The sequence below is a fragment of the Panthera onca genome, chromosome B1, assembly GCF_046562875.1.
Source record: "Panthera onca isolate mPanOnc1 chromosome B1, mPanOnc1 haplotype 2, whole genome shotgun sequence".
Classification (NCBI taxonomy): domain Eukaryota; kingdom Metazoa; phylum Chordata; class Mammalia; order Carnivora; family Felidae; genus Panthera; species Panthera onca.
The window spans coordinates 4,283,062-4,420,972 of NC_138342.1; the positions used below are offsets into that span (position 1 = coordinate 4,283,062).

At 54.3% G+C, this 137,911-nt stretch overlaps 3 protein-coding genes across 8 annotated transcripts in view; 1 reads left to right on the forward strand and 2 right to left on the reverse strand.

Annotated features, from left to right (window-relative positions):
* TADA2B (transcriptional adaptor 2B) overlaps window positions 1-14,071 on the reverse strand; it is a 15,846-nt gene extending 1,775 nt beyond the window's left edge. The window contains exons 1-2 of the mRNA XM_078446309.2: window positions 13,600-14,071; window positions 1-693 (exon numbers count right to left, since the gene is read on the reverse strand). The exon at window positions 1-693 is cut by the window's left edge and continues 1,775 nt beyond it. Coding sequence (XP_078302435.1) covers window positions 1-693; window positions 13,600-13,869 — 963 coding nt within the window. The 5' untranslated portion in view covers window positions 13,870-14,071. The remainder of the gene's footprint in view (window positions 694-13,599) is intronic.
* Window positions 14,072-14,318: 247 nt separating this feature from the next.
* Window positions 14,319-16,658, forward strand: CFAP184 (cilia and flagella associated protein 184). Its single transcript, XM_060655481.3, has one exon. It carries the CDS (start codon window positions 14,451-14,453, stop codon window positions 16,215-16,217), a length of 1,767 nt encoding a protein of 588 aa, XP_060511464.2. The 5' UTR covers window positions 14,319-14,450; the 3' UTR covers window positions 16,218-16,658.
* A 7,131-nt stretch (window positions 16,659-23,789) lies between these two features.
* TBC1D14 (TBC1 domain family member 14) lies at window positions 23,790-120,760 on the reverse strand. 6 transcript variants are annotated; one of them, XM_078446304.2, is made up of 13 exons: window positions 120,022-120,760; window positions 83,071-83,191; window positions 55,638-55,756; window positions 53,789-53,871; window positions 52,275-52,392; window positions 50,216-50,322; window positions 46,835-46,915; window positions 45,814-45,908; window positions 42,971-43,042; window positions 42,126-42,254; window positions 38,396-38,505; window positions 27,656-27,914; window positions 23,790-23,958 (listed from the first exon to the last, which is right to left on the reverse strand). In XM_078446304.2, exons 1-13 carry the CDS (start codon window positions 120,741-120,743, stop codon window positions 23,893-23,895), a joined length of 2,082 nt encoding a protein of 693 aa, XP_078302430.1. In that variant the 5' UTR covers window positions 120,744-120,760; the 3' UTR covers window positions 23,790-23,892. The 6 variants fall into 6 exon arrangements, with proteins under 6 accessions (XP_078302430.1, XP_078302429.1, XP_078302431.1 ...); XM_078446303.2 differs by having other exon boundaries at window positions 83,062-83,191; XM_078446305.2 differs by lacking the exon at window positions 42,971-43,042 and having other exon boundaries at window positions 83,062-83,191.
* Between the last annotated feature and the right edge of the window lie 17,151 nt (window positions 120,761-137,911).

Here is a 137,911-nt window from a genome sequence, read left to right on the forward strand (position 1 = left end):
GTTCTCCTTCCGCTTCTCACGCTTGTGCCGCGCCGCCTCGTACTCGGCCGACTCTTCCATCTTCGTGATGCCGTTGCGCCGGTAGCGCTGCAGCTCGCGGATCTTGGCCCGCAGCATCTTCTCCTTGTGCATGTTCTCGAACAGGTCGTCGAACTCCTTGCACGACATGAACTGGTAGAGCGGCCGCAGCTTCAGCCGCAGCTCCTTCTCCTCCTTGGTGATCTTGCGCTTGGCCGGCCGCTCCTTGTCCTTCTTGTCCTTGCCCAGGAAGGCGGGCACCAGGTTGTAGTCGCGGGCGATGTTCTTGCGCCGCTGCCTCTCCCTGAGCTTGCGCACGTACATGTCCACGTGCGCGCGCTTCAGCTCGATCTCCACGTCCTCGTCGTCGTAGTTGACCGAGAGCCCGCTGATGAGCGTCTCGGCGTCCTGGTCGTACTCGATCTCGTAGTCGTCGCGCAGCGGCATGTAGCCCAGCTGCTGCTGCTCGGCCACCGAGATGTCTAGGGGAGGCAAGGGGGTGGTGAGGCTGGGAGAGAGGGGCCCTCCGCTGGGGCACGTGTGGTCGGTCACCCGGTTGGGGATGGTGTCGGGGATGCAGGCTTTCCCCAGGTTTCCGTGGATGTACATGCTTACGTAATGCTCCATCACCTCCTGGGGGGTGCGGGAAGCTCCAACGTGAGCGGCCATATCTTCCTACAACGACAGAGGTCACAAGTTATTCCCAAAGTCGGAGTGTCGGGCTCGGGGCTTGCACGGTTCGCTGAGCATTTTCACAAAGGTGTGCCTGGACCGCTTCCTGTCCACGCCTCCCCCACCCCCAAAGGGCATTCGATGGCCCCTTCTTGTAAGCTGGGCCCATGGCAGGGACGTGGGCACTAGAAGGAGCCGTCAAGGACCATACGGGCAGGGATGACCCGGGGCAGGCACAGCTTGCCGGGGCTCACCGCTGGAGTCGGCTGCACGCTGACACCGGAACCCCCATCTCAGGTCCAGACTTTGCTCTCCTGGGTCCTTGCAAAGGACCAGCAGAGCCCACTGCAAACCCTGCACTCTCGGGGGCAGCAGACTGTCCCCCCTCTGTGAGCGGAACAGGACACGGGTGGGCAGTGGCCACAGAGCTCCTGAGGTGCCCTGCCTCTTCCCAGTGCGACCAGAGCTGCCCGCCCAGGGCTCCCGGCCACAGGAGGGACCCTGTTCCACGGCACTGCCCGCCTCCAGGGCCCCCGGGGGGTAGGGAGGTGGCAGCCTGTCCCTTTCCTAGGTGGAGGTGCAGAGGACCGGGTAAATGCCTTTCAAAGGGCTGGGGACCATCACTGATGACGGCGTCCACAGGCGGGTAGTTAAAATCCGCCCGGTGCTGCGAGCACTCACTCCCACAGAAGGTGACCCGTGAACACAGGGTTATTAACGAGAGGAAATTATACAGCTCCCCCAATCTTTTCCTTCTGCCAAGAGGCCTCTTCCTTAGTCAACCGCTAAAGCCACTTCACAAAGTAGCTGCCCGAAATGCGCACTCATTCACCGGCAGCCACTCGGCCCCCGCCTCCAGCCCCCACTCACCCTGCACTCTGCTCTCTCGGCTCTGGCGGCCGCCAGGGCCCCACACCAGCTGCTCTGCGCCCCAGTGACACTCACCCCTGCAAGACTGGGGTGGTCTCTGCACCCCCAAAGGCCAAACTGGAATCCAAGAAAGCAGCCCACCCACTGGGGCTGACTGGTGACAAATGGGGCGCTGTGGGAGGGCCACGCTCCCACCCCACATCCGGCCCGCACCTCAGGCACACGGGGCACTCTTCCCACTGGGTACCAAGTGCCCAGTGCAGGGCTCCACGGCCCGGGGACAGGGGCGATGCTGGGGCCTAATGGCAGAGGCCTCTTGCCAAGAAAGGGAAAATTAAAGCAAAACCAGATTCTGGTCTTAAGGAGATGGACTGTGGACATGATTAACTTCTCTAAAACATTATCATTTGCATCAAATCTGTTCATTATATTTCCCAGGAAGCATCTGGCTCCCCCCCCCCCTAAAAAAAAAACCCCAAAAAACAAACCAAGTCACAATCATCCCCAGCATCTGCTGCCCCCGTGTGACCCATGCTGGTCACTTCCCATCTCTGGGCCTCGGGTTCTTACCAGTAAGGGAGATAGGGGTCAGCCCCTCGCCCCCACAAGTGCTGCGGGCACCGTGGACAGAGCAGGGGCAGAGGCTTCCGGTGCAGGAGCCGGCTCTGCAAGAGTGAGGGGGTGGCCAGCACAGGCCGGTGGGTGTCCTTCTACCCTGGCGAGCCGCGCCGGAAGAACACCGTCCCCGACACCATCCCTTTCGGGAAGATCCGGAGGGCGGAAATGCCCACGTGTGCCCAGCCTGAGCCCCCAGTGGCCTGGCCGGGCAGCCCGCGGCATGGCCAAGCCTCGCCCGTCGGCTCCTCCACCCCTCACCTCAGTGGCCGCGGCCCCTGCCAATTCAGAGTCGGGCGTCCGGGGAGCCTCCTGGGGGAGGGACTGGGGTGCCCCTTCACCGGAGGCTCGGAGGGGCCGGGCCGCAAATCCGGGCTCGCGCGGTTACGAAGTCGGGCCCAGGCCTCGGCTCCCTCCCTGGCCGGGAGAGGAGACCTGTAGAGACAGCGGCTGCGAGCGTGCAGAAGCCGAGCCGCCCTCCCAGAGAACGTCTGCTCACCCCGAACCTCGGCAATCTGCCTTTCAGAAACCACTGGATGCTCAGAGCACCACATCCAGGATGAAATTTAAATCCGGAAAAACAGAAGGGTTCTGAGGAGTCACATCGAATCGTATCTGACCAAACCAAGGTATTTTTATTTATTGGTTTAGAGGTTCTTCCGATCACCTTTGACACTGTGGGAACGAGAGCAGAGAACAGAAACCGCAGGGAAGCCTCGGAGCACCGGGTCGGAGCAGGGACACACGGGACCGCCCTCGCCCAGCAACGGTCCCCTCACACACGCAAGGCAAGTGCAAACGCATCACGGGAGCGTGTGTACACGCCGCTACTTTTGTGCAAAAGAGCTGGAAGACAAGATGCTATTTGCTGGGGCTACATCAGGACACGACAGGACACTCGGCCACCCGGGGCAGCAGGGCTGAGCTGGGAAGGAGCCACTCCACATACACCTGTTTCCAGCTGAACTGTTTCCAGCTGTATGAACACATTGTCCGATTTTAAATCGTGAGGAGCAATCCCCCGATGGGAGGAAGCGTCAGAAGAGGGACTCTGTCCCACTCTGCGCATGGCTGTGGGCCCAGGACCTGGCACCACAGCACAGCAGCCAAACCCGAAGTACAGCTGAACAAAATACCAGCCAGCACCCCCCGGACGTGTCACAGTCACAAGAGACAGAGGAAGAACCATCCGGACTGGAGGAGACGCGGCAGCGAGACATCACCGGGGGCTCCCGGGTGGGCCCCTGGCCGGTCCGCGGTGAGAGAACGGTTCTGCCATCGATGCAAACGTCCTGCTTTCTGGAACTACACCGTACTCATGCAAGATGCTAACATTTTGGGAGGTTTATGGGACGGATGTATATGGGAACTTTGTGTACTATTTTTTCACTTCTCTGAATGAATCTAAAATAAAAGTTATTAATTTAAAACATAAAGTTAAGGGGCACCTGGGTGGCTTGGTTAACGAAGCATCTAACTCTTGAGTTCGGCTCGGGTCATGATCTCACGGTTCACGGGACCGAGCTCCGAGTCGGGCTCTGTGCTGACAGTGCAGGGTCTCCTTGGGATCCTCTCTCCCTCTCTGCCCCTCCCCCGCTGCACATGCGCTCTCTCTCAAAATAAATAACATTTTTTTTTAAAGTAAAGTTAAATTCTGCCTCCTAATTCCCTGTTAAAGAATGCTAAGATTTACATCCAAATGTTAAAAAAGAAAACAGTACTTAAGAGAGGACTCTACCGTTACGTGAACAGCGCCCCCCACCCCCCCCCCAGCCACGGACAGATGCAGTGTTGCTCTGCATTCACAGGCAGGTGACAACAGCAACGTCACGCTCTACAAACATGCACCCTCCTAGGGACACATGGATGCAGGCTGACCAGTGACCGCGGCTCGGAACACGAGGTGTCTCCTGCTTCACGCCCACAGCCCGGGCTCCCCACCTGGCCAGGCAGGTCGGCCAGCTGTGCCGACGCTCCGGACGCGCGGCCCCTCTTCGCGTAACAGAGGGGGATTCGGACTCTCACATGGACCCAGGTTATGAGTATTTACGAAGCCACAAATTAGAGGGGCCAGCGTCTTGTCACCAGGGGCCCAGGACCCCCCTGACTGATCAACCTCATCCGTTGCCCAATGACAGCTAACAGACCTGCCGGGAATGATGCTGGCCATCAGCTGCCACTGGAAGAGAATCGCCCCCGGGGGCCGCTACCTTAGTTTAACGATCACTGACGAAGGCCCGGGAAAACACACAAAACCTGAATTTTCAAAGACTTTGAAATAGAGAGTAAGATGACAATGGAACAGTCTAAACGAGAGTGAAGACACAGCTTTGGCTCTAACAAGAACCCACAGAGGACAGACAGGTTCCGTGGAGCTGAATTACAGTACGGAATGTATTTTAAAAGAGGGTTAAACACGGCAAGAGACACAGCACCCCACCTTATCCTGGCATCCTGCCCGCCACCCCCTCAATGTTTAATCTTCACGTGTCAGCAGTCACGCAAGACCTGCCTCCCTCTCGTGAGGGACAAAGTGTCCTGTCACCTCTCTACAGCGCCACAGGTGACAGCAGCAGAGCGGTGCCAGGGCAGTTCTTTCCCTCACGTGTTCAAGACCCAAGTTTCTGCTTAATATAGACGACGGACAGATGGACAGGCAGACACGCAGCTGGATGGGCAGGCAGAAGCAACAAAGTGGGTTTGGGGGAAAAGATCTGGACAGGCAAGTTCAACTCAAGTACAACTCAATGAAACCACACAAATGTACCCTGCAGCTGGTGTTCCCCAACGCAAGGAGCGTGTGGGTCGGCACCCCACAGTCTATAGTAACACAATCCCAGTTTTGTTTCTTTATGTTAACTAAAAACAAGGACGCCGCTTTTGGAAAAAGATAAGGAGAGACAGGTCCGCTACTTCCTTAAAGTCCTTTGAAAAATCAAGGAAAACACGCCTCCAGGACGCTGACCGGGGCTCTAAAGTCTACTCTCCAAGGTCACTGGACTCCCACTAGGACGCCTCCCCTCCAGGACAGGAAGTAAGCACCCCAGTGAGTCACGACTCCACTGGGTTCTCTGGGCGGTCTGGTCTCCTTCCGGCCCTTTCATGGCTCACTGGAGCTAGCCTCCAGCACCTGAGCAGGGACAGGAAGGAGAGGACAGTCCAGAGAAATCGTGGGCGAGGTGTGTGGGCCGGCTCCCGCCAGCGGAGCCGCTCGGGGTCTCTCTCCTCTGTTCTGTGGCCTGCACATGCCTGCAGCCGCCCAAACGCTTCCTCAGCTAGGCCTGTCTGCCAGGCACACCCTCCAGACAAAAGCGGACCCAGCGGGGCCACTCCTGCCTGACAAACCTTTAGAGGCTCCTATCAGCCTCCTATCGGCGAGTCCACTGCCTCTCAGACCGCGCCGGCCCGTGATCAAGGGGAAAAGCTTTAAAAATGTTTTTAATGTTTATTTATTTATTTTTGAGAGAGAGACAGAGCACGAGCAGGGGAGGAGCAGAGAGAGAGGGAGACACAGAATCAGAAGCGGGCTCCAAGCTGTCAGCACAGAGCCCGACGCGGAGCTCGAACTCACAAACCGTGAGATCATGACCTGAGCCGAAGTCGGACGCTCAACCGACTGAACCACCCAGGCGCCCCCCGCTTTTATTTTTTTTAATTTTTTTTTAATGTTTATTTATTTATTTTTGAGAGAGAGACAGAGCACGAGCAGGGGAGCAGCAGAGAGAGAGGGAGACAGAATCCGGAACAGGCTCCAAGCTCCGAGCTGCCAGCACAGAGCCCGAAGGGGAAAATTTTAAAACACAGGGACAAGGGGTACTTGGGTGGCTCAGTCAGTTAAGTGGTTTTGGTTCAGGTCGTGACCTCACAGTCGTGAGATGGAGCCCCATGTGGGGCTCTGTGCTGGGCATGAGCCTGCTTGGGATTCTCTCTCTCCCTCTCTCTCTCTGCCCCTCCCCCACTTGTGTCCTCTCTCTCAAAATAATAAACTTTAAAATAAATAAAATTAGTAAAATTAAAGGGGTGCCTGGGTGGCTCAGTGGGTTAAGCGTCTGACTTCGGCTCAGGTCACGATCTCGCTGGTTCATGGGTTCAAGCCCCGCGTCGGGTTCTGCGCAGACAGCTCGGAGCCTGGAGCCCGCTTCGGATTCTGCGTCTCCCTCTCTCTCTGCCCCTCCCCCACTCACACTCTGTCTCTTAAAAATAAACGTTAAAAAAATATTTTTAGGTACTAAAATTAAATAAAACACAGAGATGATGTAAGGGTCTCCCATAAAGCTAAACGTTTCCACTTAAAGGACGGCCCTTCTTTGCCAGATTACGTTGTTCTTATTGGGCAGTACTAATGCCCAATTAGTCCTTTTCCTTTTTTAAATGGACCTTTTTCCTTTTTTAAATATCCGCACCCGGCAAACTTGAAGTTAGCAACTCAGCCTTCGGAACTTTTTTTTTTGCCAACGTCACGAGTCCACCAAGTCCGGGGGTCTGGGCAGCACGAATCTGTCAGGTCGGCCGGAAGACACACATGCTCCCAAAGGGCCTTTCAGCTCCGCGCTCGCCCCAGTCAGACCCCACACGCCACAGGTGCCCTGGAAGCCCCGCTGGCAAAGCCCTTTCTGGGTGCCGCCAGGCTCCACCCGCACTGAGCGCCTGGACAAATGACTTAAGCTCCCAGTGCCTCCGTCTCCTCATCTGAGTTAGGGAAGCACCACCACCACCTGCGTCGTGCTGCTGGGGGGAGCAGGTGACGCACGGCCCCGGCCGGGGGCGGGCTGCTGTCGCTCACGCAGCTCGTTCTCGCCCCACACCCAGGTCCCCTCCTCCAGGGAGCCTGCGGTAACCCCCCGAGCTAGGTGCGGGTTCTGGCTGGGCCGCTCGTGGACTGTGATCCTCACCCTCCCGACTTCTGCTTCCTCATCTGTCGTCCCTCCTCTCACAGGGTTTTGTTAGGATAAAGTAAACCATCGTCACAACGGACAGGTGTGTGCGTCTGCACGGGTCACCTGGACGCATCCCCCGTCAGCCCCACTGCGCAGACGAGCAGCTCAAACCTCGGCTGCAGCTCCCCCCGGGGCTTCCGGAGCCGGCAGTCTCGCTCCAGAGCACACGTCCCTGTCGCCACTGTCATCCGGGGCATCTGGCGGGGCAGTGGCACGGTGCGCACCGCCGGGAGAGCTGTGCCGTCAAATGCCTCCCGATCCTTTAAAAAGGCAGAGCGGGGCCAGACCGCGGGGCTTCCACGCTCCCAGAACAACACCGTCTCCAGCTCAGCGCCCCCCCCCCACCCCGCAATGTCTGGGGTACGTGCACTCTTCGTGTACAGGCCGGCTCTGCTACCTGTAGCTTCCCAGAGCACCTCCCCGGGCAGGAGCCCTGCTACCCCCCGGCCCTCAGGGCACACCCCTCCGCAATACCCCTCCTCAACCAGCAGCACCTGCCCTGGAGGCACCAGGCAGAGGCCCCGGCTGGCTTGCCTCCCCAAGTGCTCGGGAGCCAGACTCAGAGGCGGAGCTTCCTTCTTCTTCAAGGCAAGAAGCTTCAAAGAGACAGAAGCAGCCAGAAGGCCCAGCACACAAACCCACGGGTCCCTGGACCGCCCTGCAAGCGGAGGCCCCAGGAGCAGCTGGGGACAGCAGAAGGGAGCAGAGGCCTGCACAGGGCCAGTGAAGAACAGAGAGCTGAGGGATGTCCGTGTCCTAACGGGCAAGGAGGGACCGCTCTGGCTCCGGCCCCGAGAAAAAGGGGGGACGAGACCCAGAGCTCCGTGGCCGGCCTCCCGCTCTCCTGCCTGGCAGCTCGCTCAGCCAAGTCTGCGAGCCCAGCACAGCGGGACACGGTCCCTCCCGAGCTGTGGGATGTGCGCCCGCCGGGCCCAGTGTCGCCTGACCGGTCACCGGCCTAACCACCCGGGCCTCGTCTCCCGGCTGCATCCCGCCCGGTCCGGCCTCCGGTCACCCGCAGAGGTTAGAGAAGAGCCACCCGCCTCTCAGGGGCTGGGAGGACGGGGCACCCGCTGCTCGGCCACCAAGCCCGGGCCGTCCCCGTGCAGCCCCCGCCTCCCCCGCAGACACACTGGTGGTCGGTGCCACCTCCCACACCAGAGGCCGACGACCAACGCCGGCTTGTCGTCGGTCCTTACAGGTCACCAGCTGTTCCGGGGACCCCATTTCCCTTGGCCCCTGAATCCGCTTACGTGGGAGCGTCCTGCAATCCTCAGTTCCTCTCTAAATTCAGAGAACTCACACAGCTGTGACTGGCCCTCGAGGGGACGAGAGCCTTTCGGGTCGAATACACCTGTGACAGCCTCACCAAGTGTGTCACAGCACGACGGGGCCTCAAAACAGGAAACAGGTGACCCAGTCATTCCACCGCGAGGCGTTTACCCGAAAGAAGGGCAGGTGCGGCCTCCCACACGTGTGCAACCCGTGCCCACCGCGGCCAACTCCCAACAGCACAGGTGGGAGCAGCCCGGGCATCCGCGCCAGACGGACGGTCGGATGGACAGTGGGACGGACGGACGCACAGAATGTTACTCGGCCTTAAACAGGAAGGACTTTGTGACACGCTACGTGAATGAACCTTGAGGGTGTTAAGCTAAGTGAAAGAAACGAGTCACAAAAAGCCAAATGGTGGGGAATTCCTCTTATGTGAGGTCCCAAGAGGAGCCAAATTCCCAGATGGAAGGCAGGAGGTGGGCGCCCGGGGCTGGGGGCGGGGCGAGCAGGGCGCCGTTGTGTAAACAGGTACAGTTTCTGTCTGGGACGGTGAGAAAGTTCTGGAGGTGGTTGGTGGGGATGGCTGTCCGACAGTGTGAACGTAACTAATGTCACTGAATCGGACACTTAAAAATGGCTAAAACAGAGGCGCCTGGTGGCTCAGTTAAGTGTCCGACTTCGGCTCAGGTCATGATCTCGCGGTTCGTGAGTTCACGGCCCCGCGTCGGGCTCTGTGCTGACAGCTCAGAGCCTGGAGCCTGCTTCGGATTCTGTGTCTCCCTCTGTCTCTCTTTCCCTCCCCCACTCGCACTCTGTCTCTCTCCGTTCTCAAAAATGAATACATGTTAAAAAAAATTTTTTTTTTAATGGCTAAAACAGAGGCGCCTGGTGGGCTCCGTCAGTACAGCATGTGACTCCGGATCCCGGGGTCGTGAGCACAAGCCCCACACTGGGCGTAGAACTTACTTTAAAAAAATGGTTGGGGCGCCTGGGTGGCTCAGTCGGTTAAGCGTCCGACTTCGGTTCAGGTCATGATCTCGCGGTCCGTGGGTTCGAGCCCCGCGTCGGGCTCTGTGCTGACAAGCTCAGAGCCTGGAGCCTGTTTCGGATTCTGTGTCTCCCTCTTTCTCTGACCCTCCCCTGTTCATGCTCTCTCTCTCTGTCTCAAAAATAAATAAATGTTAAAAAAATTTTTTTAAAAAATGGTTAAAATGATAAATGTTATTTGTGTTTTACCACAATAAAAAAAAAGGGGGTCTTACTCTCTCTACATCAAAGGTTCTTAACGGTAGGGTCCCCGAACCAGCCCCAGCACCACCAGCATCGCCCACGAAGTTGTTAGAAATGTGAATTCTCACACCAGACCCCAAGGCCCCAGACCTATGACTCTAAACCCAGAACCAAGGCAGGAGGGGGCAAGGTCTGTGTTTTAACACGCGTCCCCCCACCCCCACCCCTGCCCAGCGTGTTCTGAGTCACACTGCAGTTTGAAAACCACTGCCCTGCATAAATCTCTTACTTCTGGCTGGCTTCTCCAGCTGGGCTCTTCCCTCCCCCTCCCTCTCCTTGATGGCAATTAAGAACCCCACTGTCAGGATGCTCCTGGGACGGGCCTACCCGTTCTAACCAACACGCAGAAGGGCCTTCTGCCTTGGTGAGAAGGTGAACGTTCCCACGGTTCCCAAACATGGCTGCGTGGACCGCATCCGAACTCCATGGGGGTCTTTCTATAAGCACATATTTCCAGACCCTTACGGATGCCAATTCAGGAGGTCTGGGGTGGGGGGGGGGGGGGGGTGCCTGGGAATCTGGGACTCCTCAGGGAACTCTGCATGCACTCAGGAAACCAGAGACAGATGGTTCTGGGCATGGAGTCAGGGGACCTGGGTCAAATTCCGGCTCTGCCACGTTCCTTCACCCACAGCGGTTTCCAGCAAGATCTGTATCTCTTAGCTCTGAACATGAGCAGCACCCACCACAAAACCGGCTGCTTCCAGGCTCTCGACACCCTTGTGATGTGACTCTGGCTCACTGTCCACCTGTCAACCCTTCCCTGGTGTCATATTCACAGGCATCTCCCCACCCTCCTCAAAGACACGGGCACACAGTGTCAGAGCGCAGCTACACAGTTCGTCCGCAAACCCCCCCGGGCTCACCGTGAGGTCCCTCAGCCACACCGTCCCTGAGTCTGCGCTTCAGCCCTCGGGCAAATGGGAGCAAACAGCGCCTGACTTCACCCCCCTCCCCCCCCCCCCCCCCCGCCAGGAATCCCACACAGAGCAATGCCATCTGGAGGTAACAGGTCACATGTGACATCTGAAAAATTAGAGCGAACAGGCTCACCTTCCTCTACATCACTGCCAGGGATCCGTGTGCCGCCTCTCTCCACACGGCACCCCAGCCGTGAACCCTGCACTCCCCTGGTCCCCTGGCCATCTCCCCGCTTCCCGTCCCGTACACTGACCTCCCACTGACCCAGGTCAAGACTCTGCCTCTCTGAAAAGCCCTTCCAGGCCGGCCACACCTTTAGCTGCACCGGTAAGCTCCCAGCCTCTGACCCACAGTACTTAATGCTCTTACGCGAGAGGTTAAGGCCCACACTTCGGAATCAGCCAGGCCCGCACCCGAGCCCTGACTCTACGGGTGACAAAAGCCGAAGCATCCTGGACAAGTATTTTAAATTCTCCAAGTCGCTGTTCCTCGCCTGTGAACTCAAAACCCACTCCCGGAGCTGTTGTGAAAAGCACGTGACGGGGTACGCATGCCACGAGCCTCACTCCGAACGGGCACATGCTAAATACGGCACACGTGGGACACGTCGCTTATGTGCACGTACCTGGACGTGTGCTCGGAAGGAAACCCCACGACGCACAACTGCAGAAGAGCCTCGGATGAAGCACAATGAAGTCTAGCGGGCAGAGCAGGTGGCCCGAGAGCGCACAGCTAGAGAGACACGAGAGCCCGCAGTCTGGCAGCACTCCAGGCGTGGTCAGCAGGCAGAATCTGGCCTCCCCCTGAACCCACCGCGGGTTCGGCAGGGAGAAGCCCCCTCGGCACCCAGGCCCGAGCCCCTCCTCCTCCGGCTTTGTCTCTTCTAAGAGCTGAGACTGCTGGCTGCTTTGAGGAGGAATCCACAGTCCGACAAGCTCCCCAGGTGATTCCCGTGCACGTTCGTTTCAAGAGTAGTGCTTTGGAGGGGGCCCCCTTCCAGCCCCACGCTCCCCCCAAAATACTACAGACAGTTTAGTCCTCATGTGTTCCCCACGGTGCTGCAGGGAAGGCAGCGTGGACCAGGGAGCAGGGCAGCTGGGAGTGCAGACTCTGACGTGTAGCTATTCAGTTCAAAACGCGCTGCCCAGGGCTGCCGGGAAGATTTCACGGGAAACAAACTGCTCAGCACACTGCCTGGCACTCAGTAAAGCGCTGGGGCCACCTGAGCTATTTTTGGCAACGACTGCAGAGAGAAGTGCGGTGAGAACGGAGAGGGAAGCCTCTGCGAGGCTCTGATGTGGAAGCAGAAAGGCCAGTGACGAGCCGTGATCGGGAGGAAGAGCACCCTAAGCAGAAGAGGGAAAAAGTGATCAAAGGGGTAGCAGCTGAGGTCTCCGGAGGCCATGAGATTTACTCTAGGTAGACCGGGAAGCCACCGAACGTCGATGCGTTGGGACATGTCCGCAAAGATCACTCTGATCATGGTGCACAGAATGGGCTGGAGGGCACAAGACTGAAGCAGGAAGACCAGCTAAGGAGGCCCCAGAGGTGGTCAAGGCAAGAGAGAAACACCAGCCTGTACTAAGGTTGTGGGCAGTGGTTAGGTTCTGGAAATACGCTGGAGATACAGCTGCTGCCCCACTGGGCCTGGAAGAAGGACCCGCGGACAGAGGGCTCTGAGTCTGCGGTCTGCGAAACTCAGTGAGGTGGGGGCAGGTCTGGGTCACGTAGGGTCAAGATGTCAGAGCGATGAGCAGGGAGGACGTCCGGTAACGGCTCACCATCGAAGGCTGGAACTTAGGGAAGAGGCCCTGGCTCAAACGACTGAGGGCCGCTTGAAGCCAGAGACGAGGCCTTTCTTTCCTGCAGAGTCCTTCAGCACTGCGCAGTGCGCTCAGAGCAGACGCTCAATGCACATCAACGCATTTCAAGACAAAATGAGGCTTTCAGAGGATGGCCATCGCCACGCTGGCGCTCAGGTGAGGATTCGCGGAGCGGTGCGTGTCTGGGGAGTTGAGAGAAGAGGAAGGATTCCCAGGCTGCAGAATGGGTATTAGTCCCCGGAGGCTGGCTCACTTCATGGAAAGGAAAGCAGGCCAGGTTTGGGAACGAGGGGACAAGTGTGGAAAAGTCTTCCACAGGGAGCCCAGGAGGAGGGGAGTATTGCCAGAGAAGCAGCAGCAAGATGAAATACCGGTTGGGGGAAGGAAGGAGGGCCTCGTGTGGAAGGGTCTGGAAAGATTAAGGAGCTGGGGTCGTGGCTCCTCTCCCTACTTCTCATCGCGCCTGCAGGTGGACACGGATGAAAGCTGCCCGGCCCCAAGGGGGGAGCCCCTCAGAGACTGTCCAGAGAAGAGCAGCCCCTCTCCCCCCACCCCCCAGGGGCCTAGCACACCACCCCGCTGGCCTCCACGAGCCCCGATCTCGCCTTGGCCTCTCAGCTGGGCCTCCACACCCCACTCCCGGCCCAAGCTCCTTTGTTCGGAACTCACCCAGCACTCCTCCTAGGGTGTCCCGGGCCTGGGGGGGACCCGGGAGCCACGAGTCCCTGCGGGGGGACACAGGGCACACGCCCCGACAACCGCACAAAGCCAGTGGGGCCGTGTACAAAGCAAGTGCACGGACGCCTGAGAAGGCGGAGGGCGGGAGTAAAGCCTGTCTGGCCTCCACCACCACCACCACCACCACCACCACCACCACCACCGTCCCCCGGGGCAGAACCGAGTCCTTCGCCAGTCCGCGCCCCTACTGCTCTGTCAAGTCCGCCGACCCGTCCCCGTCCGGCAACTCGACTCGGGTCAGGCGCGGGTCTTGCCCACAGTGTCTGGCTTCGGCCAACACCTATGGAAGTACTCCTGAGGTCAGGAAAGCCACGGTCCGAACCCCCACCTTGCTACTTCCTGGCTGTGTGCCCTTGGGCGGGTTGCTGCACCTCTCTGCGCCCGCCTCCCCGCCGGCGCGGGCACGGAGCGAGCAGGTGCGCGTCGTGCCGGCCGCTCACCCAGTTTCCGAAGCCGAACTGCTCGATGGCATCCAGCAGCAGCTGCTCCTCGCGGCTGGTCCAGCCGCCCTCGGCCTCGGGCCCCCACAGCGTGAAGCGCCCGCCGTCCACCAGCTGATAGCCGTGGTAGCGGCGGTGGTGGCCGATCTCGGCGCCGGCAGAGAAGCACTCGGGGCACAGCTCGATGTCCTGGCACTCGGTGCAGCGGAAGCGCAGCGGGCTCACCTCGGCCAGGCAGTACACGCAGTACTTCTTACCGAGCTCCGCCATCTTCCCCCGCCCGCCGCCCGCCGCCGTCAGCGCGCCGCCGCCCGCGCCCGCCGCCGCGCTCGAGCAACCGCCGCCCGCGCCCGCCGCCACCGCGCCGCCCCGCCCAGGCGCCGCCGGAGCCGGCCAGCCGGGCCGCGTCCCGCCTCAGCACGCAGGCGCCCTCGCGCCCGGCCCGGCCGCCGCCGCCGCCGCCGCCTCCGCCGCCGCCGCCGGCTGCACCGCGCAGGCGCCCCGCGCGCGCCACCTCGCGGGGGCCCGGCACGCCGCGCTGCGCCTGCGCGCCGCTCGCGCCGGCCGCCCGCTCCCCGCGGTGCCCCCAGGCCGCCCCGCCCCAGGCCCGGCGCCGGGAAATGGGCGGGAAGGCCGCGCGGCGCGAGCCTGCACCCCCTTCCAATCAAGGCCGCCCGTCGTCCGTCCGCGGCCTCCCATTGGCTCGCTGTCTCCGGAGGCGGGGAGAGGGGGGGCCGGGCATCTGCCTTACTCTTGGCCAATCGCCGGGCCCACCGCGCGCGCCCCTGGTTGCCCCTGGAAACCCAACAGCCGGCGTCCGGGATCGGTAGTGCCTGCGGAGCTGGAGAAGGATGGACGGCCTCTCCGAGCACCCTGGGGACCCCGAGGCGGAAGACGGAGATGTGGCGAGCCTGTCCTCGAAGCTGTCCGGGGTCAAGGCCATCTCAGGCCTCCAGTCCCCGGCCGAACCGCCGGAGCCGGAGCCGGAGCCGGAGTCGCAACCGGAGCAGGGGACCGTAGAGGCTTCGGCAGGAGGCGCCGCCGAGGATGAGCCCGCCGAGCCCGCCGAGCCCGCCGAGCCCCGGGAAGGGCCGGCGGCCACCGAGGCTGGGGGCGAGGCGGAGCCCGGAGAGCCGGAGCGGCCGGCCGAGCTCGCGCCCGAGCCGGGACCCGAGCCCCCGGAGCCGGCTGAGGCCGGGCCTGAGGAGACAGCCCAGCCGGGGCCTGAAGACGGGCTCGCGGAACCGGAGGAGCAGGCGGAGGCAGAGACGGAGGAGGAGGGGGACAGGGAGGTGGACGAGGAGGAGGAGGAGGAGGAGGAGGAAGAGGAGGACAAGGAAAGAGAGAAGGTGGCGGCAGCGGCGGTCCAGCGCAGGAGGAAGGAAGCCCCGTCGCAGGTCTCTCTGCCTCTGTCCACCGCCGGCCGGGAAGAGGCTGTGTCGGCTCGGGAGGCCGAGGGGGAGGAGAGGGAGGGGGCGGAGAGCGAGGAAATGGAGGAGCTGGGCCTGCTGAGAAGCCCGTGGAGAAGCCAGGTAAAGCTGAAAGACGAGGAGGAGGAGAGCCTCGACGATGAGGACGGTGAATGGACCGAAGAGGTACAGAGGCTGCAGGAGCAGCAGCTGCGCGCTGAGCTCCTGCAACAGTACCAGTCGCTGGTGGCGGAGCGCGGCCACTACCAGCGCTACAACATTTACCTGCAGCACAAGATCTCCGAGGCGCTGCGCAAGAAGAAGGGCCCGGATGCAGCCCCGGTGCCCGACAAGGGCCCGGAGCCCGAGCCCCCGGGGAAAGAGCAAGCGTACCTGCGCTATCTGGCCATGCTGGAGGAGCTGAGGAAGCAGCGGGCAGACGACCTGGACTGGTATCACCAGGAGCTGGAGCAGCTGAAGCGGGAGGGCACGGAGGAGCTCGCCAGGGTGGAGAGGGAATGGCGAGCCTTCCAGGCGCTCAAGAAGCAGGTGATGGTGCAGGCCATGGGCGGCTCCTGGACGAGGGGTGGTCGCCAGGCCGCCCTGCGGCAGGTGGAGCAGATCCAGGCGCTGGAGGATAAGAAGGAGAAGGAGATGAGCGCCCTGAGGCTAGAGAACGTGCAGCTGAAACAGAGCTTGGTGCATTTCGAGACCCGGATGAGGGCCCAGGAGGACCTGACGGAGGGTCTGCTCCTCATCGATTTCGAACAGCTCAAGATTGAGAACCAGACCCTCAATGAAAAAGTCGAGGAGCGCAATGAGGAACTTTTGAAACTGCGCAACAAGGTGACCCACGACGTGCAAATCGTAACCCACGTGAAGGAAAAGCTACACTTTGTGGATTTACAAAATGCATGCAAGAAGTCACAGCTTTTGGAGACTGAGGCTCAGGTAGCCCTAAGGAGGGACATCTTGACCAAGACTAAGAAAGCCCGGGACGGCCTGAGGATTGACAACATCAAGTTGAACCAGAAGTGTGGGCTTCTGGGCAAGGAGCCACTCCTTTGCGACCTGGAAGACAAAGTGGACAAGGCAAAACTGCTCAGGCAGCGTCTGGAATCCCTGAAGCGCCACCACGCCAGGCTCGTCATGTCCTGCAGAGGCGTGAAGCAGAAGATGCGGGAAGCCAAAGCCTTTCTCCCATCTTAACGCACACGACGATGGGAAGGGCCGGCAGAGCGCCTTCCATCTCAGCGACTCTTCTCCCTCCTGAAATCCGATTCTCCACTCGTGGCCATCTTTAAAAGGCCTACAGTATTGGGAATGGAGCTGTATTTTGTATCGACCTCATCATTTTTCAGCTTCCAAGTCCGCCCTGAGAGCAAAATTGGGTTAACAGTCGGTTTTACATGGCGTTAACTAAAACAGGCCCAGAGAAACAAACACCGGGGATGGCTCGATGTCTCGAACGTCTCACAAGAAGCTGTCTTTTAAAAAGCCTTTCCTTTCCTGAGAAATTCCATAATTTCAATGCCCCAGTCCCGAGGAAAACGGTTCCTCCTCCGCGTGTGGGAGGGTCTGACAAATAGGCAGGGGACCAAGAAATTTCCTGTGCACGCCAATTATTAAATCCCCTTCGAATTTTTAAAATATGTAGTCCTGAACATTTAGAATATGTAGTACATCCTCAATTCAAATTTCCCTGATTTCTTTAGATGAATCTAAAACCGTGGTGTGTGTAGGCAGCACGAGCGACTGGGTCACAAGACTGGGTAACAAGACGCAGGAAACAGGAGAAATGATACATAGGAAAAGGAGCTGTGGTTTTGTCCTCTTTCCTTTTGCCATGACAGGGGGCTCAGTCTGCTTGACCGTTCACGTTTGTTTCTGGCTCAATGACGGTCTTCAATTCTAATGAAATGTTTTCTTGGATCCTCTAAAGAAACACATTTGTCTATACAAAACCATGCACTTTTATTTTCCCGTGAAGACAAAATGATGATTGTATTGCGTTTGGCCAGGTGCACAGTATAGGGAATAGTGACTACCAACTGTCCATGAGCCTTTTGTTTCCAGCAAGACAGTTGTGGATCTTGGGCCCTCACTATGCACATGATTTTACTCTGTTTCCACTCTTGAAATGTCTATTATTCCTTGTGTTAATGTAAGAAATGCCTGGTAGGTCTGCCTCTTTAATCCAGAATCAGTGATTAACATTTGCAGTTTCCTCCGATGCTTCTGGAGCTGGGGGTTTGGCTTTATTTCTCCTTAATTTTATGATTTTTTAATCTTTAATTTTTGAGAGAGAGACAGAGTGCATGCGAGGGGAGGAACAGAGAGAGAAGGAGACACAGAATCTGAAGCAGGCTCCAGGCTCCCAGCTGTCAGCACAGAGCCCGACGCGGGGCTCGAACCCACGAACCGTGAGCTCGTGACCTGAGCCGAAGTCGGCCGCTCAACCGACTGAGCCACCCAGGCGCCTCGCTGCCTAATTGTAAATTGGATTTTGAGCCATGCAGATGTGAGATCAGAAGGGTTCTCCCACCCGCAAACTTGAGCAGGTCCTAGGAAGAGTGACCTGTTTGGTGCTGAGCACCTTGACACAATGGTAGAAGGCCTGCTCTAGGCACATGACTCGGTGGGTCGTGGGTACTTCACAATTATTTTACCTTTGGGTGATGCGATCTTGCGTTCCCTTTCAAGCCAATGAAGGTCGGTGAAAATTCCTTTTCTAACGTCTCCAGCTTAAATACACTCCTTTACAGGATCAGGCTTACCAAACCTGGGGGAGTAAAAAGCATTCACTTCCTGCTTCCACCCTCCTTCTCCCCTACAGTCGTTTTCTGCCCCCTACCCGGTTCCTCAAGGCCAAAGAGAAGGTGTAACTCACCAGCAAATGGAACTTCATCTTCCGTGTGCCTCGGGCTAAAAGCAGCACAGGCCACTGGGTTCTTCCGTGGTTGGGAAGGCTTCAAAGTGCACCTGGCAACAGGCACCTGCCTTCCCCAAGCAAGCAGCTTTCCTTGCAAGAGTGCGTATCCCTTGGGTTCGCTAGGGGGGAAACGGGTATTTTCAGCTGACTCTGACCCACTGGCAGTTAGCCAGGCTGAACCAAGCACTCCTGAACCAGCCCTGAACCAGGCTCTCGCGAGCACAGAGAGAGAGACTGATGAAGTTGGCATTGCCTTAAGCTGCAAAGTTACCGGCGTTCTCTCCAATTCCATTGTCTCATGCCGGAGATGTTACAATTAATTAGAAGACCAATAATGTGTTGATTACTTCCTAGCGAGGGTCCTTCTAATTAGACTACAGGAGAGCTCTTAATCGTGAAACAGCCACGCATTCACACGTGGTTTCTTTCGACTGCCTCAGAGGAGGGAATGCCACACACCCCCGTCTTCCTGATGTGCCCTCTGGGCCCCACGGCCGCCTGTGTTTAGCCCCCATCCCAGCCTCTGACCCACTGCTTTATGACCGTCTGCTTAGTTCTCTGGACCCCAGTGAGACAGAGGCCCTCAGGGTAAGTAGACGGTCATCCTCCCCAGTAGTCAATACAAAGCCTAACACATAATCAGCGCTCAATAATTTGCCGGGTTAATACATCAACATCATGTCATTCTCACCTTCTGAAAATAAGTTCCTTGAATGCCTATTGTATGTCAGGAACTGCTAAGTGCTCTATCGGGTTCTAAAATGATCACAGAAAGAGGATGTCTCCAGAAGTAGGAGCAATGAGAATGACAGGGTCTTGGAAGGACACCACTCCAGAGACAGAGTCCATTCTGGCAGGGACCACTTCCGAAGAGCCTCCCTTCCTCTAGAAGATTCGGGGGGCGGGGGGGGGGGGGGAGGCGGGGCTGGACTAGAAATCTCTAAAATCAAAGGCTAGAGATTTTGTCACCTTGTCAAAAATTCGGGCCTGCAAAATGCAGGCACAGAAAAATCTGAGATGTTACATGAAACTTCGTTTTAAATTGGTCCGAGTCGAGGGGCACCTGGCTGACTCAGCTGGTTAAGTGTCCAACTCTTGATTTCGGCTCAGTTCATGATCTCACGGTTTGTGAGTTCGAGCCCCATGTCAGGTTCTGTGCTGACAGCACAGAGCCTGCTTGGGATTCTCTCTCCTGCTCTCTGACCCTCCCCTACTCTCTGTCTCTCAAATATTAAAAAAAAATAAATGGGTCTGAGTCGGAAGTGTCCCAGGCCACTTTTGTCTGTTTGTGGCCCCAGGGTCAGGAGGGAATCAGGCAGTACCTACATGGAGCCCAAGGCATCTGAAAAGGAATTAGTAGGTGAAAGTCATTTTTGGAGACTTAGCCATTTCAGATTATAAAATTACCTAAGTGGACAAACGCTTTCTTTCTTTTTAAGTTGGTCTGAGCCATAATTTAGATTTTTGCCCCTGGTCGGGGATGCCTGTCTGATATGATAAAGTCACTCAAAATTAATGCACCCCACTCTGGAACTTCCGTTTTCAACTTGGAAGACAGTCTTCATGAGGACAAATTGTACAAGCAATATGGTCGGGAAGGACTCCGGGTCGGGGGGACCCGCCTCTGAGCAGCCGGCGGGAGCAGGGGCCACCCAGGCTGGGCACCGCTCGGGCCCACACCTCCTGCTTGCCAGGCATGCTCCTGTCGTAACCACAGTCTGAACAGGCACAGGTTTGAATGAATACATTTCCACCCGCCCCAGCTTTCTCCCTGATGCAGGCTTCTAATATTTCACCCAAAAGATGCCACGATGAGCACAGAGATGCATCGAGGAGGAAGACCGTGTAGCACCCGCAAATGAGGGCTTTGGCATCAGGCTGAGCTGGATTCTGGTCTCTTCTGTGACCTGGGACAAACACTCGACGTTTCTAAACCTCAGCACGCTCCCTGGTACGATGGGGTAAACGGAAGAAAAAGTCAAGCGTATGAAAAAAGTGTCTGTCCTAGGTGGTGACATCATGATTTTTATTTTTTGTGTGCTTTGGGGTATTTCCAGATTGTATTTAACATGCATTCGATAATTAGAGGGAAGACACTGATTTTTACAATTCGTAAGTTCACCGAGAGTTAGACACTGAAAGTCTGTGTGTCAAGAGCACGAATCTAGCTCTCTATGGTGACGCGTTTCTTTCGATGACACAAGTAATTCAGCATCTTTTTTAATCCTCACGAGCCAGGGGATGGAAGCTGGTACCCTTTTTAAAAGAGAAATGAGGCTGACGCAGTTTAAATACTTCTGCTGGCGTGGCCGTGCCCGGCGGAGCACCCCCTCCTGGCGCCAGCCGGCTGCAGGCGCGGTGGTGCTCACGGAGGAGCCCGAGCTGCCTTGAGCCAGCCAGCGCTCCGGGCCTCGCAGAAATCCCTGGGAACTTGCGGTCACGGCGAGCCGCTGGGTGGGCGGCTGGGTGCTGTGGCGTCTCCCACCGCCCCATCTGAGGACTCGCCTTGGCTCTACGGCCTCCCTCTGCTGGCCAGAGGCTCCCCTCAAGGTCCAGCGGGGTCCCCTCCCTGTGCCGCTGGAGTATCTCATTCCCTCTCTGGGCCTTCGCGGCAGGTGCACGTTGGGCGTTTGAACTGTCCGCCCCCAGTGTCCACAACCTCCATCCCCAAGGCTCGTACGTCCCCAAGGTCCTCCCGGAGCTGGCTGGCATGGCTGCCTCCTTCCCGGCAGGCTGGGCCTCACACCCAGGAGGCATTCGGGTGAGTGAATTCAGGCCTCGCCCCGCACCCCGCACTTGGGAGTTGAGGTCAGGGCCAGTCCTGGGGCGGAGGGTGCGGAGGTCCCCAGGGCGCGGACACCGGAGGGGCGACAAAGTCCGCCTGGGGACAGAGAAGGCAGCAGCCCCAAGGGCCGCGTACTTTCTGGCCACGACTCGACAGGCTCCTCCCCGGGCCTCCAGCCCTTGGTTCCAACAGCCCAGCGCCCCACCGACGAACGTGAGCACACACGTGACCTCTCGGACACTTACGTTCTCGGCCACGGACAGGGACGGAGGTGCACCGCGGCCCGGGAGGAGCCCACGGTCACTTGGAGGGTGGCGGTGGTGCCGGACCGCGACACCAGCACTCTGAGCAGGCTCCAGGGTGAGTGTGCACCAGCTGCTGGGTCGGGCGCAGAGGTGGGAGCAGCCACCAGGCCACGGGGGTGGGCGAGTCTGAGGTTCCCCTTCAGCTTGGGGTGGGGGCACACGAAACTCCCAAATCCCTTGACCAAATTAACCTGACTCCTTCACTGAACTGGGCCTCGGTGGATTTTCAACCAGCACGACGCTCGAAGTCAGGTGTTGCCGTACTTTAAGGTGGGAACTTCAATTTTAAACCAAGCGACAGTGAACACAAGTAACAATTTTACATGACTTTTATTTAATAAAACCACATATTTACAATTCAAAAAGTCCTAATTTGATAGACTTTACTAAATAAAATTAAAGGTTAACTGTACAGGCAATTAAAACATGATATGTAGCAAGTATTATCAGGAATTTTTCTATCCGCAAACTATTTAAAATAGTCAAAAACTGAGCAGTTAAAAAGTACCATTTAAAGTGAACAATGTTTCTAGGTGAGCTTTCAGGGACCGGTGGGGACGCAGCTTTTGACCCTAAAGTGCCAGACGCGCCAAGGTCCCGAGCCTGAAGTCCTGGAAATCGCGGGCACAGGAAGGGGAAAGTGCAGACTTCCAAAGGGGCGTGGCATTTCTACTGGTTTCCAGTTTTCCTCAACGGTGGCGTCCAACAGAGATGCCCGGCCGGGTGCCCTCTGCAGCCCTCTGCGGAAAGGGGCCACGGGACCCTGCGTGGGGACTCAGGACCCCCGGCCTGTGAGGGGGACACATCAAACCGCAAGACCTCACGTGGTCCCTGAACAGGTCACGAAAACCTCTTCCGAGCTAAAGATTCGCTAAGGATTCCCGATCGGCATGGGATCCCGTTTAAAAACTTAATGCATCAGTAGTGACATAAATCGAAAGAGATTTAACGTCCAACTGCTGGGACAAAACAGGGTTAAGGGCTGGGTTCTGAATGCACGTGACGTCCCACAAACGCGTTCCGCGGCAGTGGCACAACTGCCCGTGGCGTCGCTTCCTGTCCCGATTTAGGAACATCTTTATGTACAGTAAGAAAATATATACATCTTTCCGGACAGAACGCCCACATCACGGAACGCAAGTCAGCACGTGTGGGAGGAACGGCCGGGCCGCCCGGGCGAGGGGCCGGCTCAGTGTGGGTTACATTCAGCATCGCGGTGTCCGGGGACGGCTGCGTCTGGAAGCGCGAGACCTCGGTGAAGACGGGACGCCCCCCTCCCCGCCCCCAGAGGTCGGGAGAGTCAGCACTTGAAGGCGGAGGCAGAAAGTGTATCCAAGATGATCTACAACCTCCTGGGAGAACTCGGTTAAGCAGACACGGGGCGAAGGCAGTTCGAGAAAACAGGACGCACGGAAGAGGGCTGGGGTGAAGGGCACGAACGTGGCCCCGGCTCCGCAACTGGCCGTCGCACCTGCGCGTGTCGGCAGCGGACGTGGCGGGCACGGAAAACCCGTAAGGGCGAGGTCACGGTCGGGCCCCGGCCCCCTGCCGGTCTCCTTGCCGCACGCCTGCTCTCGGGGCCGAGGGCGGACGTGCAGCTGAGGGGGCGGCGGGGGGCCGGGCGCAACCGACGGTGCCCTCGCCCCGTCCACGGGCACTCGCACAGCCCGGCTGGCACACGGGAGCCGGCTTCCACACAGCTGCCCGTCCTCTGGGCTACTCCGTGTGAAACCGCTCGTGTCTTTGAGTTTGGATAAACAAAGCTCTTACAACAAAATTCGTAAAAGTCAGTCAAGGGAGAGTCAGAACAAGAAAGCTGCCGGCTGATGAACTTGGGGGAAACCAGCTAACGTGGGGAGAGGCGCACAGGACAAACACCGAGAGCCCCGAGTGGCCCGTCCGTACCACTGGAAGCGTGCGGCCTGCTCATCGGCCCTCACCTCGGTCTACCTTGAAGCCGAGTACGCGAGGAGGGAACATCTGGTACCAGGACCGGTCCTGCCGTTCAGGTGACAACAGAAAGAGCGGCAGCCCGTGACAGCAAGGGAGAAGGCTCCCCGCCCCCCCCCCCCCCCCAGCCACCTGGCCTCCGCAGATGGGAGGCGTGGGGGTCCTCCCGTGCTCTTTCCGCCAGGTCTCGGGCCGTCCGTGTGAGCAGCTCTTCTGCTCGGGAGCTGGAGGGCGCAGCAATCTCGGAGAGCACGGGTGCCCCGGAACCTCAGCGTGCATGGGACTCGTGCTGGGATTCTGTCAAGGCCACGATGGAGAAACGCCAACCCAGAGGTCAGGTCGAATCCCAGGGAGCCCTCGGGCACTCGTGCGTGACCGCCCTGGGACAGCCCATTCTCCTTTCCCGCAAGCTTGGGTAGGTGGGCTGTGAAAACATCACCTCCAGCTCTGGACAGGTCGTCCCGGGAACGGAATCGACAACCCCTTCCCTACTCACGTACGTAAATGAGCCAATAACCTCTCCGAGGCCTCCCTGGGAGGATTTCTCACACACCTTGGCTAAGGAAGACTGTAATGTACTTTTCATCAGTTGACATAAAAGCATGACAATTTAATTAACTTTCGCTGAAATAAGGGGAGGGGGGATTAGCCACTGCCTTAGGTTTAAACCATGCAGAGTATGCAGTGTTGGCCCTGGTCAACACTGGCCCATCTTTCCACCGAGCTTCTTAAGGCTAAGCCTTGGTGTAGTTCTTTGAAAGTTGTTTGTTTTGTTTAAGGCCAACTCCAGTGTTAGGATCAAACGTGAAAACAGCCCGTTCTCGTCCGCGGTCAGCGCGTGCGTGCGTCCGAAGCCACGCAAGGTGCCACCTGGAGGTCTGCTCGGTGCCGAGCGCGGGTCCGCCTGTCCCCTCAGTGTCTGAGCGACGGGCTGCCTTTCTCCACGTCCCGGCTGTCCTTCTGCAGTGCGGTCAGTACCTGGAAGCACAGGGAACGCCCGTGGGTGATCTGCAAGGACACTGGACACAGGTGTGGTGACGGGACACACGGCCTCCTAGCCGGGGCCTCTGCCTCCCCACGTCCGCCGCTGCCCTGTTCCGCCTCCAACACCCGCAGCCAGGGCCCTCTTCCAGACGTGAGAATCCAACCGTGCCGCCTCCGGCTAACGCCCTACAACCATGTCCCAGCAGCCACGGTACCAATGTCCACACGGGGCTACAGGGTTCTCCTCCCACATCCGGCTCCAGCCCCTGGGCTCACCACCCCCAAGCCAGGCCACCCGCTCCAGCATGCCATCGAGTTCCCCCGGACTGTTAGCGCGGCCGCTCCCTGCCTGCCTCTCCGCTTCAGCAGCAAACTGTGCTAACAGACCCGGGCTCTTCTCGGGCCCTCCCGCGCTTCCCCAAAGTGACTTGGCTCCCAACTCTGCGCTCTCTCGGTTCTTGGTTAACACCTTCGTTTTTAAAGACACTACATTCCACCGCGACGGCTTCACACAGCAGTGGCAACAGCACGGGCTCCCTAAGTCGGCGCGGCTCACGCACAGCGGCTGTTAGCACACAACAAGCCCCGCAGTCAGGCACCTGAACAACGGGCGCTCACGAGATCGGCTGTTCAAGCAGCACACACGTTCCAACCTGGATCTGCCCGATTCCACAACCAAGCGCTCCTCTCCTGGGGCCAGGCACTGTGTGATGTCAACTGAATCACAAATTACATGGGGTAGAGCAGAAACATCTTGTGTAGGTTTCAAATAAATCGCACGGAAAGACTAACGGTAGATAAAGGTCCCCCTGTCCAGCTCTGCCTCCAGGGGACTGCCAAGCAGACGCGGACGTCTACTGGTTTTGGAAAGCTCGCCAGGGTCTTAACCCGAAGCACGGCATTTGGGAGAATGTATACAGACCACAACTCCTGTGGGACTTAGAACGGTACCAACTCGACGCCCACCTGCACCCCCAGCATCAGGCCAACGACTATCACGATCCCATTATTAGAAAACGTCCTACTAGTCACGAGCCTCTGACCTAGCTTTAACCGAACATTTTTACCTTGTCCTAAAACACAAGAAGCGACACAGAAGACCTGGGTTTACTCCTTCCCTGCGTGTGTGTGTGTGTGTGTGTGTGTGCCTGTTGGCGGGGGGGGGGGGGGGGGGGGGAACACATGGGGATGTGCGGGCTGGGTGCCAGTGACAAGCAAAGGAAGGTCAGCAGACCCATGACTGCACGTGTAGACAGCTGCACGAAGCCTGCCAGGAAAGGCCTCGGCTCACTGCCGCGACTTCAGGGAACCACCGTGAGCAGGTGCATCAGGCAGACCGCAGCACACCCCCCCCGCGCAGGGCACATGGCCCAGGCAGTGCCCACCTTCAAACTCTCAACCATTCTGAACCCGTGGCCCCGTGTCTTCATTTCGCACCGTCCGCTTATTTCTTAACCAGAGGAAGGCTCTCTCTCTGCCTGTCACCAGATCCCTGCTAAGCGGACCGCGAGTCCTACTCACACACGAGCCGAGCGTACCGCTCGCTCAGTGGCGTGTAGCGTGGCCATGCACGTGGGCGACACCACCGCGGTCCGCTTTAGAGCGTCTTCGCCGCCTCAAGAAGGACCCTGCGAACTCCCGTCCCCGCTACCCTGCCCGATCTCGCCCACTGCCTGGGGAACCACTCACCTGCCCTGGACTTGCCTACGAGCGGAATCATAGGGCACGTGGCCTTCAGCGTCTGGCTTTCTCACACACCACACACGGTTTTCAAGGCTCACCCACGTATGCGGCAAGGCAGCACGTGTGCAGCATTTCAGAAATGCAAAGCCCATCACCCTCGGCACAAAACAGGGCCTCTCCCCGCCCCCAGTTAAAACCAGGGGAGCACCTCATGGCATTGCCCAAGGTCCCGTCACAACAGCCGTGCTTCTTCCCAAAAGAGCCAGACGGGAAGGGAGTCTGCCAGCCAGACCGAACACATCACAGGGCGGCAAGGACAGAAAGGGCCAGCTCAAGGGCCAGGACAGCGGACCCAGGTGACAGGGGAACTTCCCTGTGGTTAATCGATGTACTCCATTGTACGCTTTCAAAAGGGTGAATTTTATGGTACATAAACTGCATCTCAATAGAACTGTTATAAAAATAAACAGGCTGCTGGAGCCTGATCACCTTCACAGTATTACGACCAAACATAAACACCCGAACACGACCAAGCCGGTGGATCGAACAGTCACTTTACAGGAAACAGCCCGTACTGAAGACCACGGTAAACACCCCTGCAAGGGTACAGCCAGCAAGATCCAGACCCTAGGAAACCCTGTAGATCCAATGCCCCCATTTCTTCCATAAATACAGAAGGAGGGATAAGAGGTGGGGTAACCTATATATTAAAATAAAAACAAAAGACTAAAAAGATCTTTCAGCTACCGGCAACGTGGTAGCTGGCTCCAACCTTATTTGGATCTTGATTCAAACCAACTGGAAAGCCACTCTGATACTTGAGACTGTTAGAAATCTGAAAACTGACTGGTTGACAAAGATGTAGGGTCTGTGATCTATTTTATTCTAATATGGATTTAAAATCTCCCACCAACACCCTATCTCTCAAAAAATAAACAAACATTAAAAAAATTGCTTAAAAAAAAAAAAAAGGTGGCACCTGGGGGGTGGGGCTCAGTCAGTTAAGCGTCTGACTTCAGCTCAGGTCATGATCTCATAGCTCATGGGTTCGAGCCCCGGGTCGGGCTCTGTGCTGACAGCTCAGGGCCTGGAGCCTGCTTCGGATTCTGTGACTCCCTCTCTCTCTCTCTCTCTCTCTCTCTCTCTCTCTCTCTCTCTGCCCCTCCCCTGCTCATGCTCTCTGTCTCTCAAAAAACAAATAAACGTTAAAAAAATCGTTGAAATCTCCCACTAACACAAAGGGTAAATGAGGGATGTGCTGTTTGGCATACACAGGGGAGTAGAAACGTCCACAGATAACTTCCCAGTGCGACCTGCCGCTCAGACAAGCTTTGAGCCTGTAAGGCTCAAATAAGCCTGTAAGAAGCAAGGCTTGTTTTTTCCTTTTTTTCCCAATAAAGACTTGGAACCAGACAACACCGGCTAATCCCCCAGGGGACAACCCTAGACGGGACGTCCAGAGGAGGTGAAGGCGATCTAGAAGGAGGAGGCCCAGGTTGGACTCGCTCCCACAGGGCAGCTCAGCCACTCCCCCAACTCAGCCACCAGAGGGCCAGAGGGCACAGCCCAGGGGAGCCACCCTTCAGCCCTCCTGCCCTCCGCTGACCGCTGAGGGCAAGCATTTCGCCTTTGTGGGTCTCGTCTGTTGATCAGCGATGGGGGACAATCCCTTCCGCCCGGCGCCAAGCACAGCAGTGGGGGTGGTGGTGGCGGTGCCTGGTTTACAAAATGCCTTCTAACCTGTGGACAGCACAGTGGCCCCCCGGCACCACTGCAGAATGGCTGAGAGGCTTCTGTTACCCGCCCCTCCACCTGTCCATCCGATGACCCCCGTGGCAGAGCCCAGCCTCAAACCCAGGCTCCTCATCCAAGAGGACTTTCTAAAGAAAGTCCAAGGAGGACTTTCTTTAGAGAGGGCTGGTTTCTCAAAAGGCAGCAATGAACTTCCTCAGTCATGCTACTGAGCCAAACTGCTCTGCAGGGAAAAGAGAACGAAGGATCCGTTTACCTGAGCCCACTTCTTGTTTCGACTTTGCATCTGAATTGTAGCTATGGAGGCGAAAACTTCCTCCGCGGGCAGGTCCTCTGGGAGCCTCGTAAGGAACTGGGCTATGTGAATGAAGTCCATCTTGGTCAGGATGTCCTCAAACAGCTTCAGGATGCCCAGGGCCGTGCGGAACAGAAACTCCTCGCCGTCACGACAGAACACATCCCATATGCGACAGGCCAGGTCGAGGGGCAAAGACTTACTATATAAGGTAAAGATCCTGGAAAAAAAAGTTTTGAGTTTTTCAGGTTTTGGATGGCACAAAGAGTGAGTTCGGAATCCAGGCCTAATTCGTTAAGAACACCCCGAGTCAGTGATGTTCATACTTAGACACAAGGTGCGGGGGTCGAGGCCCGCATTCATTCTGAAGGCCGATTTTATTAAAAAAGCACTATCGGCTTTCATGCAGATTCTCTGTACCTTCTCTATATCGCTGACTCTGACTGCATCCATTCAACAAGTATTTATCGAGAATCGGCGATGTGCTTACTCTGTGGAAGGCGCTGGACCCAAGGTTAAGAGCTTAGAGTCTCAGGGAAATCAAAACAGTCAACAGAACCCTGTAACCAGTGTAGGCACGTGCACGTTACTTCTCAAGAGTGCTGTGTACTTTCTCCCCCTGGGAGTCTGTGAAGGAACAAAGCAAACTCTTCCACGAGAAACCGATCTTGTACTTAACGAAAACCATCAGGTTAAAGAAAAAGTGAAGCGCGCAGGCACTATCTTCAAATACTGTGACAATTACCATCCAAACTACCCAACAAATACCAACTTGGGTGACCAACTGCATCCTCGGGTTTAAGCATTTCTAACCCGGAAAGTGCCCGTGTCACAAAGCGAGGCGAATCCAAAGAGACGCAGGCCAAACGGATTGTCTGTGAACCCACCCTCCTCCCTCAGCCGGGAGACGCAGCCCGGGTGCCATCCCCAGGACGTCTGATGACCCCCAGGACCAGCCAGATGCTCCCTCTGACCCTGGGGCTTATAACTCGTGTTTGCCCTGCTGCTCCCCACAGAGACGCTCAAGAGCAGGGACCCTGGCCAATTCCCTCCAGGCGAGCATGTGGCACAGCACCCGGCCGTCTCTGCCGAGTAGGTAAGTGAGTCGGCACTCCGCCAATCTGCTCTAGTGTCCCAGACGTTAGCGGCTCTCCCCACCTCCGCCCCAGCAGCGGTATTCATCAGAAGTGGGGATTCTCGGGGCGCCCGGGTGGCTCAGTTAAGTGCCCGACTTCGGCTCAGGTCACGATCTCAGGGTTCATGAGTTCGAGCCCCACTTCGGGCTCCAAATTCTCTCTCTCTCTCCCCCTTTCTCCCTGCCCCTCGCTCACTCTTGCTCTCGCTCTCTCTCAAAAATTTAAAAAATGTGACAAAGAAGTGGGGCTTCTCAGTTGCTGGGGCACGTCCCCTGTCCCTCCCGGAGAATCGCCTGTCCACGGTTTCAGTTTTCCCTTAGTGCCCGTGTCCACTCTACACACACACACGGGGCCCGTGAAGGCACCTGGGCTCCAGTGTTGGACTCAGACTATGGCGCTGCCCTGGTCAGAGAGTAACGTCCAGCCTCCAACAGCAGGACTCTGCTTCCTATGATAGATGTCACCGCAAGTTTGTGCCATCCTGGCAAACGCGCTCACGAGGCTCCCACGCACGGGCTCTCCTGTCTGCAGTGAACTCCAAACTCTCACGTGGCAGCGTGCTCAGCCCCAGAAACAGCCTTTCCCCCAGAGCCCAGAGGAACACTTCAGGCAGTCCGGGGCGTGCATGCAAAAGAGCGTGCTAATTAAGACCCCAAAATATCCAAGGCTACCAAACTCTAACAAGAGTTTTAAGGAAGGCATAACAATTTAGATTTCATTCGGCCCAGACAATGGAACAGGCAGACAAGTGTCACAGAAAGGCCCTACCTCATACAAACCACAAGAGCTAGGTTTAAACTGAGGACCTACTATGTGCCGGGCACTACAGCGGGCACATCACAAGCACCCCCCCCCCCTCAACAGCCAGAACCACCCTGGGAGACGGGTTCTTTTAGCTCATTTGACCACAGGGAACTGAGTCCCAGGTCCTGCCACCGGTAAGTGACAGAGCCAGGCTGTGAACCGGACTCCAAAGCCCATGCCCTAAACGACCGGACTGCTTGCTCTACTCGGTACCGGGCGAGACACGTTTATCTATCTGGTTATTTATTTTTAAAGATTTCATTCTTAAGTAATCTCTATGCCCAATGTGGGACTGAAAGCCCACAACCCTGACATCATCCACGGACTGAGCCAGCTGGGTGCCCCAGGACACTTTGTTTTTTAAAGTCACAACAAGACTTAAGCCTGAACTGTTAACATCTCAAAAACGGAAAACCATTTTATCATTCGGTCAAGAAAACATAGTTAAAGAAAGATCCGAGAGACTTTTTTACGTTTATTTATTTATTGTTAGTAATCTCTATAGAGATTAATCTACAGAGATCAAGACCACACGTTCCATCGACGGAGCCAGCCAGGCGCCCCAGTTTTTTTTAAAGTTTATTTATTCATGAGATCCAAGAGATTTTTTTGTTTCTAGTCTGAATCTAGAGAACATTCTCAGTTCTACCTACAAAGTGTACATTATTAACGCTATAAAAAAAGTGCAGAACTGACCTCCTCCAAGATACTCTTTTACCTGCCAGTTCACTCCTGGAAAGCAAACCCTTGACATCTTAAAAGCGGCGTCTTAATAAAAAATTATCGGAAAACGGACAAAGCAACAGGCAGAGAGCGGAGTAACAACGAAAAAAATGCATCTGACGTGACATCCCTGGGTTCAGATTCACGTGCGCATCTCCACAAACTACTTTAGCCGTCCTGAGCTTTGTAAAAGTAAACATCTGAATGATCAGGAACGCCACGGCCAGTACCCGCCACGCACCCCTGCTGAGGCCTCGCGTCCATCCGTACGAGGCTCTTCCGCTGCTGCATGCGGAAACTGCCCACACCCGAGCCCTTCTGATGCTGAGCAGATCGGTCCGTCCGTGAAGGTGAGTACCTCTGAGCCTACTGCTAAACGCCAATCTCTGCGTTTTGGTGACGAGGCTACGTGGCATCAGACACAGGGACAAAGTTCCCCGCCCTCTGGAGCAAAGGGGATAAAGTACCCAGCGTGTCAGACGCTGAACAAACACAAGCAGGGGTAGGAGACACGGACTGCCGGCCTGGATGCGCACACACGTGTGAATGCACACACACACTTCTCAACAGGATGGACGAGGAAGCGGCGTGTCCATAAAGCCCTGAAAAAGAGGCCACAAGCCAAGGGACGGGGTCTGGACGGTGTCCAGCCAAAGGAAGGTGTCCCCAGCTGTGAGGAAGGAGTGAACCTGGCACGGTCGAGGAGGAACAAGGAGGCCGCTGGGCCGAAGGCAAAAAGAGCAAAGGAGAGAATTCCACGGAGAAGCCCGTGCAGACCCGGGCCCGGCACGGGCGGGCCTTACAGGCGGCTACGAGGTCTTTGGGTTTTATTCTACGTGCAAGGCAAAACCGGCGGAGGGTCTGACCAGACGAGGCCCCTGTCCACTGTGCTGAGACGTGCCCGTCGCGGACACGGGCCTCCCTGGGCAGCCGCTGAAACCACCCAGGCGAGGTCAGTGAGGCGGCCAAAGCGGAGGAACTCTGGTCTCCGCGGTGGATAAATGCAACAGAGGAGTCAAGGACGCTGGCTTTCAGCCGTGCAACCTGAGGGACGGAGCTGTCGCTTAAGGAGACGTGGGGTCTCTGGCTGCGTCAACAACGTCAAGAGGTGAGTGCGAGCACACGCGGTCTGAGCGTCAGACGTCCAAGCGGCCAAGCGATTTCATCCTTTATTTAGGACCTGGAGTTCAGGAGGGCTCTGGGCTGGCGACAGTCTGTGCAGAGATGGTACCAAACAGAGGCAGCGTCCCAGCACCAGACAGGGAAGAATGACAAACGTTGAACTGATCCCCGACACGTTCCCGTGTAGGAAAGTGGGCTGAGCCACACTGCACATCATTCACCGTTTCGTGTGCAGACCCAGAATCGTCAGGGCCCCGAACGTCACACCTTAAATAAAACGCGCCTTTGGGGCGCCTGGGTGGCGCAGTCGGTTAAGCGTCCGACTTCAGCCAGGTCGCGATCTCGCGGTCCGTGAGTTCGAGCCCCGCGTCGGGCTCTGGGCTGACGGCTCGGAGCCTGGAGCCTGCTTCCGATGCTGTGTCTCCCTCTCGCTCTGCCCCTCCCCCGTTCATGCTCTGTCTCTCTCTGTCCCAAAAATAAATAAAAAACGTTGAAAAAAAAAATTTTTTTTTTAAAAAAATAAAACGCGCCTTTTAAAGACAACATTTCGTAAATCCCCTCTCACTCTTAGAAGGCCGTTTCCGGGACCGTGGGCTTGGCCTGGTTTGTTGCCCGGTGCTGGCGCTGAGCCCCGTATGTTTCCCAACAGTCACCAACCTCGGCCCGCAGAGTCTCGGGGACGGCACGGTCCGGGCAGAGAGCCACGCACTCCTTCATCACACTCAGCCCCGAGATGGCCCCCTGGTCTGCCCTATGCCTCCCCTGAGCCTGGTGGATTCTGAGGCTTTCAGCAACCGGGGCTCAGCCCCTCGCCCCTCGAGCCCAGGGTCGCGTGGCTCCGTCCCCTCGGGCTCCAGGGCCGACACCTCTGTCCGCTCACCCTCTTCCCACCCCTCCTGCAGGAGCACGGCTCCCACGGAGAGGGGCCTTGCGCCAGTGTCAACCGACCCCACACTCGCAGACGCTTGCCTGGATCTGAAACCATACTTAGCTTCAAACACCTACTGTGGGTAAGACACTGAAACGGTCCTCCCCTGACTGCCTCTCAGCAGAGGGCGTTTCAGCAGGCACCGCTCACGCAGCTCAAGAGCGCACGCGCTCAGCTCCCGCTCCACCAGGCTCTGCCCCGGCCCCACAGCGGGGTCGGGGTCGGGGTCGGGGTCGGGTCGGAGCAGCGGGAACAAGGGGGCTGCTGTTTGCACAGGGCCCTCCCGCCCTGCCCGTCTCCAGCCTTTTGTGGGCTCTCACTGTGCCCAGTGCGCTCGGCTTCCTCCTGCTCCAAGCCTGCACCGACCCGGGAGGGCACGAGGGACAGGGCCCCGAGGCCTGCCCAGGACGGCTGCAGGGATCTCCCCGTGGTAGCAAGAGAGCATTCAAGGCTTCTTCTCCTCTGGACCACTGAGCATGACGGCACTTTATACCAAAAACGGTAACTTCAGGGGCGCCTGGGTGGCTCAGTCGGTGAAGTGTCCGACTCACAGTTCATGAGATCGAGCCCCAAGTCAGGCTCTGCCCTGACAGCATGGAGCCTGCGAACGCACATTAACGTTATTTCTGTGTTGCTGAACTACAGTGGCTGCAGGCTTATAAAGGACACCAAACACAGCCTCTGCGCATCCGTCTCCCCCAGGACGTGTGGAAGGAACAGGCCAGCTTCCGGGGCCTCCCAACTTCCAGAAAACACCCTTCCCTGCGATGTGTGTTCTAACTGTTCGTCGGAGCCTGCAGGAAAGCAAGGGGGTTCCGAAGGGGGAGGAGGGGCTCTACTGCTTCCAAAGCCTTCACGGAGGCCAAGGCTCACTCTCAGAAACCAGCCTGACCCTGGTCCAGCCCCGAGGGCCCGGCGCAAGAGCTGGCGGGGAGTGCGGACTTCTGTCCTGAGTGCTGCCTCCTACGGTCTACACGGCTTATCCGACTGATCCTCGCTGCAACTCCACAAGGACGTACAATCCTCACCCCCACTTTCCAGACGAGGAAACTGCAGATAAAGGGCGGCTTTGGAGAAGTGTATCTCAGCCCGAGGCACAAGAGCCACCAGCGGTCTTTGCTGCAGGGAAGCCACAACCAGAGACCCTCAAGGCCCCAATTCCCAGCTGTGCCCAGATTCTCCTAGGCCTACGAGCCTCTGCCCCCGACCCCCTACCTCACCACGCACTCCCCGTGTTCGTAACAGACTCGGCCGAGCAGCTAGAACAGACGCTGAGAAATGAGGAGCTACCACTTAGCCTGATTAGATTTTGTGAGGATTAAATACATTAAAATGCCAAACATAACGTGCATTCATTAAACACTGGGAGGCAGTTACTTAAGGCTCTGTTCCAACTCAGTTAACCAGTCCGATCCCCGGCCCGATCCTGGAAGCAGTCACGTCCATCTCAGTGCCCCCAGAGCACTTTCTAACTGGGCCCTCACGTCCCAGCCCCCAGCAGGGCCCGGCAGGCACCGGGCAAACCACGGGAGCCCCGCACCGTACCGCAGGCTCCGTGTGCGGCCAGGCTGGGGGCGTGCCGGTGACACGCGGGCTGCGCAGGCCCTTCCTGCGAACGGGCTTCTCACCGCAGGCTCAGACCCTCCCCGTCCGCGCACATGCACACACACCGATGAAGGCCCCGGTGCACGCCAGACGCTAGCCCGGGCACTTGGGAGCTCAGCGAGGCAAGCCTTGCTCTTGGGGCGCTCGTAGGTTGACCTGTCACCCAAAAGTCAACATCCACAAATAAACGAGTACAAGCTGCAACAGAAACTAAAATCTGCCAACTTTAACTTCACCCTGAGCCTGTCCCTCAAGGTAGAGCTGCGGTGTAACGACGGGCTCTCCAAGGACCCCCGGACGCTAATCGTGACGCGGACTGTGCTGTGGGTTCGTTAACTAAGCCGAGATTACCGCAAAACCCACTCACGTCTCTGGAGAATTCTGCCACTCGACAGCGACAAGGAACAGCCTGAAGAGTTCAACGGCCGCGTGTCCGTCCTCCCACACGGGGCCCGGCACTGGCCACACGGAGGTGACTAAGCTCGGTCCGTGGCAGGAACGGCAAGAAACAAAGGATGCCCTCAGAGTGGGTCAGGGCTGTGATGGAAGGAGGCACGCGCTGCAGGGGTGGAAGGAGAGAAAAGAACATTCCGGAGGAATGACTCTCCAACTGCGCCAGGTTAACGGCCTCTAAGCTAGAATGTGATCATCGCAGTGCAGAGACACCATCCTGGGAATAAAGCGGGAACAATTCCCAGCTGGCCTCCGGTGGGTGCACAGCGTGGCAGGAAAGAGTTGGTCCTCTTAGTGCCCACACAGCTCACCCAGGACACTCGGCCGGCCAACCCAGATGGGGCCCTCGACCCTGGGACACAGAACAGGCCAGAGAGCCTTCGTCCTCCGGCAGTTAGTAACCGGAAGCCTAGGTCCACCCCGGTTTACAGCACACGTCAGGTGCGGCCCCACCGCTATGGGTGCGCATGTGGCTCTGGGAAGGTGGCAGGACACACTGAAAAGGCAAAAGCTGAGCGCGACCGGCCTGGACCGCTCGCTACAGGTGTGACACCGGGCAGGGGCCTCAGGGGCCTCCTCTGGGCTAAGATGTGCTTACGCCTGCCCCGGACACCGTGAGGACAAAACAAGCGTCTCCGCAGCGTCAGCTTCGAGGGCAGGTCCTGAACAAGACGTGCTCTTCCCCTGGCTTCCTCCTCGCCGCCTGCCCTGTCCCCCACCTGAGCTCCTACCTGTGAGCACCCGGCCAAGACCCTGACTCACCGCAGACCATCAGTAACCGTGGACGGCGAGGGGGAAGTCCGGAAAACGTGGCTTTTCCTGTGCTCAAGTCAACCTACCTCCCAGCCCCTGCTGCAGCCGCAGACACAACGTCCTACCTGGTCCTTACTCTAGAAAGCAGTAAAGCAGGGGCCTCACCAGGGCATCGGGCGCCACCAGGACCCATCGCCACGGTCTCAGGAGTGGAATCCCTGAGCTACCTTTGCACCTAGACAGCCTGCACTGGCTTCGGTTTTCGTCACGGACGGTCCGGTCCAGGCGTTCCTCTCCCCAGGCACATCATCAGCGCGCTGACGCGATCTCCGGAGCCTGAGCTACGGGACCCAACGCTCGGGTGACACTGCCTTCCCACAAAGTCCCTCAGAAGGACTCCGTGGGACAGCGCACGAGGTCTGGAGGGGGAACTTGAGTTTGGACGCCAGCCAGCCATGGCCTCGGGCAGGCCACGCTGCCTCTCTGAGCCTCACTTTTCTATAAAACGGACGTGTCACAATTCGCTCCAAGAGTTTGTTCTGAGAGTTAAGGGAAATCCTGTGTGGGAGGCCCTGCCACCGGGCAACATGGTGCCCCTGACCTTTGCCCCCACCTGGATCATAACTGCCTCCAGACAGAGGAGAAACGAACGGGTCCTGTTCGGAAAGGACGGTGCTCTTTACGCTGCCCCTGCTGACCCCGTCAAGATTAGTGCGCTGTGGGGGCACCTGGGCGGCTCAGTCGGTCAAGTGTCCGACTTCGGCTCAGGTCATGGTCTTGTGATTTGTGAGTTCGAGCCCCATGTCAGGCTCTGTGCTGATGGCTCAGAGCCTGGAGCCTGCTTCCGATTCCGTGTCTCCCTCTCTCTCTGTCCCTCCCCGACTTGCGCTTTCTCTCTCTCTCCCAAAAATAAACATTAAGAAAAAAAAAAAAGATTAGTGCACTGTAAAATCAATCAGAGTGGGTGACCTCCAGCACTTTTTTATTGTTTTATTATTTTTAATTTTTTTAAATGTTTTTATTTATTTTTGAGACAGAGAGAGACAGAGCATGAGCAGGGGAGGGGCAGAGAGAGAGGGAGACACAGAATCCGAAGCAGGCTCCAGGCTCCGAGCTGTCAGCACAGAGCCCGACGCGGGGCTCAAACTAATGAACTGCGAGATCATGACCTGAGCCGAAGTCAAACGCCCAACCGACTGAGCCCCCCAGGCGCCCCAACGCTTTTTTAAATAAATAGAACAGAACAGGAAATATCAGGATGCTTTACACAAAACAAGGGCTAGGTATTGTCTGAAACTGGTTTCAGTCCTGTATACAGAGCGAATTTCTGGGCACGTGGCCACACACCGCATCACAACACAGAAATAATTCCTGTTTGCGAGTCAGGGTGAAAAAGTCTGAAAGACAGTGTTCCAGGACAGTGTTCTCCAAACTTCGCTTTCAGCCTGAAATCCTAAGAATCTGAGTTGGGGCCCTAAAACAGGTAAGGCAGAAGTTGAAGACTCCGGTCTGGTCTGTCTCCCAACACACCCCCACGCCCTCCCAGGGCGAAGTCACGGTTAGCCCCGTGGCAGCACCAGCAGGGGTGCAGAGGGGAGACTAAGAGGTCATTTGCTAAATACGGGGGCCCTGCGAGACATGCCCGATAGGCCAGCCCAGAGCGCCCCCGCCCCAGGGGTCGCTTCACGGCCTGATGCTCACTACTCCAAAGCGACACCAGCTACAAGCTCCAACCCCCAAACCCTGGTTTCCAGCGAGTATTCAGCAGAGTCCTAATAACAGTCTCGGGGTTTAGGGTGGAGGCAACAAATGGCAAGAATCCCAACGGTTCATTCCCAAGGGGGCAGGCAAGTCTGCTTTATCTCAGGGCCTGAGCCTCGTTTCAGATGACCAAAAATCAGACCAGCTCCAAATCCGTTACCAACAGTTTTAGATTCACTACGCGAGTGGTGCTGAAGCCCAAATGGGCCTTTGGGCCGAGTGACATCGTTTTCGTCTGCAGAGCCCCTCTGTAAGCCGGGCAGTGGCATCACCTTCTAAGGCCCTACAAGGCTCATCGCTGCAGGCGAAAGATGAGACAACGGGCTCGGAGAGGGTTAATGCCCAGCACACGGCCACGAGGCAAGTAACGGGAGAGGCTGGACCGGGGCTGAGCGTTCCAGAACCACACTCCTCCCACCTCCGCTCCACAAGTCTGCCCCCAGACACCGTGCTCTCCGGGGTGACATGCCACCCCCTCCTCAGGCAGCCACATCCACCCGTGTGAACCCCAGAACTCTCTAACACCTGCTATGTGTGTGTCTACTCAGATGTGCGGGGGGTACCTCAAAATCACTGCGGCCAAGCCAAATCCGTTAGCCTCACTGCCCAATCTGGCCCGATTCGGACCTCAGCTGCTGGAACAGTCGTGCCCCTCACCAGATGGACAACTCTAGGCCTTCTCTCACACACGCACACCAACTCTCTCGGGGACCCGAAGCTTTCCACTCCCGGTCTCTCCGTTCCCCACCGTCCCCCAGCTTCTGAAGCCTCAGTTCGAGCACTGGTCTTTTCGCATTTGTCCCTGCCCCCAGGCTCCCCAATAACCTAAGCCTCACTTCCAGATATAACCCACCTCCGTCCTTACCCCAAGCAAAAGCCCGCAAGCGTTCCCGCCGGCTCCATAGTCCTGCACCTAAGACCCACGCGACCTGGCCTCCCCACCTCTCTCACCTGCCCCCCTCACCCTCGGCTCTAGGCTCCAGCATCACCGAATGGACGGCCACGGCCCTGCTAATTCTGGACCACCGCGTGCCCACATCGTGCCTGGGCTCCAACTCGTGGGACACCTCTGTGCGCTGTGACCCCCAAGCCTGGTCCGGGGCTCTGTCCATCTCGCCCTCCTAACAGACAGCACGCACCACGCGTGGCACAGCTGCCCACGGACACACGCCTTCCCTCCGGACAGGGCTCCTGACGGGAGAGCACTGTGTCTCGCGCCCCACTCGTCACTAGGTCCCAGCAGAGAGCCAAGCACAGACCTGGGGCTTAGTGACATCTCGCTTGATGAATGGACACATGGCGCTCTGAAAGCAAATAGGTCCAGGAAACCATTTCTCCCCTTGAGGGAATAAAGGAGGACAGTCAGAGTCATAGGTAGTAATAAGGTGAGAAAACACATAGGAAATTCAGTCTTACCAATCAATTAGGTAGATGTCTGGAGTTAAGTTGTTTTTCTTGAAATGAGCAAATAATTTCGGCAAATTTTCTTCAAAGAATACCTCAAATGCAGCAAAATAGGTCAACATCTGGGGAAATAATGTGAAATGTACCAATTAACCGATGATCAGCACAGGTTTGCAATCTACAGAAGAAAGTCACCATTCTTAACGCTTTCAGGATACAATGGTCTTCTCGCGCAGTTGCTAACCCGTCTTGCCGGGGAACTCATCGCCGGGCTCGGGCAATTTCTACATCAGCGCCTTCTCTAGTCGTCACAGGGGCATCACTGGCTACACTGTAGCATCTCCTCAACTTACAGATAAGAGAACGGAAGCCCAGAGCGGTCACTAACTTGCCATCGGTGTGCGGCAAGGCTGGCCTTGAACTGTGCTGCGAAGGTGGGGTCTTTGTGGGCTCACTGTTCTTCTCTAAGAAGCAGGACCGATTAACCGTCTGAAAGAACCGGAGGCAGCGTGCGTCCCTCACTCACAACCCCAGCGCATCCAGAGGGGACAGGAGACTAACATGTGGCACAGGCAACGCCACTTGGCTTAGAAACGCTGCCCTTGTCATGCAGCGGGAGGCAGCCACGGCCTGTACCCCACTGGCATGTGCCTCCCGGCCCCTAGCGGGTTGGAACGAAAACAAAGTGCACCGAGCAGGGGAGCAGCACAGGAACAGAACGAACAGCTAGAGCTGGATGAGAAACCCTACCCACCAGAGCCTGGTGGCCCAGTTCTGTCCCGTTTACCTGCAGGATGCATGAGGGCGATGGCACTCTGAGACCCAAGGGAAGGATGCACTATAAACCAGTGGGCCCCAACGGGGGCGGGGGAGGACCCAGCCTCCCAGGGGGACATCTGACGATGTCTGAGGACATTTTTGATGTCACAGTAGCAAGAGGTGCTACTGGCAGCGATGCTGCCTGTCTCCCCTGAGGCACAGGAAGCCCCCCACCCCCCCCACAGCTATCTGGCCCCAAGGTCCACAGGGCTACTTTTGGGAGACCCCATTCAACACTATGATTCCATAATCTTTCCTTAAAAATATAAGCTGAAATTCTTAAGTTTATTTATATTAAGAAAGAGTGTATAGGTGTGTGTGGGAGGGAGGGAGGGAGGGAGAGAGAGAAAGAGAGAGAAAAAGAGAAAAAGAGAAAAAGAGGGAGGGAGGGAGGGAGAATCCCAAGCAGGCTCTACACTCAGCATAGAGCCCAAGACGGGGCTTGAACACACGAACCATGAGATCATGACCTGAGCTGAAATCAAGAGTCAAATGCTTAACTGACTGAGCCACCCAGGAGCCCCTAAGCTAAAAAAATGTTTTCTTAAAAGAATTCTTTTAAGTTTTTTATTTTGAGAGAGAGAAAAAGAGAACACATGTGAGCAGAGGGGCAGAGAAAGAGGGAGAGAGAGAACCCCAAGCAGGCTCTACAACCAGCACAGAGCCCGACACGGGTCTTGACCCCACAAACCTTGAGATCATGATCTGACTGGAGATCAAGAGTCAGATGCCTGAATGACTGAGTCACCCAGTTGCCCCCCTAAATTAAAATTCTGAAGTACGGTTTTTATTACAGGTTTCTAAACAGAAACCTGGGGTCTTATCTTCAAAATTAGGAAACATTTAAATATAAATCATTTTATTATGCATATAAAGCTTTTTCCTGACGGTGAAAGTCTGTACAAAAATCTTAAGAAGTACGGAAACAAAAGAGGACCATCCATAAATACTATCAATGTTGTGGTTCGTTTCCTTCTATTGTTAAATATGGTAGCTGTTACGGCCCGTGTTCTATTTCAGATACTTTTGAAGAAAACTAGCTTTTTATCTTCAATAACTCTTCCACGGTACAATCTTTTTTGCAAACATCAGTACCGCACTGGTGTGCTGCCAGATTTTGTTACTTTTCATTCATTTATTTTAATTCCGGTACATGAACACGCCGTGCTGGATTAGTTTCAGACGTACATGCAGTGAGTGATTCCACGATGCTGCACGTTACTCGGTGCTAAGCTCACTCTTCACCCCCAGAACCTCTTCTCCGCCCATCTCCCCACGCCCCGCCCCACTAGTGACCACCACTTTGTTCTCTACAGTGGAGAGTCTGCTTCTTGGTTGGTCTTTTTCCCTTTGTTCATTTGTTTTGCTTCTCGAATTCCACACACAAGTGAAATCACACGGTCCTTCTCTTCCTCTGACTTGTTTCACTGAGCATCGTACTCTCACGTTCCATCCGTGTCTTTGCAAGTAGCAAGGTTTCATTTTCTACGGCTGAGTGATATTCCACTGCGCACGCCTCGTTTTCTTTACCCGTTCATCTGTCGACGGACACTTGGGCTGCTCCCACAGTTTGGCTACCATAAACAACACCGCTATAAACACGGGGGTGCGTGTACCCTTTCAAGTTAGCGTTTTCATCTTCCATGGTCATATACCTAGTAGTCCAACTGCTGGATCATACGGTAATTCTGTTTTTCATTTTCTGAGGAACCTCTAACCTGTTTCCACAGTGGCTACGCCAGTTTGCGTTCCCACAATGGTGTAAGAGAGTGCCCTTTTTCTCCACATCCTGGCCAACACCTGTTGTTTCTACTGCCAGATTTTAAGTAACCTTCTGTCTCCCCCTAAACTCCCTTTTAAACTGTTTCCATTTTCATGATAATTTTAAATTATCACAGCTATAAATAATTACGTGAAACCATCCCTGTGCGTAATGCTTTGTCCGTGCTTGTGACTTTCTCGGAACGGGGCTTTCTTTGAACGGTTCTCACAAGCAGAATTAGACACCCATGCCACTTACCACTACTGACGCTCAGGACCGAACTGCCCTCCACAAGGACTCGTCAACGTCCTACGGGCCGCCATTCGTGCAGCAGTTCTGAAATACTTCTTTTTTTAAACGTACGTGCTGCCTGAGCAAGAAATCCTCAGGGTCCTTAGGACATTAAGGAAGAAATATTCTCCAGCTGATCTAAACTATCAGATCGTTTTGGTCTAGAAGTACTGGTGACAATCATCAGCAAATTATCAGCCAATCCAGGCAGCGCCCATTAAAAGGCCAACGGGCTCGTTGAATGGGCGACTCTTCTTCCGGGCCGTAGAAAGCCCACAGGCTTAGGAAGCAGAACGGGTTGAGCTCATGCCCCTTCCACTCACCAGCTGCGTGACCCGATGGGTCCTGTCGTTTCCGAGCCTTGGTTCATCTGCGCCACGCAGAGGACCCACCCCCAGGAGCAGGTGAGGGCGACTCCTGTCAGCTCCTTCCACCTATTCTGTGCCTACAGCAATGTCTACACAGTGTAGCCTGTGTCGAATCAAGGAGCTGGTCTTCACCACGTCTCCTCTCCGTGGTGAGCGCACTGCACGAAGCGGGGCCCCGGTGTGACAGTGGGCGGCAACGGAGGTGAATGGTGCGACGTTCTGTTTGACAGACCCAAACGCGGAGCCCGCGCCCGGCCTTCTGCTGTGCCACAAAGTGCACACATGCGGGCAGGAGCCACCCCGCCTCCCTTGTTTAAAGAATGTACTTTCAGAAATACTTCTGAAAGAATGTATTCAGAAACCCATACCAACAAGAAATACATACACACGACTATTAACCGTGCGTCTGGAAAACACATTCCCTTCCCCTCTGACGCAATGGTTAGCAACGCGGGTTGTGTGAGGACAGGGTACCCAGGGCGTATACGCTGAAGATACTCACAAGGCCATGGTCCACTCGGAAAAACGCCATTTGACAGGGTTTATTCAAAAGGTTAGAAAAAGCAATGAAGGCATCTGCAGTATCTAGGTTCAAGATCAACACTGCCGCTATAAAGGACATGCCCTGGACCTGAGGGAAGCAGAGAAGGGGGTTAAACTCACGGTAGCCCCACAGTCTGAGCTGCTCTTTCATCCGAAAGAGGAACCGTCAACACCCACCCACGTGCTAGAAAGACCCACACAGCCACCCCCCCCCCCCCACCCGCCCGAAGCTGAACCGAGAGCCTCCTGGACCCTGACCTGTCGTCCCTCCTCGGACGGCTCTGTCACATCAGCCGCCTGGCCCACGCCCCTTCAGTCCCCGCCTCCGTCCCCACGAGAACGATAAACGGACCTCCCCCCGCTACACATCTGGCATCTGAAGTACTGTCCTCCCGAATGTAGCGTCCCAGTGCCGTGGGAACATGCATCTAACTTAGTGTGTTAAATCTAAGACCATGCGCACACACACTTGCTAAGCCACAAAAACGGCAGCAATGGCTTTTAAATGGTTACTGCTTGGGATCTTTTTAATGTAGTGCTAGAAAAAAAAAATCACGTGCCAAAAATGAAAATCAAACCCAATTAAAATGTGATGAATGCCACAGAGCGGCCGTGTCGGCTGGATCCCTTTACAAGAAAACGGAGGCGACTCCATTTACCACGAGGCTCTCCAACCCCCTCGACCACGACCGAAAGAAAACCTGAAGGCACGCAACCTGACGTTTGCGGCCAAGGTGGGCTGGGCAGCATTCTGACTTTCTTTGTAGAGGAGAACGGGATAAGGTATTGAAACAGTTCACTTACATAACCCACATCCGGTCGATAACAAGTGTAAGCGCCCAAAATACTGTGCAGCGTGTCATGGTACGGACCGCCCTGGAAGGATCAACACACCAAGAACAACACGTGCGTAAGTCTGGTTAGTGCTCACGACGGCGTGTGACAGCGCTGCTGCTCCTGCCGCCGGTCACAGACGACCAAGCAGCGGCCAAGCACGGGGCTAGCAGCTCTCCACGCACAGCGCAACTCAACAAGCGGACGGCCGACCCGCGGTTGACGAGGGAGGCCGCAGACTCAACCCGCAAAGCTGCTTGGAAGAAAGCGGGCAGCTCAGGCGTGAACGCCTCCCGAGGAAACCACCCTTCGCGGGCTCCCGCTGGGTAACTACCTCCCCTGCCCAGTTCAGCGGGCACGCCCGCTCCCCGCCCCAGGGTTCTTCGGGAGTGAGCGCTACCCGCCGTCCCGACCGGCCTCCCTGCCTCCCTTCCCCGGATTCTTTCGCGTTTCTCAGCACGGCAGCGTTAAGAACTACCCTCCAAGAGTCCAGGCCCGTGAGCGACCGTGGTATCCCAGACACCCTCCCGGTTCGGCCATCCCTCCCAGACGTGTGCTGGGGCTTCCGGTCTTCTAGGTGAGCGCAGAAGCCAGCACAGAGCCGCGTCCGCCGGAGTCCGTGTGTCCGAAGATGCCGTGAAGGCACCGGCCCGGCCCGCATCCCGCTCTCCCTGCCCGCAGCCACCATGCGGCCTCAGTTAACTCGAGGACTAAAAAGCGTACACGGTGTGTGTGACGAGGAAGTCACTCTACAGGCGACTGCATGTGACTCAGAAAGAACGCCGTGGCCTCGACCATCACATTCCGGCACACAGAAAATGTCAGGTGAAAGAGACACTGCCAAATCACAGGGGAACGAAGGGAGGAATGCCCACGGCAGGAGGGTAAATGAGAGAAGGGGGGCGGGCAGGGAGCTCCTGTGGTGGCACCAAATGCCCCCCTGAACACGGGTGTGGACGGTCACCACCTGAGAAACACCAGAGTGCCACAACGAACTTTCCTTAAAGGTAAATTGGTTCTCACTTAAAGGACTCCCTGCCCTGCCGAATGCTACGTGTCCTTTCTCTGACAAAGATAAGAGCTCCTGATTTTAGAACCCTGTGCTTTGGCCATCTCCCCACACTCTCCCCCTCCCACTGCCTTTGCTTTTTTAATATTACATGTTATAAAATTCGGAGCTGAGGGAACCACAGACTGAGGACACACCCAGAGGAACCCGGAGGAAAGAAAAAGGCCAACTCCTCTGCCATCTGCCCCGACCCCATCCGAGAGAGATCCCTAAAGCTCGTCTTCTTCGGGACACATCTCCCTGCACCATGATAATCGCCCAGCGGATCTGTTGAGAAGGCTGAGTCCCCGAGAAAGACTCTGGGAGATCACTGTGGGTCACCGGCCCTGGGAACGCCGGCCGTCCGCGTCGGCAAGGCGCCAGCACCTCCCGGGCCCCGTCCCGGCGCGCCCACCGCCCTTCTCAGCTACGCCGCAAGTGCGTCTCAGCACTGCCCTGACACTCCCCTTCCTCCAGGGTGTGGGCTCGTGCATCGGCCACAGCAGCCAGGAGGCGGTAAGCAGGGGCCGCAGCACCGAACTCCATGCTCTCTGTTCGATCCTTCAGCGAGGTTCTCTCCCGGGGGAAGCGGAGATCCCCTGCACCATCCGCTCTCCGATGCTTCCCTTCTACTCCTCCTTCTGCCCGGAATGTCTTTCCCATTCTCTGGTCCCTACCCCAAGCACAGCCTGAGAGCCCCTCCTCGGTGACCCGGTTCCCGACACCTCCCCCACGCCCTGGCTGCAGCTCCCCCGTGCTGGGACACACCCAGGTTTCTGCAAAGCCCGTGGGTCTCTAATGTCTACACCTGCATGCCGGGCTCACTCCAGGTGGCCGGTGAACCATGTGTTCTGGATCCCTAGCGTGTGCATGGCACGATCCTAGAAATGGACCTGACAGAAGGGGATCGGGGATTCCCAGGTGGCTCGGCAGGCCCCAAGGTGAGTGCATGGAGGAGGCCGGGGACACGTGTGGAAGCTGGTGCAGCGACCCACGAAGGATGGGCATCTGCACCAAGTAAGGGTGGCGGGAACACAGGACAGATTCGAGGATATTTCAGAAGCAGAACTGGCAAAAACCGTAACAGACTGGATACGGGAGGGTCCAACAAGCCCCCCAGGTAAATGTCTGCTGTCAGAAGAAGAGGCCTTCTGTTCCAGAATCCACTGCTGGCAGCCCTGCGTCCCGTCTTTGCAAATTCAGAAGCCCACGGGAAAGCCCCACTGGTCTCTTTCCTGCCATCCAAGAGAATACTGCATCCTGGCTCCCGTGGCTGGCTTCTATACCCAGTGGTGTCACACTGTCCTGGGCCATCTGCTCAGAAGCCCACCCTCACTGCCACCCGCGGCTGCCAAGGACTTCTGCAGCCACCCTGCCCCGCCCCACACCCCAGGCTCGACCACACCGGATCACGTCCCGAGTGGTGCTGTGTACGGCCCCAGAACCGAAGCAGCACCAGGGGAAGCTGTCGGACGGAACAGCACACGGGGCCCTTCACGTGCCACACCTACCGAGGCCTCCATAAATACATTCCAAAGGAGGCCAGAACGGCCTTTAAAAGCAGGGACGTGGCCATGCTAAATGTCTGTTGGAAAGAACCAGTTCCCCTTATTGGTGAAGTCAAAACATATTGACGTGACACTGCCCTCCCTCCACTCCCCCCAAAATCCCCTAGTATTTTCAAACTTGATTACAAACATGTACGGTTTGGCGTCCATGACGTTTAGATGAAACATACTTAAAGCAACAAATTACCACCACTTACTTGCTGGAAAATGCAGAGATTCGGAAACGTTCTAGAAATGTCCAGTTTAATAAGCTCCAAACTGGCTTCTCTGTCCGCTGCTGAAAAACCGGCATCTATCAAAAGATCAAGAGTCACGACACGTGTCAGGGGCAAGCAACTGCGAGAATCAGAAGGCTCTGAAGCTTTACAGGGATCAAACAGGGGAGCTGCTCTGCACAGGGACAGGGGCCCAAATGCAGCGTGAGCCAACAGACTCCACTCTGGGCTTCCAACAGTTTGTGGAGTTTCTTACTGAAGAGCAACGTCTCACAGCCCCATCTGATGCTAGGTCATCGTTAGTTATCTTCCAGGGTCTGAAATCAAAACCTGACTTGGTGTTACCTTACGTCAACAAGTGGGAGGGACAAACGAAGGACGATACACCAATGGCTCCAGGCCCGGGAAACAACAACACACGTTTACATGGTCTCCAGCATCGCTGGTGGGAACTCAGCCTGTGCGGCAGTTACCGCGGGGCACACTCTTCGTGTTCCGTTTCTAAGAAATGTGTACGGATGACTAGTTTCGTATTTTCTGAACTCCAACACTCATAGTACGCAAAAAACCACGACAAGGTACTAGTTAACCAACCGAAGTCATCATTCCTGTGCATCACGGAAATTCCAGAAGCTCATGTGGCAAACGTGCAGTGCCCCATCTCCCTGGGGTAGTTCCCATAATCCTGCATGAGGCAACCCTGGCCCAGCCCTAGGGGCCAGCCTGCCGGAAATCACGTGAACAGTGAATCAAGGAAACCCCCCGGTTAGGACCGGCCCTCTTGCACGTCTGGACACAAACACCCCGCAGGAACTGGTAAATGCTTTCTCCTAAACGTTGTTTCTTCAACTTGTTTGCTCTAAAAAAATCCCTTTTCCTGTGAAGTTTTTTTGTAAATTTGCACCAACCACCATGCCTGTTAAGTAAACTCTGTTGGTTATGTAACAAATAAGGACACACGTAATTGACCAAGGTGGCCCGCGGGACTCAGAGCCACATATACCTTCGTTCTCTGCTTCGGAGCCTCCTGTGCTGAAGGACCGCCACCTCTCCTTGGCTCGGGCAAGACAGATGTCAAAGAGCTCTGGAAGAGAAGCCTCCGGGTAAGTGTCACATGCACATGGGAGTATGTCTCCTCACGGGAACCAGAGAGGACACTGCTGCCTGTTCAACCACAGAGTGCACACCCATTCAGCCACGTACACAAGTCCCCCCAACGCGGCCAACGACACCACCAGGTACTAAGAAAGAACACTCGATAGACCACTGTGTGTGGCGTCTACTTAAATTACACAACCCACCCATACAATGCTTTCGTGTCGGACTTGTTTGTGGGTCTAGTGCCTCTAGCAGGGTGAGCTCCTCGGGGGCGAGACCACAAAGGTCTTTTGCTCATTATGCGTCCAGAGCAAACGGCGCCGGGACAGACACAGATCAATAATACAGTCAATGGGTATCTGACCGATGGGAGGGGGGTAGAGACCAGCGGAAACCCATCTGGTTCCAGACAAGGACAAGATGAAACCGCTACCCTCCACGGCCCAGCCTTCCTAATCTTGCTGCCTGAAGCGGGGGGGGGGGGGGGGGGGGGGCAAGCAAAACGGGCAGAAGCTTCAAAACCTATAGGTTCTTGCTGGCGGGGCACCACCAGGATGAGTCCCCACAAGGCAGGCTCCAAATCGCCCGGTCCCGGTGCTGCCCGGCCATCCACGTCCGGATCACGGATGGGCACCAACGGATCACTAAGACTTTACCTGCAGCTACCCAGAGAACTTCTGTGACCTTATTTTCCCCACCGTTACCTGCAGAAAATAAGGCAGACCACCACCTCTGCCTTCCAGACGGCACATGCTGTTTTATTAAAATATAAGCCGAGAGTTGTAGTTACCAGTATGATGCTCCAACAGGTGAGATCTTGATTAACGACCTTTCTCCAGCCCCGTCAAAGATCTGAGAGCCAGCATGCTAGTGGGCCGGGGCAGAAAAGGGTATGACTGTGAAATGTAACCTCACCCTATCAGCATTAGACAGGAGAGTGTAGGGAGCCTCGGCCTGCTCTCACTTTCCAGGAGGGGGACCCAGCTTCGGTCACGGTAGCAGAAGACAGAAGAGAACGGCCGCGTGGCCCCTGAGCACAGGGAGCCCCTTCCCAAATGAGGTATGTGACAGTTAAAGCACAGACGCCAGCAGACTCACGGGAGGATGGGTCAAAGGGTCAGGGTTTTAAAAAATATGATCTCCGTGGCTTTACTCCTGTGTCTACGGGGACGAGGGAGACAGAAAACACACCTTCTTCCCAAATCCAATTTCAGAGCTCAAGCCTGACTTCCCTAACAGCGGATTACTTCCCTAATAACTAGTATCACACTGACTTCCAGTTAAGTGTCCAGTCTCACAACCACAACCTTTAAGAGCAAAACTCCAGGCCTTCCCAACTTGGAAACGCGGGCTTCAGAGTCAGGCAGGGGACAGCCTCCGCCACACACGAGCGTCTGGGGCACAGGATGGCCGTCAATGCTCTGTAAGACGTGCAAGCAAAGAGTCTAATGTGATGTCCGGCCTGGACAACTGGAATTCACAACCATCTGTGTTCTTACACTGGCTTAAATATTCAGTAAAACAAAGACCAGGTAGAGCCCAATAGTTGGCATTCGTTCATTCAATGCACCTGTCGTGTGCAGAGCGCTGGGCTGGGCACAGGTGACAGAGTGGAGAGCATGACAGGCGGGACCCCAGCTTCCTGAGCACCAGCTCTGGCGGGGGCCACGGACCCTAGGCAGCTCCTCAAGAAAGATGCGATTTAGGGGCGCCTGGGTGGCGCAGTCGGTTAAGCGTCCGACTTCAGCCAGGTCATGATCTCACAGTCCGTGAGTTCAAGCCCCGCGTCAGGCTCTGGGCTGATGGCTCGGAGCCTGGAGCCCGTTTCCGATTCTGTGTCTCCCTCTCTCTCTGCCCCTCCCCCGTTCATGCTCTGTCTCCCTCTGTCCCAAAAATAAGTAAAAAACGCTGAAAAAAAAATTAAAAAAAAAAAAAAAAAAGAAAGATGCGATTTAAGTAAAATGAGCCAATAGCAACATTTAGATAAACTTTCAAGGTATGTAACTGATTAATTAGCTGTGTAGCCTAATCTGTTCTGATATGGTCCACGGAAGACTCCAATTCAAATAAAATCTACCCAGGCATCAACGAAAACCGGACACACACAGTACCCTGTACCACAATCGGCCGTTGAAAGAGTTGAGAAAATTTTCAAGAATAAGGACCCGGATAATCACTCAGCAGTTTGTCCACACCTCTACCTCCGGGGAAGCTTTTAACAAATCAGTTGCTACAAGTTAAATGTTACACATCATCTTCTCACATGAAGAAGGTAGAGTTTTGGTTGGTATGGGTTGGCCAAAAAGGGAGCCTTGAGGACATCACTATATACAGAAACCAGTAACCATCCACTGCCTGGCCAAGGCCACGATCACGGAGAGAAGATGAAAGTCTTGCAATATTAAAAAAAAATAAATAAATAAAGGCAATAAGTAAATAACACGAGCCCTAGCTACACAGAGAAGATCTAAATTAATCTGTTTTCAACTCCAATGTCTTCAACAGGGTAAAAACCACCACCGTCAATTGCACAGGCACTTCCTGGGCACCAATACAAAGACGACGAGGAAGCAGCTCCGGTCTCAGCAGCTGAGATCGCAGCCAGGAGAAAGGGAAGAAGTAGAGACCACCATCGATCAAGCACGTAATCGTAAGTCTCTGAGCTCCTGGCGTCCATGGCCCGCTGTGTGCACAGTCTCACTGGGCGATGGGCTCAGAGCGGAAGGGAGCCCACTGGGCGCCGCTGACGGAGAACAAGGGCCAGTGCACCACACAGGGCATCCAGCGAGACAAACAGCCCTGAGAGAGGGGAGCACGCATCTCGAGGTCTCCTCTGGCACAAGCTACCGGTGCCTCAGGGGCCCCTGCGCACAGCAGCCGTCCCTCTAAGGTGCCTGGAACAAAATGCTGCAAAAAACCAACAATCCCCCAAACAGGATGCCTCCATAGAAACCCTGTCATGTGCCCATCAAGACGTGCTGTCCACAGGACTCTGACATGCCCCAGCCCGCCGATGCTCTGACACCGTCTGTCCAGGGAGGAGGACCGGTATCGGGAAGAAGGCAGTTGTTTGCTCTGAAGTACCAGGTAACTGAAGCAGCTAGGAGTGACCCCGGCCTCCCAGAGGACGGTCCCCAGGCCTCTCACAAGACACGGCTTCACGGCAACGGCTGCCTTTCTTCCTAACAGGCCAAAGGGGACAGGAGAAGCCAGAAGGCTGGGGGTGGAGGCTGGCGGGGGTATGACAAATGGATTCTCCAAGCCTGGGACCACGCAAGCTACTCACCATGGGTGATGTTTAACTCGTTGCCAATGGCTAAGCTCCAGACTTTGCCTCTCACGCTGGGAGGGATTCCCTGCCACCATAAATCTCGAACTTTTCTAGAGCACCACCTGGACAAAAATGGAAGCATGAAATTAGGAGTTTGTTCTCAATGAAGAAATCTGTCTGCCCGTGTGCCTAGCCCCAGACCACGAGAGCGGGGGATGCAGAGTCACGTGGTACAGCCCCTGCCCTCAGGGAGCCTGCAGCCCAGGGTTCCAGAGGCCAGGAGATCAACAACTGGCTTCCGCTGGGCAATGGCTGTGACAGGTGTGCCAGGGCCCCCGCATGAGCAGGAAGGGCGCTGCAGCTCAGGGGACCTGGGTGCTATTCTGGAGCTGAACCCCGAGTGACCAGTAGCAGGTGAAGCAAACAGAGGCTGGGAAGGGCTTTCTGAGTGGAAGGCACAGCGGCAAGAAAGAGCCTGGCCGGCTGCAGGAACTGCCGACAGCTGGGCACGGTGTGGGGGTGCCGGGAGGCACGGCCGCAGAGCCGCGGGGGAGGGGACCCCGAGAGCCCCGTGGCCGGCCACCGCACTGCTGCGCACCGGCCACCCGGGTAATGAGCTGCCAAACTCCACTGGCCACGGAGACTCTGCTAACCCAGAACGTTCGGAACCGCACAAAGGCGCTGAGGTCCGCTGGCCGCGACGGACACGCTCTGCCAACACACCGGACAAACGTCAAGTGCCAAAGACTCCCCAGGCGCCTCTCAATGCAGCGCCGGCTGGTGCTGCAGGAACCGGGTCTGCATCCCGCTCCACCCACGCCCGCGGAGCCCAGAGCAGATCGCCCCTCTCTGACCCCGTAACGTCCCCGCTAACACCCGGATGGTGAAACCCTCCCCTCCAGGGGCCGTACTGAAGATTAAGGGGGACGGAGCACAGAGGTACTCGGCACAGTGCCTGGAGCCCCGCCGGCGAACTGAATGGCAGCTGTCATATATATAACGCACGCATCTAGATCACGTCAAGCATCGGACAGCGCGGCGCGGACGGGGAGGGGCGGTTCTGCAGCCCCAGGGCTCTGAGCACCTCAAGCCTTGTTACTGGGTCCAGCCCAGAAAAGCAGGCTCTGGGAACAGCTTGTTTACCTAGTAGACATGCTCAACAGCCATCTGACCCCGTGACGAGAGCGAGTAACACCCGGGAAAGTGCCAGAAGCAAGTCCCCAACATCCCGCCACACGGTTCAGTGGGAAGGGACAAGAGCTGAAGGGAAATTCGCATCCAAGCTCCCCGGCATCCCGGCTAACGGGCTGAGGCCCGAAAGGAGGCACCGGCCTCTGTGCGTGGCCCTGGGACTGCTGTCCCGTCTCCATTCTGAACACGCAGGAAGAAAAGATCTACAGCTGCCCCTCTGCTGTTAAGATGACTGCAGCCGCCAGACTCTGCTGGGTACTGGCCAGTGGGGGGTGTCGTCAGAGAAGACCCGGTCCCCATCTTCAGAAAGAGGACTATCGACACGTGAGCACACAGATGCAGCAGACCCAGGGGTCTTCTACAATCCCCTGGGCAGGGAAGTTTTCCCCAGGGAAGTCTCAGCTTTCAAGAATGAAGACGTAGTTGGATGAGGAGTTACAGGGCAAGAGCACTCTAGGCAAAGGACATGGAACATGCAAAGGCCCTGCGGCTCCCTAAGAAAAGGGCTCATCAAGGAAGGAGAGCTGGAAGGTGAGCCTACAGATAAAGCAGCGGGCTATCTCACAGAGCAATTCACACTGTTCGCGGAGTAGCAGGAAGTCACGGACACTCTCTACAGGGAGGGACACAGACCTGGGCTTTAGAAGATCCCTCTGGCTACTGAGCACAGGACAAACTGGGGGTTAGGTGGGGGCTGTCACGGGGTCCAGGCAAGGATCGACAGGACGCGGCCGAGGCGGGGAGGGAGACTCCAGGCCACGCAAACATGTAAGGTAAATTCGCCGAGGGCTGTGACGGGAGCCACAGTGAACAGCACCGCCAGCTACAGGTGACAGAGAGAAGCGCCTGGTGGCCTAGCAGCCCGACCACCGCCGCGGCTTACATTGTCTCCCAGTTAGGCAAAACCTCGTTGTTCCAGGTGAGGACGGCGTTCCCGATGCTCTCCTCCAGGCGGCACCTCTCCTCCAGCTGCCTCCTCCTCCGCTGCGCCTCCTTCAGCTCTGCCGACCGCGACCGGAAGCAAGAACAGAGCACCTGTTAACTGACACCCACCCTGTTCACGCTGCGTGACTTTCCTCGGGGTCACGCTGCGAAGCCACCACAGGCCTCTCTCTCTAGACCCGTTTCAGGCTCACGGAGTTTCAAGAGCTCAGGTGTCACCCATCTCTTGGGAAGCTTTTCAGGCAGAGCACACGTACGGAGGCGGTACTCACGTGAGAACACAGTTCACCGATCAAAGAAAGAAACCCGTGAAATCCACCGCCTGGTCAAAAACGGGAACATTACCGGACCACCAGACGCCCGTGGCCCCTGCCCGATGCCCTTCCCAACAGAAGCCCCAGCCTCGCCCCCCTCCCGGTGTGTAAGCAGCTCCCCTGAGAAATACCCTGCATCTTAACCGACACATACTTTCTTGTGTTTTTTTATGGTGGTAAAACACCCAAAACAAAATTTACATCTTAACCATTGATCAGTGGCATTGAGTACGTTCACGCTGTTACGCAGCCATCGCCATCGTCCGTCTCCAGAACTTTCCCGCCTTCCCACAATGAAACGCCACACCCGTTAGACACGGACTCCCGTGCCCTCCTCCCCCGGCCCCCACGTTTCTACTTCCATCTGTGTGTCCTTCAGTGAGTAGCCTCTTTCGCTGAGTGTAACGCCCTCCAGGTTCGTTCCTGTGGTAGCACGCCTCAGAATGCCCTTCCTTCTTACGGCTGAATTAATATTCCACTGTATGGATAGGCCACAGTTTGTTGATTACGTATACTTTTCAAACATGCTGGACTCTTAGGGATTTTAAGTGTTGCAAGGGATTTATCAAATCCAATCACATCTTCTTCTTTTTTTTTTTTTTTTTTAATTTTTTTTTTTCAACGTTTTTTACTTATTTTTGGGACAAAGAGAGACAGAGCATGAACAGGGGAGGGGCAGAGAGAGAGGGAGACACAGAATCGGAAACAGGCTCCAGGCTCTGAGCCATCAGCCCAGAGCCCGACGCGGGGCTCGAACTCACGGACCGCGAGATCGTGACCTGGCTGAAGTCGGACGCTTAACCGACCGCGCCACCCAGGAGCCCCCACATCTTCTTGTAAATAAGGAAAAGAGAGCCCAGGGAGGAGAGGAAGTCTGCGCATCACCAGTGGCTGAAGCTTTCTCCAAACCACTTTCACCCTGCACGGTCTCTTTTCTTGGGTAAATTCTATTACCTTGAATAAAGTTACCGGGAACGGACGGTTAGTAGAAACATAGACTTTTGATGGAACATTATAAACTTCAAAACATTAAGACATTTCCCAAGGTTCAGGATGTAGGGCTCCAGGAGGTACAAAAATCTCCAGAAAGACGCAAAGTCTTGTGCTGTCTTACACAACCGACACGCAAGAATCCCGTTACCTCGTTTTTTGGCCTGAACCACCATTTCTTCATACTGCTGCCTGTGTTTCTGGGCTTCTTCAGCTGGCTTCGCTGGGAGATTTCTTGATAGAAAATAAACAGTTTTCACCATTTTAAATAGCAAACAAAAGTCGTTGAAAAACAAAGCTTTCAGAATTACTTGCTAAAAAAAATGACAAATTCAAAGACCAAAAAACTACATTTGTTACAAAGACACAACAATTTCGTAAACTAAACATACTTTCAGACGCTAAAACAAGCTCACTGTAAACAACCTGAAGTACAAAGATCACTAGAGAGAAAAGAACAATTGCCCACGGTCCCAATAAACACTTCACCTTTTGGAATTTTTCACCCCAGTCTCCAAAGCAACTGTGAGCTGACAACGCACTAGTAACCGTCACGGTCACTGTGAACCAGGGGCCCTCCGGAAGGGTGGCACGTGTACGAACACGTTCCTGGGCCAGTTTCTCAGGGGCACAAGGTCTGTTCGTATCCGCTACTGGCTCATCTGTTTGGTTTCTTACACACAAATGTGCACCTGCATGGGGTGTGCAACTTCGAATCCTGGGTAAAAACACTAAAATCAAGGCTCCTTCAGGAAAGTGCGGGAGAATCTGCTGGCCCTTGACAAGTGGGAGGCGGCAAGGTCTGTCTGGCTGGTGCACCCCGTGTTGGGGCACATTCGGAATGAGCCACCGCCCTGCTGCAGGAGGGCACGGTGCTGTCTCCCGGAGGCCACCGTTCTGGGAACACCGCGGGAGCGGTGATCCTCAGTGGGCTCTTTCCACGTCTCTGTCCACCTTCCTCATCCGGCACTTCAGGGCTTCTCTCCCCGTCCACGACATACCCACCAATTCCAAGGACCACGAGTTAACATCAGAAGACGCCTTTCTTCTTTGGATTTTATCAGTTTTAAGTTTCAGAATGGGCAGGGACCCAAGGGACCGCTGCTCTACAATCTCTCTTTCTCCCTCTTTTCACAGCTGAGGGATCTTTCTATTCAAGCACAGTGTTCCATGGAAGCTCGATACTGAAGCGAGGTGAGCTGCGGCCTGTACCTCCCTAAGGTCTCCAAGTGTGGTCTGTAAACCCGTCCTCAAAACCGATCTCATCCGTGCAGGGACACCAGAGGCCCAGAGAGAGGCGGGCCTGGTGAGATCGCTGCAGCCCGTGTGCTGCAGACCCCACAGAACCCAGCAGGCCAGTCCAGGACCTGTCCCACAGGACTGGGGCGCCCCTGCAACGCCGCCTGTGCGCTACGTACACTTCCCGGGGTTCTGGCAGTTACAAGCTGGTCCACAATTTACAATAGCTACTTAAGTATTTCTAAACGCTGAATTAAAATGAAAAACCACTTGAATGGAAAACCCAGAGTCAGAATTTCTGTGTTAAAGGACAGTTTTCCAGAGAAGTTCTTTTATTATTATTATTATTATTATTATTATTATTATTATCAGAGAACACATGTCAATGTAGGCAATAAAGAGGAAATGAGGAAATGAGCATTTCTAATATGAAATATGGCTTACTCTTCTCCCCTCTGGTGCCCCCAGCCCTTTTCTAGTGTAAACTGTATTCATCTACTAAAGCAAACATTCTAGAGAGTCTTTTAAGACTCACGCTGGTCTCGGGGCGCCTGGCTGGCTCAGTCAGTTGAGCGTCCGAATTCAGCTCAGGTCATGATCTCACCCGTTCCTGAGTTCAAGCCCCACGTCGGGCTCTGTGCTGACAGCCTAGAGCCTGCTTCAGATTCTGTGTCTGCCTCGCTCTCTGCCCCTCCCCTGCTCATGCTCTCTCTCAAAAGTAAGTAAACATAAAAAAAAAGAAAGAAAAGAAAAAGACTCACGCTGGTCTGTCTTCCAGGATGAGTGCGGTGGTAGAAAGTGGCTCAAAATCAAGATTCTTCCTCACATTCTGCTTCGGAGAGGGCGGCTTGCTAGGTCGTCCAGCCTTGTCTTCATATTCCTGGAACAAAGAAACAAGGGATACCTGTGGGCCTGGCCAGCTCAGGTGTCATGACGCCCTTCCGAAGGCGAGAAAGCTGTTTTGTAACCAAGTCTTTCACGTGATTTTGAGGATAATGCACTGAAACCACTTCCTTTTCAGAAGGAAGAGCCACCCACTAAAGGGGTCCCACAGCCCCGTGGGGAGAACCGTGCCCCTCCCCCGCGCCGGTGGGGGAGCCGCTGAGGACCGCCATCCCAGCAGCCCCTTTAGAAGGGCCCACAAGCCACCTCGGGTGTCCTCTGCTTCTCCTGGGTTAAGAGGCGTATCTTCCGGCTTCTGAACAACGTCAAGTTGTACTGATGATTGCAGTGGCCGCTGGGAAGCTCAGAGCCAGGGCAACAGCCAACTCCGGCACCCATCTGATCCCCTGGCTTCATCTCCTATACCCACTCCCGACCGAAACCTCAAACCCACTTTCTTTTGTCTCATCGCGTTTGATGTATTTTTGTTGGCTTTAAATCGCTTCTGCGATGGAAGAGGTTAAAACTTTTTTGCAGAAGATGAAAACGCTGTTTCACTTTACATACGTATTTTTTTAACTGAAATCCAGGTAACACAACGTTATATTAGTTTAAGGTGTACAACGTACCAACTCCGCAGACAACTCTGTGTATTAGGCTGTGCTCACCTCCCGTGCAGCTACCGCCTGTCCCCACACAGCACTAGGACAGGAGCACTGACTCTACTCCCCGTGCTGCGCACTTTGTCCCCATGACTTACTCGCTCCACAGCTGGAAGCCTGCATCTCCCTCTCCCCTCCACCCATTTTCCCACCCCCACCCCCTCCCCTCTGGCCACCACCAGTGTGGCCTCTGCATTTACAGATGTTTCTGCTCGTTGTTTATTCATTTCTTTTGCTCTTCACATTCCACACATGAGTGAACTCATCTGGTATCCGTCTCTCTGACTCATTTCACTTAGCATAACACCCTAGGTCCATCCATGTTGTTGCGAATACTGTTTCATTTTCTTTTTTTTTAATTTTTTAAAATATTTCTTTATTTTTTGAGAGAGAGACAGACAGAGTGCGAGCGGGGGAGGAACAGAGAGAGAGGGAGGCACAGAATCCGAAGCGGGCTCCGGGCTCCAAGCTGTCAGCACAGAGCCCGACGCGGGGCTCGAACTCATGAACCGTGAAATCATGACCTAAGCCGAAGTCGGACGCTTAACCGACTCAGCCACCCAGGCGCCCCTGTTTCATTTTCTTAAAAGCAGAAACATAAAAAAATTCTTTAACACCTTTGTATGAAGCCATCACTGCAAGTTGTTACATAAATATTTGTGCCATGAACAGCCTCTCAACCCCTGGGTAACTAATCTGTCCCACGGACTGCAACCACAAAAGCTTAGTCACGTCTGGTGACCCACATTCCAAATGCCCAAACAGGAGAGTTCAGGACAGTCAAGCAAGTTGGCACCAAGGAGTCCGGTTTCTGATATAGCGCTCGCGGGTACCCTTAGCCCTCCACAAAACAGGAAAAAAAAAAAAAAAAAAAAAAAAAGAACCAATACTTTCTGATTGCCTATTATAGATGAGGCTCCCGGGACCCTCACTTAAGGGAAGACAATCTAATTGGTACGACAGGACAAACAAATGAATAGTTAACCTAAGACTTAACACCCATTCCAGATAACAGAGGCAGTATCCCAAGTGGAAAGGAATTAACTGCTAAATGAATTTTATTAACAGCTGCCAAGGAGGGTGTTACTGGTAAAATTATTTGGCAAACGACTCTTCTCTCAGCTAGAGAAGCCTGTAGAGGCTTCTAAAAAGTGGAGAGGTAAATTTCTTTCCTCAAACTACGTAAGCTATGAGAAGAGAGTGCACGGAGAGGCAGGTGGGTGGGGCTGTTCTGTACGTCTGGATGGACAAGATTAGATGACATCACTGTCTACTCTAACTTAAAATGGTTCCATTAAAATACTAAAACGACTTCTGCCTGCCCAGACCGACAAAACAGACTCACTTTTTCATCGATTCCACATCTGATCACGTGCGGTTTCGGGCACTCGGCTGCAATCTAACATGACACCAGGCACTGGAAGCTTCAAATCTAGCACCTGGATGCCCAAATCTTGAGTTCCGCGGACAATCTACCAAAAGCTGTATGTTAAGAAAGATTCTGAGGCATGCTGCATTTTAACAAGAATTAGTAACGAATGCCCTGTAAGGTCCTATCTGGTGACCGTGGTCTAGTGACCTATATGCCAAGGCCAAAAACGATAAGCCCCAAGTTAAATGTCCCAGAACGTGGACACCCGTTTCCATTTGCTGTGTGTGCTTTACACACACTGTGTCACTTTATCTCGGTAACAATCTCCGTCACAAGGCTCCCCCCCCCCCCATTTTATAGATAGGGTAACTGAGGCTCAAGGTGAAGTGACTTACCCCCAAACACACAGCCGGCAAGGGGCTGGGGCTGGCCACTCCGCCACTCTGTGCCAGCCCAATCTTTTTTTTTTTTTTTTTTTTAATTTTTTTTTTTTTAACGTTTATTTATTTTTGAGACAGAGAGAGACAGAGCATGAACGGGGGAGGGGCAGAGAGAGAGGGAGACACAGAACCGGAAGCAGGCTCCAGGCTCTGAGCCATCAGCCCAGAGCCTGACGCGGGGCTCAAACTCACGGACCGCGAGATCGTGACCTGAGCCGAAGTCGGACGCTTAACCGACTGAGCCACCCAGGCGCCCCGAGCCCAATCTCTTTTTGACTATACTTAAACCGGTGTGCAGCTTTAGAGGGAAAAGGCTACTTGGGTTAAGTGTGGCCTCTGGAGGCAGACAGGTACGGGAGCAAATTCACCACCAATACCCAGCCGTGGCTTCAGGCAGAACTTAGAATCCCTGAGCTTCGTGTCCACATGTGCAAAAAGGGAAACCGTACTGACCAGACAGCGCTAAGGAACAAGGAGAGGCTTGGTGCAGAGAAAGTTCTCGATAAAGGGCAGCCCTGGTTGCTGAGTACCATTATCCTCAGCCCTGAAACAAGTGCATAATGCACACGCGCGCGCACACACACACACACACACACACACGCACACACACACACACACACACCCCACCTCTAGGGCCAAGCAACCAAGTCTACAAACAGCACAGATACAAAAAACAGTAGAATTAACCAAACGCCTTGATGCATAACCAAAAAACATCAGATCTCTTCAGTTAGCGCTCAGAAGCTCTTTACAGCAAGTGGAAACAGACGTTAATGAGCCAAACGCTTGGTGAGAATTTTACACACACAGTGAGCAGAACTTGGCCTTCACGCCAGCCCTCTGAGGAGCCGCCTCCGTCCCTAGGCCACAGAAGGGAAGGTGGAGACCCAGAGCCGTCAATGACCGGCCCAGCCAGAGCAGAGGAGCTGGGGTCAGAAGTCAAGCCTCGGGTTCTGCAGTCACACTCGCCACCACCCTCCGGAACTCAGGCGAGCCACTCACGGACATGATGCAGAAGTAATTTAATCATTCGCATCCCGTCCAACCATGACAGCAACCTGTAATACCGAATTAAGGGCAGGTGCAGGGCAAACACTTTTCTGTTTTAGTCACATAGAGCACTGCATGATTTAAAAAAAAAAAAAAAAAAAAAAATGAAGAGGCCTGTCCTGCTCATACTTGAAATCCCAGGGAAAGCCTTTCTAGAAGGATATAAATGGCGTCAGCAACGGTTTACAGGTCACGTGCTACGCCCTGTTCCTCCAGAAGTTCACACAGAGGTGTCTACAAGAAGCTCATTTTCCAAACGAGACGAACCAATTTGAGAAACTGAGGACTACTGCTCTTTTTTGCTGCCTGACCACCGCCACCGTGGGGCACATGCACGTCCCGAGGAGGGCCCGTCCCAGCGGGCTCCGCCTCAGGGCCCAGCGCCCCCATCTGGCCGAGGCTGACATCTAAGGATGTGAAGGAGCAGACGCGCACACTGGCCAAGACGGGCCTGGCTCCCTCACAAATTGGTGTGATCCCAACAGACTCAGGAGGCACTGCCCAGGTACATTCTGTGACAGTCAATAACGTCCCAAGAATTCCTAAGTCTAAAGGACTTGCTCTGGACCTACCTGAGGATGTCTACCATTTAATTAAGAAGGCTGTTGCTGTCTGAAGGCGTCTCGAGAGGAACAGAAAGGATAAGGATGCTAAATTCCTACTCATTCTTTTTTTAAAAAATTTTAAATGTTTTATTTATTTGAGAGAGAGAGCATGAGCAGGAGAGGGGCAGAGAGAGAGAGACACGGAATCCAAAGCAGGCTCCAGGCTCTGAGCTGTCAGCACAGAGGCCGACGTGGGGCTCGAACCCACGAACTGTGAGATCATGACCTGAGCTGAAGTCGGACGCTTACCCGACTGAGCCGCCCAGGCGCCCCTAAATCCCTACTTATTCTGACCAAGAGCCGTATTTACTGGTTGGCTCAATAATCGTTAAGACCTAGCAAGTCCTTCCCCCAGTTGGAAATATGAGTCACTCACAGCCTCTGCCCTCATGGCATAAATTTGTCTGAGCACTCGAGCAAATAAGATCATTGTTTAACTAGGAAAAAAGAGAGGACTATTCACTCTAAGGATCCTTCGGGGGGGTGTGGGGGGAGGGCAGTGAATAAAACGTCCCTGGAAAAACAACTTTCAGCCATGAATGATCAGCGTTAGGGTCAGCACGTGATGGGGCAAGAGCTAGGTCTCTGGAAGCAAAAAGAGTGAGTTGGAAGCCTGGCTCTGACCTGAGGCGAGTCCTCTCTCTCCTCGCTCAGCCTGCTTCCTCACCTATGAAAAGGCATCAAGTGTGAGGGCTCCTGGGAGGAGGAGGTGAGATGAGGTCCGTTCGGTGGCTGCCACGAAGCATGAGCCCTTTCTTTGGGCCAGGCCCAGCCTCAGGCCAATTTATCGTCATAAAGTCCCTTCTCTTCTTGGGACCCTTATGGGATCAAATTTTGACGAGCCTGCAGACTACTCAGTATAAATCACCTGTTCCAGCGACAGCTAGAGTGCAACGCCCTGCTCGGCCCCAGTGGCAAGTGAGAACAGAGTTCTTCAAAGTTCTGGTGACAAATCAGTTTAAGTGGTCATGGTAACATTTTTTTTCTTTCTTTCTTTCTTTCTTTCTTTCTTTCTTTTTTTTTTAAAGTTTATTTATTTTGAGAATCCCAAGCAGGCTCTGTGCTATCAGTGCAGAGCCTGACACGGGGCTCAAACTCACGAACTGTGAGATCATGACCTGAGCTAAAATCAAGAGTCAGGGGACGCCTAACCAACTGAGCCACCCAGGTGCCCCTGCAATATTTTCTTTCTTTTAAATCAAACGATAAAAAATACACAATCCACATAGTAAGGACAGTTGGTTTCACTTCTATGCCTAGTTATGTCAGTGTGCAGTCTCAAACTGTCTAAGCCGGGGCGGGGGGGTGGTGGTGTCAGGTCAAAAAGGCTTACAAGCCACTAATTTGGAAGCCTCTGCCCTGAGTGGTTTACCATGCATCCTGCTGGGAAGACAAGACGGGCACCAGCGAGAGCAGCAAACAGAACCTACCGCACTTAACCAGGGGCTGAGAGGTGGGTGGGGTCCGATGACCTAGCCAAAGGGTCCAGAAAAATGTCAGGGCATCTGAGCAGGGCCTCAGCTCCACGCAGGGGCCATGAGCAAAACAGATTCAGCAGGCAGGAGGAAGATGGAAAGGGGCCTTATCTGCAAAGGAACTACAGGGGGCCCGGCACTCGAGGAGACCCAGGCCACAGCCCTGAAGGGCTCTGGGAGGGGCAGTAAGATGCTGACAGAGGCTACGAAACCAGAGAATGAAAAATGCCACGGGAGAGCAAGCCCGGAGGACGGGATGCCTACAGCTGGGGGAAATCAAGGAAAGCATCTCAGAAAGGGTCCGTATGAGTGGACAGAGGACCAGGTGATTGGCCTGGAAGCCACGAGGGAGAGGCCTGTGACAGCACAGGCGGCGGCCAAGAGACACGCACGAGAGCTGGCTTATTCGTGGGGTAGGACGAGCGCGTTACGTGGGGAAGGACGCCGAGGCAAAGCTGTGTTGCTTTAGGTTTTACGATCTCAACAAGCCACCTAGAGCTGCCTGGACAAGCCTCGCCGGAGAGGAGCTGCACTGGCACAGAGGCGGAAAGCAAACTGAGTGAGGCGTGGCGAGCCTGTGAGACGCATCCCATGGAAGGATCCCCATCGTGGGTGTGATCTGAACGACGTGAAGGGCGAGGAGAAGGGGGACACACTCCCAGGGCGTATAACCTGCCGTTAGGAAGGGAAAAAAAGATGACCTCAATAGGCATCTGTTTTAAGAGGACGAAGAAAAGATCAAGCTTCTAACCCGAATGATGAACAGGAAGTATTCCTGGCGGACGAAGAAAAGATCAAGCTTCTAACCCGAATGATGAACAGGAAGTATTCCTGGCGGGACGGCAGGAGGGGCTGTCAACGCCACTTACAGCCCTGGGAAGAGTGCGGCCAGGAACGGAAGCCCCCGGCTGCCTGGAAACCTACACTTGCCGGAAGGAGAACGGGCCATCAGGCCACGCCTGCACTCCAGTCCTCGACTCAACTGTACATGGTACCAAGATCAGCCTTCTCAAAGGACGATGGACGTGCTGGGGGTATGGCTCCGACAAAGCATGGCGGGTCCCCACACGTGGCACCCGTACGACTGACGTGAGCCAGTGTCGACGGCAGCACAGCCGCCACATCTGCAGCGCCGGGGACCCAGGCAGCCTGCAGGGGAAGCACCAGGAAGGAAGCAGGCTTGGGTCTCGACCGGCACCTCCTCAACTATCGCCACCGCAGCGTGACCTTGAGCGCACCCCTCCACCCTTCCAAGCCCGTTTCCTCGTCGATGGACTGAGAATGGGTTAACCTAAGGCACACAGGCACCGCAGGTACCCAGAAAATGGCAGGGAATTCTTACCTTGTCGCGTTACTAAAAACGACTCTTCTCGGTATCTCCCGCCAGGAGGGGTACTTAACAGGGCCGAAGGGAAAAGTGAAGGGCAGTGAAATGCCTGGAAGGAACACTGCGCTCGTCTCACACTCTGCCATTTGTAACAAGCAGTTCTGGGGGGAGAGGGGCACGGCTTTGGAATCTGAGACGACACCGCTTTGGTTTTGACATTTTTAGCGGGGAAGAGTGGCCTGTCCAGGTCTTCCGAGTGCTCAGTCTGCCAGAGGGCAGTCCTGGTGACCACCGAGGCTTGACCTCACAGGAAGAAGGCCCCCTCAGAGCCTCCAGTCTACTCCCCAGGCAGTACTTTCCCAAAGAGCATTCGCTAAGTTACCGGAAACGGCACTCGGGAGAGCAACTCTCCGGAGCCCTTTCTAATTGTCGTGTCCCTTACAAAAGGTCTACAACACAAAAGTTAATCTGCGGTCGCGCGAGTGAGCTGTGGGTTCCAACAAGATGCTTCAATCTGACCACCCTACTGGGACCCGGCGCGAGCAGGGTACGGGCTCATCTTCACACAAAGGCTTCCCCCAGGCTCCCAGGCACAGGCCACTCTCGCCTCTGAGACGGGAGCCCGGCCTGACCCGAATCCGAGAACAGGCTGCAATCTCATGGGGGTGGTTAACAATTAGGAGGCGCCGACTCGCTCGCTCAGCCTCTCAGTGCACCATTAAAACCGAGGCCTGTTAGAAAATCACGCGGAACCGCACACACAAAGAATGCAGGGAGGCGCGCGGGGCGCACGGCGGCCACTTGCAAGCCTCGGCTCTCGGCTCGCTGGAGCAGTCGTGTGCAACACACACGCACGCACCGGGCGCACCCACGCAGGCGCCCCGGCCGGTGACCGGCGGTGGCCCTCTGGGGGGGGGGGGGGCGGCCCCACTCACCATGAACGCCGCGGGGCTCAGGGGCGCGCGGCCGGCGGCTCCATGCCCGGGCGGGCTCCGGCGGCCGGCTCCGGGGACCTCGGGCGGCGGCTCGGCGGGCGGGGGCGGGGGCGGCAGGCCGCGCAGTCGCGCGCAGATGCCGCGCTGCCGATCGCGCGCTCCGTCTCGGCGCGTCAGGCCTGGCGCGCGGACGCGGGGAGGCGGGGAGCCGAGGAGCCGAGAGCGGTGTGGGCGGCGGGGGCGGCTCCCCGAGTCCCGGGTCCCCCCCCGGTCCGACCCCTCCGTCCCGCCGCGGCTCCCCGCGCCCGCTGGAGCCGACGCAGGCGGACACGAAGGGGTGGGCGACGCGGCATCTCAGCGCAGCAACATCACGCTGGGAAATGGGACACTCTTAAAAGGAGGCAGCACAACACCGAGCACAGGGCAAAGCTCTGCTCTGCAAGGTTTTTTAAAATAAAAAATGTGCATTACCAAAAGGAACTATGTGAAATATCTACACTACTAACCTCTGGGTCGTGGGCTTATGATGAGCAATTTTTATTCTCTACACCGTTGCTCATTTTTTTCTGCAATAAGATTAGTTCAATCCGAAGGTCAGGGTACACACCCAAACACATCCTGATAGCAATCTGACCAACGACTGCTTCTGGGGGATTGGCTGGGAAGGGGCATTAGCATCTGTGCGGGGTGTCAGAAATGGTATCTTTACATGCACTCATCAAAGCTAACTGGAGAGGGGCGCCTGGGTGGCGCAGTCGGTTAAGCGTCCGACTTCAGCCAGGTCACGATCTCGCGGTCCGTGAGTTCGAGCCCCGCGTCAGGCTCTGGGCTGATGGCTCGGAGCCTGGAGCCTGTTTCCGATTCTGTGTCTCCCTCTCTCTCTGCCCCTCCCCCGTTCATGCTCTGTCTCTCTCTGTCCCAAAAAAAAAAAAAAAAAACGTTGAAAAAAAAAATTTAAAAAAAAAAAAAGCTAACTGGAGAGCACCCGGAGAGCACCCTTCAGATGAGAGCATCCCACTGCTTATAAATTATACCTCAATTTACAAAAATGTTTAAAATCTGCATAGGGTCAAACGTTACTTCTGGTCAGCCCATGGGTCCAATGTCCAAGGGCTGAACAAATTCGGTCTGAGACAATGCAAGACTCCTCTGTGATGGAAATTCACAAGTCCTCAGACTATGAGCCAGGCTTTCCCAGGCTGATTTTCTGGATAACCGCATTCCCAAACTGCCACCAGAAACTTCTTCACTCAGAAAGAAGTCCATGATATCCACGAGGCCACACTCAGAACGACAAGGCAATGAGGAGGCAATGAGGAGGAACAGGAGAATACATGGAGAGATGGGTTTGCATAAGTCATTGGCAGGCGCAGCCATTTTGGGAAAGCGTCTGGCGGTTTCTTACACCGTTGGATGTGTACCTACCGCACTCCCGGGGACCCGCCCAAGGCAAAGAAAACAGGCGTCCAGAGAGAGACTTGAGGCACATCTTCACAACGTGAGCGCACATTAACTGAGCATGGGGATGGAGAGGAAGGAGCCGTGGACACAGGCTACGATGCAGGCAAACCCCAGAGCGGGACACAGTGGAAGAAGCCACGCAAAGGCTAATCTGCACGATCCATTTCTAGGACATTTCTTTACAAGGCAAATCTCTAGAGAGAAGGCAAGTTAGTGTCTGCCTGGAGCTGGAGGGGGGAGTAGAGACCCACTGCCAACAGGAACTTCATCGAGTGAGGAAAATACCCGAATACTGGATTGCACTGACAGTTGCACAACTGCGGAAACTTAGGAAAAAATCACTCAGTACGCACAATGAGGAATTTTATGGAATTATACTTCGGCAAAGCTGTTTTCAAAAAGTAATAGGATAAACGGGGAGAGGTTGATTTCGGATACAAGGATTGCGGGGCACCTGGGTGGCTGAGTCAGTTAAGCGGCTGACTTTGGCTCGGGTCATGATCTGGAGTTTGAGCCCCGTGTCGGGCTGTCTGCTTTCAGCAGAGACTGGGATCCTCTGTCCCTCTCTCTCTCTCTCTCTCTCTCTCTCTTTGCCCCTCCTGAACTCACACTGGCTCTCTCTCCCTCTAAAATAAATAATAATAAACATAAAAAAAAAAAAAGGGTTAGGGAAAGCCTTAAGAGAAAGTAGTCAAAATTTGGAAGACAAAGCACTGGGGGGTGGGGTATACTTTCCATTCATACAAGGGCATTTTTAACATACCTGCCTGGAGATTATTCAGTTTTCCAGGAGACTATGCCTGTGCTATTTATTACTTTATCAGAGCCCAGAAAATGTGAAGTGACATATTAACTGGTAAATTTATGTCCAATGGAAAAAACAACTCAGAAGGTTTTGTTTTCTTGTCCCTACCAGTCTGTTGGTTTAAATCTAACCTAACAATCTTTATTTTAATTCTTTTATTTTTATGCCGATAAACACCTAGTTCTTCAAATGCCTTTAGAATCAATTTTAACATCTTACTCATCTCCATGTGTTCAATGCATCTTTGACCCATAGTCATTAAAAAAAAAAAAAAAAAAAAAAAAAAAGGTAAATGCCTGGAAAAACTGGCAGAATTACTGTTTTATACCAAGAGAATCACAGGACAAGTAACTAAGGGCGACATACAAGCCTCACTGGATGCCAGTTCATAAAGAACAGGCTGGTGCAGCTGGGGAAAAGAATGGGGTCTGGTCATGAACATGGTCACGGTCAAATGGAATGACTGATCACTCTTGCAGGCGAGGTAACAGCTCATGGTTACGTAGGTGCGCGTCTTTACTCTGAAGATCTGTACGCTGACGTAGTTAGGGGTTAGATGACACGGTACCTGCAACTTACTTTCAAACGATTCCATTTTTTTAAATGTTTATTCATTTTTGATAGAGCCAGGAAGGGGCAGAGAGAGGGAGACACAGAATCCGAAGCAGGCTCCAGGCTCCGAGCTGTCAGCACAGAGCCCGACGCGGGGCTCGAACTCACAGACCGCGAGATCGTAACCCGAGCTGAAGTCAGTGCTTAACTGATTGAGCTACCCAGGGACCCTCAAATGATTCCATTTTTAAAAAATAGAGGCACAATAAAATGAATGTGATACGGGTGTTTACTAAATTGTTCCTGGAACCCTTCCGTAGATGCAAAGTTTTTATTCACAGGACAGACACGAGGGACAGATGGCTGGTGACACATCCTTCAGGTCCTGTCATAAGTAGCCACCCCCATGGAAGCACCCCTGCCCTGCCCACCTGAGCTAGAGCAAGGCCCCATCATTCTCTCCTAGCACAGCACTAATCACACTCATAATTACATGACTGTTTGATTGAGATGTATTTCCCTCAAGGGACCATGAAACCTCTGAGACTGGGGATTCTGGTAGTCTTTTCACCACTGAAGGCTAACAAAGTACACAGCACAGTGGAGACACCCAGCAGCTGAGAAGTCATTTTCCCTCCCTCCCTTCCATCCATGCATCCATCCATCCACCTATCCTTCCTTCCATCCATCCACCTATCCTTCCACCCTTCCTTCCTTCCATCCATTCATCCATCCTTCCATCTTCCTTCCTTCCTTCCTCCCACCCATCCACCCATCCACCCAGCACTAATGGTGCTTGGCCCTAGGAACAGAGACGAACAAAGTCCCTGCCCTCGCCTCACTCATAGACCAGCAAGCAGACAACCGGTATACTGCAGGAGAACTCGAGAAGCCTCCAAGATTCCCAAGAGCCCCAGGAGGCAGCTGAGTGGCCTGTGGGGTTGCTGCTGGCTTTCAGTTCCTGGAGCCAAAGAGGGCTCACGTGGTAAAGCTCCGTTCTCACACACAGGAGTGGGTCCTCGGCCTCCCCCGGCTTCCTACCGACACCTAGAGCCCCATACGCTGGAAGTCATACAACCTGAGCCCACAGTCTCACCAAATTCAAATATGACAGAGATATGTGTTACGCGTGCGTTAAATATGCACTCGGATATGCTTACCCAAACACATTGCTTATCTCTTCTGGCAGACTGTAGCCTGCAAGTTACTTTAAGAAGGTTCTATCACGTTATTTTAGAATTGAGGACCACTTACAAAGTTTTAAGTACATGTCATAGCATGTGCTAACAAGTTGACTTTACTAAATTTTGGAACGTAAAGCAAAAATCCGAAGTTAAAAGAGCCTTCTCTCCATCTCAGTATGGCTTTAAAGCTCACATGCACCTGTAAAGAACTCTTCCTCCTGAAGTCTTCTGAGTTAACCAGAGCTCATTCCCAGGCTTCCTGCGTGTCTACCAGCACAGTGGATTTGCTTCTTTGATTCATCTGTGACCTCGTTGTCTTTGCCCTTTGCGGTCAAGGAGGTCAGACTGATTCGCTCGTTCAGGGCCACACCCCAGCAGGCAGGCTGGCAAACCCAACCTTGCTCCAGACCACCACATCTCCCGGGGATGGAAAGGTCACCGAAGGAACAACCTCCCGATCCTGGGGACTGGTGAAGTAAATCGCGCTACACAGAAGACCATTACTTAAGGGGTAAGAATGAGATCGTGAGAGAATATTTAAGACTATGGGAAAATGCTTACGTTGTCATAAAAACAGGAAGAAAAACAGCTCCACGGTGGAGTGCTTCGGAATTTCGATGCTCATTCATCCATTTAACAAATATGTATTAACCACCCACTAAAGCTTGGCGCCGTGCCAGGCCCTGGAGATAGAGCAATCGTTGAGCCTAGGCCTTGCTCTCGTGAGCTTCTGGTCTAGCAGGGGTTGAGAGGCAAGCAGTGAAGAAACAAACGAGCAAGAACGTAGCATGGGGTAGAGTGCTGCACAGAAAATACCAGAGTCCTGTGACGGTGATGACCGACGGCATTCTGGGTGGTCAGACTGGGGGGGGGGGGGGGCGGGGGGGGTGCAGGGGGCAGGGAAGACGGCCCAGAACACCAGCTTGGAGGGGGCACTGGGCCGAGACCCGGTGCCTCTCATTCAGTCCTAGCAATCCCACAAGGCAGGGACGGTGCTAGGCTGAATGGTGGCCCCCACGTGTGCCCGTGTTGGAATCCCCAGCACCTGTCAACGGCAGAAGGTGCTTTGCAGACGGGATTAAGGTTATGGACCTTGAGATGGCAGAGATGATCCTGGATTATCTGGGTGGGCCCAAAATAACCACAGGTATCCTTAAACGATGGACACAGGGAGGCATGACTGTGGAAGGGAGGCCACACGTCCACGGAGACAGTGGTTGGAGTGAGGCGGCCGCACGCCAAACAACGCCCGCGGCCTCTAGAAGCTGGAAGGTAAAGAACAGACTCCCCGCTGGAGCCTCTAGAAAGACCGGCCTGGCCAACACCTTGATTTTAGCCCAGAAAACTCATCTCACGCTTCTGACCTCCAAAGCCGTAGGGGAATACGTGTGTGCTGTGGTCAGCCACCGAGTTTGTGGCACTGTGTTAGAGCGGCCCCACGACACTAACGCAGGCAAGGCCAGCGTCACCTCCCCTGACTCTCTGTCCCCAGACACGGCACCTGAGGCTCCGAGTGGCCTCCTCGGGTGAGAGGCACGTGGCAGGTGGCAGGGCAGATCCGAACTCAGGCAGTCTGACTCCACAGCCCCTTACTGCCAACTTCTCTGACGTGCTGCCTCTCAGCTAAGATTTCAGTTTCCTACGACAGCGCTCCCTTCACAGGGCTGAGGTCACACTGATCGTCAGACGCAGGCATGAGCCCAAGGAACAAAGGCAGCGCTTGCCTATTACTTCCGGGAATACCAAGGGGTAGTTTCTAGTGCTAATGTGAAGGTCCCATCCAAAGTGCTTCCACACTGACGAGTAACATTGTGAGTTCAAGTTAGACAAGTCTCTTACAGGAAGGTTTGAAACAGCCTGACTCTCAGGGTGCCTAGGTGGCTCAGTTTGTTAAGCAGCCGACCTCGGCTCAGGTCATGATCTTGCAGTCGGCGGGTGCCAGTCCCCATCGGGCTCTGTGCCGACAGCTCAGAGCCTGGAGCCTGCTTCGGATTCTGTGTCTCCCAATCTCTGCTCCCCCCACCCCCCACTCCTGCTCTGTCTCTCTGTCTCTCTCTCAAAATTAAATCAGCATTGGAGAAAACTTTTAAAGAAAAAAAAAAAAAAGAACAGCCTTACTGTCCTCTGATCTGAGGCTTCTTGGAGTCCTCTGCAGTCGTCTGTGAAGGAGCACAGAAAATGCCGCCTCCAGACATGCCACTTTGGCACACGGACGATCATGAACTAAAGTCTCTCAGAAGCAGCAAGGACACCGTGGCCCTGCCTGTCCCCCTGAAAGCAGGAAATGAGTCTCCTGTGTGAGAGGCACCCTCCCTGCACCAGGAGGACAGACGTTTGCCTTATCACCAGAGAGAGGGAATTTAGGGCCAACAGGGCTATAAAAACAAACCTTACTCCTTTTCACTAACTTTCGGCCCCAAGTCCAAACCCCCCTCGTCTCGTCAATTCTTCAGTTTTCTTGTCTCTCTGCCTAAAAGGTATAAAAGCCACCTGCTTTGGTCACTTCTTGGAGTCCCCCGTATGTACATTAGTTTTTCTCCTGTTCATCTGTCTTATGTCTATTTAATTACTAGACCAGAAAGAGCACCCAGAAGGGAAGAAGGGAAGATGTTTTCCACCCCTGCACCTGCTGATTCTGCCTCCTCAGGCCCACCGGCAGCATAAGGCAAGCCAGCCAGACCTGGAAAAGGCCAGAGGAAGGCTCTCCCAGTGTTAAAGGGATTATAGAATGCTTAACAACAACAACAACAAAAACCACCCCAGTCTTCCCCTGGGGATTAGGTCAGTGGGAAGAGGAGAGCCCTTTGGGCTGCCACTGCCTTTGTGTCAGCACCCTAAACTGCCCAGAGAAGAGCAGGAGCATTTGAAAGTTCCCAAGGGCCACCCCTCTGGGTCTTCCTAGGAAGCCGCCTCCGTTCGGCCAGGACCACGGAACGCATTCAGGTCACACACACACACACACACACACACACAGGCCACCAGACTGCAGACGCCACTGCCAGGGCCCAGGGTCAGTGGGACACTGGCTTCAGAACGCGGGCGGTGCTCTCTGACGAAGCACAGCCTACTGTGCCTTTGAGTGACTTGCTCGGATTTCCTGAGTAGCAGGGGTGTGCGCACCAACGAGAATTTGCACAGCTCGCACGGCCTGTGACTCTGTGATAACTGTGTCAATGTGGGTGACATCTATTTGCAGGTGGTCTGGCTCAGAGAAAGGCCTGGGACGGTGGGCACTGAACGGTCAGAGGCCCTCGCCACGGGAGACTGTGAGGTCTTAAGGTGAAGAGACGTTCCCGTTTTACTGTACCGCGACGTCTACCATTTGGGTATTTTTTCATGAGTTATTTTTATAATTTGAAAAAATACTTTCAAAGCCACTTTGGATGGAATCCAAGGCTTTTGCCACTCGCAATTTCCAAGCCACAGGGACCACCTGCAGCAAAGCTTTTTTGCATTGTTTTGTTTTTCGCTTTACCCACCCACCAGAGTGAAGGTGTGGCCATGAGGGAGGGCCGGAACAGGAGAAGCCACTGAGCTTTACTGAGCCCCCACTGGACGCCAACGGCGTCCCCACGCTCATCCTACTCGACCCTCACAAGCATGGGCAAGGTGGACATTACCTCTGCAGACGAGGAAAAGGCGAAGTCGCTGGCCCAACGCCACAAAACTGTGCACGACAGGACCAAGACCAGAGGCGGGGCCCTCCGATCCCAATCAGAGTCCCCTCGGGTGGGGGGGGGGGGGGGCCTGCCTTCCCAAACCCCAGACCTCTGACTCCTGCACTGTCGGACGCCCCAGTGGAGATCTACGGAGAACTAACACACGCAGCTCCTATTCCCGAACCCCCCTCTCTTCCTGGAGCCACAGAGCAGGAGACTGACGGGGAACTTACCACTTGCACATTAGGAAAAATAAGCAAACCTTAAGAGGCACTATTCACCGGAACTTCAGTTTACGTTGTTCAAAGGCACATACTTCTCAGAATGAATTGACCGTCACCACAATAGATGGGAGCCCATCCATCCACGGAATAAAAACAACGTGCAAAGTAACCGACCACACTGCCATTTCCCCTGTAGAAACTTCGCAACTCTCCCTTTTTTGCTTCTTGTCCAGAAAGGCATCACGTACAAGTTTGATAAATAATTAACCTGCTGCTGACTTCGGCTCAGGTCGTGATCTCACAGTTTGTGGGTTCGAGCCCCGCGTCGGGCTCTGTGCTGACAGCTCGGAGCCTGGAGCCTGCTTCAGATTCTGTGTCTCCCTCTCTCTGCTCCTCCCCCACTCACGCTGTCTCTCCCTCCCTCTCTCTCTCTCTCTCTCTCAAAAGTAAATAAAGCTTAAAAAAAATTAAAAAAAAAAAAAAACTAACATGCTGCTTCTCTAAAACCCATATTAAGGGGAACTGGACACTGAAACTCACCCTCCACAAAAAGTCCCTGTTGCACACAAACATTACATCCAGCACTTCAGCAAGCCCAAACTCCCGGATCAGGTGCAGCTTCCCGCATGGGATTCCTTAACATTTAACGTACCCCTCTTTGCTCTGGCCACTAGGAAGCTCAATGTCAAATGTGTACTTTGCCTCTAACAGTTACATGAGAACTTGTAGGTTGTATTTTGGGATATCCACTTACCTTTGGCTTCCTCTTGCTATCCTTTGACCAAAATTCCTCAAATTTTTTTTTCTATCATTCTTTGCACATTTAAAAATTTTTTTTCAGGCCGACATGCACATAAAACAAAATTCAAAAGGTATGAAAAGAGATGCAGAGGGGCGCCTGGGTGGCTCAGTCGGTTGAGCATCAGACTTCAGCTCAGGTCATGATCTCGCATGAGTTCGAGCCCTACATCGGGCTCTGTGCTGACAGCCTGGAGCCTGCTTCGAATTTTGTGTCTCCCTCTTTCGCTGCCCCTCCCCCACTCATGCTCTGTCTCTATCAAAAAATGAATAAACGTTAAAAATAAATAAAAATAAATTTAAAAAAAGATGCAGAGAAAGTAGGTCACCCTCTTCCCTGTCTCCCACATACACAGTCAGTTCATTCCCACTCCATAACAATTTTATCGTGACCAGTTTTGGAAGTATCCTACCAGATACAGACCGTGCGTTTACAAAGATATGCAAATACCTTCATACATATGGAGCACGCTAATATAACGGTTATTCACTTAGCTTCTTACGATCTGCACTTTACATCACTTAGAGATTTAACCGACTCCCTACTGCCAGGCATTTAGATTGACTGCTTCCAATCTTTTGTGCTGCCATCAAAACCCTTATACAACCATCACTCTACTCACATACTGATTTATTTCTAGGATAAATCCCTAGAAATGGAAACATGGGTCAAAGGTGCCCTGGCTGATTCATTCATCGTTCGTTTTATTTTTAAAATCAACATACAATTAGTTAGCTTTTTTGATGTATACAGTTCTATCAGTTTTTTAAAGTTTATTTATTTATTTGGGGGGGGGGGCAGAAAGAGAGGGAGAGAGAATCCCAAGCAGGCTCTGAGCTCTGCACTGAGCCCGGCACAGAGTTCGATCCCATGACCGTGAGATCATAACCTGAGCCAATGTCGAGTCAGATGCCCAACCGACAGAGCCACCCAGGCACCCCTTACAGCTCTATCAGTTTCTACACGTGCCATCTTCCAGCCCCCACTGCCACAACCAAAATGCAGAACCATTCCATTAACCCCAAAACCTTCTCCCTGCTCCTCCCTGGTAGTCATCCCCTATGCCACCCCTGGCACTAAGCTTTTATGTTTGTCACACCTAGAGTCCTACAGCACGTAAACTTTTGAGACTAAATTCCTACACTCAGATAATACTCCTGACATTCCCCCAAGACTGTTGGTACAGTAGATTACACCGACTGATTTTTTTTTTAACGTGTTTACTTTTGAGAGAGAGAGAGAGAGAGCGCGCGCACGTGCCCTAGAGCATGAGCAAGGGAAGGACAGAGAGAAGGAGACAGAGAATCCGAAGCAGGCTCCAGGCTCTGAGCTGTCAGCACAGAACCCGACACAGGGCCTGAACCCACAAACAGTGAGATCGTGACCCGAGCCGAAGTCAGAGGCTTAACCGACTGAACCACCAGGCGCCACACAGCGGCTGATTTTCAAATGCTAAACCAGCCTTGCGTTCCTGGCACAAATGCTGCTTACGTGTATTGCCCTTTCTTTTTTTTTTTAAAGTCTTAGCGAATTCAACATGCTAATGCTATGTTGAGGATTACATGTGTCTGCATGAGGGATACTGGTCACCAATTCGCTTTTTTTGTACTGCACTTGTCTGGTTTTGGTATCAGGGTAATACTAGCCTCATCAACGGAGTTAGGAGGTAGTCTCTCCTCTAAAATTGGTGTTGTTTTTCTTTAAATATTGCTAGAATTCACCAATGAAACTCTCTGGGCTTGGAGATTTCTTGTTTAGAAGGTTTTTCACTACAATTTCCGTTTCTTTAATAATCAGGGGATGATTCAGGTCATCTATTCATCCTAGATGAGTTCTGGCAATTTGTGATTTTCAAAGAAACGGCCCATTTCGTCTAAGTTATCAAGTTTATGAATGTGGAATCATCCATGCATTCTCATTGTCATTTTAATCTCTGCAAGGGAGGGTCTGTAGTCGTATCCCCTTTCTCACTTGTTGTGTTGGTGATTTGCTTCACCTGTCAATTTTATCCATTTGATCAATTTTGTTCATCATTTCAAAGAACCTGCTTTTGGTTTCACTATTATTTTTTGGTTTTCAATTTCATTGATTTCTATTCTTATGTTTATTACTTCCTCCCTTTTGCTTGCTTTGACTTTATTTGCTCCTTTTATGGTTTTTAAAGTAGAAAATCAGATTACTGATGAGAGAACTTTCTTCTTTTCTAATAAGCGTTTTAGTGCTATAAATTTCCCTCTAAGCATCATATCCCACAAAGTTTTAGATGTTCTATTTTCATTCAAAATATTTCCTTTTTTTTTTTTCTTCTCTTTGTGACTTCCTCATTGTCCCATGATTTGTTTAGGTGTGTTTCTTATTTAATTTCCAAGCTTTTGGGAAGGTTCTTGCTATCTGTGTGTCACTGCTTTACGATCTGATTCCACTGTGGTTAGAGAACACATTTTGTATAACTGTAATCCTTTCAGATTTATGGTTTCTTTTTCAACCCAGGTTACAGTCTCTCTTGGTGAATGTCGCGTGCACGCTTGTCAAAAACGTGTGCTGTGCTCTCACGGGGGGCTGGCGTGTTCAACAAACGTCGGTCAGTCCTTCAGTGTCCTGGCTGATTCTCTCAACAGCCTATCAATCACCGTGTAGACAGGAGGGTCGACGTGCCAGTAATGACGGAGGATTTGTGCACCTGTCTCAGATCTGCCCGTCTCTGCATCATGCATTCTGCAGCTGCCGCCGGGGCACACACGTTCGGAATCATTCTGTCTTCACTGGGGAACGTCCTGCCTGGTCGCTGCGAACCTTCTTTGCTCTGAAGTGTACTTTTTCTTATGTTCATCTATCTACTCCGTCTTCGTTCTGATTAGTGTTTTCATGGTATACCTTTCCCATCCATTCAGTTTAGCCTACGTATTGTATATTTGAAGTGACTTTCCCGTGGACAACACATATTTGGGTCCTTTTCATTTTTTTTCATCCGTCCTGACAACCTGTCAGGATTGGGTATTCAGACATACAACTGGTGCATTCAAACCATTTATAGGAACATAATGACTGACATGCTTCCGTTTATCATCTTATCTAGATTTTTCCTTCCTCTATTTCCTCTTTCCTGCCTTGATTTCATTTTTTACACTCTTTTTAGAACTCCATTTTAATTTATGGTGTTTTTAACTCTCTGTTTGTATAGTTTGGTGGTTGATCTAGGGATTATCATGCATATTGCATGTTTTACAATCTTACCACCGTATCCCCTTCTGTATCTACAGACCCTGAAAACCCAGACAAAGTTATAGTTCTTACTCTCACTCAAACACATTTCAAAGAGCTCGCTAGGAGAACGGCGGTCTATCGCACTTACCTAGACCCCCACATCCAGCTCTTCCTCCGAATGTTCCAAGGGGTGTTCCAAGTCTCCTTCCGGCGCAATGACCCTCCCGTCTGAAAAACTCCCTGTAGCAATTCACTTGGATCTGCTGGCAACAAATCCCCTACTTTGCCTTCATCTGCTTTATTCCACCCTCATTCCCGCAGGGTATTTGTGCCCAGTATGCGATTTGGGACTGATGGCTCTTCTTCTCCAGTACTACACTTCCTCTGGCTGCTTGTAAGGCTTTTTTACCTTTTTTTTTCTTTAATATTTATTTATTTTGAGAGAGAGACAGAGAGCGTGAGCACAGAATGGGCAGAGAGGAAGGGAGACACAGAATCCAGAGCAGGCTCCAGGCTCTGAGCTGTCAGTACAGAGCCCGACGCGGGGCTCAAACTCATGAACCGTGAGATCATGACCTGAGCCGAAGTCGGACGCTCAACTGACTGAGCCACCCAGGCGCCCCAAGATTTTTTGTCTTTATTTTTCCAAATTGTCAATTTGGTTACGACATGTCTGGGCACGGGCTTCTGTGGCTTTCTCCTGTCTGGAGTTCACTGAACCCCCCTCTCCCCAAATCTGTAGGCTTATCTCTTTTGTCAGATTTAGGACACCCTAAGCCATTATTTAGTCCAAGATTTTTCTCTGCACCCCATGTTTCTCCTCTCCTGAAACACCAACGGCACAAATGTTAGACCTTTCAGTACTACCCCACGTGCCTCTAAGACTCTGTTCTTTCCCCCCTTTTTCCCCCGTAATGTTCCGATGGAATCAAGTCTGTGCATCTATCTCAGTGTTTACTCCTCTTTCCTTTACTATCTTCATCCTGCTACTGAGCCTATCCACTTAGTTTATTTCAGTTCCTGTATTTTTCATTCAAAAGTTCTACACAGTTCCTCCTTCTATTTTCAAATTCTTTACTGATACTTTCTACCTTCCTATTTCAAGAATGTTCCCCTCTTATTGACTGACTGATTGATTGATTGATTGATTGGAGTATTTTCACAATGGCTGCTTTAAAGTCTCTGCTGTGCTCAACAAGTGTGCTACCTTGGCAGTAGTGTGTATTAACTGTCTTTCCAATGGGAGAGCAGATTTTCCTAGTTGTTGATATGCTGAGGACGTCGGAATGGCATTCTAGACATCTCGGCTATTGCATTACAAGACTCTGGGTCTTGCCCAAACCCTCTGGAGAATGTTCGTATTTCTGTTTTAATAGGCAGTTGACCTGGTTGGATTCCACTCCCACATTCCAACCGGCTCCATTGTCAGCTGACTTGCCAAAGCCTTTCCAGCGCCTGTTGGCTATACCCCACACGCGCACCGCCCAGTGGCCAGTGTGGGACCCGTGTGCTGGTCTATTCCAAAGTTCAGTTCTCAAAGTCTACAGTTGCCAGTTAGAGTCGGATCCATGCATCTACAACTTGGGGGTCAGCCCAGGAGTTCCTAACAACCTCGAAGGTCACTTTCCCGAACTCCTCCTCTCTACGATGTCCCCGGAACTTGCTGATTCCCCAGGTGGCCCCTTTTCTGGGTTCTCTAACCACACACCTCCCACCTCTGTGTGCACCCTGGGCCAAGGGTAGGAGGAGAGAGAACAGGGCATCAGGGGTTTGCCCCACCTCCTGGGAACAGTTTCCTGTAATCAGGTTCCCTTACTGAGAGTTTCAGGCGCCTGCCGGCCAGTTTCTACTGCCAAGAAACTGAGTGGGGGATGGGATGTGAGAAAGCAGAGAAAAGGAAAAAATGAAAAGTAGGGTCTCTGCATTCTGAGTGTTAGAGACCCACTCCTCATCCAGAACTAGAAAGCCTTTCTTAGTGCTCTCTCTGTCCACATTAACACTCGTCTCTGGGTTTTAGGATACCTTGACTTCAGGGTGGGGAATCTCAGAGGGGGGAAAATCAATCTCAGAGGGGGGTAAAGTCAATCAATTCAGCAGTACTGTGAATTGTGGCCCTCTTCCCCGATCCACCTGCCACGGTTTACTTTTCAGAATGCTGAAAAGGCTGCTCTATGTATACGTTCAAGTTTCATAGCTGCATTCGTCAGAAGAGACAGGTTAGAGCACACTTCCTCCGTACGCAGAACTGAGACCTGCTCATGTTTGCAAACTGCCTCGAACCTACTTTCCAAAGGCATAAGGGATGCTGCAGATGAAGGAGGTTTTCTCACTGTCGTTTTAGACTGATCTGTAGGCCCATCACCAGTCACCTGCATGGACCATCCAGCCTTATCTTCTCTGCAGTTTGTGATGATGTAGGTTTTTCTGACTACCCAGACTTCACAGAACCCAGAGGTGAGGAGAACGGATATCACTTTAAGCCGTTCTGGATTTGCGCCTTCTGGGACTCTCTCTTTAACATCTAAGAGCTGACCTGAAATTCCAGAAGGCCATCCAAGATGTTCCCGGTGATACGAGCCCAAATACGTGTATGCTTCTTTGCTCACATGACATCTCTTATCCAGGACACTAAAGCCCACACACCGTACCCCTCACCGTAATCCCTGCCTGTCGGTAGCTGCCTCGGAGCCCAGACAGGACATTTCCTGACAATGGTGCCGATGCCTCAAGTCTGTACACCCAGTGTTACGTCTAAAAGACTCACAAACTCTGCTCTAAAGCGTCCCCAGATGTGTGCAGTCCCCATATCCAACAGCTCAAGCAACTGAGGGACAGTAAAAAGCACATCCGTGTCGCACCAGGCTGACTGCACCAGATCATCTGAACCCCCAGCAGGTCACAGCCCTCAAAGCCGGCCGCACCAACAGAGCGCAAACATCAGCAAAACGGCAGTCGGACGGGAGGAGGGGTGAGAGGAGAGAGGTCAAGAACAACTGTCAAGTTTAGACCTGAAAAAGAAGGCGAAGTCTATCATTTTCCAAAACGGGGAAAGATGCAAGGAGAAGAGGCCCAACAAGACAGGAAACAGAAAGAGTATAGCCTGGACTTGTTAGCCAGGTGGCTGTCAGACATCCAGTGGAGCACCCAGCAGGCAGCTAGACGCGGAAGTTCAGGGAACAAAGGTGGGGGCTGCCAGTGGAGGCGCGATATTTAAAGCCTGGAGTCCCGCTGAGATCTCCTCCTGGGTGGCCATGGACAAGGCAGCACCTGAGGGGGACTCCACTATCTGGAGGGCACCCAGCGGGGAAAACTGCAAAGGAGGGAGAATGTGGTGACCTTGAAGTCAAGGTCAGAAAGGCTCCCAAGGAGCAGGGGAGAGGCTGATGAGACAAGGGCTGAGGAACGCCCCTTGGACCGGGGAACCGGCAGTCACTTGAAAAACCAGTGGTGCGGAAATTGCACGACGACGCTTATCACAGCTGCGACTACCTGCAGTTACTCTGTCCAATCTGTTTTTGCCTGATCTAAGGCAAGCAAGTTCCAAGCAAGGCGGAGGCCAAGGAAGTCTTGCCCTTCACTGTAATTCCAGGAAGGACCCCCACGGTGGCTCAAATACGTGGAACAACGGACCATGGAAGCCAAGGAGGAAGGTCCCTCTTTATCCACAAAGCAAAGGACACGCTGGCCCAGCACTGCCCAGGGGGCCAATCTGGCCGGGCCCTGCCCCGCACACACCCAATGACGGAGGCCCGTAGGCAGCTATCTTCAGATCCCTTCTCCTGTCTTTACTCTCGGGGCCTCTCCAGTTCACCGGCGGTTGCCACAGCTGGTGGGCACTTGCTGTCCCCCAGCCCCAGTTTCTTCAGCGGGTCTGTGTGGGGGAAGGCCTGAGAACTCGTGTTTCTAAGAAACGCCCAGATGATGATCATGTCCCCCCGGGCACCATGCTTTGAGAAACACTGGTTTAGTGTGATTCTTGTAGGTATCCTTGGTCATTTTTGTTCCCCTACTTAGAAATCATAATGTAAGCTGGGAGACCGTGACTTTTCAAAATCCTTCTGAAGTTTGAAAAGATAACTGAAAGTAACATTTCAACATTTCCTAAAAATGGCAGCTATGTCTGTGTCAGGCTCAAGCGGAGGGAATCTGGCCCAGTTACAACGAAGTCACGTGTGTGCCACGTGCCCCGGGCAAACCACAAGCAGCCCTGACCACTCGCCAGGCCTCTTTCTGAATTAAACGTCACAACAGCCTCTCCTCAAGTACTCACTCTGGGCCACTCCTGGGACAAAAACGGTCCACGTACATCATCTCTTAATTTATAACAACCCCGTGAGGAGGCACCACAGTGCCCCTTCTGCAGATGAGAAAACCAAGAAGTAACTGCCCACAGTTACACGGATAAGAAGAGGGGATGCTGGAAATCAGACCCAAGTCTGCAAGCCCAGCGACCTCGGCGGGCGTACACACCTGTCCCCCGGGCTCCACCAGGATGCCTCAATTGAGGCACGCCGGCCCGAGGGCTTGTGTGCTCCCGGCGCAAGACCTGGCCTCAACACGGTGCGGTGTCCGCGCACGCGAGCGAAGCGACCTGCGGAGGCCTCAGGCTCACCCTCCCACGCGGTGTCCTGTTTCCTCTTGTTCAAGGTGGACTTGTCCCAGGAAAGAGACGACGACAACAGGAAACGCTCTCCAGCACCTACGACATTCAACGCCGTTCTGAGCACCTGAGGTACATTCAACGCACTTCGTCCTCACCCCTCCGAGGCTGGTCCGGTTACTCTCCAAATTTCAGAGAGGACGAAAATGGGGCTCAGGAGATTAAGGGACTTGCCCACACAGCCAAACAGTGACCGAGCTGGGATACGGACTCTGACAGTCTGCCTCCAAAGTCTATGGTCTTACAGCACTACGCGATGGCGCTTCTCTCCGCTAATAAAAACATTCCAAAGAGAAGGGGAGGAGGAACCGGAGTTTCCTACACCTGGCACCGTCTGGCATCACGGGCCTCGGCAGTCGGCGCCGGCTCTGGGCTCTCTAAAGCGTGTGGGTGGAGAGCCGGACCAGCCTGAGCTTTGAAGGCCGTGACGAAGCGTGTGAGTGGACATCTGCGGCAGCCGCCGGCTGCTGTACCCCCACGACAGCAGGTACCCGGCCCTGGATCCCCGTGAGGCCTGGCCAGCCCGGGGAGGGAGGGCCGGAGACACAAAGCACGAGCAAACAGGACACGGGCAGGATTGTATGACCCTTGCCGGTACAATTACATCCTTTATTATTGATGGTTGAAGCCAGACGGTCCTCGTCCCTGCGGTATTGGGTTGCCACATAATTAGCGGACCTAGTCACTCCAGTTCACAGAAATCCTTTAGGTTCAAGAACATAATCCATGTTCACCTTTAAAAAAAAAAAAAAAAAAAGTACGACAAAGAAAACAAAGAAATTCAAACATGATGTGAGTGACAGTAAGAGTCATGGGAAAATCTCCCTAGGATAATGGTTACTTTTTTCAAAGTGTGGATCTCTTTAAAAATTGTTAAACAGCTTGGCTATTTCGTTTCTAAGAAATTTATGGCAGAGCTTTGCATACAGACTCCTCAAATTTTAATTGTGTGCTATTGTAATAAGCCTACGCAAGGAGCGCTTCAGAATCCAAATGTAACAACCCGTAAAAATGAATTCCAACACCCAAGTACTTCGCGAGCCTCCGGGGTCCAGACGACCGCTCTGGGGAACGTCAGATGACATTCAGAACACATTTAGTTTGCCGAGGCTTTCACAAAATGAAATAGGCGCGCATCCACCGCGTGGCTGGGGCCAGAGCCCCGGGATGTGCTCCCCGCCTCGCCCCACATGCCGCACCGCTGTACCTAACACGTTTAATACTCAAAGGGGCCGTCCTCTGCAACCGCGCGAGTGCCACGCGGGGCCAGCCCCACTTCCCCTCCTCTGGACCAGTCCAGGAGCCACATTCTTGCCAGGGCGACGCCATCACGGCTCACACGAGTAAAACCCTCCAGGGACATCACCTCACGCGGGCCCCACAGACAGCCCCTCTCACTGCTCCCTGGGCCCGGGCTGCCACTGCCCCTTAGCACAGGCCGCCCCCACCGCCTGCGGCCCCTTCCCTGCCGAGGCAGAGGAGCAGCGAGGGCCCTGGGGCTGGGTTCCGGCCCTGCCCAAGTCACCGAGCCTGTCTAAGTGCTCCTTCCATGAAATGAGGACGGTAATAGTACCTTCTTGAGAAGACTGTTACGAGTTTTAAATGAACCAGACACCCAAGTGCTGACTCATCTGAAACCAGCACACAACAATCGCTCATGATCCCTGTTGTTAATAACTCCGTCACACCTTTGACCTCAACCTCGTGTGCAGCCTTGCCCAGCAGGCCGTGCCCCTGCCCCCACACACGCCCATCCTGCTCCTTTCCATACCCGCCCTGGAGTCCTCTCCTCACCAGAGGGGAGCTCTCCAGCACGGTGCTGTGTGAGCCCTGTAAGCCCAGGGCCACGCACGAGGCCCGGCACTCACTAGGTCCTCCAAAGTATTTAGCAGGGGCGCCTGGGGGGGGGGGGGGGGGGGGGGGGTCTGTCGGTTAAGCGTCTGACTTCGGCTCAGGTCATGAACTCATGGTTCGTGGGTTCGAGCCCCTCGTCAGGCTCTGTGCTGACAGCTCAGAGCCCGGAGCCTGCTTCGGATTCTATGTGTCCCTCTCTCTCTGCCCCCGCCCTGCGCGCGCTCAGTCTCTCTCTCTCTCAAAAATAAATAAAGGTTTAGAGAAAAAAAGTATCTACTAAGCAACTGCCAATGGATACAAAACTGAGGCTGGAGGGGTCGGCCTGCCGGGGACAGTGTCACAGCACCGGCAAACGGCAGAGGTGAGGGTGGTGGGGACTCAGAGCCCTGGAGAAGACACAGGCTGTTACAGTCAGAGCTTCCAAGGCCACAGAGGCCCCTGGCCCCGCTGAGTCTGGGCACGAACCTTCTTTGCAAAGACAAGCACATGTCTCCAGCCGCTGGCATCGCCCCCTGCTCAGGGACGGAGGCAGCCTGGCGGTGATGAGACGCCACAGGCCTGGCCTGGCCCCTGAACCCTGTGCCCTCCCCACCTCAGACAAGTAGGCAGCCTGTGAGCCAGCAAGGGGAAGGGGATCATCCTACAGCCTGGGTGAACAATGGCCCTCGCATTCCTGGCCAAATCAGCACCGGAAGGATTGAGCTCCAAGAAACCCATGGGATCAGAGGGCAAGAACGCTTTAATATCAAACATCATTAACACACCTCTGACAACAAACACATTTACAACTCTTGCTGGAAAAACTGATCAAATTGGGTTATAAAGATCTAGAGCCCCGCTATCTCTTTCCTATACGCATGCTGTGAGCTACAGGAAATGAAAAAGGTTAAAGTCATCAACATTCTGAAGACAGACTTACATTTTAGGAACTTGGCATGCAGATTAACACAGTTTTCCAATTTCAAAGCCTCAATAAAGGCCATTTTTACAAGGTTCATAAATATATGCTAATAACACGTTTCTGTGTTTTTATACCTTGTATACCTTTTGTATTTTCTTTGAATCTTTCTGAGCATTCTCTCGGAGTGGTACTTTTCCAAATAACTTCCATCCCAAGTCATTCTGTCTGTCAAGTCTTGCATTCTGTTTTCTAGCAAGCAAATTCCTACAGGAAGAAAATAAGAGGGTTAGGAAACTTCTGGGCATTTACAAAAATACCACGACAACGAGTCACTCTTGAATGAACACAAGTAGACTTTCCTTTGAGACAACAATGTGATGAACCACAAGCTTTAATTCTTCAGGTGTGATTTTTCACGTAAGACACAGAATTACGCAGCAAGGAAAAAGCCCTTAAGCCACAAATAAGTTTTTTGTTGTTCCACTGTCACAGGTACAAATTCTATAACTTAAAGTAAGGAAACACCTCATACTATAACAAAGTCTGTAACAAAAGTGACCTTTAAAGTCAGACCGAACTGAATTGAAACTTGGCCTCAACACTCACTAGCTGTGTAACTCTGACCAGTATATTAACCTTTCTAAGCTTGTTTCCTTGTGTTTAACAAGGGTCTTTGCAGGAATTAGAATTACAGGTACACAATCAGTGCTTAATAAGAGCTGCTAGGGGCGCCCAGGGGGGATCAGTCAGCTGAGTGTCTGACTCTAGATTTTGGCTCAGGTCACGATCTCACGGTTCGTGAGACAGAGCCCCATGCTGGGCTCTGTGCTAACAGTGCGGAGCCTGCTTGGGATTCTCTCTTCCTTTCTCTGACCCTCTCCTGCTCATGCCTCTTTCTCTCTCTGTCTCTCAAAATAAATAACCTTTAAAAAAATAAAAAACAGGAGTGCCTGGGTGGCTCAGTCGGTTAAGCGTCCGACTTCAGCCAGGTCACGATCTCGCGGTCCATGAGTTCGAGCCCCGCGTCGGGCTCTGGGCTGATGGCTCAGAGCCTGGAGCCTGCTTCCGATTCTGTGTCTCCCTCTCTCTCTGCCCCTCCCCCGTTCATGCTCTGTCTCTCTCTGTCTCTCAAAATAAATAACCTTTAAAAAAATAAAAAAATTATATTAAGTCAGAGCTGCTTTAATAATTAACCTCTAGCTCAGTTTAAATTACCTGTGGGGGGCACCTGCTTGGCTCAGTTGGTGGAGCACACACCTCTCAATCTTGGGGTTGTGAGTTTGAGCCCCACCTTGCGCACAGAGCCTACTTAAAATTAATTATCTATAAGGTAAATTTATATTGCCTATTTACAGTCTCCACATATAATGAAAAGAAAACCACTCAAGAGAGAGTCCAAGGTCTTCCGTCCCAACAACATGTAAACAGGTCCCGAATAACACAAATAAATCCCAAATGGTAGTACAAAATAAACTACGTTCTGGAAGGCCCATTCATTCAAAACAAGTGGTTTCCAGGGCTCACTGGAAAGTAGAAGATGAACCCCCAGCAGCTCGTGTGCTAGAAAGTAAGAAAGTGCTGAAAGAAATATAGGGGACACATGTGAAGGGAACGGCAGCCAGCTTGAAACAAGGGCTCCCACTGGCTACATCTGGACCAATCTAACCATCAAGATAAATGATGAGAGCAAGGGACTGTAGTCGCTTGAATGAAACAAAAATCCAAGCACCCACATGGATACAAACAAGAGGAGGAGGAGGGGAAAATGTCGCTGAACAAGCCCAGGAAGACTGATGGAGGCAGGAGAGGAGGGATGGGGGCGAACCTGGTGGCTGACAGCTGCAGGAGGAAGAGGGTTTCCACAGGGCTTGAAAGTATCTCCCACAGATTACGTGTTAATTACAAAGGCAACCCTCCTCAGGCAAGTGCTCGAAGCCGCATTCCCAATGTCAGAGGAGACAGCACAGGCCTGCGGCTCCGATGTGCCCAGAACAGCACACCATACGGGTGGAGGGAGGAAGGCAGACAGACAGACAATCAATCAGAGAAGATCCCTGAAACAACCAACAAAATGTGAATGCGGACCGCGGACTAAGAAACAGCACAGGGTTGACGTTGCATTTCCCGATCCTACAACTGCACAGTCGGTGGTTATGTGAGAGAATGCTCTTGTTCTTAGGGAATATACAGATACATTGAGGGGGAGACAGGCATGGTATCTCCAGCTGATTCTCTTAATGCTTCGAAGAAATACTTACTTGCTCATATGGCACATATACCACACTCACAGAACAGATAAAACGAAGTGAAATACAGAGTGTATCGAAGAAAAGAATACATAGAAGTTCCCTGTGTTTTTCTTGAAACTTTTCAATACATTTGAAATCAAATCAAAATAAAGTCATGGGGCGCCTGGGTGGCTCATCAGGTGAGCGTCCAGCTTCGGCTGAGGTCATGATCTCGCAGTTCCTGGGAGTCCCATGTCAGGCTCCCTGCGGTCAACGTGGAGTCTCCCTCTCTCTCTGCCCCTCCCCTACTTGTGCACACGCACTCGCTCTCAAAAATAAATAAAGCATTAAAAAAATAAAGTTATGAAAACTTTCAGAAAAGGAAACCAATGGTCTCACTGTATTCTCTTCTGTTGTGGTTACAATAGAATCCATTTCAGGAACCGTTTCATAGCCCAAGGCAATTCTATACATACCTTTATAAGAAAGAAACTTTGGTAAAAAAAAAAAAAAAGAAAGAAAGAAAGAAACTCTGGGCTATCCCCAGGCCCAGCCTGTGTACCATCTAAGACAGCCATTGGTGAAACACACACGGTTCAAACCGAGCTAAAATGTCAGGCACCCAGAAGGATACTAAGAGCTTGGGCATCCAGAATTCGGTTCATTAACAGCTGACATTTTGCTAAAGAGGAGTTGCCTCTGGAGAAGGGGACTGGGCACAAGGGACTAACGGTGAGGAACCCCAATGCACCTGGAAGGGGAGGGGACAGAAGTGAGGGCTACACCTCCTGATGAACCTCAACCCTATTGTGGAGGGACGCGTGTCAGTGAGGGTCTAGAGGGGCAAGGAACGCAATAGAGAACCCCACAGAAGCGCCTGGGCATCTGTGCTCCGGGAGGCGGAATGTAAATGTGGTCCTGGTCACAGAGACGGGGCCAGCAGGGGCAAGAGGAACAGAAACATTGGTTTTTCCGTCCACTGGACAACGATGTAAATCTGCACAAATGCAGTGCAGATGAAACTTACCAAAATCATGATTCATGACAGACCGTGACTTATCAAAGGCATCTTTGGCCGTATTATTTTTTGTGGATGGGAGGTTGAGGACCTCGGAACGGACAGGAATCCCTCCCTAGCTTCAGCGGTGTGTGTCACCGGCACAGGGAACAGGTGCCTCTTGCTCCCCTTTCAGGTCAGGGGGTCATCGGAAGGCTGGCATGGACCTGGCTGTTGGGCCCAGGAGGCCAGATGGAACCGAGGACCTGCCTCCTCCCATCATGTGACCAAACCCCACTCCCGGGCAGGTGCAGTGAGAGAACTCAGATGGGGCAGGGAGCGCCCAGTAGCCCTGACGGTTCCCTTTAACCCTGTGCGGTCCTCCTAACCCAGAGGCGCCTTGGGGAAGACACAGCCGTGGATCCCTCAGGCTGTCCCTTCACGAGCCCTGTGCCATAGCCAGTTAGCAGAAGACCTGGCCCTCAGACAGCCTAAGCGCTCTCATGCAGTGGAGTAGACAGTGGCCATAGCCAGTATCTGTGACGCCTCACCAGGGGGCAGAACACAGGGACTGCTTGATTCAAGCTTCCTCAAATCCACCTGTCCCACCACCATCTTCGGGAAGTACTCCCGTCCGTCCTGGTTCTGCAGAACCTCTGGACTCACTCTGCAAAGCCGACCCAGACCGGCTGCCGCCCGTCCAACCCCCGGGCCTGGGCTCCCACGGAAGCTATTTCCACAGCACCCACCCTGCTGCTCTGTGCCTGTCGGGTGCACACCCTCTCTCCACACACCTGTCTCTAGGGGTGCGGGCTGCTGGGGGGGCAGGGCAGAGTCACCTCTGCATCCCCAGAATTCCATCCAGCACGCAGGAGGCGCTCTATACAAACGGGGCAGCCACATGTGCAGGGGAGGCGGGTGCAGAGCTATGAGGAGGCAGAATGGGACCTCAGCCCATCATCCTCCAACCTGGGGCCCGTGGAGTGAACCACCTCCGAGGGCGGCAGTGATGCCTAAGTGCAAGCTTCCACACACGCTCCAGGTGAAGGGCAAGTCCAGACAAATCAAGGCCCAGGACTAAGAACTAAACAGAGATAAGCTCTGAGCAGGGTTAAGAGAATGCCCTGAAAGAAGGGGCCATGGGAGATGGGGGGGGGGGGGGGGGGGGGAGGGCGGGTGGTGAGGGGTTGCTGGGAGAGGAGGGAGGAGGGGCGGAACAGAACACCACAATCTGCTCCCAGGCCAGAGCCCTCCTGGGGGGGCAGCCAGCAGCCGTGCACGAAGGCTGAGGGCAGCGCCCGGAGCACTGTTCCAAGCCAGACACAGAACCAGTCATGGAGACTCCCTTTGTTTTGCATCCCCAGTAGAGGGCCCTTTGCCCCAGGGCTAGAATCCTTTGCGAAGGAAGAAGCACTCACTCTACTGGCAGCATCAAGGCTCAGCTGTCGACCTCAATCCAGTCTCTGAAGGGCAGAAACAACACCAAAATGGGCCAGACTCTCACCTGAGCCGGAAGGGAATCAAATCAGCAAGGGCCAATAAACAACCAGTGGGTCCTCAATCCGCAGGGCACAATGACACGGTCTAACCAAAGCTGTCGGCATCGGGGTTCCCTGAGAGCCACCCGGGCTCCGGATGCTGAAGCCTGCCCCACCCACCCGCACCTCTCACCCACAGGCACCCACCTAGGGGAGGGCATGGCTTTCCTCCTGACTAGCCCCCTTCCTCCAGGATGCCCGCTCACATCCTGCAGCCAGTGGGAGGAGTAACGGCTGAAGGGGAAGCACCGAGGACTTGTCCACAAACGAGGTGAACCCCATTTCTAAGAGGCTGACGAGGGCCTTACAATCCTTCCTGAGCCTCGTCCCAGGAGCACCCCCGCAGGCAGGCGGCCAGAGCAGAGATCTCTCATTCACGCACTGAATTTTTCTGAGGGCCGCACCACAGGAGGCAGTCTTATTTGCTCGGAAACCCTCAGTCTCTCCCCAGGTTAGCTCCAAAGCTCTCACCTGATTTGGCAAGGGTCTGGCCCCTCTTCCCGGTCCTCCTCCTTGGGTCATTTGGGGCCGCGCACACATCCAGGCGGGCACACAGCCTGTCACCCCACCCCACCCCCACCCCCCAATGTGCTTGCCCCACCCTTTCTTCAGGTGTCCCTGGAGCACAGGACCAAGATCCATCAGGTTCTGGGCCCCTGCAGAACTCCCGCTGCATCTACCGTGATGCTCCAGAAATCTCTCCGCCACACAGTGGGCACAGATGGATGGCACCAGCCCTGTCCCCCAAATCCCTTCAATGGCTTCCACCTGTTTGTGGCACCACGGCACATGTCGTTCCCCCAACCCTCAAAGTGCTCCTGAAAGAGGAGACGTGAGGGCCTGCCCCCCACGCGCGTTTCAAGGGTCAAACAAGGCGAGGACCTCACAGGCCTGGCCGACTGTATCACACACACTCAGTTCACGTTCACGACAACAGCAGCTGTTGTCACCATCATCACCGCGTGGCATTTCTCCATGAGGGGACTGACAGCACTGTCCTCCAGCTCAATTCCCTTCAGCCGAGCTAACGCTCTCACCCTGAAGGCATTAGAGAGGGGGGCAGATGAGAGGCGAGGTTTACAGGAATGGTGGGCTGAGGGAAGGTGACCCAGCAGGGGCTGGCCCCACCAGGGATCTGTTGACAACGCCTATCCTATCCGGATGCATTTTCCAACAATGCTGAAGAGGCCTCCGGAAATACACTCTGGGGCTGTCCGTGACTAAGCCACCCCCAACTACAAGGGAAAAGAATAACCCTAAGAGCCTGCAGGAAGCAAAAGAAAAGACCCTTGGGCAGGAAAAGGGAGCCAGGGTTTGAGTGGGGCATCTACCCCTGGCTGGAACAATCATTCTTTTCATTTCAATAGGTTAACAACTCAGAGGAAGAGACGTGGGACACCCATGACAAAGTAAGGCTAAAAACAATGGCGTGTCAATTTCTGCCTGCCGGCTCTCCTGCCTGCTGTGGAGTGCCACCCACAAGTGAGGGGCATCATCAGTAGCAGGGGCAAGATCAGGCACGGACACAGGTAACTGGGACGAAATGGACTATCAGGACCTGGTCATCACCAAGACCAGTCGGGCACGGCTTTGCGCAGACTCTGACCGGTGCTCCCTTTCCTCCGACTCCCCCACACTATAAGCCACAGGATCCTTCCTTCGCCAGGCTTGTCCAGTGCCTTATCTTGTGGCTTATGGTGCTTATACTTCCCACAGGCAGGAAGCAGAGGGGGCTGACATGTGACAAGGGGCAAAGTGGGGCGAGTGGGGAAACATACAACCTGGAGACCTGAACGCCCCACGCCTCCCGACAGAGGGGTCAGGCCCTCACCGCCCAGGACGGGCCACCAGCCACACAGGCTGCTGAACACGTGACAAATGTGCATGTCATTGCGCTGAAATGCGCCAGCTGGGACAGAGAGTTCTTCAAAGTGTCAAAAAAGACCGAAAACTACCCAGGGGTTCATGACATGTCCATATACATCAGTAAGAAGGGTCAGGGGATAGCCTGGCTGGCTCCGTTGGTAGAGCATGTGATTCCCGATCTTGGGGTCATGAGTTCAAGCCCACACAGGGTGTAGAGATTACTTAAATAAATCAAACCTTTTTTAAAAAAAAGGGGGTCAGGGCCATTTTTTTGAAGGACCAACATCTATTCGTCGTTAAAGGCAAAAAGCGAAGCGCGTAACAGCGTAAAGCACGCCGCACAGTACGTGCACCTGCGTTGCTCGTACCAGCACAGACTACCTCTGGGAGAAGACGGAAATGGGCATTCTGTGCTCGTGCAACAGCTTACCCGGTGGCACGGTGCAGAAACAAAACTCTTCACCACACACTCTATAGCACTTTCTGGATTTTGTACCATGCAAGCGTATCGCCTATTGGAGAAAGTTAACAGGGGCGCCTGGGTGGCTCAGACGGTTAAGCATCCAACTCGGATTTCGGCTCAGGTCGTGATCTCACAGTTTGTGAGTCTGAGCCCCATGTCGGGCTCTGCACTGACGGTGTGGAGCCTGCTTGGAGTTCTCTCTTTCTCTCTCTGTCTCTGCCCCTCCCCTGCTCACACACACTCCCTCTCTCAAAAATAAATGAACTTAAAAAAAAAAAAAAAAAAAAAGGAAGAAAAAAGTTCTTATATAAAGAAGCCGTTGCTAAATTAGGGATTTCTGCCGATAAGAAAGGAAGCGAGGGGTTCCTGGCTGGCTCAGTCGGTGGGGCGTGCAACTCTTATCTCGGGGGTGGTACGTTCCAACCCCACGCCGGGTGTAGAGATTACTAAAAAACAGAAAAAGAGAAAATTAGTGCTTCTGCACCACCCCCACCCCCATCTTCCAAATCAGGAAGGCTTTATCAAACCCCAAAACAGTGCCCAATTTTTCTGCCCGTCCCCAGTAAGGCTAGGTGGCAAGTGCCAGGAGCCCCTGCTGTGTCGGGTGGCAAGTGCCCTAACCAACAAAAAGCTGGAGAGCAAGTGAAACGGTCAGTGATGCTGCACTGGTACAAACAATAAACACTTAGGAAAGAGAAGTGAAACCGTATGGAGCGGCACCTGGGAAGGCACTGGCGGCTCAGCCCACGTGGCTCATGCACCCGCTCTGCCCTGTGCTTCACGACCCCAGCCGTGAGCCGGAGCAGTGCACAAGTGTCCCAAGGAGAACGGCCTACCTCCTACAAGGTAGGTAAGTTCCTAAGGTCGCCCACCAGGGACTCAGACCCCCGCCCTTCCAGGCCTCCGCGGTCCGGTGCAGCCTCCGACCACACGGCCGAGAACCCTGGAAGGGCACAGAGCCAGCCCTGTGGTCAGCAGGGCCGTGCACACACACTGCCGTCCACTCCCAGACCTCACACAGACCAGCAAGGCTGCAGGGACATGCGCGCAGGAACACGACAGAACGGCTGAAAGGCAACTGTCACCAAGGGGCCACAGGCGTACTTGCGGTCCCGTCACGCTGACCTGACCACCCTGCTCCAGCAACTTCAGGCAGAGGCAGAACGGGGGCCTTCCTGGTGAGAGGCCCCCAAATCTGAACCCCAGGTTCCCAGCACGGGCAGCTCAGGTGCTTATCTGCTCCAAGAAAACTGCAAGATGGGACATGACTTTGTTACCACCTATTCCTGGCTGAGAAGTGATGCACAGGAGGCTACAAGGGGCCTAGCTGTGGCTCCAATCGGGGCTCCCCACCCCACCCAACCCCCCCAGCCTCAGGGCCCCACCTCCCACCCCACTGCCCACCCCACCCTCCACCCCCACCCCCTACCCTCAGGACCACACCCCCCACCAAAGCAGCAAAGGCCCAGGGCCTCACGGTTTTCATCTGTAAATGGAGATAACAAGTCTCGGGAGAACTAAGTGAAATAACACACAACTCATCGGGGCAGGTGTGTGTGCAGGGGCCACAAGGAGAGGTGACACGCTGGGAGCCTGTGTTTTCTGCCTGCACAGAGTTTTCCAGCTGGAAATATTTATCAGCATTTTTAAATATCGAGAAATCAAAGAAAAACCTGGGCTTCTGGCTTCTCCTGACATACCGTAAGAGCTGGCCACACGGGCACGTGTTCCCGCACGACAACCAGCCAGAGCTAAGCTGTGGGTTCATCTGGGCCGTGCTCCACCTGGTCCTCCACTGCCCACACGTCAGGACACCTGCCACTGCAGTGTCCCCCCTCTCAGCCACCTGCAGGGCCAGATCCCAGTTTTAGGGGGCCTTGAAGCTTATTCATTTGGGGGAATCTTCTAGACATAAAAAAAAAAATGTTTAGATATGAACACAAAATTAGGCAGACGTGAGGAGTCCTGAAGGTCAAGCATCATTAACATCATAATTCGAACACTGTCCTTTTGGCTTTGGAAACCCGGGACGTGCTTCCATGTGAGGACACTCTAGCGAGGACTTTTTTAACGTTAATTTGTTTTTGAGAGAGGGCGCACGAGCAGGAAGGGGGATGGGAGGAGGGACAGAGGATCCGAAGCGGGCTCTGCACTGACAGCAGAGAGCCCGACGCGGGGCTCGAACTCACAAACCCTGAGATCATGACCTGAGCCGAAGTCCGACCCTTACCTGACTGAGCCACTCAGGTGCCCCCCAGCAAGGACTTCCACCCAAAGTTCCATCTCTCCATTTTTCGACAAGAGACCGTATAGTCTAAGGACAGACCCCCTTTCTTCTTAAATGGTGTGGGGCTGAGGTGGTGCCTTTCAGCCCCGCCCGCACTAACTTTCAGACGTTACTGAAGTCAAAATAAGGTGATTCCAGGAACAATCTAGAATGCTAGCTGACAGACAAGATTAGGTGCTGGATCTGGGTCCCTAAACCAGTGTATTTCAAAGCACGGGAAGTGTGTGCTGAGGGCAGCACCCAGAGCCAGGGCCCTACCTGGTGTAAGCACTCAAATGCCTCGCACGAGAGTTACCAACTTGTTCCTTTATGTGTCTTTATCACAGAATGTAAAGTCCACGAGGGTGAGTCCCGTCTCTTGTGTTTACTGTGGTGCCTCTAGGGCTTAGAACAGTTCCTGGCATACAGGAAAACATGTTTATCGAATACACGCTTTTTGGAGGGATTTTCAGAAAGAACACACAAGAATTATACCTGCCCATTTAAAACAGAGCAAGCCAGGGGGTGCCTGGGTGGCTCAGTCACTTAAGCATCCGACTTTGGCTCAGGTCACGATCTCACCTGTCTGTGAGTTCAGGCCCCGCATCGGGCTCTGTGCGGACAGCTCAGAGCCTGGAGTCTGTCTCAGATTCTGGGTCTCCCTCTGCCCCTCCCCGGCTCCCGCTCTGTCTCTGAAAAATGAACGAACCTTAAAAAAATAAAATAAAATGAAATGAAACAGAGGAAGCCAGCATTCAGAGAGGTTGGGGAGTCCTGCCCAGAGACACACAGAGCAACACGGAACCACGACTTGGACCCGAACATCCACGGCTGCTGCCCGGCAGCTGTCCACACTGCCCCAGAAGGTGGAGGACGGCGGGGGTGGAAGGGCGCAGCCCTGCCCGACCTGGAGGAGCAGGTTCCACGGGCCACAGACACTCAGCAGGGACTGCTCAAAACTCCTTGGAATCTTGGGAAATAAACCTCCAAAGTCCTCCTCCTTCAAGATACTGTGCATGTGAACTCCAGGTTGTAATTCGACGGTTCCCTGGGGCTTCTTGCTTTCTCCTTCCTTTTGTGTCTTTGACAAGACATAACCAAAGCTTGTTCCAAAGTCCTCAGAAATCCGCTAAAACACCGTCACGTTCCGTTCCCCGAACAGACGGGTATCTTCTCCACCATTTCCTGAATCACAACCACCCTTCACAGATCACCTGTCAGGGGCCCCGTACCGCGCCTGGCACGTCCCACATATTCTGCGTGAGAGATGGAACTCTGGAGGGAAGCCCTTGCTGGAGGGTCCTCACATGGAGGCACGACCCAGACAGGGATCACGGTCCACCCACATGGCACAGACAGGAAACAGAGTCTCGGCGAGGCTAAGGAATTTGCTCCTGAAGGGACATCTAAATCCTGCCACTCCTCCGGGGTAGAGAAGGCAAAAACGGTAAATGATTCCTCCAAAGCCTATTTCTTACTGTTTTTTTTTTTTTCCAGATCTCCACCATCAGAAATCAACATGCCCCACTGCCACATCTATTTGAAAAGGCCAGCCCACTCAACCGTCACAGGCACACAGGACACAAAACCGCGTCCTACAAACCCAACCTCCTGTGTGATAAAACCCCATCTGCCCTACAGGAAATATGAGGCGACTGAGACAGACACTGAGGTGTTCTTACTGTGGCCAAACAGCAGGCCCAACGCTCCTAGTCGCGCACACAGTCACAAGTACCCGAGAGCTAGAAATATTCGGCGTCTCTCTTCCTTCAGAAAATGTTAGCCAAGGAGCCTCTGATGTTATCAAGTTGGTCCCTAAAACCGGAGGGAACAGCCAACACGGGAGTGCAGCGAGCATCAGACGGCACGCGCACACACACCGAGGCCCCTGGCTCCTGGGGCCCGCAGGCCCTCGCTGGAGCTCGGGACCACACCCCTTCGAAACTCAGAAACGACTCTGCCCGACGGGGGCAGGGGTGCTGAATCACACCAAAACCTACAGACGTGGCAAAATCCGAGCTCCAGGTAGGCCTCCGATGACAAAAGGGAAAGCAAGAGGGGCGAGATTGCAACCACAAACCTGTCCACGAACAGCAGCGCGGGGGAGACAGCCATGGCGTCTACGGGAGCCACACGCCTCCGAAAGGTCAGCCCCACAAGTGCAGACTGCTCCTGGGCGACATTCCCGGAGCCGGGAGCCGGAGCCACAGTCCCAGGGAGGCACCCTGGGCGCCCTTCCGGGCCCTGCAGCACAGTCTGGAAGGTTAAGGCACGCAGGACGGGGCGGACCAGCTGGGAGGGCAGAGGGCGGGGGCGGGCAGGGCTCTGACTCCGAACTAGTCCCAGGGAGGGAGGAGGGTGGGCAGTCGGGGAAGGAAAGCCGGTGTGACCAGGTGGGTTCCCGGGGGGCCCTCGCATCTCTGCAGAGACCACAGCCACCCCTGCCAGGGGAGGCCAACTGGCCACAGGACCCACAGGCATCTCTGACTGAGAAATAAAGCGAAATCCCCATTTGGAACAACCTCGAGCGTCTCCTGTGTGCCCGACACGGCACTTTCTGGAAGAAGCGATCAGGTATTCAGGTGAGTTCCAACACTGTCACATAAGTTCCCGTCAAAAACTTGCATTAGAACCATCACTAGGGGCGCCTGGGTGGCTCAGGCGGTTAAGTGTCCAACTTTGGCTCAGGTCATGATCTCACGGTTTGTGGGTTCAAGCCCCGCGTCAGGCTCTGTGTGGCCAGCTCAGAGCCTGGAGCCTGCTTCGGATTCTGTGTCTCCCTCTCTCTCTGCCTCTCTCCCGCTCACACTCTGTCAAAAATAAAAACATTTTTTAAAAAAGTTTTTTTAAAAGCACCATCACTAGATGGGGGCACCTGGCTGCTCGGTCAGTAGAGCCTGGGACTCTTGATCTCGGGGTTCTAAGTTGGAGCCCCATGTTGGGTGTGGAAATTACTTATAAAAAAAATCTTAAAGAAAAAAAAAGTGCCATCACTAGAGTATTCTCTCACCTTCATGACTCCAAATACCATTAGGTATTAAAAAAGGACAAGCTCTAACTAACAACTTCAAGGTCAACAAAAATGATCTACTCTAAACCCACAAGAAGTGACACAGGTAGGCTCTCCCTTGGGGCATCATTAAGCCTCACTCAATCACGTGCCAACACTAACCCATGGTAAAAAGTCCTCCACACGCCCCAGCCAGGGTCCTCCGTCTAATGATCAGCCCTGCCAGTGTGTTTGTGTGTTCACAACTGCACAAGAAATGTCTGACTAGAGAAAGTCAGTAGATGGCCATCTCCAGCAAGAGGAGGTGGTGAGGGGCAAAGAGAGAAATTGTACTCTCACTTTGCGAACTTCTGTTGTTGCTGGGTGGCTCAGTCATCAAGCATCTGACTTGGCTGGGCTCACATCACGATCTCACGGGTCATGAGTTCGAGCCCCACTTCGGATGCACTCGAGCCCTGCTTCGGGCGAACATGAGCCCCACTTTGGGCGAGCCCCGTTTCTCTCTCTCTGCCCCTTGCTCACTTGCACCTTCTCTCGTCCTTTCTCAAAAACAAACACACAAAACACCAATTTCTGTTACTGCTTTAAAAATCCCAAATGGGCATGTGTTACTTCTGCAATCAAAAAGAAAAGAAGAGGGGCGCCTGGGTGGCGCAGTCGGTTAAGCGTCCGACTTCAGCCAGGTCACGATCTCGCGGTCCGTGAGTTCGAGCCCCGCGTCAGGCTCTGGGCTGATGGCTCGGAACCTGGAGCCTGTTTCCGATTCTGTGTCTCCCTTTCTCTCTGCCCCTCCCCCGTTCATGCTCTGTCTCTCTCTGTCCCAAAAATAAATAAAAAACGTTGAAAAAAAAAATTTAAAAATAAAAAAAGAAAAGAAGACAGACGATCGAATCTGAGAGGCAACCCGGCGCTGGAGTGGTCCTGAGTGCTGAGTCTGCTGGGCTCCGGGAACGAAAGCCCTGCCCCAGCGCAGCTGGTGGCGGGGAGGTGCTGGCTAAGGAATAGACTCTAGCCATGGATCCCACAGCGGGGACCTGGACCAGAGGCAGGCCTGGGAACGAGCTGGAAACAAATTCTTGAGCCCCCTGCACCAACTGAATCACACTCTGGGATAAAGCCCAGCAAGCCCTGTTTGAATGAGCCCCCCGTGTGGCTCCGATGCTCACGCGTTTGAGAAGGACTGTTCGGACTATGTTTACACACTTAAATCTCCTGCTACCTTGCTGGAAACTTCTGGTCCATTCCTCCCTACCACAGGAGTGGAGTCCACATCTGCTGGTCCGGCTCGGGAGTTACCGATCACTCATCCAGCTGCCAGAGGGACACGCTAGTCAAAGTCCCTCCCCTTCCTTCCTTCCCTCAGGTTCACTCCCAGGACTCTCTGGGCTCCCCTGCACCAGCGTCCTACAGCTGCACCTGCCCACATCCCTCCTAATTCTTCCCCCACCTGCACCACTCAGGCTTTACCCACTACACCTCAGCAAAACAAACAAAATCCAAAAATACCTATATTTTAAAAACTACCAAGAAAACTCAGGTCCAAATGGCCTCACTAGTGAATTCTTCCAAATATTTAAGAAGAAATACACGAACTCTTTCAGAGAACAAACCTTTTATTCCACCCCCAACCCCCAAACGAAATGTATTAACTAGGTCATTCAATAAACACATTTGTAAGCATTATTAGCCAAGAAAAAATGTATTCAACTACACTTTCTGATGCCCCTAGAGGATCATTTGACATAAAGAGAGAGTGTGTGTGTGTGTGTGTGTGTGTGTATTTAAAAACTTCCCCCATGAAGGCCTTTTTTTTTTTTTTTAAGTTTATTTATTTGTTTTGAGACAGAGAATCCCAATCAGGCTCCGTGCTGTCAGCACAAAGCCCGATGTGGGGCTCTATCTCATGAACCATGGGATCATGACCTGAGCCGAAATCAAGAGCTGGACACTTAACTGAGCCACCCGGGTGCCCATTTCATTATTTTTTAAAATTCGTACACAATAAAAGTGAGCTTTTTGGTGTACACTTCTATGAGCTGTAACACACTGGTAGGTTCATCCAACTACCAGAGAAAAATCTTATAGCAACTTTGAGAAACAGAACACTCAACCCATTTTAGAAAGCCAGCATAATCCTGATACCAAAACCTGACGAGGGCATTGAAAGAAAGGAAAAGTTACAGGTCATGCTCTAATGAATATAGACAGAAAATTCATAAAATATTAGCAAATCAAATCCAGGGACAGATATGAAAGGATGATATGCCATAAATAAGTTGGGATTTTTCCAAGAATGCAAATTTAGCTTACTTAACATTAGAAAAATACAATGTTACTTATCCCAAACAAAATAAAGGAGAAAACACACATAATCGTCAACAGATGCAGGAAAAAAAGCATTTGCTAAATAATGCAACACATTCATGACTTTTTTTTAAATCATAAAACCAGGAATAAAAAGGAAACCTCCTTAACCTGATAAAAGGTATCTAATAAAAAAAGTACGGTGTCTGATAAGAGGTGTCCTAACAGCAAACATCACACTCCACGGGCAGATGGCGAAAGCTCTCCCAGAGACCAGGACCCACACGGGATTTCTGCCAACACCACTCCAGTGCGGCACCGCATGGGAGTTCCTACTCACGCGTATGGAGAAAACAAAGGGAAAGGCACAACAATTGGAAGAAGTGAAACTCATCCACAGACCACATCATTTTCTACAAAGAAAATCCAAAAGAATCCCAGATAAACTATTAGAATAACTCAACATAGCAAGACTGCAGGATTCGAGTCCTATATACAAAATTAACTGCATTTCCAGCATTTATAAAATGGCATCCGTAAAACCATCAAAAATTTACACAGATCTTGGAATAAATTTAATGAAAGAAATGCAAGACCTTTACATTTAAAAAAAAAAAAACTATAAAATATTGTGGAAAAGTTACAGGAAATCAAAATAAATGGAGAAAATACCATATTCAGAGATAAGAAGCTTGCACACAGGAAAAAATGATCAACAGATTCAATGTAATCGCAAAGAAAACTGCAGCTTTTGGGGAGCCTGGGGGGCTCAGTCGGTTAACCATCCAACTCTTGATTTCAGCGCAGGTCACATGACCTCACAGTTTGTGAGACTGAGCCCTGAGTCGGGCTCTGTGCTGACCGCTCCAGACCTGCTTGGGACTCTCTCTCTCCCTCTCTCTCTACCCCTCCCCAATCCCTCCTCTCTTTCTCAGTAAATAAACTTTTAGAAAAACTTTTTCTAACTGCAGATTTTTTGGTGGTAATTGCCAAGCTGATTTTAAAATTTATATGGAAATGCAAAGTATGTAGAAGATGGAAAGTAATCTTTTACTTTTTAAATTTCTTTTTAAAAGTTTATTTATTTATTTATTTATTTTGAGAGAGACAGAGACCGTGTAAGCTGGGTAGGGGAAAAGAGACAGGGAGACAGAGAATCCCAAGCAGGCTCCACACTGCCAGCACAGAGGCCGACACGGGGCTCAATCTCACAAACCGTGAGATCAGGACCTGAGCTGGAACCAAGAGTCAGACTCTCAATCAGCTGAGCGCCACCCCCCCACCCCCCTCGGCGCCCTGAGTCAAAATAATCTTAAAGAACAAAGAAGTAGAAGGACTCATTCTACCAGATAGCAAGACCTATTACATAGTTATTATTAGTGAGAAATGGAACATATATGGTCACCTGATTTATTTCAAAGGTTCAACGAGAAAGATGGTCTTTATAGCAAATAACCACTACCTCACACACAGAAAATTAATTCTGATGGATCATGGATCTAGTTGGAAACGGCAAAACAAGGCTTCTGGAAGAGAACAAAAAAATCTCTTCAACAAATACAAACAGGCATTAACCATTAAATGAAAGATTCTGTCAATTAGAATTCATTAAAATTAAGAACTTCTGTTCGCTAAGAAAAAAAAACGTTAAGAGAATGAAAAGGTAAGCTAGGGTGTAGAATATATCTGCAACACATCTCACAAAAGACTGTTATCCTGAATATATGAAGTATGCCTACAAGTCAATAAGACAACTGCAGGGGGCGCCTGGGTGGCTCATTTGGTGGAGCGGCTGACTTCGGCCCAGGTCATGATCTCGCAGTTTGTGAGCTCGAGCCTCGCATCAGGCTCTATGTTGACCGCTCGGAGCCTGGAGCCTGCCTTGGATTCTCCGTCTCCCTCTCTCTCTGCACCCCCCCCCCCCCGCGCTCGCACTCTGCCTCTCTCATAAATAAACATTAAAAAAAATTAACAACAATAAAAAAGATAACTGTAGGCACTTCACAAAAGAAGATTCCAAATAGTAAAATTTGAAAAGATGCACCCAACCCTTAGTCGTCAGGAAAATCCAAGTTGAAGCCAAACACAATACCCTTTACCTAAACTTCTATCACCGGAATGGCAAAACCAAAAAGCCGACAACACCAAATTCTGGAGAGGCCGTGTGGCGCCCAGAACTCCTGCACCCTAGTCCAAGTAAGTGCAAGGGCACTGCGGTACCACCGCCCTGGAAGAGCACTCAGCAGCGTCCGCTAAAGCACCCCGGTACAGATGCACCGAAACACACGAGCGAGAACACTGTGACCAGCGTTCTCCCTGGTTGTCAAAAACGGACCAGATCCAACGTCCCCCTGCAGAGAACATTCAGCGGTACATCTGTACACCCCGAAACTATCCATAATGAAAGAAAATGAACGCTGCCACACAGTAACAACCCAGGTGAACGTCACACAAGGTTGAGCGAAGAAAGCCAGACACAAAGTATGTGCCATATGACTCCAGGTAGCCAAAGTCAAAAAAAAAAAAAAAAAAAAAAAAAGGGGACAACTAATCTACAGCGATAGAAGTCACAAGTCACAACAGCGGTTGCCCTTGGGGAGTGAGGGACAGACAGGGGAGGTACAGGATGGAGACGTGGGGGGCAGGGGGTGCCGGTCACACTCTCTACAGGGCACACGTGTGAACGGGCTTCCTCCGTCCACTTTGGTCATCACCAGCTCAGCTCAAACCCCGCTCCTCTCCTCAGGAGCCTTCCTGGCTGACGGGCCCCTCCCCACCTCACCCCTCCCGTGCGCCCCCAGGCCCCGTGCGCACTTCTCTCCGGCAGAGGGCTGGGGGTGTATTTCAGTTACTTCCGCCTCACTTCCCGCCGCCCTGGGGGCAGGGAAGGCACGTCCTACTTGGCCTTTGCACCCCTCAGGGCCTGGCATAAAACCTGCGGCACAGGTCAGTCATTAACTAACGCTGACACGCGCCCCGGGCTGTGTGCCTCTCCCTGAGAAGTCACCGGGTCCACAAGACCCGTGCGTGCCTGCGTCACACGGCCTCCTTGAGATCTCCTTCAAACATGCCCCAGCAGTTAGACACAGGGCACAAGTTACACGGGGAGGCCCTGTCTAACATCAGCTTAGGTTTTCACGAGGAGAGAGAGGGCAGGGCGAAAACCCTGTATGACGCAGTAGGGAACATTACTTGACTAAGGGCACCAGTGCGAGTTTATTTTTATTAAGCTCTGAGAAGTAAGGAAAGAAAGACGCGCTGCTAGTTAAGGACAGCCTGTAGCGTCACGAGGCAGGAGCCGTCTGGGCAAGCCCGACAGTTGAGAGGTGGCACGAACGGCCACGGTCTTCCGATTTTAGGAACCTCAAGGAGGAAGAGCTGACCTAAGGCGCGCGTAGCACGCACGGGATTCCGTGCCAGGCAGACCTGGGCTCACGTGCCAGCCTCGGCACACGCTGACTCCGGGTAAGACACGAACCACCTCTCAGTTTCCCACCTGCAGAACGGAGTCACCCCCCTCGCTTTCCAGGTTCGGGACTGCCGCGTGCGCTTGCCCGTCACGCTAAGGGCAGCTTCTTTTTCATTCAACAAATACACGGCGAGCGCCAACCACGCACGTCCTGGGGCCCGCATCGAGTGCACGGAATACAATCACCGGTGACCCGGGACACAGGCCCTCAGCCTCGAGGGGCTTATGTATGATTTTCCTTGTCTTGAGGACAGGGAAATTCAGAGCTATCACCTTGCCTGAGGTCACACGGTCAACTGAAAGGGCCTGGATTTGGACTCACTCCATACCTTTCAGCGGTGGTGCTCCATCCTGGCTGCACAGCAGAGCCACCGAGGGAGCTTTTAAAAAAATCCCAATGCGGGGCGCCTGGCTGGCTCAGTCAGGTGGGTGTCCGACTTCGGCCCAGGTCACAGCCTGGCAGTCTGTGAGTTCGAGCCCCACACGGGGCTCTGTGCTGACCGCTCGGAGCCTGGAGCCTGCTTCGGATTCTGTGTCTCCCTCTCTCTCTCTGCCCCTCCCCTACTCACGCTCTGTCTCTGTCTCTCTCTCTCAAAAATAAGTAAATATAAAAAAAAAAAAAAAACAAATTAAAAAAAAACAATGCCCAAATGCCACCGCAATAAGGAAAGTAAAACTCACCTCTGAGGGTGGGGCCTGGACACCAATTTCTTTTTTGTTTCCTGGACAATTCTGTCGTGCAGCAAAAGGGCAGAGAACTTTGCTCTTTAACGGATAAATGTTTCCCTTCCCATGCTATCTTGTTTCCTTAGCTGACACTTTATATGAATTCAAGATTAACTCCTTTCCAGCAGCTTCTATGAACAATGAGTTACTATCTTTTAGATTCTGCTTTGAACTACTCCAAGAACTGTACTCACTAAAGCGAAACCAAACTGTCAACACCTGCCGTATGGCGTGAGCTCTTCTAGTCTCTTCCAGTCTCCTGCCTCCACAGAACCAGGCAGTGGGAAGACTCCTCACCCAGGTGGCTTTCGGAGCTCACCTGAGTGTGCCCTCTCCCTCAACGGCGGCAAATCCAGGCCGTGCTCCCAGAAGCCAACAGATCCCTGTCTTCCCTCATATAGAGAAGGGCGCAAAGCAGGCCCTACCCATGTGCGTTTAAAGAGCAAAAAAACAACGCTCTTCCCCGCGGCTCCAGGAATGAGAGTCCGTACTGCGCAACCACACAGAACCACGTCACGCTCTGCTGCCCTAGTGCCAACCAGGAACATGGACGGGGCGTGAGCCGGAGATCAGGGCTGAGTAAGACCCGCACCCTGTCCTGGAGGGGCTCATAGTAGCAGCAAGGCATACAAAACTAGACTAGACTACAGCGAAGGCCCAGGAGAGCAGGTCCAGAGACCATGTGTCTGGAGGAGGTCCCCTCTGTCCTGGGGATGCCAGGAAGGCTTCAGAGGTGTCCGCGTTAAAGATGTACAGAAATGGGCATAGGAGACACAGGGCAGAGGGGAGGGGAGCATCGCGGGCAAAGGCAGGGAAGTGTGAGCCAGCAGGGCTGAGCTCGGGGTCCGTCTCCTGAGCACAAGCAAGGGCCCAGCAGGAGGAGAGGAGATAAACCACAGGCACCTCTTCGTTCTGTAGACTGCGGTACCCAGCAGGGCAAACCCTCCCTCTTACAGCAAGTAACCTGTGGCCAGAGCTAGGACCAATTCTAACGGCCCATCAGCCTTCACGGAGACCATGGACAAAGAGCTCCTGGGGACTCTCCACCATCACCTCGGGCCAGAGCACATCAGAGCCGACCAGGGATGGGGACGGTGGTCAAGGAAACAGGAAGCACTTCTGGGATTCTGTCCCAGGCGATCATGGGAATAGCAGAAAACGCACACTGACATGCACACAGGTAATTTTACCACCCCAAAGCAGGAACAAAATCATTTCCTTATTGTCGGACAAGTAAACGATTCACAAGAAGGAATACCACCAAGACATTAATAAATGTATGAAAATTTCTAATTAGGTGGGGAAAATGTAAAAGGCAGGATACAAACTCACAAATAGCACGCGTTTTCAGGGTTAAAATTCATAAAAAGTCTTTAAGGAAATACGGTAGAAAGGAAAAATTGGTAGTAGGTGTAAAAGCGTGAAGGACCAAAATAAAATAGTGAGCTTAAAAAAAAAAAATAAAATTTTCTGGGGCGCCCGGGCGGCTCGGCCGGTTAAGCATCCGACTCTCGATTTCGGCTCAGGTCATGATCCAGGGCCATGGGATCGAGCCCCGTGTCAGGCTCCATGCTGAGTGTGGAGCCTGCTTGGGATTCCCTCCCTCTTCCTCTGTCCCTCCCCACTGACCCCAAGTGCACGTGTGCGCCCCTCTCTCTCTCTCTCACTAAAAATGAAATAAATAAATAAATACTTTTTAAAAAAGATTCTCTCGGTCCCTCTGCTCCTTCCCCAACTCGTGCTCTCTCTAAAATTAAAAAACAAAAAAAAAAACACCAGAAGCCTCTCAGAAGAATGTTCCCCTTCTGCAAACACCACACACCGCAGGTGTGAAGCCCACACAGCTGTGCAACCAGACGTGGGAAATCAAACTGTTGGGATGAGTCTTCTCCCAATATCTCGAACGATAATAAAATCGAAAAGGAAAATACATAAAAGTATACCAGATTTATGACTTTTTAAAACTTATAGTCTCCCTAGCATTCGCTTCAGAGTATTTACTGAACAGCTACTAAGTGTCTGCACTGGCTAGGAAAACAAGGAACGAGATCAGGCCTTGCCTTCCAGAAGCTCACGGTCACGGGGGTGGGAAGGGGGTCAGTGCTGTCTCAGAAGTCCAGGGGCTGTGGGATCCAAATGAAGGCCCTGGAAGGGGTTGTGGTGATCAGAGAAGGCTTCCTGGAGAAGGTGTCACTTAAGCTGAATCCTACAGGACAAACGGGACTCGTCAGGCAGAGGGAGAAGGGGCAGAGGTGCAGAGACAAGACAAAGCTGGTTCAGAGGAATCTAAGTACGAAATGGGAGCAGAAAATGGGAGCTGGACGTCTGAGAGGAGGGCAAGGGTGGATCCAGAAGGTTCCTTGTGCCACGCCAAGTGGTTTGGAGTTTCTCCCACAAGTGGTGGGAACTACCATTTTTAAAGGCAAGAGCATAACAATGCATTCGACTCCTCAACTCTAGGCATTTAATCCTCATGAAGAAGGAGGGGCAGGGGTTCAGGAAAACGATCCTAAAAAACGGCCGAGGCTCCCAGCTGTTCGCCAAACCCACTTCCTCACTGGCCTGGGCACTGGCCCCATTCCCCAACCTCCCTCACAGGTAGGTTTGGCCACGTGACCAAGTTCGGACCGACAAACCTCCAGGGGAGTGATGTCTGCCTGGCCCAGGAACCTGCCCCCCCGCCCCATCCTGAGCTTTCCCCTTCTTTGACCTGGTGCAGAGGAGCCCGCAGACCTCGGGCAGCCATCGCCGGAGCCACGGGCCAGCAAGACCTTGGGAGAGAACTTCCACTGTGCTCACTTCAGGCTTCTACAGCAGCTGACAGCCACACAAGTCGATACGTACTCATGTGTCCCCCCCACCAACTCTGACCACCACTCAGTTTCTTCTGTTTTTAAAAAATAACTGTTCCAAGGAACTTCTAAGAGGAATAAAACGTGCTCAATCCAGGATACGGACTTCTCAGGTGCTGGGACAAGGGCTGATCCTGGGCACACGGGTCCTCATCCACCTGGCCTCCCTCGGGTTTCTTCTTCCCCGGGCCAGGCTCCCTTCCCCCTCTGCACAACTTGCCTGCTGTGGCAGAGGCCACACCCTCTGGACCTCTTACCCCTTCGGGTGGGGAGTGTGTTTCACACCCAAATCTGAAGTCTAAAGGAAATCAGGACCTAAATCCAAAACCTAGTTTTCAAACTCCTGCAAACGTTTTCTATTCCTGTAACGCTGGGTGCACAGAGCCTACGTTTGAAAAGGCTCTGGCTGGAAGCAAAGGGGAATTAGCGGGGAAACTGGACCTTTTCGGGCCCCAAACGGGTATTAGGCAAATCTGGATGACTCATCACTCTTCCATTTATAGAACCTTACAGGAATCCTGAGATAAACCACAACTACTCACAACAGAGAATCAGCAAAACTGGAAACAAAACAAGTCTCGGTTACAAACTCAGCTCACTTAACATCAACAGGAACTAGCTGATGCGATGTGGCAATCGAGTGAGATGTGTGTGCTCACGGAAAATACAGAAGGCATAACAGAATTTAATGTCACCTGTGCCAAATATTCAGTGTCCTCACAAACAAAATAAATACATATACATTATAGGATAAGCATTGCTGGGTACAAAATAGAACCAAATAGCTTTAATTAAACATCGTTTAAATGTTTGTGTTATTCCACGAATATGTTTTAAGTAGAACAGAGTTTTATACCCACCTGGGCAAAGGGAAATTGATTTGTGAGCAGCAAGCAGCTGGTGGCCAAAGAGCTGCAGGAATGGGGCTGCCTGTAGGGTTTCTCCAAAGCCCCAACCCCCTATCCTCCCACAAAGTGGCCTGCATTTGTTACGGAATCACCCCTCCCAGGCTGACCACAACCTCACCAAGGGCAGAAGGAAGGCAGACTGGCAGCAGACTGGCAAAGTACCGAAACACAGAAATCTGGGAGTTCCCGTAAGGACACAGGGTTTGATTTCCCAATAGTGAGAGCACACCGAGGGTGTTCCGTAAACTCAGAGCCCAATGAATCTGGCACAAATACATTCTCCTTTCCCCCACTCCCCAAAACCACCTTGCTTACAGATGTGAAATTTCTTTTAAAAAAATTTTTGTAGTGTTTATTTTTCAGAGAGAGAGAGAGAGAGAGAGAGAGAGAGAGAGAGAACGAGTGGGGGAGGGGCAGAGAGAGAGAAAGAGAAAATAAGAGGGGGGAGACACAGAATCAGAAGCAGGATCCAGGCTCTGAGCTGTTGGCACAGAGCCCGACGTGGGGCTCGAACCCACGAATCGTGAGATCATGACCTGAGCCAAAGTCGGATGCTTATCCAACTGAGCCACCCAGCGCCCCAGATGTGAAATTTCTAAGGACCTCAGCACCTCCCAAAAGCCAGGCAGAAACACTACAGAGAAATCAGTGTAGCGTGAAAGGTTTTTCAGGAACACAATATGGCTACTGAGGACAAATAAATACATGTGTAGGCATAAGTTCTTTCCTGGTTCAGTTCATGCCACTCCTGAACGCTACTGTCCCTAACACTCCAGAGTGAAGGTGCCTGCCCTCCCCACCAGAGATGAACAGGAATCTCGATGTCCACACCCAACAAAAAGTGGCTGAACTTTAAAGATTTCTTTCCTCAGGGGCGCTTGGGTGGCTCAGTCAGTTGAGCATCGGGCTCTTGATCTCAGCTTGGGTCTTGATCTCACAGTAGGGAGTTCAAGCCCTGAGTTGGGCTCCATGAAGTCTCCTTAAAAATTCCTTTCCACAGGTACAGAGAAGTTTCCTAACCCATCCGAGGCAAGGAAAATAGATCGTCAGACCCACTGAGACACAGACTTATTTTCCCATTCCCTTGACTTCAACATCTAGTAGAGGGTGGGCTGCATCGTGGGAAAGCGACGGTAGCCCACTTTCACGCAAGTCAGCAGTGACACAAAGAAGTCAACCCTGTTCACCCTCCAGGCCTGATGGAATCCTTGTTCCTAGGCTTTCCCTTTCTGCTGCTCGTCTCCTGGGCAAGCCGGCACTTACTAGCATTCACTCACTCGCTCGTTCAAGTGAGAAGCAGGCAAGAAGCCCCTCATAAACTCTAGTGAGGGCACGGCACCATGCCAAGCACCGTGCCAAGCATTGCCTGGTTATCGCCATGCTGGAGATAAGAACCCAAGGTTCAGGAACATAAAGCAATGTGCCCAGCCACCCACCAGAAGGGCAGAACAGATATTCACAACCTGGCCCTACGACGGGACTCTCTGAATGCCCTCCGAGTTCCCTGTCCCCACGCTGGAGGCACGACAGAACACGTCTGAGAGGTGAGGGCCCCGCCCCTCCGCCACGTGAAACTCCCCAGATACTAAGCGTGCAATGGAGCTCAGAGGGTGTCAAACAGGAGCTCGTGCGAGATTCTCAACACTGCGCGGCGGCCGTCTCCCCAGTCCAGGGGAGAGAGCAGGCCGTTCCTCCCCACCCGGCCTGCTTCACCAGCAGGCCACCCTGCCTCGGCTTCCTCCCCTCCCCCCGGACCCTAGCGGAAGGTTCTTCTGCAGGCTTCCTTTGGTTCCATAAACTTCACTTCTGATTCACCTGTTTTCCCAACCACTGTGTGCTGCTTTTATATGTCAACGAGAACAAAGGCTAAAAGTCAAGTCACAGTTGGTCACCTAGACTATCCAGACATGCCGAACAACAAAACTTTCCACAATGATGGAAAAGCACGGGGGCGCCTGGGTGGTTCAGTCGGCTAAGTGTCCAACTTCCGCTCGGGTCATGATTTCGCGGTTCCTGAGTTCAAGCCCCGCGTCGGGCTCTGTGCTGACAGACAGCTCAGAGCCCGGAGCCTGCTTCCGATTCCGTGTCTCCCTCTCTCTCTGCCCCTCCCCCGCTCACATTCTATCTCTCCAAAATAAACACGCATTAAAAAAATAATAATGGAAAAGCACGAGTCTGAGCCAGTGAGGTAGCCACTGGCCACATGTGGCTACTAAGCACTGGGTGTGGCTTGTGGAACTGAGGACTCAGACTGCCAACCGTAACCCAGTCTAAGTAGCTGCGTGTGACCGGTGGCTAACAGGCCAGACAGCGCGGGTCTAGACTCTAGCACGAGCAGCAAGCACGCCCAACACAACACCCCAGACGACCCAAGAGGCAAGGCCAAAGTGTGCACGAGATCCTGCGGGGCTTGGGACACAGAGCCCGCTGGCTTCTGCTTCTCAAGGAGGCTGGGACCTCCTCCAGCACCCCTCATTCCTCTCCTGACACCCTGCTTTTTATTTCTCCCCAGCACTCAGAGCCTGACACGGCGCAGCTCTCGCCCGGGCAGACTACGCGCGCCGTGTGTTACTTCAACTTGGGGGACGGGGTCATTGGCCGCCGCATCCTCAGCGCTGGGTCCCGGGGGGCATCCCGGTCGACCATCTGACAAACGTCTACTGAGCTCTAACCGGCATGGTTTGGGCTCGAAGCAGGCCCTCACGAGGCACCGAGTCTGGGGGACCCGCCAGATGGCACTCAACAATGGTGGCTGCTTGGGCGGGAACCACGGAACCACAGCAAACCGCTCGCCGCTCTTCTGGGACTCTCTGGCGGGTTCTTCTCGTGTAGTGTGTGTGGCAACGCAACCTGCTCCAGAAGGGGGTCGCCGAGCCTGGGAGAGGAAGGGCTGCAGACAGACGAGGCCCTGAATCAGGAAGGTGCCTCCCGCTGGAGAAGGCCACCTACCCAACTCTCCATTTGACACACGGGGAGTAAGTGGCAGAGCGGGGACAACGGCCACCCCTGCCGACTTCTGCGAGGTTTCCTGCGGCTTCTACAGCCCCTCCCACGTGTCTGCAGCCGAGCACACGACGGCCTTGCAGAGGACCCTCCTGACAGGAGTGAAGCATCTGCAGAAACGACTCAAGGACACAGATCCTCAGAGAAGCACAGAGAAGGTGTTCCTGAGTGAGAGGCCCCCACTGTCCCCAGGCTTGGTCCTGGGCAGGGAAGATGTCTGGGCTGGTGGCCGGTGGGGAAGGCCAAAGGAACACTGACTGCAAGCCGTCAGCTGAAGTGAGGATGGGGGGGGGGGGGGAGGGGGGGGGGGCGGAGAAGGCCAAGAACAGCAGATGAGGAAGTGGCGCCCCACACCCCACACCCCGCACGATGCTGGTCCACGCTCCTCCCCCTCTTGCTGTCCCGGCCTGGGCCTCTGCAGAGGGTCACGTGGGGCTGCATGTACGCCAAGGCCCAGTGCCCAGAGCAGGACGCCCCAGGCCAGCCTGTCCCCCAGAACAAGGTGCCGTTCGTGAATGGGACTCTTCTTGAACCCGCGCCCGCCCGCCAAAGCAGGGCGCCCGTCATCACAACGCCCCCGGGACGAAACCGCCGTCCCCCTTCGCCCATCCAGCCCTGGAGCGGGTAAATGAGGGCGCACTGCCTCCCTTCTTCCACTCTCCCTGACGGACCGACCAGATGCAGCTAGAACAGCACGTGACCAACCAGGGCAGAGCTTCACCGTCAGACAGACCCGGGCGGGGTTGAGGCGGAGGTGAGCCCTCCAGGCTCCACTGCCAGCTGGAAGGACCTAAGCCCACTCTTCCGCACGGTGAAGGCACCCCCGCACCCTCAAGCCTGGCCCCTCGCATCTTGCTCCTCCAAGTCCCCCACCCGCCCAGGTCCCCCGCGGTCCTTCCCTCCAGCTGCCGCTCACCCTCCGGATATCCCCCACCCCTACCCAGCTCGAAGGCCAGGGCACACTCTTACCCGCCGCCTCCCCTCCCCTGCCGCCTCTCGGGTCACCCTACTCACTCAGCCAAGCACACCCACGCCCCGCACGCATGCCTGTGCCCCACACACGTAGCCCCTGCAAGCTCTCCCACCACGGAGCCAGACCCTGCCCGCCCCCTGCCACCTGGCTTCCCCATCCTACTTCCCCACGTGCCACTACGACTGTGACTTCCTCACCTCCTCCCTCATCACACCTCCTCCTTCACCCGTCGGCCCATCCTCATCCTCACGGTCAGCAGAGGACCCTGCTTCCTACTTCACAAGAAAACCCACTGCCGGCAGCAGCAGGAATCTTGCTCACCGTGGGTGGGAACGCAAAACGGGGCGGCCGGCTGCCAGCAGTTTGGTGGTTTCTCATGAAGTCAAACGTGCTCTTAAATTCGATCCAGCAATCAGGCTCCTTGTATTTACCCAAGGGAGCTGAAAACTCATGTCCAGACAGAAAGCGCACACGCGTATTTACAGCAGCTTTATTCGTAATGGCTAAACCTCGGAAGCAACCGAGATATCCCGCAGCAAATGAGTGGAAAACCAAGTGGGTCCGTTCCACACAATGAAATATTATTTAGTGCTAAAAAGCAATGAGCTTCATCAAGGCATGAAAAGACCGGGCGGAACCTGAAATGCACACTCCTAAGTGAAAGAAACCAATCTGAAAAGGCTACACTGTTAGGATTCCAGCTACGTGAAGTTCTGGGAAAGACGAAACCGTGGACACAGGAAGATCAGCGGTTGCCAAGGGTGTGTGGGGAGGGGGAGGGGGGTGCACGGTGGAGCGTGCAGGGTGTTTAGGGCAGTGGAACCACTCTGTGTGCTACGACAGTGATGGATACGTGTCACTATGCATCCATCCACACCCACGGAAAGCACAACACGAGAGCGACCTTGATGCGAACTGCGGACTCTGGGTGATGGTGATGTGTCTGTGCAGGTTCACTGACTGTAACAAGGTACTTCTCCGGTCAGGATGTGGATAATGGGGGAGGCCCTGCCTGTGTTCGCAGATGGGGATTATATGGGAACTCTGTACTTTTTCTTCTTCTTTTTTTTTTTTTTTAAGTAGGCTCCACACCCAACATGGGGCTTGAACTCATGACCCTGAGATCAAGAGTCACGTGCTGTACCGAATGAGCCAGCCGAGCACCCCAACTCTGCAGTTTCTGCTTAATTTTGCTGTGAATGTAAAATTGCTCTAACAAATCAAGTCTATTAAAAAAAAGGAAATACACTGAAATGACAAATCTATATTCACACACACAGCAAAACAACAAAGCAACACTGAAAATAATAAAGTAGTCCAAATGCACGAAAAAAAAAGGAAGCACAGACTTCCACAGACCCCTACGGCCACAACCATCCTCCAGCATCCCTGCCCACAGCCCCTGCTTTACCACTGGTTAATCTAGAGGATTCCACCCAGCCAAAGCCAGTTTCCCTACACGAGCACCAGTTCCCACCCCTTCAGATGCCGCTGAAGGACACTGCGTTGCACAAGTCCCTGTGTGTCCCACTGTCTCCAGTACGTTCCATTCCTACTCCGCTACTAGGTTGTTCTTACCAGTAAACAAAAACCCCTACTCCTCCAGCCTCAAAGAAGGAGACCTCGCAGCACTTCCTTCAGCTGCCACCCCGTGTGTTTACCCCCATCTGTGTTGCTGTTGGCACCTTCTCTCCTCTTGCTCCTTCTCAAAGTCCCTCCACGCTGCCCCCCACCTCACCCCCCTTCCCCCTTAGTGTGGGCATAAACTATGAAAGTGATAGGACAGTCACGAGGCTGGCCTTGTGTCATCAGTGAGCCCATAAAAACCGACGGGGGCTCTCCCTGGGCAAAAGAGATTCGAAGCGTGAGGAGGATTCTACACAAGGGAGATTCTCTGTCCCTGGCTTTGAGGACACAGGGGACAACGGCAAGGAATAGGAGAAGCATCTAGTCGCTGAGAGCAGCCCCCAGCGGACAGCCATCAGGGATCTGAGGACTCGTCCTAAAACCACAAGGAGCCGAGTTCTGCCAATAACCGGACTTGAACCTGGACGTGGTTCGTTCCTCACCCCAGCCTCTAGGTTCCCGTGGGCCGGCCGTTACCTCGGTTTCGTCCTTGTAAGGCGTCGAGAGAGAACCCACCCACACGATGATGGACCACTGATGCTGTTTTAATCCACTACATATCTGTCTGCCATTTGTCACGTAGCAAACTAGTAGACGACCAGTACGTCTCCTCCACTCAAAATTCCGCAGCTGGCCCCCTCACTCTGAGCCGAGGGCAGCGCTACGCTGGCCTACGGGCCCGGAGGTGGGACCGCCCTGACCTCCACCCTCCTCATCGCTCACTCAGCCCTTCACGGGCCTCTGTGCCGTCCCTCCACCGCACCGGGCCGGCCTGGGACTCTGCTCTGCCAACTTCCTCCCCTGCTTGGTCTTTGCGCGAATCTCTCCCCCTCATGCACCTGACGGGCACCGCGTCGGTGGGCCACGCGGACCAGCCTATTCTATGGCCCGGCCCCTCCAGGCTCTGCTGCCTCGTCTCTCCCATGGCGCTGATCGGCACCAACATGTGTGCTCCCCTACTCACGGGCTACCACCCACCTCCCTCCGCTAGAACAGAAGCTCCTCAAAGACAAGCGTCTTTGTCTTGTTCACAGACGAATCCCGAGCACCTAGAAGAGCGCCCTGGCATACGGCAGGTGCTCGGTAAGTATTTCTTGGGAAAAACGTATGATGAGAAACGTGTTTAAGGGCCCAGCACAGTGCCTGGTACACCGCAGGCACTCAATAAATTATGGCTGCGATTTGTTGCCAAAAGGAAGCAAACGAAGCACAGCCCGGCACAGGGAGGCAGCCCACCCCCGACGACCTCCGCCGCTCTTTCTGAGCACAGCCTCCTGCTGACGGACAGGCTCTCCAAACGGTTCCTGCAGCAGTAACCAGACAACCTCCCGTGTGTCCCGCCCGGACAGCTGGCCTCCTGTGGCTCCCGGCAGCCACGTCTGCAGAGGGACACCATCTGTGACACCCTCTCCACGCTGGAAGAACCACCTCGACATGAAGTTTACCTGGAGCCAGAGAAACCTCTCCAGTCGGGGCTCCAGTGACCTCCCGGGTGCTGCAGCGGTGGGTGTAACAGCTTCGCTGCGTAAATCAGCGGCTGGAGAAGAAAGGCAGGCCTTCCATAGTCAAGGGGGTGGGCTGCTGACAACCCGCCTGGCACAAGGAGTCGCACAGAGGAACGGAAAACCCGGGGTGGGGTCAGAGGACCCAGGCTAAGCGTGTGCCCGTGCAGACACTCACAGCACAGAGGACAACAGTCCGAGTAGCCGAGACGCCTCACGGACGTTTGGTTACTACAATGTCAACCACCCGACTAGGGGGCCTGGGTAAAATCTTCTCTGCTTCTCCCACTCACAGCCTCCCGGGCCTGTCATGGACCCTGCCCTTCCCCACAGCCCTCCCCGGAAGGCCCCGGGGCACAGGGCCGACCGCAGCCTCACTCCCACCCGGCGGAACACCCAGATAACTCCAACACTGCGAGAGGGAAAGGCCTTTTAATCCGCTCACACACGACGCCCTCTTCCTACTCAGGGAATGCCGTGCCCTGACGGAGACCCACAGAGTGACCTCCCCGACCTGCTGCAGTCTCCTCCAGCCTGCCCTTGCGCAGTGCACCTGTCTGCTCCAGGGACATGCTTGCGGGCTCAGCACTGCACCTCTAACCACAGCTCATCTCCTCCTGCTCTCCCGGCCCCAGGTCCGCACCCCCATGTTACGAGAGGCAGCGTGGGGGCGGGCTCGGTCAGGAGAGCATACGACTCCAGATCTCGGGGTGGTGGATTCGAACCCCATGTTGGGCACAGAGATTATTTAAAAATAAAGAAGTAAATTTTTAAAAAGAGGTCGTGTGTCTCTTATAGAAAGAGCAGGGACTTTGGAGTTGGGCCAGTGAACGTTCAGGTCCCAGCTCGGTCATGTGGTCTCCGGTGGGCAGGCCGGCCCCACCTGACGGCTGCGCAGTGCCTGAGAACAGGTCAAGTGCCTGGTGCAGAGCACGCACTCGGACCAGGACAGCTACTGCCTCCCCCGGGAGCGGCTCGGAAGGCGTCGCAGAGCCCCCCCCCCCCCCGCCTTGTCCCCAAGGCAGCTCACCAGCACCGGTGCCGACCTCTATCTCACTGTCCGCTCTTACGTGCTGGGTCTTGGGTCTGAATGCGGTCCTGAAAGCCCTGCCCAATCTGGGCTCCCACACACCTTTCTGCTCACCTCTCCTCCCTCTGCGCTCCATCCTGAGTACCTCGTGCCACGGCGCTTTCCCAGCAATGCTGAGCTTTCTCCTGCTGCCATGACTCGACCCACGCCGATCCTTCTGCCTAAGGAACACTGTCCCGACCTCGTGCATACTTTCACAGACCCGCTGCCCCCTGTATTTCTTTCTGGACCTCCCCGGGGGCTTGCTGCCGTGTTCACATCTCTCTTCAAGCCATCATCACACCGCACGCGGATTTACACGCTGGCCTCCAGCACTAGTCAGCCCAGCCTCGTATCTTCTGGCTTCGCTGGCCCCCTAGCACTCCGAGCTCAGCACCGGGATCACTTTCCTGTTCACGGCTCCGTAAGGCAGGGGCCCTCAGCTCATTTTGCAAACAAGGACACTAAGGCCCGGGAGAGGCTGAGTGCCTGCCTTACCCGAGACCACATGCCAGCAAACAGCAGGTCAAGGGAACGCCAACCAGCGCTCCTGCCCAAGTATCTCAGTAGTGCGTGCACACGCATGAGCGGGCGTGCGTGCACGCACACACCAGCGGCTGTTTTCTGTAAACCCTGACATCAGGTCAAAGCCACCAGAACATCAGCAAGGGAACATGCTAATCCTAAAGCGGTCAGAGTCAAGTCAGGCAAAAATAAACAAACAAGACGGGGATATGCCTCCTAGATGCCTGGGGCTTCACATCCACGTACACTTCCTCCCTGTGACACGCGAACTTCTTTCTGTTTTCCAGACAAGAAACCTAAGTCCAGAAACCCAAGCCCTGCATCCCCGCTACGTTAAGCTACTTAACTACCCGTTGCCTCGGTTTCCTCACCCGTGACGGAGAATCACTTACCTGCATCTATCAGCTTTCGGTGCAGGATACAAAAACTACCCTACAAATTTCGAGCAGAAAGGGATCTAACTCAAGGACTTGGGTGATTTCAAAATCTTCGTGAGGCCTCAAGTAGTTGGCTCTAAGCTGGGCCCCCAGGAACAGCTCCCCACACCGCGCCTGCGTCGCAGGTGCCAAAGAACCACGGGATTCAAGAATGCAGCAGGATCAGGAAGCCACCACCACGGCCACCCCTTCCACCGCGGCTGCCTCTCAGCGGCCAGGAAATGAATACTCGGCTGATGCTGGGACCCGATTCCTGCCCAGAACCCCAGGCCCAAGACACACACTTCTAACCCTGGCCGCCACAGGAAGGAAGGCGGCCTGGACTGCAGGTGGCCTGGAGGAGGAACAAGCCCGCCGGCGGGATCTGCCTACCGCCCCGCCCCCCACCGTGCTCTCTCCCAGGATGTGCCACAACGCTGAGAACGGTACCGCGCAAGCTCCAGACGCTGCCCGCCACTCCCGCACAGGGGGTGCCGGCCGGCACAGGTTTCTCAAGTACGGCCGCCCTGCTGGGAGACTCACCTCTCAAAAGAGAAAGCAAGGACCCCACTCCTTCCTCAGCGCGGCGCCCAAATGATCAGATCCCCAAAGCCCGGGTCAGTACAGAACTAAAAGTTTAGTTCAACGCATTCACCCCAAGTCAAGATGCCTTAAAGATTTGTTTTTCTTCAAACAATGGTTTCACATTTTTCCATACAGCAGGTCCCTAAAAAAGGTGAGACCTTACGCGAAACTCCGACAGAAGCAGAGAGCGGGGCCAGAGATGTGATCTGCACACTGGGCTTCTGCTCTGTCCAGAGCTGCTCTCGCACGGCCTCACTGAATTCTTAACAACCGCTCTTTAAGACAGGTGTGATGAGCCACCCGGGACACACGGGGACCGCGGAGGCGAGGGGAGTTCCTGAGATCACACAGGTCAAACCTGGGTCCCCTCGCCTCTGTTACAACTCAGGGGGTGCCAGGGTGAGCCAGGCGCAGACCTCGCCCCTAAGCGGCCCGCAGCCAGGTCGGGAGGCAGACCGGAAAAAGGCACCACTACGGTTCTTTACGGGCAGCCCGGTGCGGCACCGCCCCAGCCGCCCCTCCTCCCCACGCCCTCTGCTTCTCCTGCCTCCGGTGCGGCCCGAGCATCTCCCCCAGATCACCTCCGCGGACAGCTTCGTAAAGGGCCGCCCAAAAGCAGCTGCAAGTGCTCAAAGCTGATTACCACCTTCCGGGCCGGCGCAGATTAGCAGCCTTGAACCCCTGGCTTCACAGAAAGAACCCTTCTCCTGCAGACAAGTGTGTTCCTGACTTCCTCTCCCCTTGTCCACCCAGGTGTCTAGATAAGTACTGTTGAAACACAGCAGGCTCTCGGAATCCTGCAACAGTCCCTCCCTCCAAACGAGATGAGGATCCTCCTGAAGTTGTATTATATTAGTGAATTTCCTTCAAGGAGACGAACACCAACACTCACAACCCGTTAGCCCAGTGGTTCTCAACGGCTGGGTGACTGCCCACCCCACCCCCACCCCGCACCTCCCCAGGACATATGGCAATGTCTGGCTGTCGTAACGGGGAAGCGCTCCTGGCACCTAGAGGGCAGAGGCCAGGGAGAGCCGTCCATCTCAAAGCGTCAACAGTGGAGAAATCCCGATTTCACTTTCTGAATAACTTCTGATTGAAGTAAGCACAACGTTAAGAGAAGAACTAAAGAAAACTTTAGAAAAACGTATTTTAGAAATGACAATATTTATGGGGCTCCTGGGTGGCTCAGTCAGTTACTCGTCCGGCTTCAGCTCAGGTCATGATCTCATGGTTCGTGAGTTCGGGCCCCACATCGGGCTCTGTGCTGACGGCTCCGAGCCTGGAGCCTGCTTCGGATTCTGTGTCTCCCTCTCTCTCTGCCCCTCCTCCTGCTGACACTCTGTCTCTCTCTCTCTCAAAAAATAAGTAAACATTAATTAAAAAAAAAAAAAAAAAAGAGTAGACTAAAATAACTTCCTCAAGGTCACACAGCTTTTAAGGGGGAGAGCTCACACTGGACCCAGCCAGTCTGACTCCTGCCACCAGCACTCGACTTCAGTACCCTCACAGGCTCACGCACTCACACAGCCCTCACGCCCCGCCCCCACGTGTCTGTGTCCCCCAGCAGCTGTGAGCTCCGTGAGGCCCGGGACCTCTCCGCTCAGGGCGGAATCTGCAACAGAGGCACCTACTGCAGGCTGGGTGAAGAGCGGACCAAAAGAACGCAGGGAGCCGGGTCCCTGTCACTTCTCTGCTCCTGTCTTACCCAAGCCGCCCTCATCAAGCAGTCAGGGCCACCAACAGGTCTGCTGCCTCAGGCCACAAGTCCCATGACTGTCTCCACCCCTTCCTCGGAGCCTCGTTCTCGAGACCAGCCTTCCACGATACTGCCTACGTTTCCTCCTATGATTTCCTAGAAATCGGCTCCGTGAGGACAAGGACTAACAGACAGAGGAAAGGAAGTTGCCTGGGGGCAGGGGATACAATGGAGAAACAGGACTCAGAAGCTTGGGCTGGAAACCCCAGAGGACCAGCTCCGGCCTCAGCCCTGCCCTCAACGCAACTCATACGGTCCTAACTGTGTACCAGGCCCTCTCTGTAACCCACCTGTAAAATGTTTTGTGGGTTCCGAAACATTTTTGGCACAGAACCCTTTTCCCCTCAAAGGAATCCTAGGTTGAAACTCTTCTCCAACACTTTAAGATCCTAGGACAAAAACTCACCAGACTTAGCACATGGTATCACATATTTTGATCCATTTGTCATTAATATTCCACCTGCTTCCCAAACGTACTTAACACTGGCTCACAATAATGTGACAGCCATCAAAAGGGTAAGGGAGGGGGCGCCTGGCTGGCTCAATCAGTGGAGCATGTGACTCCTGATCTTGGGGTTGGGAGTTCAAGCCCCACATTGGGTGTAGAGATTATATCCATACACACATACGCGCATACACTTTAAAAGAAAAATCTTAAGCGGCATGGGGACAAGAAGCAAAGAATAAAACACAGACGTGGGACATTCAATTTCCATGGCACCAAGTTACGAAAGATTTTCAAGAAACGGCAGCTTTACCGTATTATATAATCTCACTTATACATGGACTCTGAACAACAAAGCAAAACAGGAAGAGGCTCAGAGACAAAGAACAACCTGGTGGGAAGGAGGTGGAGACGGCAAAACAGGGGAGGGGGATTAAAAGGAACACACTTCCAGTTATAACACAAGTCAGGTGGAAGGGTGCAGTGCACAACCTGGGGGACACAACACGGTAACAGGTAACAACTTTGCATGGTGACAGATGCCAGTGAGATCTGCCTCAATGATCACTCGGTGACGTACATAAATGTCCAATCACTCTGCTGTACGCCTGAAATGAACATCACACTGTGTGTCAACGACACTTCAATTAAAAAAAAAAACAAAAAAAACAGTAGCTTCAGCAATGATCCACAGTGATCGACGCTGTTTCCTTCCAAAGGAGAAGAGGCTCCAACACAGACGCGAGACGAGGCAGCGGCACAAGGCGGGGTCCTGACAATCCCAGTGGGCAACTAGAGCTCACTCTGTCTGGGTCCACCCAGGTTCCCACGTGCGAACCCACTTCGGCCCCGTGACCACACGTGAAGCAGGTCTCAGAAGAGTACCTTGTATGTCAACGACACATTTTGTGCTGGGCGCTTTCTAATGCTCGTTTAGAGATGAGAAAGTGAACTCGCAGAGGTGAGGTAACTTGTTCCAGGTCACACAGCTAGGATGTGGGCGCAGGTCTGTTAAATCCAAAGCTTAGCTCTTCCCTCCGGGCTGCTTCCCAGCCACCCCCATTGCGAACCAGGCTTCCCAAGTTTGCCAAGAACCCCACGTGGCTCTGAAAACCTGCCTCCCAAGCCCTTCCCCTTGAGACTCTGATTCCGGAGCTCTGGGGGTGGATCCTGGGAAGCCACGTGTACCAGGCACCCAGGTGGTACCTGTAACCAGGAAACGCTGAAAACAACGACCTGAGTAAAGAGAACAGCTCGGCCACACACATCTGAACCACAACCTGCTTTAGGGCTCTGATCTCAGAAGGGACAGCGACCGTGTCCCCCACAGCTCCTGGGCTCCTCCCCCGGGGGCGGTCCTGAGTTCTACGGAGTTCTGGGACTAGGGATGCTACTTGGGGTAGCTTGACGCCTGTCTGTCGGCACATCGGGGAGAAGAGGTGCCTCAGGAACCGCAGCTGCGCCAAAGACCTTCTCCCTCAAGTCTGGTCTCAGGCTCACTCGAGACGCCGCACACGCAGAGGACGAAGCAGCAGACGCGGCGGGGAGTCACCATCGGCGCCCTCGTCACGGAGTCTCCAGCTGACCCCGCCAGCACGGCACACCACGTCACAGGGACCCCCAGCGCCACAGAGCGTCCCACACGGGCTTTGCTACGGTACACACACTCGGGGGGAGCTGCAGCGGACCACGGAAACAGGCCCGGAGCCCACACGACGAGCAGCTGGGGAGGTGGCCACCCCCCGCACCCCCTCTCGCACAGCCCCCGTGCCCTTCCTCACGGCGCTGCACGGCGTGGGGGTTCACGGCGGCTGTGTGACAGACTGACGTGTCCCCGCCCACCGCCCCCGGCCCGTGAGCCCTCCCCAAAGTCATCACCTGTCACCACTTCCATGGTCCTACTACTCCCGTCTTACCTGCCGAGAGCAGAGCGGGGGACATACACGCTTGCTGAACAAAACCACGAGAGCACAGGTAAGAGGCAGGTCCTCTGCGAGCCGTGCCCCCAGGGCCCCAGCGGCCCCGGCTTGGCGCCTGCGTGGCCTGATCCTCACGCAAGTGGGAGAGCGGCGGCTGTGGGGCCGTGAGAGCACACACCCCGGCAGCAGGGCCTGGGCCACAGCACGGACGCCACAGCACAGCCATGCGGGGCACGGGGGCCGGAGGTGGAAACGTGGGTTATTAATGCCCAGACCATCCAGGTTGGCATGCTGTGCTTGGCCCAAGAGGCTCAAGTTATTAGCATAAAAGGCCCTTCAGGGGACAAGGTTGGTTTGGTGGCACCGGCCCCTTGTGGATCACCCTCAGGCACAGCAGCAGGTCAGAGGCCGGGAAGGGACAACAAACTGTGCGAGTGCGCCAGGGAGGGACACAGAAGTGACAGCGGTGAGGACTCAGACGGCAGAATCACCAACACAGCTCCACAGGACCCTGGGCCACCGGGAAAAGACGCAATGGCCTGCGTGACACAGGGCCTGCTCAGCAAGGCAGGAAACCCCCGTTTTCGATGAGGACATGCGGCTGGCCCGGTCACCTAACCCCGGCACAGAAAAAGATAGCGTTACCTGGTAAAGAAGTTACTAAACGGTCCCAGTATTTTCGATTTACTCCCATCCTCCGTTCCATCGACACAGTCCTGCCGGCGCAGCTCCCGGGTTTCCTTGGCGGAGCTCAAGGTGACGTCAGTGAACTGAGGGTCGTCATCATTCTCCAGGGTCACGATGGCACTGGAGCTGCTCGTGACCACAAGGTCCAAGATGTCCTCATTGCTGACAGAAAGCGTGGCTGACAGCTCCGTGCCGAGGCTGGACACGCTGCAAACGGAGACATCGTCGCTGCGGTTCAGGGCCTTGGAGGCGGGGCTGTAGAGCTCGGCCGCGTCATAGCCCGTCCGGGGGAACGTGGACGACTTCCGCACGCCCCGCTCCCACTCGGCACTGCCGGGAGCCGGTGGCGTGTAGGACGGCAGTGGGCACGCGCTCTGGCAGGCTCGCTCAGGGACGGTCCCCGACTCAGACGGCTTCCTCTTCACGTGGGCCACACTGCAGGGGACAGGTTCCGGGTTACCGATCTCTAGGGTGGGAATGCCCGAGTCCACGGACTTAAGGCTGTGCTGATCTTCTAAAGGCCCAAGCTTCAGCCTGGGCCCGTACTCTGGCAACGAGAGGGATCTGGGTGCCTTGAGATTCAAGTGTTGTAGATTCTGAATATGATTTCCTGGCCGACCGTCCAGAATGCCCATCAAGGCTATGCCATTTGTAGAGGTGGAGAGGTTTCCATCAGTCATCTTGGTCCAAGGAGAAACTAGAAAAAAAAAAAAAAATTACAAAAATGGAAAGTAAGATCGTGGCTATAAAAGCCTAAGACACCACTCTGCTAGTGCACAGCTCGAATGTTCTGATGCCCTTTTTACAGAGGAATCCTTGAAAAAGTCCCACGTACTCGAGTTTTCATTTGGGACCAGAAGCTAGAGTTTTAGCATATATTACCACGATATAAAATGATAGGGCAATAACCTAAAGGCTACATACGTCTAAGGTAAAAATACTTAAACAATCCCCTTCCTCATCATCACCAACACCACACCGGTCACATGTCTGACCCCCAGGACAACACTGGGGGCATGAGGACCAGGCCAGGCAGGGAGAGAGGGTTGTTTTTCACGTTTTGTTTTGTTTAACGATAAACAGAATACCTCCATCAAAAATACGTGAATTCATGGGGCACCTGGGTGGCTCAGTCGGTTGAGCATCTGACTCTCGGTTTCGGCTCAGGTCACGATCTCCTGGTTTGTGAGCCTGCCCTATGTCGAGCTCTGTGCTGGAGGACAGAGTATGCTTGGGCTTCTCTCTCTCCCCGCCCCTCCCTGCTCTCTCTCTCTCTCTCTCTCAAACATTCAAAAAAAAAAAAAAAAAAAGTACATGAATTTGTAACCCATATGTAAGTCAAGTTCTACTTATTCTGAGACAGCATAAAAATCAAGATGTTGCCATCAAGACAGGAACCAAGATAAAGCAGGTATGCTGTGTACGGTAAGATGACCCCAAGCACACCCAAGTCGGCCGCGGCCCCCATGATGCTGCGGTCGCCTTACTTGCGTCTGCAAGGCAGGGTATATCACCCCCATGACCATGGAGGAAACCAAGGCTCCAAGGGTAATAAACGGGTTCGAGATCATAGTGTTAGTTGGTGGCAGAGCTTGGACTGACCTCAAAACGGGCCAAACCTAGTGGATGAAAAGCCTAGTGTGGGGTTGTCAAAACCCAGGTAGGAGGCTGCTTCGGGGAAGACACAATCAATACAGGAAAAACAGACCACGGACCCACAATAGAGATTTGAGTGACAAGAGTCAAAGCTGTTGGTGACACACACCCCTGCCTACAGCGCTCTGGCCTAAGGCTGGAGTGGGAATGACGGGGTGGCAGGTGCACAGGCCTGGACAGCACAGCCCCTGGGAGACTGAGAACCCAGGTGGAGGTGATGCGACCTTCTACTGACCTTTAGAATGTCACAACTAACTGGGGCGCCTGGGTGGCTCAGTCGGGTACGCATCTGACTTCGGTTCAGGTCATGATCTCACGGTGTGTTGAGTTGGAGCCCCTCATTGGGCTCAGTGCTGTCAACGTGGAGCTCGCTTTGGACCTTCTGTCTCCCTCTCTCTGCCCTTCTCCCACTCATGCTCTCTCCCTCTCTCTCAAACATAAATTTTAAAAATAAAATAAATAAAATGTCAAAACTAAAGAACCTTGATGGGGTTACTGAAATCTGATCCATGGCATAAGACAACATAAAGAATGGTACTTTCTTGGGTTCCAATGGGACTCTTCCTGGGCTCTAACCCCAGCTGCGCTGGACTGCCTGGGCAGAATTAAGAAAAGTAGCAGGAGAAAAGCATTCCAAAGGCACTGTCTTGGCAACGGCCGTCATCAAAGAGGCAGCGGTGGAAGGTTCTGAAGCATGGCGGCAACAACGGTAACCACCCCCTTTTGGGGGTCACTGGGCCTTCCTAAACCCCTTCAGGAAGCCTGGCCCCTTCACCACGTCAACACAGCAAAAGCAAATTCACTAGAAGCGAACCAGAGGGCGGGGGTGATCTCCCTCCCTCCCAGAAATCGAAGGAACCAGCCAGACCGTGCAGCACTGGAGCCAAAATAGAACGTGAAGGAATGAATCAAAATGCAGAATTCAAAAATAGACTGAACTGTGTATAAAAACTTGAAATATGACCGAGTGAGTAAGGATTATTTAATCATGATGTTGTACTGATCAATTATCAATTTTTCTTAGAAGGCAGAACCACACCGCACTGCACCAAAACAAAAATACCAAATTAGACTCTAATGCAAATATAAAACTACGAACGTGTCACCTGAAGCGCTTCTCTAACCTGCAGCGCAAAAACTCGGTTTATTCTCCGAAAGAATCTGGCATCACCTCGGCACACGTGAACACAGTTTCGGTGTCTCACGGTGCCCGCCGCCCTCGGTTTCCTGGGCTGGAGCCTCCACTCCGCGTCCCCAGCCCCGAGCTCCTCCAGGCAAAGCCACAGCAAACTCTGAGACCCTGAGACCCTGCTCTAGGAAAGTGCCCGAACTCAACCCCTCTCTGTAGCAACAGGATTCACAACAGCGAGACACAGAGAGATTCACAGGTACCCGGACTGGAGAATTGTACGCTTTTCGTTTTTTAATCAAAAGGAAAATACGGTAAGAAACATTTTTAGCACGTAGTTAAGAGCTAACGTCTGGCAATGTCAAAAGTTCCTAGAATTATCAAAACACCATGAATACTCTGACAGGTCAGACTGGCAAAAAGCCAGCAACACAAGAGGAAATCTTCACCGTGAGCGGAGCCGAAAGCCTGGTGACCTGGCCAGCTGGAATGAAATTCTGTCCCTGCCACTTACCACGGGGAGAAGCTGAACCTTCCTGGTGCCCGGCAGTTAAATGGGGCAACAGCACGAAACTCACGGCCGCTCTGAGGATAAATGAAATGAAGCATTTCGTTTATGGGCATGTGGGCACGCCCCACGTCTGACCACAGCAGGTGCCCAGTAAATGCGAATTTCCTCTCCTTCAGCCACATAAAGAGCTGAGTGCCTGCAAAAACTGTGTTCAGACTGAGCTTTTGACACTAAAACAGGAACACAAAACAAGCGTGTTCAGTGAAGACTAGGACCCCTGCTCCGAATCGCCCAGGTGAAAGCATGCGGAAGGTGAACGAAGCAGGTCTGGCAGAGCCCTGGGGGCCAGGACAGCGGGACGAGGGCCTCTTCTGAGGAGAAAACGAATGACCTTTGAGGGCTCCACTGCTTCCAAGTCCAACTTGAGTTCCTTAAGCCTCACAAACAAGGTGGCAGCCTTCAGGGAAATAAACCGAAGAGCAAGAACGAACTTCCATTTGCAACACGCTCTTAAACCAAACCCCGCAAGGGCCACGGCCACCTGTCCTCCAGCCCTTCCGCCTGGGGCCACCAGTACAATGAAGCCAGAAGCCGCGGCCCAGAGCACCTGCCTTCCGAGGCTGCGCAAACAAAGCGCCCGCTTCTCAGAGAGGCTGCAGGGTGGACTCTGGAAGCCTGCCAGGAGGCCAGCTGCAGATGCCGGCCTCCAAGTCACACGTTCTCTAAAGACAGGATCGGCCTGAATTCCCCGAGCCCATCCTTGCCAGCCTCCGCAGCCTCGCGCCGTCACCCTCGCGCCTCTCAAAACCCAGCCGCGCGGCCCCACTGCCCGGATGCTCTCCCCAGCTTGGCCACGGGCGCCCCTGGGGATCTGGTACGTATGCCGCAAGGAGACCCAGCCCACCTGCGAGACCACCTCCTCTGAGAAGCCTTCCCCCACTCCCCCCGGGAAGCTGAGGATCCCCCTTCCTCTTGGGCTCTTTTGGGCCACACCCCTCACACAACTGTATTTACAGCCGTTCCCACGTCTCTCTGCTGGTTTCTAGGCTTCGGGCAGGTACAGCGCTAAGCTAACAGGTTCCAGATGCCACTGCCTGGCAGGGACTGAGGATTCAAAAATCCATTTGCGGAGTTAATCATTATTAACAACGATGTCCTAAGAGGGCAGGTTTCAGGGACAGTCCATCCAGGAAACCTCTGCTGAGAGCTGGGCTACGCTTCAAGAACATGGTGAGCAGCGGAGGTCACAAGAGGAGGAAGAAAATCCCCGCCGTCAAGTCCAGGCATCGTGTGCGGACAAGAGACACAGCGAGCGAGTGACGAGGAGTGACGACGGGCTACCGCACCAGCCGGTGAGCACCAGTGGGCGCACGATGGCTCGGAAAGTAAGAGACTTCCTCCCTCTGCACTTGCTTCCCAGAGCCTCAGACAAAACCCCTCGCCCGCAGCAGCGGCCGTGGCAGCAGGCTCCCTCCCCGCTTCTTCCGGGCCCAGGCGGCCAGCCACAGGCGCGCGATACACGGTTAATGATGACCAGCCATCATCACCTCCCAGACCTGGAAAAACACACAAGACGTCAAGTGCAGACATGAGGAAGGCTTTTATCCCAGGCAACAAGACCACCTGCATTTTATTCACCAGTCACAAAACTGAGTTCTGTAGCGAGCAAAGAGGGAAGGGGCCCGAGACATTCGAATGCCCTTCTCCCCACGGGGGTAGGTCTGCAACACAAGTCAGGAAGCAGACGGCAGTGACTCTGAATGAGGTTCTGGAACACAATTCCATCTTGAACAGAAGTTTAATTTTCTTCTCTTTACTGCATATATATATTTTTTAAAGTAGGCTCCATGCCCAAAGTGGGGACTGAACTCACGACCCTGAGATCCAAGGTTGCTCTCTCTACTGACTGAGCCAGCCAAGCTCCCCTAATTTTCTTCTCTTTAAAAAGCGGTGGTGGGGCACCCAGGTGGCTCAGTCAGTTGAGCGTCCGACTTCAGCTCAGGTCATGATCTCACAGTTCGTGGGTTCAAGCCTCCCCGTCAGGCTCTGTGCTGACAGCTCGGAGCCTGGAGCCTCCTTTGGATTCTGTGTCTCCCTCTCTCTCTGCTCCCCTGCCGCTCATTCTCTGTCTCTCTCTCTCTCTCTCTCAAAATTAAATAAATGTTAAAAAAAATTAAAAAAAAAAAAAAAAAAAGCAGAGGCACAAAGTCTTGACCAAGTCTTCGTCAATAAGCAGTTTACAAGGCCAAACCCAAATGACTCAGTTACGTCCCCGGCAGAAACACCTCCACTCGTCGGTGGCCCAGGGCAGAAATAATGCTGCCCACCCACTCGGAGGCGCCCTCCTCTCCACAGGCCTTTGCTCGCCGCCGCCCTCCCTGTCCCAGCTCCTCCCTGGATGCTGCTTTCTCACACCCCGTCAGCACCCAGGACACTTCTGCTCTCCCTGACCCTCCAAGGAGGGCACACCTGCCCTTGCTGCCAGACGTCCCATCAGCCCTGCTCCACCACTGAGTTCCATATCCTTAAATCTTTTTTTTTCCCATAGAGCACGAGTGGGGGACGGGGCAGAGGGAGAATCCCAAGCAGCCTCCTCACTCAGTTGGGCGGGGGCTGGAGTGGGGGGCGACTCAATCCCCCGACCTGAGCTAAAGTCAAGAGTCAGATGCCCAACCGACTGAGCCGCCAAGGGGCCCCTCCGTACCCTTAATCTTGAGAGGAGACAGGTTCTGGCTCCTTTCCGTCAACCATGGCCTGGGGATACACCTGTCACAGGGTCAAAGTTTCAAGAGGGCAGGACCAGGTCTACAGCACCCAACACCCCCAGAGCATCACTAAAACTACAACTTAATGAGTACCAGCTTCTGTTCTAAGCTCCTAACATCACCATTCTGTTTTCATAGCCCTCATAGCCCTACATGCTACGTATTACCCCCCCTTGTACAGAGGAGGAAACTGAGGCCCGTGGCTCACCCAAGAGCTCCACTTTTATGTGGCAGCAGCTGGGGCCTGAACCCAAATCTGTGACTCCCAGGCCCCTCAGTCTGCTTTGCTACTTACACAGCTCTAACGCAGACGTCAGGAACCTCCCCAAATCCTCATCCCTCCCGTGAAAGAGCAGACTGCCTTCCGCCGTTTCCCAGATGGGAACGAAGCCAGGCTTGAGCCGCGGCTGGGTAGGCAAGGCCCTACCTGAGTCTTCTCTTTCCAACACCCACGTCATTCTGTACAAGTCCCCTCCGGGTCCTTCATGCTTCCTGGGGAGAAGTCTGGTGAGACCGCCAGCCTCCTGGTAGGACTGGTGCACACACACACACACCTGCCAAGCTTTCACCTTGACTCTGGAGGACAGGACCAGTCAGGAGAAACAGGCTAGTTAAGCCTCTGAAGTGAGGTCCCCCTTTTTTTTTTTTAAGTAATCTCTACACCCAACGTGGGGTTCAAACTCTCGACACTGAGATTAAGAGTCACGCTCCTCCGACTGAGCCAGCCAGGCACCCCCGAAAGGAGGTTCTGACACCAAGGAGAACCCCCTGATCTAGGTGGTATCTCCCATGTAAATGAGCCTGCTTTGTACAGGGCTCCACAAACACCAACCACTGTGAGTCCCTTTCTCTCTTTAATGTCATGGCTTACACAGAAAGGACCCTGGAAAGAAAGGCACAGGATGTTCTGGAACTCAGGTTCCTTGGCATTAACAATTAACATGAGCCGCCTCTGCCCACCAAGTGTGCTTTAGATGTTAGGCGCAGTGTTCAGAGTTCACACCCGCAATCTTTGTAACCTCCTCAGCAACCCCGAGAGTTCAAGGTACCCTCACTGCCAGCTCACACACGAGGAGACAAGGCACAAGGGGTGCGTGTCACGAAGCAGCTGTGCGAGGGCCGACCTGGATACGACTCTAAGCCTTCCTCTTCCTGCTGCCGCGCAAGCAGCCTACGACGGTGGGTTAATTTGCACGATGCAGAATGGGAGAGTCAACTACAAAAGTAAGTTGGTTTTTACGTGGGTTATTCTTCAGGATAAAAATAACCCTAAGACAGACTTTCCTGAGAGCTCAATATACTCCTCTGGAAGGTGAATGGCCACTGGCAGGTGCCTGGAACTTCACACCCTTGTTTAAGTAAGTTTTGGCCCATCAGCAAACCAGGTAGAAACTGGGGGTAAACTGTTGAGGGTCCCCAAAGGCTCCTTCACAACCCTAAGGAAAAGACATTTACCTTTCACTGCCCAAAAGTAGTTATATTTAAAAGGCATAGGTGGGACATTGTAAATTAAGGACTTTCTTTCACTGCACGGGCAGTGGGGGCCGGGGTGCCCCCACTTCCCTAAAGTATTTCAGTTACACAGAGTGATTTACCAAAGTGACTCATCATCAGTACCTATAAAGTGACTGATGGGCAACTGACAGATTAGGAAGATACTCAGACCACTTAATCAAACCAGTGCAACTTATAATCTTGATTGCTGGTAAGAGAAACCATTCATTGAACACTCACCATGCACCAAACACGCTACGTGCTATCGCACGCTCTAATCATCGCAAGCCTGCCAAGCACACTGAAGAAACTATGAGATTCAGAAAGGGTGAGTACATCACGTAAGGTCACACAGCAACAGGAACCGGATGCAAACCAGGTCTGACATCAAAGCCCACACAGGACTTGCTGGAACGTTTAAAGATTCAGACACTAAACTTTGTGACAATCGATACGCTACAGGTTGTACAATTTTTACACTTCTCTGTAGGTCAGACTGCAAGAAAAAGTTTTTTAAAAAAAATGAGGGGCGCCTGGGTGGCTCAGTCGGTTAAGCGTCTGACTTCGGCTCACGTCGTGATCTCGCGGTTCGTGAGTTCAAGCCCCGCATTGGGCTCTGTGCTGACAGCTCAGAGCCTGGAGCCTGTTTCAGATTCTGTGTCTCCCTCTCTCTCTCTGACCCTCCCCCGTTCATGCTCTGTCTCCCTCTGTCTCAAAAATAAATAAACGTTGGGGCGCCTGGGTGGCTCAGTCGGTTAAGCGGCCGACTTCGGCTCAGGTCACGATCTCGCAGTCCGTGAGTTCAAGCCCCGCGTCAGGCTCTGTGCTGACAGCTCAGAGCCTGGAGCCTGTTTCGGATTCTGTGTCTCCCTCTCTCTGACCCTCCCCAGTTCATGCTGTTTCTCCCTGTCTCAAAAATAAATAAATGTTAAAAAAAAATGAAATACACAAGAGGGCAAAATAATGCCGGTTCTGGAGGCAGACTGCGCAGGTTCAAATCCTGGCTCCCCCGCTTACAAGCTGTGTGACCTTGGAATAGTTTAACTTCCCTGCACCCCAATTTCCAGTAGTACAATGGGAGCGATAATAGACCGTATCTCCTTAGGCAATGGGCCAGACTGGGCAAGCAATCTACATAAAGCCTTTAGAATCAAGCCTGGCATGGGCTGAACCTCAGATGTTGCATGGTGTTACTTCTTCCTGGGTACTAGACGGGGCCAGTCGGCTTAGGCCTGCTATTTAAGTAACTTATTTGCATAAAGCCCAGACTCGGCCACTTTGTGTCTCCAAGCCTCACTGTATAGTTCCTTCCTGTCACTAATATCTCACACCTGCTCTGTGGCACTAAGCTCTGGGCCTCCACTTCCCATTTGTAAAATGAGGCGATTAGCCCAGCTTATCTTCTGGCTTGGCAATCGAGAATTCTTAACAATTCAGGCCCTAGAAACTTCATAACCGCCCTGAAACATTGACAGATAACACACTCTCATTTTCCTAAAATCTTCTTTTCGTGTTACATGTAAATACCTATTTTGATGGCACATCTTCTCCAAGGTCTCAAAGCTCTGTGACCACCCACAATATGCTGGGCAGGTGTCCCCTGTGTTGAGGCTGGGGACACGATGATCAGCAGCTTTGACCGACGGGAGACATATTCTGAAACAAGCTGCCCTGATAAGCAGGTCCTCAGCGTCAGCGAGAACTTCAACAGAACACAAGCGAGGGGACGCGCAGGCACAAAAGACAGGCCTTCACACACTGGACAGAGGGGAGGAGGGCAGTGGGGTGGAGGGGTGGAGGGGCGGAGGGGCGGAGGGGTGGAGAGGAATGGCAGGGTCAACAGAAGCCAGGTGGGGCAGCACTGAGGCTAAATGTGCGAGGGTGGGCCGAAGGCAGATTTTGAAAACTCAGTTTCACAAGCATGAAGCAAAGTGCTCAGCAGGAACCTGCTGGGACCGTGGAGGACACCAAGGCCCAGTGACCCGGCCACGTACTTCACTTCTTTGATGTTTCCCAAAGGATGTATTCACTCAATAACCCTGAGCCCCAAGTACATGCCAGGTGCTCATTAGGGTTGGGGATCAGCTGGAGCCCACAATCCAAAGGGGTCAAATATATACAACTGGGGGCGCCTGGGGGGCTCAGTCGGTTGAGTGTCCAACTTTGGCTCAGGTCATGATCTCGCAGTCTGTGAGTTGGAGCCCCGCGTCAGGCTCTGTGCTGACAGCTCGGAGCCTGGAGCCTGCTTCGGATTCAGTCTCCCTCTCTCTCTGCCCCTCCCCCCTCATGCTCTGTCACTCTCTCTCTCTCTGTCAAAAATAAAAAAGCATTTATATATATATACACACACACACACACACACACACACACACACACACACACATACACACACATACACACAACTAAGCCTGGGGGGGAGGGGCGGGCAGGTGGTTAAGAAGTCGGGAAGAAGTCATATGCAAACCTGAGACATGGGTTGGTACTGGCCAGATAAACTGGGCAAGGGGCAGTGTTCCAGAACTCCTCTAAGGACCAGCCCTTTGCAAGGAGTAGCAAAGCACTTAACAGTGTGCCCATGCAACCCTTCTATAAAAGAAGCCAAGACAAGGAGGTGCCAACATCCTGCTGGTAGGGTCCCAACACGCCAGCCTCAACTAGCCTCAGTAAATAAAGTGAAGTCGATGCGCAGGAGCCTCCTGCACAGAGAACTTTCCAAAGCAAAGCTTTCAATTCCGTCCTGGAGAAAATGGTGCTGTGCAATTTTAAGACGAAAAGCGGGGGCGGGGGATGGTTCTGGCCAGGTAAGGCTCTGGCCACTGAAATGCGCACCGCCCAGCCTGGGGTCTGAGGCCTGGGGTCTGCGGGGGGCCAGTCCTCCCGCTTCCTGCGGAAGCTAACTCCTCAAGGCCTCACCCCTGCTTCTTCACCGCAGCTCCCCGCCCAGAGAGGGCCGCCTGCGGAGCGCCCCGAACGCCAGCTCCACACCAGCTCGGGCCCCTTCGGCCGGGAAGGGGCCCGGGGCTCGGGGTCTCCCGCACACAAGGAGTCTGTGGCCCAGGAAAGGGGGTCTCTGAGGCCGAAGGAGTTCCTGGACAGGGACGGGGGTCTGAGGATGAGGGGGTTCCGCGGTCTAGCGACAGCAGGTCCGAAAAAGAAGAAGGTCGGGAGCTCCGTCCCAGGAGCTGGGGGGAGGGGGGAACCCCCAGACGCCAGTGGCCCCCAGGTGGAGGGGCCCCGGGTTTCGGTGGTTCCCGAAGTGGAGGGGGCACAGGGGTCGGGGACCCCGAAGTGGAGGGGGACCCGGGGTTAGGAGGCCCCGAGGTGGAGAGGGTCCCGAAGTGGAGCGGTCTCCCGGGGATCGATGGCCCCCGATGGTGCACAGGGTCCTGGGGGTCGGGGGTCAGGGACCCGCAAGGTGGAGGGGTCCCTGCAGGGCTGCATGCGCGCGCCAAGCCAGCTCCCCTCTGGCCCGGGGAGCCCCGCGCGTCTGAAGGACAAAACTTTTCATCAAGTTCCGGAAAAGGAGCGTGTCGCGCGCGCGTCTCTCGGAGAGGCTGACGAGCCGGGAGCCGCCGGGCCCCGCAATGTCGCCCGGGCCCCACGCTCTCCCCCGGTGCGGGGGGCGGCGGCGGCCAGGCGGCAAGGGGGCCGCCGGTGCAGGACCCGAACCCGCGCGCCCGGGCCCGGCCCGCCTCCCGCTCTCGCCGACGCAGCAGCAGGTGGCAGCAGCCCCGCGCGTCCCGTCCCCCACCCTCCCGCGCGGCGCGGCCCCCGCCGGAGGCCCTCAGTACCGGAGTTAGCGCGGCTCCGACGCCATCTCCGGGGCCCGCGGGCCCGCAGCCCAGGACCCCCGGGACCCGCGACTTGGGCGGCGAGGACGCTGGGCGCGCGGCAGGCTGTGGGCCGGGCAAGCAGGTGCGCGCGAGCTGCCCGGGGCCAACAGCGGCGCGCGCCCTCGCCCCGCCCCCTGATCCGCTCCGCCCCCTGATCCGCTCCGCCCCGCGAGCCCTCGCCCCGCCCCCTGCCGGCCGCCGCCGCTCTTCCGCCCGGCTGCCGCCCCCCCGCCGCGCCGGCGCCGCTCCTCGAGCTCGACGCTCGCCCAGCTGCCACTCCTCGGCTGCTCGCCCGCCCCCTGCGGGCCCCGGAGCGGCGTCGCCGACCCTTTTCTCTCCCGAGGGCCCAGCGGAGCCTCGAGGGGAGGCCCGAGAGGATCTTCGTGTCCGCACAGCGCCGGTGGACACCCGCCAGGGGCCTCCGTACCTGGTCGGCTCCACCCGCGGCCATCTTGGAAGTGGGAAGCGGCCGGGAGGGGGAAGGGGCGCGAGCGGGCAGGGACCAGGCCTGAGGAGCCGAGCGGCGGAGCGCATCGATGGGCTCCCCTGCCCTGGGGCAGGTGTGCGAGGCGGGCGGATCCAGGCCAGGCCCCGTCATCCAGGCCTGGCCTTAGTCTCTCGGTCTGTTAAAGGGGCTCTTCTGGTAGTTCTCCTTTGTCGAGCTGTGACACGGTACTTAGCGCCTACTTAGCGCCGTTGTTCCCAGACTTGGCTGCACCTTAGTATCGCCTGAGGATTTTGAAAATTCCGACGCCCGTGCCGCGCCCCACGCCGATTAAATCACGGTCTCCAGAGGCAAGATAGTTTGGGAACCGCTGGCCTGGCGTGTATGTGCGTTATTTGGCATCAGCATTGCAGAAACTCCAGAGACAGGGTCTGTGATCATACAGAGTGGGAGAGGAGGTCGCAGGCCGCAGGTCCCAGGAGGGACAGGCAGGGAGAGAGGTCAGAAGCCAGATGCTGGGCCCAGACAGCCTTCCAGGACCATGCAAAGCCCTGAATGAGAACGCTGTCCTTAGCTGGTTAACTGATCCTAGCTCGTCCCCCTTCCAGAATCTAGGCTCCTGGGGCCAAAGCGGGCTTATCCTGTGTACTGCTAGATTCCCTGGGCCTGGCACATAGTTGGGGCACTTAAATATTTGTTGAATTGTTATATTCTGGGGACATGGAGAGCAGAAGACAGACTTAAGTGGCTGGGACCCGGGAGCCCTGAGGGCTGTCACTGGCAGAATTACCAGAGCGGAAACCTCAGGCGATCAGCTAAATCTAAAGGAGGATTTGAACTGGCAGAGGGTCAGGGACAGGAAGGGTAATCTCTCCTTCACGGAAAGCATCTGGAAGCCTGCATTGGAGGATTACTTTGCCCGGAGCTGTGGTCATTAGTGTTGGCCAAGGAACCCCTAGCTTGTTTCTCCTGCCTGCGTGCTAGGTCTAAAAACTCAGCAACTGTTAGTTACAATGGCAGGAGGGGCCTCTTACAGTGCTTGGTGCATAATAGAAGTTTTACAAATGCCTACATTTCTGGGTGGTATTAAGGAAAAATAATGCCAGGTCTCCTTCAAACCCCAACATGCCTTCCCCAGCTTATTAAAGAAACAACAACAAAAAAAAACCCCTCTAACAGGAAAGTACAGACTTGCTTCTGACCTGACTTAATTAGCAATTTAATAAACAGGATTAATGTCTGCTTTTACAGTGTTCCTTGCAACTCCCCAAATCCCTTCCAGTCCTCATTCTGAGTCTTAGGGTTTTAAAACCCCACAATGACTAGGAACCATTGTTCTGAATCCAGAACCAAAAAAATTTATGACCCACAGACTTGCCTTTGGCGCCCTCTGTCTGCCTTTTCCTCACCCTTTCCCCCATCCTGCTGCCCACCCCCAGCTCCCTGCCCAAGCCCAGAGTCCCTCCCTGCCCCCCCCCCAGTCATTGACACCCTCAGGGAGTCTAACAAAATTAAAAGTACAAAGAACTAGATAAGCTGTGGGGGCGTCCGCACTCCTCCCGGAACCCTAGCATCTCCCAGCCCCCATCTGTGATACGGACACAATTATGTAGGGTGTCCCACCTCTGCCGCCTCACTGCTGACTGCCTTGGCGAAGCCATCCAGGCTCCCCCGTGCAGACTGGACCCCGCAATTTCCCAGAATGATGCTCACTACAGTGGTTCCCGTGAGGGCCACAAAGCCATTGCAGAGGAGCGAGCGGTGGCCGTCAGCTCCCTCCGCTCAGTTCCAGGCCTGGGACTGGCCGACCCCTCCCTGGCTGTGCCCAGAAGCCTTCCCGCCCACCCCAGCTTTCCCCACCTACAAGGCTCACGGCACCTTCACCGCGCAAGTTGTGTGAGGGTTAGAGACAAAGGAAATGGCCGTGACGGCTAAATGTAAAAAATTGTCTGGCTTTGTCAGTTTCTGGCATGTTTGAGGAGCTCTTGGCACCTCCCCAGTAATATAATGCACAGAAAGTGTGTTGGTCAAAGGTGGGGGGAGGGGTGCTGGGAGTCCTCAGAGACCCCCCCCCCCCCCCATGGAAGGTCATCTTCAAGCCTTGACCTCTGAGCCTCCCTGGCAGGGAGGCTTCCTAAGCAGGAGCAGGTGTCTGATACCCATGGAAACCACCCCTATACCAGCCCCATGCTGGGCTCTGGCCACACCAGAGCCACTGACCCCCCACAGTTCCTGCCCTCACGATCCCCAGTCTCAAGGGGCGGATAGACAGGTCACCTCCCAATTCAGCCCCATCTCCTTGTAGGGAACATGGTTAACCGACCAGATGCAGACCCCAGAGGGTCATAAGCACAGCGTCAGGATGCTGACAGGTCCTCAAGGCCATCCCTCAGAGGGGAAACTGAGGCCCAGAGGGCAAGTGGGGTAGGAGGTGGGTACAGGATGCGGCCAGAGGTCTCCTGCCCCGCCAAACCACCTTTGCATCCCTTCTCAGGAGAGGGGGATGTAGTCTCCCAAACACACATTTTCTCAGACTCTTCCTCAGCCCCCAAATGTGAGCCCCATAAATATTTGTTGATGGATGAATAAATGTTGCTCGTGGCTGGCCCCGTACCCGGTGCCATCCCAGCTGCTCTGTGCCCTCCTGGCTGTTCACCCCATTAGCACAGTTGAGCCCCACAGCCTACCAAGCTGGCTCAGTGACTAGCCTTTTGCAGGTAAGGAAACGGGCGCTGGGCAGTGAGGCTGCTCGGCCGGGAGCCCCAAGCTTGTTTTCCGCTGTGCAGAAGCTCTCGCCCGCTCGCCATCCTCCCGCCCACCCTCCGCCACCCCAGCCTCTGTTCAGAGCCACCAGGGCCAGACTGTCCCCACGAGGTGGAGGCGGATTGAACAGCTTGGTTTATTTCAAAGGAGCATCCCCCTGGCCACGCGTTTTCAGAAATCCACCAGAAAGCATGTCCTTTCTGCCTTTATTCCTTGTTGCATTAACCTCCTTCACCACGGACATGGGAGCGCTCATTTTCTTGGAAACAGTGCCTGGAATTTGGGGTTCTCTTGTTGCTTCTGGAAATCGAGCGAAATGATTAAAAAACAACAACAGAAAACGGAGACGGGGCTAGCCCCGAGAGCTGGAGGTCAGCCTTCCCACAACCTCAGGCCCAGAGAAGAAAACCAGAGACGGAGCCTGAAAAGTGCCAGGACCAGAGAAGCCACCGTGAGCCTCCGCACTTTGCTGCGAGAAGCAGGCCTCAGGCCCTCACACCAGAGCCATCAACCGGTACTCTACCCACTGTTTTTTTGTTTTGGCTTTTTAAAGTTTATTTTTCGAGAGAGCGAGAAAGAGCGGGGGAGGGGCAGAGAGCAGGAAACAGAATCCCAAGCAGGCTCCGCACCGCCAGCACAGAGCTGGACTTGGGGCTCGATCTCATGAACCCCGTGAGATGCTGCCCTGAGCCGAAACCGAGCCTGGGACGCTTAACCAACCGAGCCGGTGCCCCACTCACAGTTTTAACGGGTGCAGTGACCTGTTTCCTACCAGTAGTAGATTAAAATCAGTGAATGCAGGGAGGCAGAACTCCTGATAGTAACACAGTCACGAACAAGGGCAGGCACGGCTCCGACAAAGGAGAAAGCAAAAGAAAAAAATTATAACATAGACTCTCTTTGGTCTAATAACACACCTGAAAGGAGCTACCCTGATAAAGTTGCCCCAGGGGCCTGGGCGGCTCACTCAGTTAAGCGTCTGACTTCAGCTCAGGTCATGATCTCGAGGTCTGTGGGTTCAAGCCCCGTGTCAAGTTCTGTGCTGACAGCTCAGAGCCCGGAGCCTGCTTTGGATTCTGTGTCTCCCTCTCTCTCCGCCTCACCTGCCCACGCTCCTCTCTCTCTCTCTCAAAAATAAATTTAAAGCAACATTACAGTATAATCAAAGAGTATGGAATATTCCACAGGCATTAACAGGAAGAAACACTGACGGTGAGTATCAGAACACAAATGATTATCTTCTGTCCCTACACACTTTGAAACTGTTAGATTTCCCGACAAGTACGTGCTCTGTTTATGACGAAGACGTACTAAGATGTTCACTGATGGGGAACCAGTGGATTTCAAGCAGCACAGTCAACCTTCGGATGAGGGCTGTGCGGCCCGGGCCCCTTCGTACGGAAGCCCTGAGATAAACGAGGCAAACCCCATTCCCGGGCTCGTGCTCCGAGAGGCTGGGGACCCCGTGCACCGCCAGACAACGCAACAGAGCCGCGTGCCTGCGGTCTGCGGGGTCCACGCTCTGCAACAGCGTCTCCAACCATTCTAGCAACCCTGTGAGGCTGTACTGTTGCCCCATTTTACTGGGAACGCTTGACCCCAGGTGGATCTGGCCCCAAATCAAAGGTCACTCATTCCCAGAGCACCCCACATAATAGATGAGAAAAAGTGGGTTACGATGAAACCAGTGGACCTTCCAACTTCTGGAATGCATGGCCTTGCTGGGGCGAGGGGGAGCCCCCCGGGGGCCCCCTGTGGCCTCTGGCTTCCTGAATCTTAAGAGGTGCCCAGGACTGGAGGCCTTTAAGGCTGTGGGTATGAAGGAAACAGAAAGTGCCTGGGGGTGGAGATCCGCGTTCCAGCATACCACAGTGGAATTTTCCAAATAGCCTCGTTTTTTAAAGGCATCACTCAGTCGCCTGCCACCGCCACCATCAGAAAGCAGAGCCTGATTTAGAAGCTGTGGGGTCAGGCCCCACGTGGGAGCGCACGAGGAGGGTGCAGAGGGGGCAGCTCCGTCCCACACGTGATGATCCACCGTGGGCCACCCCTCGTGGCCACCCGTGAGGCTCCGTCACCGGGCCCGAGGTCTCTCCGGACTCAACCCAGATTACCTGGGTTGTCCTCACATCCGAGCTGTTGCCCCGGCTCTGCCCTCTACCCGGAAGCCCTGACTCCCTTCTTGCTCTAGGTCCCGGGCCCTCCAGTGAGTGACTCCCAGTGTTACCCTGGGTGCTGCCGTCCCCCAGCAACCGCACCCCGTGTTGGGCTCCCGGCCGCCCTCCCGGATACCCCGTGGCCTTGTAGGGTCTCCGCACCGTCCTCCGGTCCCTCGCAGGCAGCCGGGACCCACACCGAGGAGGGCAGACCGCAAAGCCCCACTGAGCCTTGCACCTCACGTGTGTCTGCTCCCTTCATCCCCGCACCTGCCTGGGTCACAGAGAAGAAACTGAGGCTCAGACAGGGGAACCTTCCAGCCCAAGTCCCCACAGCAGCTAAGTACACGGGCAGGATCTGAACCTCCTGCCCCAGGGGGTGAGACCCCACCCACACTACACTCACCCCTGGCTGAGTCTTGGTTTGCTCACCTGTAAAATGGGGATGGCCGTCGATCACCACATCCGTGGGCTCTTGGGAGGACTTGGGAAGACAGGGCTCCTGGGGAGATGGGGGGCCGAGTGGGATCAGGGAGGGGCAGGTGGGGGTCTGCGTGTAGGAGGGGGCACGCGCAGCACCACTCAGAGGAGGTGAGGGGGTGGGTTCCGGGGCGCATGGACTCGGGTCCACGCTCTGGGGGACACAGAGGCTGGCCAGCCTGCCTCAGCTCCCCATCAGGGCTCCAAGCAGGTGGCTGAACCGAAAACGTACAAGTGCAAGAGGCCCCCACAAGCCCCTCCAGAGGCTTATGCGGGGAGACCACGGAGGGTGAGAAAAGAGGCCCAGGTTCAGAGCCAGGACCCGGGGCGCCGTCCCAGGCTAACGGCTCACTACACCGGTGTGCTGATGCGGGGGGGGGGGGGGGGGGGGGAGGGGAGCTTAACACATCTGGCGGGAGCCCCGAGGTCTGAAGGGTGGGAAGGCTCTTCTGTCTGCCCCGCATCAGCCTGGCCCTGGGAAGTGAAGCCCAGCAAGGCTTTGGGCCACCCGTGTAGGGGCGCGGACACCGACCCCTCCCTGGGGCAGACAGGGCGTGAAAGCCTTGCTGTCCGTCGGCCTCTAGGAACCCAGGGGAGGGGCGCCAGTGCAGGCAGG

Bases quoted from the DNA above. Each gene is read 5' to 3' on its own strand.
- CFAP184 (XM_060655481.3), top strand. From the start codon at position 14,451: ATGGACGGCCTCTCCGAGCACCCTGGGGACCCCGAGGCGGAAGACGGA.
- TBC1D14 (XM_078446303.2), bottom strand. From the start codon at position 120,743: ATGACTGATGGAAACCTCTCCACCTCTACAAATGGCATAGCCTTGATG. The intron at 50,323-52,274 runs GTAAGCCGCGGC...ATTTTTGTCCAG, and splicing joins TTGCCTAACTGGGAGACAAT to GTGGTGCTCTAGAAAAGTTC. The intron at 43,043-45,813 runs GTAAGTGGTGGT...TGATCCTTCCAG, and splicing joins ATCTCTGCATTTTCCAGCAA to GGCGGTCCGTACCATGACAC.